The 144,179-nt window shown below is 43.3% G+C and overlaps 2 protein-coding genes and 2 pseudogenes across 3 annotated transcripts; 2 read left to right on the top strand and 2 right to left on the bottom strand.

Annotated features, from left to right (window-relative positions):
• Window positions 1–20,673: 20,673 nt before the first annotated feature.
• Window positions 20,674–22,855, top strand: LOC147451691 (sugar transport protein MST4 pseudogene; annotated as a pseudogene).
• Window positions 22,856–31,645: 8,790 nt separating this feature from the next.
• On the top strand, window positions 31,646–49,141 carry LOC147451690 (uncharacterized). The gene is made up of 3 exons (XM_086519161.1): window positions 31,646–31,885; window positions 31,979–32,084; window positions 49,086–49,141. Exons 1-3 carry the CDS (start codon window positions 31,646–31,648, stop codon window positions 49,139–49,141), a joined length of 402 nt encoding a protein of 133 aa, XP_086375287.1.
• A 716-nt stretch (window positions 49,142–49,857) lies between these two features.
• Window positions 49,858–50,658, bottom strand: LOC147451689 (uncharacterized; annotated as a pseudogene).
• A 2,142-nt stretch (window positions 50,659–52,800) lies between these two features.
• Window positions 52,801–102,597, bottom strand: LOC147451688 (uncharacterized). 2 transcript variants are annotated; one of them, XM_086518800.1, is made up of 6 exons: window positions 102,325–102,597; window positions 102,043–102,157; window positions 101,817–101,936; window positions 64,889–64,978; window positions 64,690–64,788; window positions 52,801–53,301 (listed from the first exon to the last, which is right to left on the bottom strand). In XM_086518800.1, exons 1-6 carry the CDS (start codon window positions 102,390–102,392, stop codon window positions 53,209–53,211), a joined length of 585 nt encoding a protein of 194 aa, XP_086374926.1. In that variant the 5' UTR covers window positions 102,393–102,597; the 3' UTR covers window positions 52,801–53,208. The 2 variants fall into 2 exon arrangements, with proteins under 2 accessions (XP_086374926.1, XP_086374927.1); XM_086518801.1 differs by lacking the exon at window positions 101,817–101,936 and having other exon boundaries at window positions 102,325–102,579.
• Between the last annotated feature and the right edge of the window lie 41,582 nt (window positions 102,598–144,179).

The raw sequence follows: 144,179 nt of genomic DNA, 5'->3' as shown, positions 1-144,179 counted from the left end.
TGACATCATTATTATCAAGCACTACTTCAATTTTTATTTTTCCTTTGTCATTTTTACTATTGACTTGTTTTGAAAAACCAAGCATGGCAAGCAAAGATTTTTGTTTAGAAGAGTTAAAATCTATAACAAAAACTCACACAATAAGTTATTTGATATAATAGATCCCCGAGCAAAGCACTACTCGAAATAGGTTTGCATCCTCAACTTCACGTGTATAGACAAATCAATGAGTTTGAAAACAACTCCTGTTGCCTGCATGAAGAGATTTAAAAAAAAAAAAAAAAAAGAGAATAAGTTTTATACATTGTTGATTCCCTTGTTGATTACACAAATGATAAGGAGCTTCAAAAACAAATTTGGAAACTCCATATTGAGGTCATTTGGAAGTATAAATTTTAAAGCCTGTAGGTTAGAAGTTTCATGAGAGTCTTTTTTTATCTCTCTCGAGTCTCGACTGTGTCCATGCATGATGCAATATGGAGCCTCTCTCTCTCTCTCTCTCTCTCTCTCTCTCTCTCTCTCTCTCTCTCTCTCTCTCTCTCTGTGCACCCCTGTGTGCCTTAGTGGGGATCTATATGTGTGTGTGTGTGTGTGTGTGTGTGTTTTCATAGGCGATGTGTCTATGCATGCTCGAAGGCGTTTTTTATTTCTTTAAAATGAATCTAAAAAAAAACACCTAAGAGCTAAGGTCAAGGTGAGTTATAGGTAGAGAAATTAGATGCACATTGCAATTGTCTTCTCTCTGTGAAATATCCAAAGTTCAAACAACAAGAGAGAGAGAGAGAGAGAGAGAGAGAGAGAGAGAGAGAGAGAGAGAGAGAGAGAGAGAGAGAGAGAGAGAGAGAGAGAGTAACCTTAGGTGGATTGATCAGGAGGACTTGAGTTAAACACTTTGAATAAACTGCTTTGGAGTCCAAATCTACTGCAAGCTACTCAAAAAAACCTCTTCTTGAGTTGTTCCTTGGAGATTATAGCTTCTTGATTAGAGTCTTGCCAAGAAAGAACACATTGAGGTGATCTAAGTTTTAAGTTGCTCAGTGCTCAGTTGCTTAGTTCTCAGTGCTCACCGCTCACCGCTCAAAGGGTCACAGTCTACAGACTCACAAGGCAAAACCTCCAAACTTCCAAAGGCAATAAGAAAAAATTTGTGAACAGCACTCAAAATAACTCAGCTCTCACGAGTCACAGGCTACAGCTCACAAAGCAAAGGTTTAAACTTAAAACCTCTAAAGAGGTGGGATGAGAAAAAGGACGGGGCCTTCTGCTTATATCCTAGAAAAAAAATAAACGTTTACCTAGATTAGAATGTTTAATATAAATGTTAACTAGTGACTATTAACTAAGATCTTTGCAAAAAGTTATTGCAAGTAAACCTAATTAAAAGGTTCCCGTTGAACATTCCAATTTCCCACATGGCATAGTCCTGACTCCTGAGCTGTCCTCCCTAGGACTCTTGAGTAGTGAGTCCTGAGCCGTGACTCCTCACTTCAACTTTTCAAAACTCAAGTACACAATGCACTCTTGATGGATATATATATATATATATATATATATATATATATATATATATATATATATATATATATATATATATATATATATATATATATATATATATAAATCTACTGGAGACTACTCAAAAAAGCCTCTTCTTGAGTTGTTCCTCGGAGATTATAGCTTCTTGATTAGAGTCTTTCCAAGAAAGAACACATTGAGGTGCTCTAAGTTTTAAGTTTCTCAGTGCTCAATTGCTCAGTGCTCAGTGCTCACCGCTCAAAGGGTCACAGTCTACAGACTCACAAGGAAAAATTTCCAAACTTCCAAAGGCAGTAAGAGAAAATTTGTGAACAACACTCAAAATAACTCAGCTCTCACGAGTCACAGGCTACAACTCACAAAGCAAAGGTTTAAACTTAAAACTTCTAAAGAGGTGGGATGAGAAAAAGGACGGGGCCTTCTACTTATATCCTAGAAAAAAAATAAACGTTTACCTAGATTAGAATGTTTAAAATAAACATTAACTAGTGACTACCAACTAAGATCTTTGCAAAAAGTTATTGCAAGTAAACCTAATTAAAAGGTTCCCGTTGAACATTCCAATTTCCCACATGGCATAGTCCTGACTCTTGAGCTGTCCTCACTAGGATTCTTGAGTAGTGAGTCCTGAGCCATGACTCCTCACTTCAACTTTTCAAAACTCAAGTACACAATGCACTCTTGATGGATATATATATATATATATATATATATATATATCTATTGGAGACTACTCAAAAAAGCCTCTTCTTGAGTTGTTCCTCGGAGATTATAACTTCTTGATTAGAGTCTTTCCAAGAAAGAACACATTGAGGTGCTCTAAGTTTTAAGTTGCTCAGTGCTCAGTTGCTCAGTGCTCAGTGCTCACCGCTCAAAGGGTCACAGTCTACAGACTCACAAGGCAAAATTTCCAAACTTCCAAAGGTAGTAAGGGAAAATTTGTGAACAGCACTCAAAATAACTCAGCTCTCACGAGTCATAGGCTACAGCTCACAAAGAAAAGGTTTAAAATTAAAACCTCTAAAGAGGTGGGATGAGAAAAAGGACGGGGCCTTCTACTTATATCCTAGAAAAAAATTAAACGTTAACTAGTGACTATTAACTAAGATCTTTGCAAAAAGTTATTGCAAGTAAACCTAATTAAAGGGTTCTCATTGAGCATTCCAATTTCCCACATGGCATAGTCCTAACTCCTGAGCTGTCCTCACTAGGACTCTTGAGTAGTGAGTCCTGAGCCGTGACTCCTCACTTCAACTTTTCAAAACTCAAGTACACAATGCAGTCTTGATGGATATATATATAAATATAAATATAAATATAAATAAATAAATAAATAAATTATATATATATATATATATATATATATATATATATATATATATATATATATATATATATATATATATATATATATATATATATATATATATATATATATATATATATATATATATATATATATATATATCTACTGCAAACTACTCAAAAACGACTCTTCTTGAGTTGTTCCTTGGAGATTATAGCTTCTTGATTAGAGTCTTGCCAAGAAAGAACACATTGAGGTGCTCTAAGTTTTAAGTTGCTTAGTGCTCAGTTGCATAGTGCTCAATGCTCACCGCTCAAAGGGTCACAGTCTACAGACTCACAAGGCAAAACCTCCAAACTTCCAAAGGCAGTAAAAGAAAATTTGTGAACAACACTCAAAATAACTCAGCTTTCACGAGTCACAGGCTTCAGCTCACATCGTGATGTCCAATATTGGTGTAAGGCATGTAAGCCATGCCAAATTGCTGGGGATAGACGACTAACATATGAGCCTCCAGTCCCAATAATATCTTATGGCCCTTTTGAAAAGTGGGGTGTGGATGCAATAGGTCCCCTACCTCGTACTTCTACAAGGAAGGTTTTCATCATCATGGGTGTTGACTACATGACACGATGGGCGAAAGCAACAAGCACAACCCGAATCATAGCTGAAGAGGTATCAAAGTTTATTTTTGATCATATTTGTAGTAGGTTTGGAACACCCCTAGAAATCTTATCAGATCGAGGCCTGGGTTTTAGGGCTGACCTTCTGAATGATCTCTTGAGGAGGTTAAAAGTGAAACACCTGCATTCCACACCCTACTATCCTCAATGCAATGGATTGGTGGAAAAAGTGAATGGAATGATATGTAAGATCATTTCTAAGCAGGTTGTGGACCGACCTAATGATTGGGATTGCCATTTGACGGCTGCTCTTTGGGCGTATAGGACATCTTTCAAGGTATCTACCCAATTCACCCCTTTTCATCTAGTTTATGGACAGGAAGCACTTCTCCCCATTGAGGTAGAGCTCTCAAGCTTGCGCGTTCTTGCAAGAGTGGCAAAAAAACCAAAAGAGGTTCTACATGAAAGGATCTTAGATCTCCAACGACTTGAGCTAGATAGAGAAGAGTCCATTGATCACTACATCACCAAAGCGACAAGCCAAAGGGATAAAATCAACAAGAAGCTCAAGGGGAAAGGATTGAAGGAAGGTATGTTGGTTCTTCGCTATGATAACCGACTTGATACTCGACTTGACAAAAAGTTTTTGCAAAGATGGGAGGGACCTTTCATGATAAAAACAAAGTTTGGGAATGGTAGTTACAGATTAGCAGATTTATCAGGAAAACTCCACAAGACCAGAGTCAATGGATGGAGATTAAAGCCCTACTTTCAACGTATCAATCCGTTGATAGGCAGTCATCTGCCTACATCGTCTAAGCTCCAAATTGACATGGCTCCCTTCGGCTTGGTAAATGCTCCACCTATTTTTAAAGCTTTGATGTGCAAAGAAGAACCAGCCTTGGAATCTGAACATACCCAAGGCAACCCTCCCATCTCCGATTTATGGGATTGAGGTAATGAAAAGCAGGTCTAATGGAGTAAAAGAGTGTCTAATGGAGTAAAAGAGTGCATGACACTCCTCCTATTGAAAAAAAAAAAAGTGGAAAAGGAAAAATGACAAAAAAGAAGAAGAAAAAGAAGCAACATCGTCCTCCTAAAGATATGAATATCTCTAGGCTTGGAGGACGGCTAATATGAGTGGCATAAAATGGTAACCATCTTTTTGCAACATTTGTCAGCCTACTCAACGTCCTCTTCCTCATATGTGTATATATTTTTCTACGCTATTAAGTTATCTAGAGTAAATTCCCCCTCTTCGTTTAACCTTTGTGGCGACACATACATTATACTCTTCCCAAAAATGTCACCTTAGTCATATATTTATATTAACACCCTTTTCTTTTTTGCTTTGTAAATAGAATAATGATACAATAACCAACTATATACCCCCAAACTTTCTTACCTCTTGTGAATTAGTAGTAGAAAAATAATATATCCATCTTCCACCCCATATAGATAAATTTCCATGGAAATCAACTCTCCACTTGTCTTTACCAAAGATTATGGTCCCTCTCTACAAGTCTTCTATGCCCTCTACATAGGTGGCCCAATATCTCTTAAGAATATACATATAGTTTCTCTCCTTTCAAAAAGACTCCAATTGTATATTCTTTTCACAAGAAAATAATATTGGGCCCTCCTCTATTTGTTTAAGCATCATAGCCTTTTGAAAAAGCATGATTCCCCTTGGATGCATACAAGCAAAGGGCCCATACAAGAAGACTTGGAAGCAAAAGGTTCCCTAGCCTAGTGTGGACCTTCCAAACCGAATTCCTTGGTGCATGGGCGTGAAGAATAGTCCAAATTCATATCAAACATGTTGAGAAGGTCAATTTTGCCTTTTGAAGCATGTCATTCCGAGCTATAGGTAAAAAGTTATGGTCAAAATAGTGTAAATCTGTCAAATTCGCAGCAAAAGGGAACTGTAAATCAAGTAAATCAAGAGGGTGAGATCTTATTTTTCCCCTACTCATCTTCTAGAAGAGCAATGAGTTTTCAAGGTCACTTACATGTGATGGGACCAACCTAAAGATGCTTTCCAAATGCCAAGACAGACAAGTTGAGATACCCCGCAGGAGCCACCCGTAGGGCCTCATGGTGGGGCCCACACACATTATGCACCCCTATGGAGCCTTCACGGTCTAAAATGATATTTTTGGTGAATAAATAGTCCCTTTTATGTCCAATATTCAATGAGTGGTCAAAGGACACTTAATTAGGTCTAATCACTTACTCTAATTAAGTGTAGCATAATCCCACTCCTACACAACTATAAATAGCCCCCCTTGGAGAGACTCAAGGACACACACCTATATTTTCAACTTCATGTTGTTTCTTGATCAATAGTAGAGAAAACCCCAACTCTCCCTCTTTCACATCCTCCCTCCTAACCCTCCTCTTTGGAGGAAGTGCAACTCTATTCTCCACTCTTTCCATTCTACAATCTCTTACTCCATCAACCCAATAAATCATTTGTAGCACCTCAATAACTTGTAAATACATCATGATCTCTCTCATGGTTATGTTAATGATCATGAAATCATCTTCAAAACATTCAAGTGTCGCAATTCGTGATGATTAGCCAGCGTCTGTCCTCCCCTTAAAAGGTGTGCGAGAAATCAAGTAAGTGTTCTATTCTCAATTTACCATTGGTTTGTTTCTCCACACTTATTCAATTGGTCTAAAGAAATTTCTCACTCCAACTCTCTTTTGCTTCATTACATATGCATGTGGCTACCTCTCATGGTGATTTTATTTGTGTCACGGCATTGCATAGATGGAGATGAGCTCTCTATGCAAAGCGTGTTAGTTTGATGTAAGTGATTCTCTTGTGTGTTTGAGAGGCGAGTCTTGTGCGCATGATTTTTTGATGAGTGCTTGAGAGAGGAAGAGTTTGGATGTATTATGGGTATTCTTATGGGGAGAAGGTGAATGCTATTCCACAAATAGCATATTTCATTTTGATGCACGGCATTGGGTTGCATAATCGTTGATGGTGTTCAAGTGTCCAAAGTGTATATATATTAAGGGGGTTTTCAAAGTGTGTTGCTTGAGTAGGTGAGTGCAAGTGTTATTGTGATTGGTTTCCTTCTCCACTCCCAAAAGAAGGTGGTGCCCCAAGTAGTGTGCGTACCTCTTTACGACCATTTTGTGAGGGTAGGCCCATTGGTTTGGGTTTAGAGGCCCCATTTCAAAAAAGCTCGCCCTCATAAAGTGGTGCCCCCACCGAGGAACATACTTCCAAGTTACCTTCAAATTTTTCGTGATGAACAATGGAGTTCCCATCTATCCATTTCATTTTGCACAACACATTAGAGTAAATGTTCACATAGATAGAAAAGTCTTTTTCCAGTAACGCATTGTTTTTATGTTTGGTGCAGAAAGACTTAGAGAAATACTGGCATCACCCAATCCAATTATACTTCCAATCATCAATTATGAAACTTCTTTTGATGTTCACGTTTTCATTTTGTTTTAAAGGCAGGAACAAGGAGTGGTGAAGGGGTGCTCAAGGGCCATATGAAGGAACGAGGTCTTCAAACCAACAACGAGGAGTAGCACATGAATCACGATCAAAACAATGAACCTTTTAGGCCTATTGCTCGGCAATCCATTCATATAATCATGACAACTAAGTTTAGGTTTCAATCTATCATAAGGAGGATATTTGGATCCACTCGCCTCAATGAAATCAATGCTTCAATTAATCCATTTATTCTACCTATGATAAAGTACGAATTAACAATGGATGTGTACATCTTCATGTTAATGTAATCAGATTTATAGTGTCAATAATCTTGTGCGGCCCGTAAGAGAAAAGTTTCTTTAAAAAAAAGAGATTTCAAAAAGTCTAAACAAAATGTCAAGTTCTTTTCCCACGTTCTATGCAAGAAGTGGGGAAGATGCGCAAGAGTTTCTTGACAACTTGGAGATGGCACATCTCATATCCGGGAGAGATGAAGAGGAAGTAAAGCTACGAGCCTTCCCGTTGGTTCTAAAAGCAGAAGCTAAAGCATGGTATGAGACCTTGAAACCCCAAATCAAGTCCAATTGGGAGAGACTGCGAGCAAGCTTCCTCTCCAAGTTCGGGCAAGGTGATACTTCTGAAGGACTATGGAAATGTTTTATTGGACATAAGTAGGTATCACTTGAAGACTATCCCTCTTATGAAGCAACCTTTGTCAATCTATGGGGTAGGTGGGAGGCTACATTAGAAAATCATGGTGGTACACCTAACTTTCTAAAAAAAGAGAGATTCATGGTTGGCTTGTATCCACTTGTAAAGGCTAAAGTAGAGCTAAAATTCCCATCCACCTTCGAAGAAGCACGTGAGGTAGCCATCATCAAGTTTAGAAAACTACACGTCCAAGCACATAGAGCAAGGGGTTTGAATGAAGTGAGTGAGAGGGAGTCTTCACAAACCATGGAAGCACCAATTAGGGCCCCTCTTGCACAATCTTCACAAATAGGAGATAACTCTCAACAAGAGGTTTTACAAAGTCTAACTCAACAGCTTGAGAACCTCACTCTGAATCTAGTACAAGGCCTACCTCAACAACGACAACCAAGAGAAGGGAATCGCAATCAACGAAGACAAGCTCAAGAGTTGCGATGTTGGAATTGCAATGAAATGGGCCATGGCATGTACAATTGTCCACATCCAAGGCGACTTCCGGGAGACATATATCCCCCCAGACCGCCTCCTCTCACTGTGCAGCAAGAACAAGCTCAAGGCCCACAAATCCTTCGTCGACCACCACCACCAGCAAATATACCTCCCGTCCCACATGAGGAGGAAGAAAGAGGAGTCAACATCATCAAGCTAGAAGAGGTAATAGATGAGCATACTCTAAACTTTGATGTTATGCCGGCAGAAAAACGCACAAGAGCACATGATAAGGATGAAGACATGAGAAGTGAAGGAACAAATTCAGCCAGAAGGGACAAGAAGAAGAAGTCAAAGATGGACGAAGCTGAAAGTAGCAGGAAGAAAAGATCTAGGCGAAGGGAAATTGGTATCAACGACTTCCCATTGGGAAAGGAGCTAGAGCCCTACAACATCCTGGAGGATTTACAAACCCAAAAGCCAAACATTTCATGGCCTCAACTTCTACACCTATCAGCCAAAGTAAGAAGGCAATGGCCAAAGTTGGTAAGTACAAGAATTCCAAAAAAGAAAGCAAATCTTTCCATTAAGGTTGTGGCCTCAAAGCTACAAAAAGATGTGGAACCCATTGTGGATGCTTACATAAGGGGTAAAAAGGTGTCTAATGTATATGTTGATGGTGGAGCTCAAATGTGTGTGATCACGGAAAAATCAATGAACAGGTTAGGGTTTGAAATTACAAAGTCCTCTAATTGTCAAGCTAGGCTAGCCAACAACTCAAGTGTGAAGTGTTTGGGGATCATTGAAAATGTAAAAGTCTCTATATGTAACATAGATGCACGAGTGGATATGTATGTCATGCCAGCTAAGGGGGAGGGCTATCCCATCATCCTAGGGAGGACTTGGCTCATTGCTGTGAATGCAGATCAAAAATGGGGAAGTGGTCGTTCGATTCTTAAGAAGGGTCAACCGGTGGTGTATGATTGGCGAGAAGGAAAGCAACTAGATATCAACTATGAAACCACGGCAGATGAAGAGAGCGAGGAGGAGAGTCCTTACTCAAGTGATGAGGAAGCATCAACCAGTGCATCAACCAGTGAAGAGGAGTCTTCTTTGGAGGTAATGGGAATTGTATTCAACGCCAACACTCAAGATGTTCCAGTAGAAGAAAAGCCAACAGACAATCACACACGAGGGGATGAAAGATGCCACCACCTTGAAGAAGGATTTGAGAAGATGCTTGCAAAAGATCTTACTTGTGAGGAGAAGAGGTCCTACATCAATATGTTAAGGAGGTAGCCCAATTTGTTTATCACTGACTACTCACAAATAAGAGGTGTAGATGTAATAGAGCATCGAATTGAATTGAAACCGGGGACCAAACCCGTGGCTCAAAAGTTAAGGCGACTAGGATCTGTGCAACAAAAGGCTCTCCTACAAGAAGTGAATCGACTCTTGAAGGCTGGCTTCATCTATCCAGTATCCAACTCCGAATGGGTATCACCTATTGTAGTCACTCCCAAGAAGAATGGTAAGTGGAGGGTTTGCGTGGATTACAAACCCCTCAACGCTGCGACAAAGAGGGACCACTTCCCTCTCCCTTTCCAAGATGAAATTTTGAATGAAGTAGCAGGTCATGAATGCTATACTGTGTGTGATGGGTATTCAGGATATTTTCAAATTAGAATAGCAGAAGAGGACCAACCAAAAACCACCTTCATCACACCTTGGGGATGTTTTGCATTCAGAGTAATGCCTTTTGGGCTCACCAATGCTCCTAGCACCTTCATGAGATTCACAATATTTTTATTTCAGCCATTCTTTGGAAAATCCATAAGAGTCTTTATGGATGATTTCTGTATTTATAGTTGTAGATCACTTCATTGCCAAAAGGTTGAAGAGGGGCTTAAGAGGCTCCATCAATTTGGGGGACAACTCAACCCAGAGAAGTGTCATATCGGTGAATCTCAGGTGGTTTTGCTAGGCCATGTGGTTTCTTCACAAGGAATTCAAGTGGATCCCTCTAAAGTAGAGGCCCTTTTGTCATTATCTCCACCAACAACAACTAAGGAGCTAATGACCTTCAACCACAAAGTGAGGTACATGTCTCGCTTCATCCATCTCCTAGGAGAAGCCATCGCCCCTTTGCATAGGTTGGCAAGCCAATCTACATTTGAATGGGGGAGGGAAAATGCAAAATGTTTTGAGGAAGTGAAGGGCATTCTTAGCTCTCTCCCAATCCTAATGCCACCAGATCCAAAGGAGACCTACTATGTCACTCCAAGTGTAGGTTTGAAGCAATTGGTGTTGTTTTGATGCAAAAAGATCCTAAAACATCATACATGAGGCCGATCTATTTTGCAAGCAAGGTGATGAATCCTGCCGAGAAGGGATACACTGAAATGGAGAAAGTGTTCTTTGCAATCTTGTTTGCGGTAAGGAAGTTTCGATCGTATCTTCTCCCTGTGCCATTTGTTTTTCTCACCTTAGAGCACAATCTACCATACATAGTACAACACATGAGCCTCTCATCTAGAATAGCAAAGTGGGTGCTTGAACTCCAAGAATTTGAATACACTTTCCTTGTAGAAGATAGCACAAGAGCAGGACTTGCAGACATTCTCACCTACAAAGTGAGAGAAAGGGAAGGATCACGACTACAAAGAGAGGAAGGCTCAAAACAGTTCAACGTAAAGGAGATTGATAATGCCCATACTTTATGCTTTGACGGAGCTTATCAACGCCAACAAGACAAAGCAGCAGGGGGAATCATCATTTTGAACCCACAAAAGGAGGTAATGGTTAGAAAAGGTATCAATCTACCCAGTGTTCACTCTAACAATGAGGCTGAGTATGCTGCTCTAACCCTTGGGTTAGAAGAATGCAAAGAATTAGGCATACAAAGACTTATTATAAAAGGTGATTCTTTGCTAGTGGTCAGGCAAATCCAAGGGACTTGGAGGTGCAAGAATCATACATTGTTTGAGTGGCTTAGTAGTGTAAGAGCTTTGATAAAGGGTTTTAAAGCAACACAGGTACAACACATTGTGAGAACTCATAACAAGGAAGCAGACTTACTCGCAAATGAAAAGCTTCAAATGGCGGTAGGAGGTGTGAAACTATATGAACCCAAATATCAAGGTCAAGAGGAGCTAAAAGACATTATCTTCTTTCTACAAGCAGGTGAGTGTCCCGAACACTTAGACAAGGTGCAAAGACATAGACTAGTTAAGAAGGCCACACCTTACCAATTGATCGGGGATGATTTATATCACAAAGGGAAAGATTTGGTCTTGAGGAGAGTACCAGGTGTGCAAGAGATAGAGAAAATTATTCTTTCATGTCATGATGATGTCTGTGGTGGTCACTTTTCTCAAAATATTACAAGTAGGAAGATTTTACAAGCAGGGTTTATTTGGCCGAGCTTACATCATGATGTCCAATATTGGTGTAAGGCATGTAAGCCATGCCAAATTGCTGGGGATAGACGACTAACATATGAGCCTCCAGTCCCAATAATATCTTATGGCCCTTTTGAAAAGTGGGGTGTGGATGCAATAGGTCCCCTACCTCGTACTTCTACAGGGAAGGTTTTCATCATCATGGGTGTTGACTACATGACACGATGGGCGAAAGCAACAAGCACAACCCGAATCATAGCTGAAGAGGTATCAAAGTTTATTTTTGATCATATTTGTAGTAGGTTTGGAACACCCCTAGAAATCTTATCAGATCGAGGCCTGGGTTTTAGGGCTGACCTTCTGAATGATCTCTTGAGGAGGTTAAAAGTGAAACACCTGCATTCCACACCCTACTATCCTCAATGCAATGGATTGGTGGAAAAAGTGAATGGAATGATATGTAAGATCATTTCTAAGCAGGTTGTGGACCGGCCTAATGATTGGGATTGCCATTTGACGGCTGCTCTTTGGGCGTATAGGACATCTTTCAAGGTATCTACCCAATTCACCCCTTTTCATCTAGTTTATGGACAGGAAGCACTTCTCCCCATTGAGGTAGAGCTCTCAAGCTTGCGCGTTCTTGCAAGAGTGGCAAAAAAACCAAAAGAGGTTCTACATGAAAGGATCTTAGATCTCCAACGACTTGAGCTAGATAGAGAAGAGTCCATTGATCACTACATCACCAAAGCGACAAGCCAAAGGGATAAAATCAACAAGAAGCTCAAGGGGAAAGGATTGAAGGAAGGTATGTTGGTTCTTCGCTATGATAACCGACTTGATACTCGACTTGACAAAAAGTTTTTGCAAAGATGGGAGGGACCTTTCATGATAAAAACAAAGTTTGGGAATGGTAGTTACAGATTAGCAGATTTATCAGGAAAACTCCACAAGACCAGAGTCAATGGATGGAGATTAAAGCCCTACTTTCAACGTATCAATCCGTTGATAGGCAGTCATCTGCCTACATCGTCTAAGCTCCAAATTGACATGGCTCCCTTCGGCTTGGTAAATGCTCCACCTATTTTTAAAGCTTTGATGTGCAAAGAAGAACCAGCCTTGGAATCTGAACATACCCAAGGCAACCCTCCCATCTCCGATTTATGGGATTGAGGTAATGAAAAGCAAGTCTAATGGAGTAAAAGAGTGCATGACACTCCTCCTATTGAAAAAAAAAAAAAGTGGAAAAGGAAAAATGACAAAAAAAAAGAAGAAAAAGAAGCAACATCGTCCTCCTAAAGATATGAATATCTCTAGGCTTGGAGGACGGCTAATATGAGTGGCATAAAATGGTAACCATCTTTTTGCAACATTTGTCAGCCTACTCAACGTCCTCTTCCTCATATGTGTATATATTTTTCTACGCTATTAAGTTATCTAGAGTAAATTCCCCCTCTTCGTTTAACCTTTGTGGCGACACATACATTATACTCTTCCCAAAAATGTCACCTTAGTCATATATTTATATTAACACCCTTTTCTTTTTTGCTTTGTAAATAGAATAATGATACAATAACCAACTATATACCCCCAAACTTTCTTACCTCTTGTGAATTAGTAGTAGAAAAATAATATATCCATCTTCCACCCCATATAGATAAATTTCCATGGAAATCAACTCTCCACTTGTCTTTACCAAAGATTATGGTCCCTCTCTACAAGTCTTCTATGCCCCCTACATAGGTGGCAATATATCTCTTAAGAATATACATATAGTTTCTCTCCTTTCAAAAAGACTCCAATTGTATATTCTTTTCACAAGAAAATAATATTGGGCCCTCCTCTATTTGTTTAAGCATCATAGCCTTTTGAAAAAGCATGATTCCCCTTGGATGCATACAAGCAAAGGGCCCATACAAGAAGACTTGGAAGCAAAAGGTTCCCTAGCCTAGTGTGGACCTTCCAAACCGAATTCCTTGGTGCATGGGCGTGAAGAATAGTCCAAATTCATATCAAACATGTTGAGAAGGTCAATTTTTCCTTTTGAAGCATGTCATTCCGAGCTACAGGTAAAAAGTTATGGTCAAAATAGTGTAAATCTGTCAAATTCGCAGCAAAAGGGAACTGTAAATCAAGTAAATCAAGAGGGTGAGATCTTATTTTTCCCCTACTCATCTTCTAGAAGAGCAATGAGTTTTCAAGGTCACTTACATGTGATGGGACCAACCTAAAGATGCTTTCCAAATGCCAAGACAGACAAGTTGAGATACCCCGCAGGAGCCACCCGTAAGGCCTCATGGTGGGGCCCACACACATTATGCACCCCTATGGAGCCTTCACGGTCTAAAATGATATTTTTGGTGAATAAATAGTCCCTTTTATGTCCAATATTCAATGAGTGGTCAAAGGACACTTAATTAGGTCTAATCACTTACTCTAATTAAGTGTAGCATAATCCCACTCCTACACAACTATAAATAGCCCCCCTTGGAGAGACTCAAGGACACACACCTATATTTTCAACTTCATGTTGTTTCTTGATCAATAGTAGAGAAAACCCCAACTCTCCCTCTTTCACATCCTCCCTCCTAACCCTCCTCTTTGGAGGAAGTGCAACTCTATTCTCCACTCTTTCCATTCTACAATCTCTTACTCCATCAACCCAATAAATCATTTGTAGCACCTCAATAACTTGTAAATACATCATGATCTCTCTCATGGTTATGTTAATGATCATGAAATCATCTTCAAAACTTTCAAGTGTCGCAATTCGTGATGGTTAGCCAGCGTCTGTCCTCCCCTTAAAAGGTGTGCGAGAAATCAAGTAAGTGTTCTATTCTCAATTTACCATTGGTTTGTTTCTCCACACTTATTCAATTGGTCTAAAGAAATTTCTCACTCCAACTCTCTTTTGCTTCATTACATATGCATGTGGCTACCTCTCATGGTGATTTTATTTGTGTCAGGGCATTGCATAGATGGAGATGAGCTCTCTATGCAAAGTGTGTTAGTTTGATGTAAGTGATTCTCTTGTGTGTTTGAGAGGCAGGTCTTGTGCACATGATTTTTTGATGAGTGCTTGAGAGAGGAAGAGTTTGGATGTATTATGGGTATTCTTATGGGGAGAAGGTGAATGCTATTCCACAAATAGCATATTTCATTTTGATGCACGGCATTGGGTTGCATAATCGGCATTGGGTTGCATAATCGTTGATGGTGTTCAAGTGTCCAAAGTGTATATAGAGTAAGGGGGTTTTCAAAGTGTGTTGCTTGAGTAGGTGAGTGCAAGTGTTATTTTGATTGGTTTCCTTTTCCACTCCCAAAAGAAGGTGGTGCCCCAAGTAGTGTGCGTACCTCTTTACGAACATTTTGTGAGGGTAGGCCCATTGGTTTGGGTTTAGAGGCCCCATTTCAAAAAAGCTCGCCCTCATCGTGACTGCTCACTTAAACTTTTCAAAACTCAAGTACACAATGCATTCTTGATGGATATATATTATAATGTATATATATAAATATATATATATATATGGACACGTGGCAACATTTCCTTCAACCAGCGACCTTTGATGGTGTGTGCCCTGCAGTTTGGCCGCTGTGTGTGTGTGTGAGAGAGAGAGAGAGAGAGAGAGAGAGAGAGAGAGAGAGAGAGACTATGCCGAGAGGCAGCCGAACACATGTCAGCACCTCCTGCTGTGACTGTGCCCTGCAGCTCCCCTACCTGTGTGAGAGAGAGAGAGTGCCTTAATGCCAATTGAAGTGAGTCCCGGCTTCTTTACCTTGCACGAGGCTCGCTTCAATTAGTCATGTCCTGTGTGTGTCACATGTGTGTGTGAGAGAGAGAGTAACTCCTGAGAGTTGAACCGGGGGAGCTAGAAGAGCCTAGAGAGAGAGAGAGAGAGAGAGAGAGAGAGAGAGAGGGAGGGAGGGAGAGAGAGTGAGGACGACAAAAGCGGTCTGCAGTGTCTCCACACACACACACACACACACACACACACGTAGAGGCTCCGCAACAGCTTGCTTCCCAGATTTCGTGATGCTCTGCAGCCTGTGTGTGTGTGTGTGTGTGTGTGTGTGTGTGTGTGTGTGTGTGTGTGTGTGTGTGTGTGTGTGTGTGTGTGTGTGTGTGGATGTTGCACCAATGTTCCTTTGAGATTCTTGGCGGGATAATTGACACCATCCGAAATGTGATCAATGGTCCAACTGTCCAACTGATCAGTGCTCATGTCCGCCGCCCGACCCTCTGAGTAACTTTGTGGACTATGTGCCCTCCATCATCAAAATCGGCAGGAGCCTGCACATGCAGAGCTTGCCGACAGGAGCATGCATGCAAGCTGACTGTGGAATCGCACCATTGATCTTTCAACCCCGCTATGCTACATGATCATGGAATGGAATTGATTACACCATACCGCATGTCATAAGCTGCCTTGCGACCTCCATAGTTGAGAAGATGAGAGAGAGAGAGAGAGAGAGAGAGAGAGAGAGAGAGAGAGAGAGTCAGTCACAACCCTGACTGCACCTAGAGCATTGCATAGGCTGCTTGGTAGCTGCATGTCCAACAGTACTAAACGTTCTTTTGTGTGTGTGTGTGTGTGTGTGTGTGTGTGTGTGTGTGAGTGAGAGAGAGAGAGAGAGTGTCGCAGGCTGATTAGCACCGTGGGTTCAGCTTAATTGTTGAAGCTGGCTGATTAGTAGCACCACGTCCAGTATATGTGCGTGCACCAAGAGAATCTCTCTCTCTCTGTCTCTCTCTCTCTCTCTCTCTCTCACACACACACACACACACACACACACACACACACACACACACACACACACACACACACACACAGTGATGCCACCATCTCGAGTAGTACAGCAAGAGAATCTCTCTCTCTCTTTCTCTCTCTCACAGCGATCCAGCATGCAAGCGATGCCTTCAAAGGTGTGCCATACATTCATCTAGGGACACACGCGTGTCTCCGTGGGGAGAGAGATAAGAAAAAGAGAATTTTAACGCCGTATGAAATTATCCCGAGACCTTCAAGTCTTATCTTATGAAGAGAGTTGAACTCTAGTCATAACACACACACACACACACACACACACACACACACACACACACACACACACACACACACACACACACACACACACACACAGAGAGAGAGAGAGAGAAGCTACATTGCTATTTGGCATTCAGTGGACCAGTGATGCCAGCATGCAACTGGCACCCACTACAGCTCTGTAACTAATTCGATCACTGACACTACTGCCCATCTTACTACAATGTCCGAGGGCTCATACGCAGAAGCTGCATTGTGCTTACGTAATGGTGTTGACCTGGTGCATTTGCAATGGACGTGGCGTTTATTACCTCGCTTGCAAAGCGGCAATTTGATGCTACAAAATTTGTTTTCTTGAGCATTGGGGGGATTCACCACGGTCTGGGTGAGTGAGAAGGCGTTCAATAAGAAGCCAAAAGAGTGGTCGATCTTGCATGATTTTTGATATATGCACTTGCCTATTACTTTAGTAATCTATACTATAATAAAAGCGGGATGGATTCCACCCCCCCCCCCCCCCCCCCCCCTGACTCATGGCAGACACTCCTTCCTCCGGCCAGTGCAACCTGCAACTTCGATGACACAATAGGCAACTGAACGAGAAGAAGGGGGGAGAGAGAGAGAGAGAGAGAGAGAGAGAGAGAGAGAGAGAGAGAGAGAGAGAGAGAGAGAGAGAGAGAGAGAGAGAGAGAGAGAGAGAGAGAGAGAGGTGTCATTGCGAAAGGCGGCACCTACCCCTACATGTGTAGGTTGGTTATGCTCAGGTGGACCACCACCTTGGCATAGATTCAGGCTGTAGGGCAAGATTCACTCTCTATGGACCCTTTTTTACATTGCATGTGCGAGCAGCTTTAGATGCAATCAACACAAAAATGCCAAGAACTCAAGAGTGCAACAAGTCCTTACAAGCTTCATGTCCACAATTTTGTCTCATGCACTGCATTGATTGCACGATATGTCCAACACAGTCAAGGTCAATGAGCTCTGCGCTATTTTCAGCAGATGCAGAGAGAGGGTATCTCTCTAAATGCAATCACGTACTCTTGCACCTTGAAGGCATGTGGTTGTATCAGGCTGTACTTTGATTAGGCTGTATCATTATGCAATCTCTCACGTTGAGAGTCTCTCTCACCCTCAAAACTCCCATGGCGTGTTTCTCATCTCTCTCTCTCTCTCTCTCTCTCTCTCTAACCAGTCGTCTGAGCTATCAAGAAGCAACAGGTTTTGGCCAAGGTGAGAGAAGACGAGAAAGGGGTTGGGAGGAAAGAGGATGAGTGGGGCCAAAGGCAGGGCAAGGTGAAGAACCGGTGGACGAGGCAAGGTTGTCTCATGGCTATGTCTAGCAATGAACTATCTTTAAAGCTCAAAAAGTGATTGTTGAGCTTCCTATCGAGGATGTCATCTCTTGGAATGCATTGATTGCGGGATATGGCCAACTTGGGCAAGCCCAAGAATCTCCGGGAGGTTTTCGGCCCATGCGAAGCAAGGGTGTCTCTCTAGATGAAATCACATACACTGTCAACTCGAAGGCAAGAGTCAAGGTTAGGAAGTGTTGCACTATTTTTGATAGATGGCAAGAGAGGGCATCTCTCCAAATGCAATCACATATACTTGCACCTTGAAGGAAAGTAGCATTACACAAGATGCTGATATAGGCACGTGTCTTCGTGGGGAGAGAGATAAGAAGAAGAGAATTTTAACGTCGTAGAAAACTATCCCGAGACCTTCAAGATCTCTCTGACGAACAGAGTTGAACTCTAGATATGTTATGACAAAGAGAGATAGAGAAAGAGAAGCTACATTTCTATTTGGCACTCGCTTGACCAGTGATGCCAGCATGCAAGTGGCACCCACTGCAGCACTTTAAATAATTCAATCACTAACACTACTGCCCATCTACCCATCTTGCTACATCGTCTGAGGCCTCATGCGAAGAAGCTGCATTATGCTTACGTAATGGCGTTGACCTGGTGCATTTGCAATGGACGTGGTGTTTATTACCTCGCTTGCAAAGCGGCAATTTGATGCTACAAAATTTGTTTTCTCGAGCACTGGGGGGATTCACCACGGTCTGGGTGAGCGAGGAGGTGTTTAGTAAGAAGCCAAAAAAGTGGTCGATCTTGCATTATTTTCGATCGAATGGAGGAAAAAATGGGATGCATGTGCCAATTTTAAAAATGCACTTGCCTATTACTTTAGTAATCTATACTATAATAAAAGCGGGAGAGATCTCTCCCCCCCCCCCCCCCCTCGGACACATGGCAGACGCTCCTTCCTCCGGCCAATGCAGCCTGCAACTTCGGTGACACAATAGGCAACTGAACGAGAAGAAGGGAGAGAGAGAGAGAGAGAGAGAGAGAGAGAGAGAGAGAGAGAGAGAGAGAGAGAGAGAGAGAGAGAGAGAGAGAGAGATAGTGAGGTGGCAGCGTCCCGAAGTCGAATGAGGACACGAAAGTGTTCAATCTCATTGAGCAAATGTCTGAAAGGGACTTCGTCCTCAGTTGCAAATCTTCAAGCATGTGAATGCCGCTATCTTTGCAGAACTCAGGTGTTTGAAAGAGAGAGAGAGAGAGAGAGAGAGAGAGAGAGAGAGAGAGAGAGAGAGAGAGAGAGAGGTGTCATTGCGAAAGGTGGTGCCTACCCCTACATGCGTAGGTTGGTTATGCTCGGGTGGACAACCACCTTGGCATGGATTCAGGCTGCAAGGCAAGATTCACTCTCTATGGACCCTTTTTAACATTGCATGTGCGAGCAGCTTTAGATGCAATCAACATGAAAATGCGAAGAACTCAAGAGTGCAACAAGTCCTTAACAAGCTTCATGTCCGCAATGTTGTCTCATGGAGTGCATTGCCGTTGGACGATATGTCAAACACAGTCAAGGTTAGTGAGCTCTCCGGTATTTTCAGGAGAGGGTATCTCTCTAAATGCAATCACGTACTCTTGCACCTTGAAGGCATGTGGTTGTATCAGGCTGTCCTTTGATTAGGCTGTATCATTATGCAATCTCTCACGTTGAGAGTCTCTCTCACCCTCAAAAATCCCATGGCGTGTTTGTCATCTCTCTCTCTCTCTCTCTCTCTCTCTCTCTCTCTCTCTAACCAATTGTCTGAGTTGTCAAGCAGCAACAGGTTTTGGCCAAGGTGAGAGAAGGCGAGAAAGGGGTTGGGAGGAAAGAGGGTGAGTGGGGCAAAAGGCAGGGCAGGGTGAAGAACCAGTGGACGAGGCCATGTTGTCTCATGGCTATGTCTAGCAATGAACTATCTTTAAAGCTCAAAAAGTTCTTGAGGAGCTTCCTATCGGGGATGTCATCTTTTGGAATGCATTGATTGCGGGATATGGCCAACTTGGGCAAGCCCAAGAAGCTCCGGGATGTTTTCGGCCCATGCGAAGCAAGGGTGTCTCTCTAGATGCAATCACATACGCTGTCAACTCAAATGCAAGAGTCGGGGTTAGGAAGTGTTGCACTGTTTTCGATAGATGGAGAGAGAGGGCATCTCTCCAAATGCAATCACATACACTTGCACCTTGAAGGAAAGTAGCAGTACACAAGATGCTGATATAGGCAAAAGAATTCACAATGATATAATTGTTAGTGAGGGGTCGTTGAAAGAAATTGTCGTGCTTGGCACTACCTTGGTCGCAAGGGTGTCTCTCAGATGCATTCACATAGCACCTTTGGAGGCAGTGTCGTTGTACTAGTAAATAGTATGTTTATAAAAAACCTAAAACTTTTTAATTTACCTTTAATTTCACTCTGCCTTCATAATTTCAAAAGGTAGCGTACCTCCTCTCATTTTATGTACGCTTTTTTTTAAAGTTTCCAAAACCTAACAAAATAATTTGAAAAGGTAAATCTCAAAATTTGTAGGTGGGATTACACTAAACCTAGGTTTTTTTTCGAGCAGTGGTCCGACTCCATTGTCGATCTAGTCTTTGAAGCTTCATTAAATATCCCATGTGATATAGTGTTGGGAATTCCCATCGATAAGAGTCCTAGCACTAAGTAGGAGTTCTCACCAATAAATGTGCTTTTCATGGGAGGAACGCTGCTTTTGGCCTTTCTAAAAAAACACTTTTTATTACCGTGTTACCTACAGAAAGAAGAGCTACTGCTTTTCCGTCCCGACGCGGGGCAGCAGGTTGTATAGGCCTAAGCCAAGAAGAGCTAGACGGGACAAGCTCGAGCAAGCTGTAGCGACACGACAATGGCCTCCGAGCAGCCCAGCGGTCCAGCAGGCGCCAAGATTACCCTGTACGTTTTCTTCACATGCCTGCTTGCGGGCAGTGGCGGCCTCATGTATGGCTACGATCTGGTGGTGGCAGGCGGGGTGTCTGTCATGGACGACTTTCTTCAAAGCTTCTACCCCAGCGTCTACAGGAGTGAGAAAGATGTGCAGCAGGACAACTACTGCAAATACAACAACCAAGCGTTCCAGCTCTACACCTCTTGTCTCTACATGGCAGCGCTGCTGGCCACCTTCGTGGCAGGCTCGCTGACACGCAAGCGCGGCCACCGGAGCACCATGCTCATGGCGGGCATTCTCTTCAGTGTGGGGACCATCCTTGGAGCTGCAGCCCAGAATGTGGGCATGCTGCTGCTTGGGCGGGTGCTCCTGGGATGCGGTTTGGGCTTTGCAAACCAGGCCATTCCGCTCTACCTATCCGAGATTGCACCACCAAGCTATAGGGGAGCCTTGAACATGCTCTTCTCCATCAACATCGCCGTCGGCATCTTCGGCGGAAACGTGGTGAATTACTTGGCATCTCACTTCCACCCATGGGGCTGGCGATTGTCGCTCGCAGTGGCAGGAGTTACGGCCATCACCGTCACCCTGGCAGGTCTCATCCTCGTGGACACTCCCAGCTTCCTCATCCGCCAAAACAAGGACGAGCACGCCCAGAGAGTGCTAAAAAAGCTGCGGGGCCACCCCGACATCTTGCAAGAGTATGAGGACTTGGTGAAGGCAACCCAAGTCGCCGAGGCATTGCAAGCCAACAGATCCTTCCGCAACCTCTTCCGCACCCGAAATGCACCGCAGGTGACCATGGCAATCGCATTGCCTTTCTTCCAACAACTTTCCGGAAACGACGCCATTCTCTTCTATGGGCCCTTCCTCTTCAAGGCGGCGGGCTTAGGGGCGCAAGCCTCCCTTTACTCCACGGTCGTCACCGGCTCCGTGGCCGTTGTGGGCACCGTCATCTCCGTGCTCCTGGTCGACAGGGCTGGCCGAAGAACTATCCTTTTGGTATCTTCCGCAATCATGCTTGCATGCATGGCTGCGGTTGGCCTCATATTCGGCCTGCAGATCAGAGGGAGCGTCACCAAGCTATCGCAAGCAGCTGGCGCCGTAGAGCTGGCGTTGGTGTGCCTCTTTGTGGGTGTGTACAAGGGCTCATGGGGGCCCTTGGCATGGCTCATTCCCAGCGAGATCTTCCCGCAAGACATCCGATCTGCAGCGCAGAGCGTGACAGTGTTTACCAATATGCTCTTCAAGTTCATCATCGCGCAAACGTTCCTCTCTATGCTCTGCGCTTTCAAGTTTGGCATCTTCTTCTTCTTCGCCGTATGGCTCCTCGTTATGGGCGCCTTCACCTTCTTTCTCCTGCCCGAGACAAAGGGTGTCCCCATCGACGACATGGTGCACGTATGGCGCACTCATTGGTTCTGGCGCTCCTTCGTAGATCATGGCCCCGATTCACACTCAGATCACTTCTCCATCGACACCAAAGTGTAGGCATCATCAGCCTTATCGCTTCCGGAACTGGATCCAGCACACCGTATCATTATAGCCACCTCCTGATCTTTCATTAATTCATTCAACGTATAATCTTCAACATCATTGCGAGGCGTAAGCAACTTGCCGCGTGCGCACCTTGTAACCACGGTATTGTGATATTTGCACTCTAAAAGAGCTTTCAGCAGCCTCCTCTGAACACCTCCACAACGCAGGGGAGGTAACTGTTTTGAATTATCCCCTCCCCCTCCACTAATTTAACCTTGCAAAACAAATGCAAAAACCCAAGAAGGTTGGAGAGACCTTTGTGATGTAACCCCAAGGCTGAGGGTTCGAGGCTCACAGGTTGCGTTCTCTCTCCTCACCTATTGGGGGGGTGGTTCCCACGGTTGTCCCTGGAGGGTGTAATGTACAGCAATGTACATTTGTAAATACATGATACGTGTATAGTTTCTTCCTACTACCTTCCCTGCACTAATGGTGGGAAAAAAGAAAAACAAATGCAAAAGGCCAACTTGACGTCCACGTGTACGTGCGACTCGAAAGGTCACATCAATCCGTTTTACGATTGCTCCCCGTTGTGTAGGGTACCTTAAATCAAGTCTTGTATATATTATGATTATAATTGGCTTGCACACCTTCTTTTTGTAGAATAACTCCCAATTGTCTCAAATTCAAGGTTTCCAAATTTCAATATTGTAATTTGTCACTATTGGGTGCTCATGCCATTGTGATCAAAACTTCATTTTCCATCAATTAAGTCTTGTTTTTCTCCGGAGATGTGTGATAGTTGCACTCTTAAAAGGGTTTTCATCAGCTTGTTCAATACCCAGTCCTGTATATATTATATTTAAGTTGAACGCCTTTTTTTGGACTACATTTTAGTGAAGTGATTGATTTTTGGTGCACTTGTGGACCATTGGATAAAGCTTGTGGATTAGTATCACATGGTAAAAAAAGTTTCTTTTTTAACATTTTTTCTAAGTCTTTGTGAGAGGTGTTCACCTTTGTGTACCTCTCTCTTTAAAGAGGACGATCGAATATTACACTATGGGAGAATGCTGATGTTACCACACAGCATTACCGCATAAGAGGAGAGAGAGAGAGAGAGAGAGGTTTAAGAAAAAGAGAGATTGTATGCTACAGTCCTGCTGGCGGATTTTTTGATTTTTCGGCGATTATTACTGCGCAGATTACCGCAATAAAGAATCCACTTGGCCGGCCGTCCCGATTCCTCTCCCACTTTTCCCTTTCTATAAAATATTGATCTATTCTATTTTGTTACTTTTCAGAAATTGGTACCCCCTTTTTGTATGGAGTGTAAGAAATCCCATTCTCATTGGGATTTTTAGTGCCTCTCTTCTCTTTGCTTGCCTCATCTATTGGTATGATTCTCCTACTCTACTCATTTGTACTCCATGAGATTCTATATCAAAAAATATTTTGTTTCCACCTCAAAATCTTATGTCAACTATGCATTCATATGGAAATGGCAAGCGAACGATGATCAAAATTGTATTGTCTTGCGTTCATAAACAAATAGACCTTTTGTACAGCATAAGTAGAGAAAGAAGACAAAATCCAAAAGATATTTATTAATTTTCATCCTCCAAGATATCTCTACAAGTGCTTACATCCATGTCCAACCCCATGGTAGCTAAATCAACAAATAAACCTATTGACTCATCCTCTACAGCCTCTCCTATTGAATCATCATCATCCTCTCCATCCTCGTCCTCCTCCTCACTATGGTTGGTTATTGGGAATGGTTGGTTCTCCTCTACCTCAACTGCATCATCGTCATTGGCGTCTTCTTGAGATGGTATGGTGGGATCTACCAAAGTCTCTATGTTCGTATCTGCAAAGATAGATCTGCTCCGTGGTGTGACTAGAATAACATACCAAAGTCGTCTTCGATACATACAAGGCACATAAAACACCTGTAGGTCATAGAGCAAACAACAACATGAATGTAGTTTTATATGTATCATATAATGTTTTAGTGAGTTGCACATGGACTTTACCTGCTCACAACTACTAGGTTGCACCAAGTTTTCGGTCTTCCCGCGATGAAATTGCCCGGAGTCTACCATATAGAGTCCATTCTCATGTCTCTTAACCTCACCCACAAACCATCGGCAGTCAAAGAGATATTTGTGAAATGTTTTGAAATCCACTTTGATTATCCTCTTATTGTTCCACATTCCCTCACCTCTTGTGTTGTCGTGCTAAAGTTGCCCATAACTCCACTATCGTGAGTGGTTCGATGCTCATCTATCTTGCGGGTTCGAAAATGACGTCCTTCGGACCACATAGAGTTGAATGTGAAGGCCTGCAAAAACCAATCAGGATAGATGAGAGAGAGAGAGAGAGAGAGAGAGAGAGAGAGAGAGAGATGACACACACACACACACGCACACACACTCGCACACACACACTAAACACATTGAGTATATTACCCTTGGTAGACATCCTCGCGCGTACTCCCATTCTTTAGGGCTTATTTCACTACAAGAGGCTATTCATATTAGCGACGCTCAAAAACAAAATTCCCGGTGTCGCTATGAGAAATTTGCGACGCTCATGACGCTCATAGCGACGTAAATTTGCAACGCTCATAGCGACGCCGACTGGGCTAAAAAAATAACAGAGAGCGCCCAAAAACTCAGATCTCAGATCTGAGTTTTTCGGCGCCCTCAAGCAAGGAGCAGGTAACGCTCTCCCTCTCTCTCTCTCTCTCTCTCTCTCTCTCTCTCTCTCTCTCTCTTCTCCACACACACACACACACGAGGAGAGGAAGGAGAGCCAGGTATGCTCCTTCCCTCTCCTCACTCTCATGTTCCCTTCCCCTCTTTCTCTCTCCCTCTCTCTCTCTCTCTCTCTCTCTCTCTCTCTCACACACACACACATAGTGTTTTTGAGAGAGAGAGAGAGAGAGAGAGAGAGTACAAACATAAACAAAAACGCACACACACATACATAAACAAAGAATGCACACACACATTGAGAGAAGAAAAGAGAGAGAGAGCATGCATAAACAAAAAACGCACACATTGAGAGAGGAAAAGAGAGAGAACATGCATAAACAAAAAACGCACACATTGAGAGAGGAAAAGAGAGAGAAAACATGCATAAACAAAAAAACGCACACACATTGAGAGAGAAAGAGAGAGAAACTAATTTAACGTCGTAGGAAACTAATTAAAATTAAAAGACTTAAAGATCTAGCCGACGAGGAGTTGAACTCAAGACCTATTATTCAAGAGGGAAATGGCATAACCAATCTATCATACTTGGCATGGGTGATAGAAAGGTTATACCATTTATCTCTTTTTATTGGCACACACATCCACATACACGCACACACACAAGAAGAAAAGAGTTATAACGTCGTAGGAAACTATCCTAAAAGACGTTAAAGATTAGGTTAGATGTAGACTTACGTTAAATTAGATTTAGGTTTATTTAAGTTAAATTAGATTAGATTTAGGTTTATTTTTAATTAGATTTACGTTTATTTACGCTAGATTTAGATTTACGTTATATTAGATTAGATTTAGGTCTCCATAGACTGCGATGCCTGCATGAAGCGGGTGAAGAAAGCCCTCAATGGAATATAGGGTATTGTTGCCTTCACTCATGGTGGGCTCCGTCGATCCAAAAGTACTGGTGAAATGTCTTCAGAAGATAGGGAAGAAGGTGGATCTTCAGGGCGGCAAGAGTCACTACATCCCCGACACAATGACCATCTAGACAACCTCTAGTCATTCAACAGCAACTTCAAAGTTAGTAACAAGAGCAAGAACGGTCTAAAGGGCCAATTGCTGTCGTCAGATGTGGATGGAGATGAGGCAACGTCACCGCCGGAAGTTAACTCTCACATCTTTAGTGATGAGAATGCCAACTCTTGCCGAGTTATGTGAAAAATTATGTGTTAAATCAGTTTTAAGGTTCTTATAATCCCTGTTAGTTTAGTTCTTTGTTTTTAATATAACATAATTTACGTTAGATTTAGATTTATGTTATATTAGATTAGACTTAGGTTTATTTAGGTTTACCCACACACACACACACACACACACACAAGAAGAAGAGAGTTTTAACGTCGTAGGAAACTATCCCAAAAGACGTTAAAGATTAGGTTAGATGTAGACTTACGTTAAATTAGATTTAGGTTTATTTTTAGTTAGATTTAAGTTTATTTAGATTTACGCTTATTTACGTTAGATCGAGTCCACGCAAGAATTACTTACGGTTTAGGGTTTAGAGTTAGACGAACAGTGAACAGATCTACTGTGAAAAGATGTTAAGATGCGGTGAAGTGCTACAGCTAGAGAAGAGGCAAAGGGGTTTTGTCCACTACATGCAGTATCATGTAGACGTGGGTCTGTAGATTTCTTGTACCCACAAATATAGGTATTGACCAATAAAGACGAGATTATAACCTGGTGGTTCTGATCTCCGTGTACCTCTAGACCGAGGTGTGCGGGGATTGGACATGACTAGAGAATGTGAGGTAAAGAGAGAGAGAGAGAGAGAGAGAGAGAGAGAGAGAGAGAGAGAGAGAGAGAGAGAGATAAGACGAAGAATGCCAATAGAATATTAAATTTTTTGTCCAGGTTATAAGATTTTTATCCTCATTATGAGTAGTAACGAGGATGTGGGACCGTCCAACCGAAACACCTATCTCTCAACGAGGGTCTTATGTCCTTGTAATCAATGCAAGCATGCTGTGCAACGGACAAGACATGTTTCTTTGCAGCACGTTCGCGAATTTGGCGAGTTCAATCCATCTATTATAGATCGAGTTGTTGCCAATTATAACTCGTCGGACTCTGACGCTGGCCAACAAGCAGCAATCTTGCAACCCAATAGACGTGTTCGCAAGCGCTTTGGTCAAGCAGCATATGTGAGGCCACAAGATGTAGCCTCTGACAGCTCGGGGGATGATCATGCAGAGCACATTCCCAACGAGGCAATGTTTGAGCCCGAGATTGATGAAATGATCGAGACGATCATGGATTCAGAAAGGCTTATCTATGATGATATGAAAAGTGACGCCGATACGCCATTGTATAATGGAGCACGTATGTCTAGATTGAAAGCACTCCTGGTTCTTCTCAACATGCAGGCAAAGTTTGAATGGAGTGACACTAGCGTTACAACGCTTTTCAGGTGATCTATTACAATTAGTTTACTTTAATAAAACTCTAAATGTATAATGATCTGATAGATTTTTACACGACTGTATTGTATTTTTATGTTGTGTAGATTGCTTAAAGAGCACATACTACCAGCTGACAATGTGATGCCAAATTCCCGAGATGAAGCAAGAAAGATTTTGCGAAACTTGGGGATGGATTACAATTCTATCCACGCTTGTCCTAATGACTGCATTCTTTTCAGAGGGGAATACATAGACATGGAGAAGTGTCCGAAATGTGATTCCGAAAGATATCGAGTAGATCTCCACGGGACAAAAATTCCACAAAAGGTTTTGTGACATTTTCCTCTGCTTCCTTACATCAAGCATTTCTTCGAATGTAAGTCCATGGCTGCCCTAGCATCATGGCATGAGGAGAATAAATCTTCGGATGGTGTGCTACGAATTCCTGCAGATTGCGCAGCCTGGAAACATATAGATGGAACATGGTCGGATTTTGCTAGGGAAGCTCGAAATTTGCGCTTAGGCTTGGCTATGGATGGCGTAAATCCATTTGGTCAAAGATCAACATCTTACAGTGTATGGCCCGTTGTCATCGTCAACTACAACATTCCCCCGTGGTTGACTACGAAGAAGGGGCACCTATGGCTAAGCTTGATTATGCCAGGGCGATATAAAGTGGAGAATATGGATGTGTATCTTCGTCCACTATTGGAAGAGCTACAACAATTGTGGATTGGCATAGAGGTGGTGGATATGAGCCGACACACAAGACGACGGAATGCTTTGATCAGAGGCATTCTAATGTGGACCATGCATGACTATCCCGGGCTAACAGAATGCTCATGTGATCTATTGACACTCCTCACTCAGACACTGTAAATCTTGTTTTTTCCCATAGTTGATCTATTATCATGTGTATACATGCAGGGCTTCAAACAAGCGGATACAGAGCATGTGTCACATGTGGACCTAGACTGAATGCACGTAGGGCGCCCTCACTGAAGAAGCAAATCTACGAAGGTCATCAAGCGTATCTTCCAGAGAATCATGTGTTACGCGACGGCGTTTTGGGAAGAGAGCCACCAAGGATGTCTGCACAAGCATGGTTAGAGCAGAAGGAGATGTGCGATGACAGATTGCCTCCAGGGATGAAGAGACTGTCTCTATGGTACGAGTTACCATACTGGCCCCGACTCATGATCAATCACTTGCTCGATCCAATGCACATATTCAAGAATGTGGGTAATCTACTATGGGACCATCTGACCGGCAAGAAAGATACTTTGGGAGCCAGAGTTGACCTTAGAAATGTGGATCATATGGAGCAATATTGGCCACAAACAGCGTCTGATGGATCGATAAAACTCCCTAAAGCACCATGGATTTTCACAGGAGCCCAAGAATGCGCAATAAAAGAGACCATTCGATCTTTGCGGACCCCCACTGGCGTAATGCACTCGCTCCGAACGTGTTTTACTAAAGAAGGAAAGCTTACTGGTTTGAAGTCACACGATTGGCATAAAATGTGTCAGGTACGTTCATAGTGGACTTTAATATCATTGCATAAAATGTGGACTTTAATATCATTGCATAAAATGTGGACTTTAATATCATTGCTGCACATACTTTACAGTTTATTTTACCGGTTGCCATTGAGGGATGTTTGTCCCTCGACATCCGTAACACAATCTACAAACTTGCAAAGCTGGTGCAATGGATCTCACAAAAGGAGATCAACGTAGACTCCATACCATTCGCCAAACTAAATGCTGCGCAGCTTGTGTGCATGTTTGAGAAACATTTTCCTACTACCATGCTAACCATTCAGGTGCATCTTCTTATTCACATAGTTGATGAGGTGGAAATAGCTGGCACAGTTCATTCCAGATGGATGTTCTTCTTAGAACGTTTCATGAAAACGCTTAAGGGATATGTGCGTCAAAAGGCACGTCCGGAGGGTAGCATGGCAGAAGGTTGGTTGGTATCAGAGTCCCTAGTGTACATTGGAGAGTGGCTAGACGGATTTGATAAAGCCCGGGACACGCTATGGCGAACCATAGATGATGAGCGCATATCTGGGATTGTCATGTGCAATCTCGGTGTTGAGAAGAAGATGACGGAATATCTAGAGGCTAAAATCAACCGATTTTGCATGCTTCACAATCCAGTGATGCAAAAGTGGATTTCACAATATGAGGATGCAAAGCAAGAGCGACAAAGGGCACGAATCGAGTGGAGACGGGGAAGACGACCACCGATGCACTATCCGACGGTTCTGGAGAGCCTACCAACCTTCATGAGCTTAAGATGGTTGCACAACCAATTGAAAAGTGCACAACAATGCGGTGACGAAGTGACTAAGGAAGAGTGGAAGTACTCTAGGGGTTGCGCGACCAAGGTAAGTTTGCAATGTACGACTAGCTAGTGACTTTATTTCTAAACGTTTGAACGGCCACTCATAATCTTTGTTCGTTGTAGTATAAGTCATACACAGCAGCATGGTGTAAAGGTCGACATTTTAGGGTGGAACGAATCGACAAAAAGCGTTTTACTCAAGATTGTGGAATCATGGCAAAATTTGAACAGTCTAGTCGACGACGTTCCTCTGATGCAGATCCTGTGGTGGCGGAACTCACTTACTTCGGCACGCTGCAAGAGATTTTGAGGATCGATTACAGAGGATTTTTTGTCGACTTGTTCGACGTGCAATGGTTCAAGATAATCATGGAGGGTCGCAACGCTACTGTGCATAGAGGAGAATCTGGTTTTCTTGAGGTGGATTCTACTAAGAAATGGACTGACCTAAGAGACACTTTCGTACTACCCGAGCATTGTGAACAAGTAAGTATGTAAATAGTTAACATCTCCCTTTTACAAGTTATGTGCTTGAAAGCTCTCATGTAAGTTATGTGGCTCTAGCAGGTAATATTTCATCCTACAAAGTCTACATCAAACTGGTGGTACGTCATAGAGGTAGCCCCTCGTAGTGCAAGGACGTATGAAGGCTACCATGTACCAATCACAACGGCATCAATGGAGGAGATCAGAGAAGATGCTCAATCAGAAGCCGCTGCGGTGGTGCCAGACGAGCATCAAGATGCTATATGGGGTGCATGCAGAGGAGCTACAAAATGAAACAGAGGATATGTGCTTAAATGGAGAGCTCTATATAGATATAGGAAGTTATGATGAGTTATGCGAGGATGAGAGAGAGATCTCTTAAAGCCACAAATATTGTATTTGAACAATTTTGCTCCGTGTTGTAAAAGCTCTCACTCTCTAAGTACCTTCCATGGTGTATAACGCTCTTTTCTACTCGCGCTCACATCTTTTGATTAAAAATTCTGAGTTTTCGACTTGCCTCTTCTATCACTCAATTCATTGCGTCATTGTATTAATATGCGTCATTACGTCATTGTATTTAATGGTCTTTGCGTCATTGTCTACTCTTTTCATTCAATATTAAGTTTAAATATTCGTGTGTTTAATGCAGGTATGGATGATGAGGAGTTTCTTTCTTCTTTGTCACCGCAGAAGAGACAGTGGTACGTGGAGCGTCATCGCTCTGGCGCATCATCGCGCGTTCCTACTCCATCCGCATCTCCCTCTCTTTCGGAGCATTCGACGCGCTCCGAAGCTTCGGCGTCGATGAGACGAGCTTCACACTCGTCTAGACACCGGCGCTCTAGTGGTGGCGGTGGCGGTTGTTGTGGGGATTCCGCCACCGATGCCTCCACACCGCCTCGTGTTCGACGAGGCTCTTTACCCTCCCCTTCTTTGCCCCCCCCCACACCAGCCACAACATCGCCATCTACGCCAGGTTTTGCACGGCTGACTGTTCCTAGCAGCTACACACCTCTACCTACTCCGCCAGGAGCCACCCCACTCGACACTCCTTGCTTCGGGGCCCAGACGCCGGTGGAGACACCTGACGTCCGTACCCCCATCGACACGCCGCTATAGACCCCTGCCGGGACACCCAGGTTCACGCCTCACCGGCCAGAGGGCTTGCCTTACTCCGTCGACTTCAGCGGCGGCATGATCATGGATGATGACGGCAAGAAGGTGATCTTGCGCATGCGTGGTCTTTGCTCTCAGCTGTTTAGACACTACATACTAAACAAATGGAGTGAAGTACCAAGTGATTTAAAACACAGAGTCATCAGCATACTTCATGATGAGTTTCCCGTTCCAACACGAGATCAACGCTTCAATGAAGACCTGATGAAGATTCGAATGCGCGAATACTGCAAACACAAGCGTTCCGAAGTGCAAAAAGCAATCAAGCATGGGTGGAACAGGCCAGATTGGCTGGCCAAAGAAGATTGGAAGAATGCGAAGAAAGCAGCGCGCGAGAATCCAGACAAGTGGAAGCAACAAAAGGATGCAGCCAGAGCGCGAGTAGAGGCAGGGAGCTCGCACCACTTGGGGAGCGGTGGATGGGCATCATTTGAGGCCGATTTTGTAAGTGTTTTCGCATTGCTCTTTATGTTCGATAGTTTAGGGTTTATGAGTTTTTTAATTCTAACATAATGAATTCTTTGTATGTTTTGACAGTGGTCGATGACAGGACGTGATCCCACACCGTACGAGCGCGAGTACGCAGGCAAGAAGGGCTTAAACGCCCTGATGGACATTCTCAGTTCTCGCGGCGGCATGATTAGTATTAGGGTTTACTCTTTTCTATTTTTTGTATTGTTTTATAAATGTCGTTATATGTTTATACTTACTGAAAGCTGTTTTATTGTCTTTTTTTGCAGAATCCGACAGATACACCGCTTGGACGCGATGAGACGTCTGACTAGACGACGTCAGTTTAGCCGTAGCTAGATAGCATTAGTTTAGGGTTTCTCATAGCTTATGTATCATGAGACGGATTTTATACGTCTTTTTGAACCATGTATATTATTACATTTGTCACCGCAGTTCATTTTGCCAATCAATTCTTTATGCCTATGATGTTGTACAATTGTCATTATTACATTTGCCAATCAATTCATTTTGCCTATGATGTGTACAATTGTCAATTTTACGCTTGTCAATTTTGCAAACAATGCGTCTTGTGGGTGACTATTTTGGGTCTATTATCTACCCTTGCACTTTTTTTAAAAAGTGAATCAAGTACAATATGGTTGATGGGTGGCAGGGCATTCAATGCCCTGTCACCAAAAAAAATTTCTCTCGGGCGTCGCTATAACCGTCGCTATTTATGGCTCTGTAGCGTCGCTATAGACTTTTGTTTAAACGTCGCTATAACCGTCGCTATATGCGTCGCTATGAGCGTCTCTATATAGCGACGTTCATAACGACGCATATAGCGACGCCTATAGCGACGCTATTAGCGACGGTTTTAGCGACGCCGGGGGTTATAAAAACCCAGTGTATTTCCGTCGCTAACAGCGTCACAAGAGCACACAACCTCTTGTAGTGTTTGTTCTCCTTGTGCCTTGGCCTTGGTCATGGCATTGTGTATCCACCCAACTGGAATTAGATCACGGTATTTGGCAAGCTCTTTAGGAAAGGGAGGTGCTCGCCTACCGCCATGCGACCTCTTCCATGCTTCCCTCTCCCTTTCTCTCGTTGTACACACCTCCACATACATATCCACCCATTTGCCCATGATGGGAGCATTGAGTAGACAATGGTTGTTGACTATGGCTTGAAATTCCCTATCCAAAATCAAGAGAGAACCTTTCCCACTTTGAATGTTTGCGTGTTTTTTTGGATCCTCTTCCTCCGTTTTTAAACGAGACAATGATGGGTCTATTGTGAAAAGATATTGAGAGACATACACAAAAGCCTCTTGTACAATCCAACCCTCTGTCATGCTTGCCTGAACACATGAAACCATTAGTGATTAAAGTAACCAATAAAAAGCGTTGTGAATACAATCCAATCCTAATAAGGTTTAAGGCTTAAGATCGATGAATACCTCTGGTTGTGATCGTAGCCTTACAAAGTCTTTCAAGGTCTTTAGGAACCTCTCAAGAAAGAACATCCACCTGGAGTGAACCACACCACAAATGGCTATCTCCTCAACAAGATGGAGCGATAGGTAAACTTGGCTAACAAGGATAGAACGTGGGAATGCATCCTCAATAGCACAAGTTGCTTCAATCGCTAGAAGTCAAGCTGTTGGAATGGCTGAAACTTCTATTTCTTTGGAACTCACAAACCCGTAACCAAAAAACCCTTCATAATCTTCATAGTAAAGTTGGTCTTCAAAGTAAAGTTTAGGAGGGAGGATCAAATATGCTACACCTGACAACTTCTCCCACCTTGAATATTGCAGCCTTTACCTTCGTGTCCGCAAATCCACTAATGCTAATTGGAAGCACAAACTATTGCACAAACAAAAAGACCTATTAGTATCCAGAACCCTAAATCATATACACACACACTCACATACACACACATACACACACACACACACACACATTACCTGAAGAATCTTGTGCCAATCATGGGATTTGAGCCCATACAGTTGTGTGGATCCTCCTTTCTTAGTTTTAGTGAAGGCACCCTTGAGCGAACGCATATAACCTGTTGGAGTACGGATGGATGCAATGACTTGTTTCATCCGCTCTTGATCCACCCTTGATAGAATCCAAAGTGCCTTTGGAAGAACCATCTTCCCCTGAGGCCCCATGCGAGGTGTGGCCGAAGGAGGGAGCCTCCTTATGGCCCTCATGTCCTCTCTAGCCCCCAATGAATCTTTCTTGCCTACTGCCCAACATTTTTGAACACATGCATTGGATTCAATAGGTGTTGGATTTTCAATGAAGCCCAATAGGGTAGTGATAAGAAAATAGAGTACCTATACATACCCCTAAGTGGATCATTGGGAGGAGTCAATGTGTTGTGATGCTCGTTCCAATGTCTTGCCCAATCGGCCATGGTCCAACGGAGTGGCTCCATCCCATTGCACGGTGGAGCATAAGATTGATGTGTGGGCGGCAAGAAGCAATGGTTATTGGGGTAGATCACCTTACCAAGTAGAGCGGGTCTCTCTGTCATGAGTGAGGGTCCATAAGTTGGGCATGCACTATGTCCAGATGTCGATAGTCCTACAAAAACAAAAGACATAACCGCATATAAGTGACCAATGCAAAGACATTAAAGAGCGTCACAAAGTATAAGCTTACCAGAAATCTCTCCAAGCCCGGGGTAATCATGCATGGTCCACATGAAAATGCACTTGATCATTGTGCGCCGATCACGAAGTGGTCTTGATACATCAAAAACATCTATGCCGTTCCATAGTTCTTGAAGCTCTTCAATCAAAGGTGTTAAATATACATCCATGTTCATCACCTTGTGTTTTCCTGGGACTAGAAGAGAGAGAAAAATGTTCCCCTTCTTGGTTGACTCCCATGGTGGAATGTTGTAGTTCACAACAACCACTAACCAAGTACTCCATGAGGTAGACCGATGCCCAAATGGGTTTACCCCATCACTAGCCAGACCAAGCCTCAAGTGACGAGGCTCTTCTCTAAACTCCGGCCATGTCTGCTTGATGTGTTGCCATGCCGGCGAGTCAACCGGCACTCTCATAACCCCATCAGTGGAGCGATTTGTCATATGCCATGTAAGAAGCTCGCTTGTTCCTTTGGTGCTGAACATGTGCTTGATGCGGGGAATGAGGGGGAAATGACGAAGAACCTTGCAAGGTATTGTGGTTCCTTGCATTTCCTCTTTGTACCTTGATTCTCCACACTCGTGGCAAGCATCAAGCCCTGCATGTTCATTGCGGAATAGTACGCAATCATTGACACATGCATGCATGTACCTTGCGAAGAACCTTGCGAGGTATTGTGGTTCCTTGCATTCCCTCTTTGTACCTTGATTCTCCACACTTGGAGCAAGCATCAAGCCTTGCATGTTCATTGCGGAATAGCACGCAATCATTGACACATGCATGTATGCGATCATAGTCCATCCCAAGCCCTGTCACCACCTGTCGTGCCTTCCTTCGATTTTCTGGAAGATGATTGCCTTTAGGCATCATCTTGCCTACTAGCCTATGACATAATTAAAGAGCACTCGTTATTGCATATAACCACGAAAAAAACTCACAACTAACACTTATTACACTTAAACGTACGTCAATAGTGCATCGACCCCTGCATTGCTCCATCCAAACATTGCTTGAATATTCAAGATCTCAAGAGACGCTCGTAATTGGAGTAGGAGCATCCCTCATAAAGAGCGGTGTGTGCTGCCTCTAGCAATGAATCTTTGGTTTTTTGGGCGGCTTCTTCACATGCACACTCAGGCTCACACTCATTCGCCGCCTCATGTGCAAGAAGATCCTCAACCATATTGTGCAAATGATCTTCCTCCACCTCCATGTGGGGCGGGGTGGTGGGGAAATCCCCATATGTGGTGGATGTAGGATGTGCATGCGCTCGTGTGGACCCACCCACATCGGACGGTGGGTGTGACCCCCCTCCCATGACTTCTTCCTAGCGCAATCGCTCTTCCGTCCTCCTCCCGCCTCCGCCCCCGATCACACTCCAATGAGGAGCGACATCAATGGATACCAAAACCCTCGGATCGCTAGTTTCCATTCGAGCATGTTTTCTCGGATCATCCCATAGTCCATAATCATCCACGTGAGCCAAGCATATACGTCGAAGCCATGCAATCGCACGCTTACATCGTGTACATGGACATGGTAGTTGCTCGCTCAACCATCGAGTTCGTTGCGCGCCAACCAGCGGACCCACGTCATCCCAATCGACCAGCACACACGACCACACACTAAATAAGAAAAAATAAAATAAGAAAAAGAAGAATCAAGAATGTTGGCACTGACATGACTGACACTCATTAAAGATAGAGGGGACTTTAAGGTAAAGAGGTTGGTACAAGAGGTCATCCAGTCGACGTAACCTTAATGTCTCATCAGAGATTTTCACGTTAATACACGCAGTAATACGCATGGGAAAAGACGCGGTAATAGACGCGGTAAAATTTCCAGCAAAGTTTTTTATATAAGGGGGGCACCTACGTGCCCCCACGAAATTGAATGCCAAAAATTCAAAAACGAGCTCCTTCTCTGCGCGGGCATGTTTCCCTTTCCATCTCCAAGCTCTCTCTCCTTCTCCCTCTCCATCTCCAAGCTCTATTACTCTCTTCATCTCCATCCCCACCATATCCAAGCAATCGAGGTCATGATTGTAAGTGCTCGAACTCTCTCTCTTTCTTCTCGTTCTTCTACACACACACACACACACACACACACACACACACACACACACATGCACACACACACAATGCATACACACACATGCACACATATGTACACACACATTGTACACACACGCACACACACACGCTATTTTGTGCACAATCACACACTAATGCTTGCATTAGTGTGTGCATGCGTTACAAGGACACACTAATGCAAGCATTAGTCTAATTTGTGCACAATCACACACTAATGCAAGCATTAGTGTGTGCATGCATTAGTGTGTTTTCACACACTAATTTGTGCCCAAGCACACATGCATTAGTGTATTTCACACACTAATTTGTGCCCAAGCACACACTAATGCAAGCATTAGTGTGTGCATGCATTATACACACACTAATGCCCGCATTAGTGTGTGCATGCATTATACACACACACACACACACACACACACACTAATGCAAGCATTAGTGTGTGCATGCATTAGTGTGTTTCTACACACTAATTTGTGCCCAAGCACACACTAATGCAAGCGTTAGTGTGTGCATACCTCTCTAGCACACACTAATGCTTGCATTAGTGTGTGCTTGTGCAAAAATTAGTGTGTTTACACACTAATGCATGCACAAGTACACACTATTGTGAGCATTGGTGTGTGAAAAAATTGCACACAATAATGCAAGCATTAGTGTGTGCATGCACTACAAGCACACACTAATGCTTGCATTAGTGTGTGTGTGCATGCATTGGTGTGTTTTCACACACTAAATTTGTGCATAAGCACACACTAATGCAAGCATTAGTGTGTGCATGCGTTAGAAGCACACACTAAGGCTTGCATTAGTGTGTGTGCTTGGACATGCATTAGTGTGTTTTCACACTAATGCTTGCCCAAGCACACACTAATGCAAGCATTAGTGTGCATGCATTACAAGCATACCAAAACATACCTCCATGTGGGTGTGCGATGATGTTGATTGAGACCCCAATGGTCACCAAGAAGCCCAACGGTAGATTAAGGTCCAACACACACACTAGATTAATTTCTTTGCCACACATTAACGCACACACGCAATAGATTAATTAGAAGCGCATACACACGCGCGCGCACACACACACACACACACTCTAAATGGATGCAAAAAAAAAAGCACACAAACCATTTCTTAAATAGGAGATAAAAGGAATCCTATGCAGGGAGGAATCCTATACAATAAAGAATCTCACTTTGACTAGAATCCAATGTTAATTAGGGTCCCTTTTTTTGTGAAATTGTAGGATATGGCATCCTCTTCCACGCCCGTCTATCGATCCATAGAGGACTTTCTCGCCGAGGGCCTCTCTTACAAGGACGCTTGTGATGCTTACTACTCGCAGTCTTCCTCTCACCAGTCACAATCCACCTTCGGCTTTCGATGGTTTCGAGATGCAGTACATGACTCCGACCTCGAGAGGGCATACCGCGCCCACGCAGAGTGGCTATCCTCGCAGCAGAGTCTTCTAGGACGGTACACACCCGCACAATTGGCTGCCTATGGGCTCTCACGGCTTGCGACACCGGGAGCCAGCACTCCGATCGTGCATAATGTGCCTCCCACAGCGCCTCCCTCCACCCTACCCTCGACTTTTTCGTCACCCGCACCTCCCTCCACCTTGCATTCGCAACGATCCACGCCCGCATCGTCGAGTTATCCGTCGCCTACACCACCCAGTGGTTCGGGCTCGAGCCAGTGCTCTTCTGGTGGCCAGCGCTCTTCCCGTAGTGGTGGCTCAAGCTCTCGTCGAGGTAGTGGATCGTGCTGCTTTGGTGGTGGAGGGGGCAGTGCTACAGATTCACCTCCTCTTACACCCCGACCTCCTCGCTCACCCCTTGGAGCTTCACATGAGGATGAGGACTACGATGCGCCCGCCCCGGACGCTCGTGGTTACTACTATTGTATACATCGAGGGGGGTAGGTGGATCTAGGTGCCTCTTTGGGGAGGACATTTCGAGGGCACCTTAACCAGCTGATCCACTCGACATACCAAGATTGCTTTAAATCTTTCAAAGATCAGGACCCAGCCGACTTGACATACATTCACACGACATTGCTCATGCGGTTCCCTAATCCGCAAGTGGAAGAGTTCTCCAGGCAGTGGCTCTAGGAGTACGTCAAGAATTTCTTGAAAAATAAGAAGTCCAGTGTGCGGAGGGCGGCAAAGCAAACATTTGAATCTGAGGGTCACAACTATCGCCCTGGAAATGTTCACGACGAGGAGTGGGAGAAAGCCCAGGGCAAGCTGGAGGACGAGAGAGCGGCAGGTGCTAGGGCGCACACTCGGCAGGTGGAGGCGAGGGCGCAACAAACGCCCACGCATTACGGCTCGGACAAAAAACAGCATGGAAAGATAAATTTGTGAGTGCGCGTATTTTCATTTGAATTGATTTAATTTGTGGTAATAAGGTTAGGTTTGTGATATTTTTTAATTGATATATAGCAAAATATTACTATGACCCGCCCAAGCCCAGAGATCCAGAGATACAGAGAGAGCCACTCCGAATATCAGACATGGTGCTGGCTGTATAAAAACAACAAAATCAATCGCGAAGAATTTTAAAATGCATGTCGTACACTACAGCCTGTAAGTGTGAACTTTTTTTTAAAATGAGTGCATGCAGAATTATGTATCCATTTATATTAATTAAAGGTTTTGTTGTTGTTTTCTTTTCCAGAGTCAGGGAGTCCCTCGAGAGGTCCCAGGATCCGAGTAGCTCAATCCTCCGAGTGTTTTTGGGCCCGTCTTCTTTTGGCCACATATGTATAGCCCCCATGTATCGCTTATTTGGGCAATTTTGTAATATCCAATATAATTAAACACTTGATTTTGGTGCAAAGTCTTCTTTTGGCCACAGTTGTATAGCCGCCATGCATCGCCTATTTAGGCAATTTTGTAATGAACTGTTTCTCCAATATAATTAAACATTTGATTTTGGTCCAAAGTTTTTGTGCACTGAAATTGTTGTTTTTTTATTTATTAAATGTATAGGAAAAAAAAGGCAAATGACCATTTGGATGGCTCCTACCAAGGACCATCCAAATGGTCATCTACTTTTTTTTTAAAATACTCACGTGCGCCGTAATGCTTGCGATAATTCTTGCTGTAACGTCCGCGAAAATATAGCCGGGCCGATTACCGCGTGCATTGCTAAAGGACCATTACCGCGAGCATTGACTCCAACATTACCGCCTTCAAGATTTTTTGACTTGAACTTTTTTTTTGTTTTTGTGCGTCTATCTGAGCGGTAATGTGCTCCAAATGTCATAGTGTTAGGTGACACACAATCTTTCTCATCCTCTTCCAACTTTTTTTTTTTCAATTTGCTACAATGCTTCCAAGTGGTTTTTCAAACATTATTTTTTATATATTTGAAATATATTCTACTGTTAATATTTTATTGTGATAACTAATGTTTTAAAAAATTAGTGTCACTTTCTTGTTTTCTCCACAAGAAAAACCTTTAATATTAAATTCTTCTCATAGCCTTATGTAGCCCGTAGTGAACTTTCACCTTGTTTGCTCAATAATTCTTAAGCGTTTGAAATGTTTCAACATTCGCAACTAATATTTCATCATTGAGTGTTCATGTCGTTGTGAGAAAAACACTATAATGTCTTACCGTTGTCATGTATTAATGTATTAGACATATGTAGATAGCCTCACATGACTTAATTTCCATAGAAGATTACGCTCTCTACGTTGGTTTGCCCTTCTCTTTTAGCTCCACCTAGCCTATTAGCTAGACTCCTGATTAGAACAAAATGTTGCAATGTTGAACTATCCCACAATAACGTCTAACCTCATATCTATCCCTCTTGTCACAAACAAATAAATTAACGAGCATGCCCCACATTAGCTCTTGTGAGCCATGTTAGCATGTCGCAAGACCGCACACAATAGCACAACGTGTAGTGTAGCAATTAATCACCACCCAGCCTTCCTTAATTTTTTCATCTAGCCTCTCTTCAAAGTAGTTCCTCTTCCAAGTGACTCATTATTCCCTAAAACCTTTTCACTTGGTTAGATTTTATAGCAGTAATGACCGATATCATACTCACTGCCCTTTGCATATAGCTCACCAATCGAAACACCTACTAGACTCATTAGGACCGTGATCACTTACAAGAGTATCAAGCAGCTTCCGTGGAGCTTGTAAATATGTTCCCCACAAATAGATCAATTACCCATCATCTTGCATACTTGGGGATCTCTAGTGAATACTAAGGATTTTTTATCTCTCCTCATTATTGGATTTCTTAACATTAGACTCGTATTGGGACACTTTTATGTCCTCTTAAGTGGTTGATTTCCTAGAACTATTTTAAGATTTACAAAATTGGCTTTTGAGTGCTCTATATCCATATAATTTTCTCATGAGTTCAAAAAATAATTTTGGGCCACCAATTCCACCATTAGCATTATTCTTGCAAATGGTTTCTCAAACTCGATTGTGGCAAAAAACGTGTTCTATTTTTATTTTTATTTTCAATTTTCAATTTCTTGCAACTATACCACCCTAAAAATCATTAGGTGTGGTTTAAATTTCTACATGACTAGCCTTAGTACTTCTTCACCTACTTTAAGGAGAAGAAAAGGTATACATTGAAAGTTACGATCTATTTATGAAAATTAGTCGACGTTTTTTGGACAAAATATGCAATTTTGAATTTTTTATGTTCATTTTAACCACATCCAGAGGCAATTTTGATTGTGTACGTAGATTCCATAAACATATTACTCTTCTTCCGAAAGTTTGGGGGGACCTGAAATCCCATATAGATAACAATACAATCATGGTTGAGTTTTTGGGTTCAATTCAAATCAGAGTCAATTGAGTTGGAAACTATGGCTTTCTTAATTGCTATTTTGATAGGAAAATCATATTAACTTTGTACCTTACATCGATGTTTAATCATACCTTCTAGATTTGTCTTTATTGGGGATTTTTAAAGGGATTGTCAAGGCCATGATGTGGACCCGAGTTTCTTCATGTATACTGTTTTAGAACTTCCTTATTGTGCCCATCATTCTCATAGATGGAAATTTTTTTACGCTTCTGGCATTTTGAATGGCTACCTATGAATATAAAAACCCAAAGAAATCTATGAGCAACACATTCAGTGGCAATAACAAGCATGGCTTTATAAAGTTGTAATCGATTAGCACAATTAAAAAAATATGACTACTTTGCACCTTATTTTATCTCCAAAAAGAAAAAGAGTGGGGATAAAATAATCATATAGCATGATTAGCATGTTACCATATACATGTGGTAGTGATGTGTGTGAACACACTAGGACCGCCGGGGCATTTTTTCCCTCTTTAGGAGGTTTTTTCCCCCGAGCATTGTATATACGCCCATCACTCTAGGGCTATCTATCTTTCCATTGCATACTAAGAAACACACTCTCTATTGTGTGCCTTGAGCTTCCTTCGTCTTCTCCAAGCTGTGTGCATTTCTCTGCAACCCTAATTCCAACAATTGGTATCAGAGCAGGTCACGTCCTCCCGGGCTTAGTCGCCAGCTGCTCCAGTACACGCCTGCTCACTTTCTCCGATTTCAGTGAGCTTTGGAGAGCGTTCGCAGGTCTACAAATATTTTGGGGGGACTCGAAGAGCTTGGTCTGCTCAGAATTTTAATTTGGGCTCATTTCGGCCTCCATTTTCCACTGCAGGCAGTACTGCACAAGCTATTTCGTCATTTTGTGCAGAATTTTTGTCAATGCCGTTTTTTGCATAACATGTGCCTTTTAGTCTTCTACGGTTTGTGCTATATAGCACAGGTTGTTCCCGCTCAGTTTCTCCTATTTTCGGGCAGTTTTCACAATAGGTGCAGCATTTACCATGGCTGACAACAACAACACAGATGTGTTCAAGATGTTTACTGCTAAGGACAGGTTGGATGGGGACAACTACCCTATGTGGGCTTATATGATGCAACATGTTCTTGTGTCAAAGGGTGTCTGGAACATTGTGCAGGGCATTGATGTAAGTCCGGGTTCTAAGGATGTAGGCGATGTTGAGGATGTTGCAGGTCTTGCTGCAAGGATTGCAGCTATTAGAGTTGTTTTGCCTACTGCAGAACAAGCTCGTTGGGATGTTAAGGATGTGCAGGCTCATGCATTGATTGCGTTGTCTATGAAGCGCACCATTGTTCCTCACATCCGTTCAGCAAAATCTACAAAACAGGCTTGGGATATTCTAGCAGGTCTTTATGCAAGCCGCAATGAGGCTAAAATTGCTTTGCTCCGTAAAGAGCTGGAGTCGAAGATTATGCATGAGGAAGATGATATGGACACTTTCCTTGCTAGTGTCAAGGATATCAATGAGCAGCTTATTTCTGCAGGTGAAGTCATTTCAGACAGTTCCCTTGTGCAGACTGTTCTTGATGCCTTACCAGATTCCTACCAGACTTTTGCTAGTACTTGGAGACTTATGACCCAAGGAAATCCAGAAGTTGTCAAGTTTGATGCATTATGCACATTGCTGTTGCAAGAGTCACTTTCCAGAAAAAACAGGACTAGACAGCGTGCAGTTGAACAGGCTTTTATTGCTTCTCAAAGAAAGGGTGGTAACAGCAATGCAGCCACTTCTTATGGTTCTGCTGCGAGTGGCAAAAATTATGTTCCTAATGCTTCTGCTGGCAGCAATTCGTCTGGAAATTCTGGTGATAAGGGAAAAAAGAAGATGCATTGCCATTATTGTAATGCCAATGATCACTTGATCAAGTCGTGTCCTAAGTAGCCATTGTTGAGTCTTCTATGAAAGAAGACTGTGTTGCTGATGTTGATGCAGAATGGGCTTTTCGCGCAGAGTGCACTTACAATCCTGTTGTCCATGATGCATGCTTGTCAGTTGCTGCAGATTCACATGTGTGGTATTTTGACAGTGGTGCTACAAAGCACATTACCTCACATCGTGAATTGTTTACCTCTCTCGAGTCTGTCCCTCATGGGAATTCAGTCACTTGTGCCAACAACGCCTCTTATCCAGTTCAGGGAGTTGGAAAGATTGTGCTTACTGCTGCTAATGGCAGTTCTTTCACACTTGTTGATGGACTTTATGTACCTGGGATCAAGAAGAGTCTCTTGTTTGTATCCGCACTTGCTAGACTTGGACTTGTAGTCAAATTTGTGGATGACAGATGTACAGTTCATGATCTCGGTTTTGGTGATGAAATTGTTGCATCTGGGCTTTTGTGCCGTGGGCTGTATAAGCTCACTTTGTATGACAAGTGTGGACAAAATTTTGCAAATGTTGTTGCAGATTCAAGGGCTATTTCAGATGCAAAACTTTGGCATGCACATTTTGGTCATCTGAATTTTTCCAGTTTGCTGCGTTTGCAGAAATCTGATATGGTTGCTTCTTTGCCGCCTCTTGAAGCACCTATCAAACATGTTTGTGAAGGCTGTATTTTGGGTAAGATGTAGCGTTCTAAGTTTCCAAAGGATGGTTCAGTTCAGGCCACATGCAAGTTGCAGCTTGTGCATAGTGATGTTTGTGGGCCCATGCAAACTCCGTCCTTGGGCAATTACCTGTACTTCGTGACTTTCATTGATGATTACTCCAGGCATGCATGGGTATTTCCGCTTAAAGCGAAGTCCAAAGTTTTTATGTGCTTCAAACAATTTCTGGCTATGGCTGAAAATGTCTCGAAATGTACTATGGGCACCCTCCGTTCCGATCGAGGGGGGGAGTATATGTCTCATGAATTTAATGCATTTCTGGCTAGTCGTGGGATAAAACACCAATGTACAGTGCCTTATACACCTCAGCAAAATGGTGTTGCTTAGAGGAAAAACAGGTCACTGACGAAAATGGCACGATGTATGGTCAAAAGTCAAGCTTTGCCGCATTCTTTTTGGCTTGAGGCCATTATGTGTGCGACTTATATACTTAACAGGTGTCCTACGAAATCTTTGCAGTCTATTAATTCATATGAAGCATGGCATGATAGAAAGCCTTCTATTGAGCACATGCGTGTTTTTGGTTGTTTGGCATATGCTTTGGTGCCACAAGTGCAGCGCAGAAAATTGGATGATAAGGCTGTCAAATGTATTTTTGTTGGTTATAGTGATGAAAGCAAAGGTTACAGGTTGTATCATCCGCAAACAAAATGTATTCTGGTTTCTCGGGATGTAGTGTTTGTGGAAGATTCTGTTCAGCCCTTGCTGTCATGTACTAGAGACAGTAATGTAAGCTCACAGGACATTTATGACACTTTGTTGCCTCTTTTCAGTGGTGGAAATACGAATGTAAGTTCCAATGAGGCAAAGGTACAGCCTATGGGGGTTTCTGAAAATGTTATAGATCAGCCTATTACTGATACAGATGTACATGATGTACTTGATGAGGAAAGGGTTGAAATGAGCAGGCTAGAGGTATGCCAAAATGGCTGGTGCACACTTTGCGTGACAGTAAATTGGATGCACCTTTGTCTAGTCGTACTCGTTCAGGGTCTCGCTATGCATCTTATGCATCAGATTGTTATGCTTTGGCTGTGTCTAGCTTACATGATGTTGAGGAGCCTCTGACCTTTGATGAAGCATAGAATTCAGAAAATTGGATGGCTGCCATGCAATTAGAATATGATGCACTTATAGAAAATGACACATGGACTTTATGTGATTTGCCTCCTAGCAAAAAGGCCATTGGTACGAAGTGGGTTTACAAGTTGAAACGTAAGCCGGATGGTGAGATCGATCACCATAAGGCTCGACTTGTTGCAAAGGGTTATGCACAGCAAAAAGGCATAGATTATGAAGAGACTTTTGCTCCCACTTGTCGTATAACTACTGTGCATTTTCTATGTGCATTGGCAGCTCATTTTGGTTGGGATGTACATCAATCAGACATTGTTACTGCTTTCTTGAATGGTGACATATTTGAGGAAGTTTATGTAACGCAGCCTCGCGGTTTTGTCATAAAAGGACAAGAGTACAAAGTGTGCAAATGTAACAAGGCTTTGTATGGGTTGAAGCAATCTCCTCGTGCTTGGTATGAGAAAGATGACACTCATTTGGTCAAACAAAGCTTTCGTAACAGTCCAACAGAAAGCACATTGTATGTAAAGCGTGAGGATGATGTATTTCTCATCGTGGTTCTTTATGTTGATGATTTGCTGATCACTGGACAAAATGAGAGACATATTGCTGAATTTAAGGCTGATTTGAATGCTACTTTCAAGATGAAAAATTTGGGGCTGTTGCATCATTATTTGAGTATACAGTTTAAGCAGTGTGATGGTGGTATTGCCTTGTGTCAAAAAAGTTACATAGAGACATTGCTATGTAAGTTTGGACTTGAGGATCGCAAACCTATTGCCACTCCCATGGAAACAGGTTTGAAATTGAGTCTACATGATGCTGGCGATCCTGCTGATGTCACTCTTTACCAAACTGCTGTTGGCTGCCTCATTTATGTATGCAACAGGAGGCCAGATATTCAGTTTGCAGTCTCACAGGTCAGCAAATTTATGCATAGCCCAGGGTCTAAGCATTGGCAGGCTGTCAAGAGGATTTTCCGCAACCTGAGTGGCACTTTACATCTTGGCTTGTTTTATCCCAAGGGGGGATCATTGCCGCCAGACTTACATGCTTTTTCGGACTCATATTGGGCTGGTTGTTTTGACACGCGAGTGTCCACAAGTGGTTTTAGTTTCATGCTTGGCAGTTCATGTATATCATGGTTGAGCAAGAAGCAACCTACTGTGGCCACTTCGAGTTGTGAGGCTGAGTACAGGGCAGTCTTCACAACTACAGTTGATAGTGTATGGCTCAGACGCCTTATGGATGATTTGGATGTTGGACAGGACACTGCCAACACTATCTACACTGACAGTCAGAGCGCATTGGCAGTTGCGAGGAACCCAGTTTTTCATGCTCGCACAAAGCACATTGAGGTGCATTACGACTATGTCAGGGAGAGGCTCTCAGCAGGAGAGATCAACTTGGCTTATGTGCCAACACAGGACAACCTTGCAGATCTTTTCACAAAGGCATTGTCTCGTGAGAAGCTTGAAGCTTTCCGCAAAGCTTTGGGCTTACTTCCCTTTGTGGACTGATCATGTCCTCAGGGCATGGCACTTCCCTTTACTCATGTGCCAGCTCTCGTTCACCACATCACTCCAGGGGGGATTTGTTACCATATACATGTGGTAGTGATGTGTGTGAACACACTAGGACCGCCGGGGCATTTTTTCCCTCTTTAGGAGGTTTTTTCCCCCGAGCATTGTATATACGCCCATCACTCTAGGGCTATCTATCTTTCCATTGCATACTAAGAAACACACTCTCTATTGTGTGCCTTGAGCTTCCTTCGTCTTCTCCAAGCTGTGTGCGTTTCTCTGCAACCCTGATTCCAACATAGCAACCCATTGAAATTACTTGGAAAAATGATCTCATGGTTTTGCAAACTTCCTAGTCTTTGTAATATCATTTGACCTCAAGAAATTGCTCTTTTTTTTGGTAAATCGCAAGGGTTCATCAACTTTCGAGGCTTGTCATGATCAAGTGGTGACGAATTTGGAGAATTACTCATTCTTACCTCAAGTAGTGGTCTCTTGACTACGCACTCAAGAAAGGGTTTCCCAAAAGAATAGGATTTTTAAGATAACTTTTTTTTTTCAATACCCTGAAAGGACACTTTTATGTCGTGTTAGGTTACCAATCTAGTCTTAAGGTAGATGAAATGCTTTATCACCCCACCTAGAATGTTGGACATTTGTGAGATGTGATATTGAACTTCCTTCTAGAACCTTGATCAATGAAACTTTCACCTTTCTGCATAGGTCTTTCAGTTTATACATGGCCAAAACTTCTGACTTATAAATTGTTTGGTTTCCCCCTAGGGATTTCTCCAAATAAGGATGTAGCACACCATCATTTTTTCAAACCAAAGTGCATAAGCAAAACATCATGATTCTTGGAATGTCCACGATTTTAGCTACACCAAATGGCTATTTAATGATGTAGGCACCATCATATTCGTGTTCCTTGTTGGCAAATCTGGACAAAAAACCATCCTCTTGGCATCCTTCACAATGAATGCATGCATCGTTGTGGTTAGCCTTATAGTCAACCTACATATAAGAGGCAGCATCACCATGTTTGCAAGAAGCTTGCGACACGTGGTGCCTCTTTGTGGTCGTGTACAAGGACTCGGCTCATAGGGGCCCTTGGCGTGGCTCATTCCCAGCAAGATCTTGTAAGACATCCATTTTATTTGCAACATAGAGTGTGACAATGTTTATCAACATGCTCTTAAGTTAACCATAGTGAAAAACATTTCTCTCCATTCTCTACGCTTTCAAGTTTAGCATCTTCTTTTGTGCTTTAGCTTTAGCGTCCATCGAGCAATGCATGACTAACTTTGATCCATTTTCCTCTCTTTACTAACCCTCTCAAGCAACCACTTTATGGCTTGGCAATCTCATACCAAAAACCCTTCCACGTGCTCACTAGGGCTCACACAGAGCATGATTGTAGGGATAGACACAATGACAAAGATGATGAACACAAAGATTGGACCAAGAGTGATTGAAATAATACAAACCCTAGCTCTTTAAAAGGGCATCAATCATAGGAACTTGAGTTGTTCAATGTTTAAAGAGGTAGGGTTTCACGTGTCATGGATCATGGTTACCTCGTGCAACTTGTGGGCTTTCATGATTGAAAGGAAGGGAATGTGCATGTATCAAAAATTGCCACACGTATAATCAAGATGTATAGGTTAAGGTTGATTTCATGTCTAGGAATAAAATTAGCCTTTCCAAGAAGGTGGAGCGAAAAAAAAGAAAAAAGCAAGATCATCTATTTATGAAATGAAGCTCTTTGGATGAGGAATCCAATCCCTCTTGTTTGAATCAACCTTCAGTAGGTTGCATAGGGCATTCTAGGATTATCACGAAAATAGGGAAGCATGGAAAACAATAGAGGTTAAACAACATCTAGCAAAAGCAAGGGTATCAAAATGCTCGCATTGTGCACGGGTAGGTGTAATAGGAAGAAACGCCTCAAAGGCCTTGGGGAGAACAACAACACCACATAGACAATTTTGTTGGATGATCTTTCCTTCAATACAATGCCAGGTCAAGATACATGGCTCATGGCTTATACTTTCTCTACATTCACGAAAAACCTTACAAATCAAAAATAGGAGCATCTACAAATCGAAGGACATAACTATGCACGATCACATCGTAAAGGTTCGTTATGTGCATCCAAAACTCTGTGTCTATGCATTTGCTTGAACCGCACAACTAAATTACGATGTAGGGCGTGACTTCCATTTCTTATAATTTTTTTGGGAGACGATGTTGACTCTTCACCATACTTATGTATGACACTTCTGTATGACATGCAGCAATAGTTTGTGTCATTTCTTCATTGCATGACAAAAAGTTTAACTACTCCCATGGTTTTCATGCAGCTTCACAAAACAACATTATCTGCCTTGCACACTCGGGTGAAACACCTACTCAATAAGTTCTCCACACTTCAATCTACCAAGTTTAAACAAATTGTTTAAAACTCACAACAACACATCAATACTCACTACCTAATGGCTTCAAAAAATAATATTCTCTACCTACATACTACAAGGACATATTATAGAGAAGAAAACACTAAAATAAAAATAAAGAAGAAGAAAAACACAAATGCACCAATGTGAAGTAGACCACCTCTTTATATGGACACAAAAATTCTTTCGACTTTCCACCTTCATCTCTTTTCATTCCCTAAACTCACCCTTCACTTATGCACTTAAGATGTTTTGAAAGGTTTTTTAAATTCCCGAGATTGGGAAGACCTAATCGTATCAATAAATTTCTTTGCCAAGGCCAACAAAGCAAGACTAATTTGTAATCTATGCTGATACAATCTAGCCTACTCGCTCCGCGTAAAAGAAATTCATATCTTTCAAGATTCTCATCTTTAAATCCAAGCAGTAGACCATAGACAATTGCATTAATTTTTAAGAATTACAAGACAACCCACGGCAACGGTTTGCAAAGCGATTTTCATTTCTTGAGACAAAACGACAGAAACTTTCTGACAAGAGAAGACGATAGAAAGAGTGTATCATTGTTTAAACTTCATAACCACAAAAATTACAATAACTTCTTCTGTCATTAAGTGTAAGAATATAGCCCAAAAAGGAAATTGCAAATGTCCCATTGCTATAAAAAATATTGTAGGTGTTACAAGCGGAAATTTCTAGATGCTATTTTTCCTAGTCTGACAACTATTGCGTTCAACCTATTCAATCGTGACTTGAAGAAACTATTTCCCTTGACAATGCATTTATTTGTTGCTGCATTTCGGCAACCTGAACATCAGCAGCGTTAAGCTGCACATCCTGCAACATGTCTTTGACACTCTGTGTGCACTTGACTATGCAAGCACGGAGAGTATCATTGTCGTCTGCATTGCCACCATGGAGCTGTTGCCATATTTGCATCAGCACGTCCTCTAATCTTTGAAATACTGCATCGTCTACACTGTCATGTTGACTCATATCCATTTGCGTTCCCTCGGCTTCCACAGCAGGCTCCGTTGACTCCATCGCTCACACCTACGGTAGCCAACATATAAAAGAAACAGTGATCGGAAAAAAAAGAAAATGCAGCAAAATGAAATTGTAGCAACGTACCTAGCATGCAATTACGTCAGTTTTAGTTTTCTTCAGAAGCGGAATAAAGTCACCTCCAATGCCAGCGTCAATATCGTCGTCTTCGCTATCAGATATGTTTTCGTTGCCGTATTCTCACCTTGCTCCTTGCGGTTCATAAAGAGAAATAATAACACCAATAATTAGGCCGTCAAATTACAGAGGAGTAGTTAATGGAATACCTTTCATTGTTCTGCCATCTTTTCAAGAACCAATCCAGACGGGGGTGAGTGGCACCTTGGAGTACAAAAATGTCGAGTATGTCGTTGTACGTAACCGTGCTAGGAAATGCCATGCACTTCCATAAAGCAACAATTTTCCGTTGCTCCATTCCACGCCCTTGGTAAGGTGTGATCCAAGAGGACGACAGAAGTGCAAGTGGAATACCGTTCCACCACGCTCGACAGAACACATTCCAGCAATAGTCTCTTTCCCTAGGAATTCTTTCAACACAAGAAGCAAGCCAGTGTCTACGTCCACCCCCCCAACGGAGATAGTGATACTTAGCTCGAAAAGCCTCTTCGGACGCCTACTCTCAGCCGCCAACAACTCCTCCTCGGTCTTCCTAGGTCTACCCCTACGGACCAAAGAGGCAGATGCATCCCCGATATCACCAACCGCACGTGCAACTTTCTTCATTCTCACCATGTTAACCTACAGCATTGGACCCTCATAAACACAAAACAATCGAACCACACCACGCTTCACAAATTTTACCAAGCAGCTGATTCATGAAATTATATCTTCGAGAACACTTTCTCGCTGCTGCAACTAATTCCTCTCTTTGAATCATTGACTGCCTTTTGTTTGCTTGAAACACCTCCAACTGCCCTCGCTTAATTTCTCTTAATGAATCTCCTACAGGCAAATAAAATTGCATACACTGTGTGATTGCAGACAAATAAAACTTTGTTTAATTGAGTCACATTGTGTGTGACTGTAGGCACAATAAAACTGTGTTTAATTTATTTGAAGCAAATGAATCACATTTTGTGTCACAATAAAACTGTGTTTAATTGACTTAAAGCAAATGAATCACGGTGTTTAATTGCTTGAATCTCCTACGTAGGCAAATAAAACTGCTTCAACTTGCTTTAAATAAATTGAATACCTCACGGCAAGACCTCCTGCCTGCGCGACCACTGTGCGCATTGCTCTTGTGCAAGGCCTCCTTCCTGCGCGACCAATACCTCAAGACAACACCTCCTCCCTACGCGACCACTGTAAGCGTTGCTTGCACCTCAGGGCAACACCTCTTGCCTGCGTGACCACTGTAAGCGTTGCCTGCGGGACGAATTTCCCAACGACAGCCCCTGCCGCTATCAAATGCCACGCACTGCATTAGTAGCACCTTACCCATGCGAACTGAGGTTTGACGCCCACCTTTCCCATGCGAACTGAGGTTCACAGGCGCGAACTCAGGTTGTTGTGGCGACGGGCAACAATAAACTCACCTTCATCTGGCGCTTTCAAATTTCACCAACGCTAGAGAATCACCCTTGATTCTCCGTTTCATTTGCTTTAAATCAATTGAATCTCCTACTGAGTGTGTGTGCTCTCTCTTTCTCACATACCAAGTGTGTTTGTGAAACTATGTGACTAACAAACAAGTGTCGCCACATAATCACCTAGAATTTCTACAATGAGAGCGAGCCAACTCAATGACCAAAGTTACGCATGCTGATGTGTCAAAATCTGATGTGCCTACACCTGCCTATGACGACCAAGAAAGGATCTCCATTGTCTTTTCCCCCGTGATTAGTGCTCCCACCATGGCTCTCTGCCTCTAATCCCGTCACAGTCGCTGGTCGATTGCTTCTACAACCAATGACCTACCACAATAGGGGGACACCAGCAGAATCTGAGCTTAAAATTCTGCCTGCTGACGTGTAAGCAATGCACAGCATTCCATTTTCCGCCTGCTGACTTGGCACCCTCCCAACGACCGTGACGGCCGGGAATGGGCATTGGTCGACCCATTCTACAACAAGCTCCCGGCTACCGGCTACCGCCGATCGCCTGACCTGCAGAATGCGCCTCCCAATGTCCATTCCCTACACCTTCTAATAAAATGCAAATAAAACCGGAAAAATGGAGTCATTAGCAATGCTCACCTCATGTTTGAAAGTGCACAATAGTTTTAGAGACAGATGGCTAATATAGAGTCAAATATTTTGCATAAACAATGCACTCAGAATCTTTTGCATAAATATTGATACAAGATGGATTCCCCAATCTTCTAGCTTTTAGGGTTGAGCTATTCCTTTTATATCCTGGCTATTAATTAACATTCCAAGTTCTAAGTGGCACAATCGTAAACTAAGGTACACATTTCCACACAAACAATGCTCTGCAATGGAAAATTTTGTGCATTAAGGGCTGTTGTAGAACTGAGAGTTTCATTCAATACTCATGATTGTAAAAGTTTGAAAGTAGAAGAAAAAATTAAAGATCACTGTCTCCTCTACAATAATTTTCCAAATCATGACTTTATCAAACCAAAAGAACAGTAGGAGTAATGACACTACAATAAATCCCTAGATTTAAGTCAACCAAAGCATTGTGATCAGTGACACCCTAATCAATTAGGTTCCCACCTTCCTATCACCATTCAATCCTCCTATTTTTTGAATTCATTAGACATTGTAGATTTGGCTGACATAGTCAATATATAGCCATAATAGTGCCTTGCATTCACATGATACTCAATAAAGCTAGAGCCGATGTGTTCACTTGAAAATGGCCGCCTTCCAAAAAAATTGTTGCAGAGTTCCCTACACCTTAATACTTTCGACTGCTTCCTCAAGTCGACATGTATACAGAAGATAGTCACCGAGGATTTGACATCCACCAATCAGCAAAAGCTATAGCTGAGGGTACACTAGCTAGCCTTTGCCTTCACCCTCCTTGCTTGCTTGTATGCAGCACTTTTCATCCCCAAATAGAACATTAATGATCCAAAGAGCGATAAGTTCTGCAAAAGGAAATTTAATTATCTCTCTCTCTCTCTCTCTCTCTCTCTCTCTCTCTCTCTCACACACACACACACACAAAGGTGCCTAGGTCTCTTCTCGCTGGAGATCCTCACAGAGACTACTCTTAGGAGCAGAGGACCTACACATAGAGGATCCATACAGAGCCAGACCACTACTTTTACAGAGGGACTACTCAGGATGGCCCACCACAGGTTACCCAGCCACACCCTCATTGGGGCATTCTTCTTGATTGAGCCATCCAACTTGGCCGCTCACGATGCCCGAGGATGCGAGGATCTTCACATCGTAGATGAGGTCTACATCAGAGGCTACGGAGCATCATTGAGGGACATCGAGCACTCCCCCCCGGAGAGCTGACCATGGAGGACAGTGATGCCATATTGCAAAGACCCATGGGAGACCTCATGGGATGATTACCATTGTCTACTTCCCCCGTTGTGCACCTCATCGGCCCTCATGTGATTGTACCCCTACCCATATATTTTGAGCTGATGTATTATGTGATGAGGACCTTGATAACGATGAGGATGTAGGTTTTGCTTACATAGCTACCCACTTTAGGTGCCCTCATTTATTTTTCTCTCTATATTCCCTTGACACTGTACTAGTCACACCTCTCTCTCTCTCTCTCTCTCTCTCTCTCTCTCTCTCTCTCTCTCTCTCTCTCACACACACACACACACATCCTGACTCTACAAGCCATTATTGAGGAGGGCAGGTCACATGGGAAACCGATATATTGTAGCTTTGTGGACTTCCGCAAAGCTTTTGATACAATACCCAAAGCTAGACTAATGCTGCAACTGTAGGTCATGGGGGTACCCATAGAGCTCATTTGGGGAATTATGGCTTTATACAGATCAGTTGCAAGGCAGGTAAGCACTCCCGAGGGGATTTCTACCCTGGTTCACTCTACTATTGGAGTGAAGCAAGGACGCTCGCTATCTCCTACTTTGTTTGGTATGTATGTAGATGAGGCCGCTGATTACATTACGAGACTAGGGGACAGAGGAGCACAACTAGTGCGAACATGGATCCCACTTTTGTTCATATTGTGCTGAAGGCCGCTGATTACATTACGAGACTAGGGGACAGAGGAGCACAACTAGTGCGAACATGGATCCCACTTTTGTTCATATTGTGCTGATTTCTGACTCCCCATAGGGAATGCAGCACCATTTGGATGCCTTACATGTGTTTCCGGAGGATAGTGGATTGTTTGTCAATCTTGGTAAAACCAAGGTTATGGTGTTTTAACACCACACCGCAATGGGTCAAGAGGTCAGCTCCCACAATTAACTATGGGTAAGAGATTGTGGAGTATACAGATGCATATACTTATTTGGGGGTAGTTTTGAGTGGCCAGTTTTTTCGTTGAGAAGAGCAGCAGAGACTAGATTGACCAAAGCCTATAAAGCCTTGGGCAAACTTAAGAGGATATGTTCGTAGGTTTAGTTTCAGGAACCTAGAATCAAACTTTGGCTTATGTACCTTGTCCGGCCGCCCACCTTGCCTTGGGCACTCATATATATATGGGGCCGAGGGGGGGGGTACACTTTTCATTATCATGAAATCATTGTACGGGTCTTCTTGCTCTGGTAGTCATGGGGGGCTGATCACCACCTCTTCCCTACACCTAGGGTTTGTGTTGTCTACTCTCTCTCTCTCTCTCTCTCTCTCTCTCTCTCTCTCTCTCTCTCTCTCTCTCTCTCTCTCTCTTTTCCGCACACGCACACTCTCACACGGGGTATTTGGCTGAAATCTGTAGGAAATGAAGAGGATTCTCGCCGGCAAGGCACCGCATGCCGAGCCAGGTAGGAAAGGCAAGATCTGTGGGTGAGGCAGCCTCTAGCCATGCCAAAAGCGTTGATGCTCCCAAAAACACAAATCGGCTGTAAAAACGCAATTGGAAGAGGGGCTTTTCCAGCGATAGAAATGTCCCAGAAGTGTAGCGTTGGCAGTAAGCGGCAACCCACCGTTGCGCTATCTTCCACAGAGGCGGAGTACATAGCAGCTTGCTATGCTGCTTGTGAGGCCATATGGCTACGGAGATTACTGGGAGAGTTGTGTTTCCCCATACTGCTACGCCTCGTCTTTTGTGCGACAATCAGAGTTGCATTGCTATTGCCAAGAACCCTATCTTTCACGCTTGGACAAAGCACATTGAGGTGTAGTACCACTATGTTCGGGAGCGGGTTTTGGCTAGAGATCTTCATTTGGAGTATGTCCCTACCACGGACAATGCAACAGACATCTTCACGAAGGCTGTACTTTGGCTTCTACCTTCAACTTAATTTGTGTTGTCTCAGCATTCAGTGCTGAGAGGGGGTGTTAAAGTTACACCACCATTGCTTCGCCATCTTTGTACGGCTAGTGATTGTCCCGAGCTGGCCACCCATTGCACACCGTGTAGGTTGCACAAGCGGAAACTTTAGCACGTGTCCGGCCTGTCATTTTCGAGCCTCGCTGGGTGCACACACATTTTTAGTCATTTTTGGGACTAAAAGACTTTTATGTTTTTGGCACCACTTACACATTTTGCCCTACCTCAACCTAACATTCTACAAATAGAATGGTTAGGGTCTTGTAGTCATTCATTGTGTATTGAGAGCGTCATTTATAGAGCACTTGTGTTTCTAGTGTTTTCTCTCTCTCTCTCCAGCGTTTCCGGCGCACGTGACTCTCACCCTCTCCGCTGCTCACTCTCACACATACTGTGTCCATGTCTCTATAGAAGTAATGACTAGAGAGGGTGAGTTTTCTCTAAAGAGTCACCAAGCCTCCCTAGAGTTCTGGCTGAAGAGTATCTGATAAATATCTCTCTCAAGCTGAGCTAAGAAAGATCTCTTTGTTCGCCATATAAAGCGGCGGAAGAGTATACGTGACTGCCCATGTGTGATCTCTCCCAAAGCCATCTCTCTTCGTAGTCGGACTCTTGTCTCTCAACACTCAACATCATACCAACTATTCTAAGGCGTGCTCCCAAACCCTAGTCTCCCACTAGGCTGAGAGTGGGGGAAAGCTATGACTGTTGTGTGTATCGTCTTTGTCAATATCTAGGTGAGCTCTGACAAGGGTCTATGGGGATTCTCGCCTACAAGAAGAGTATACAGCTCCTCTATACACTCCATCTGTCTCTCTGCAAAAGTGGTATCTCAGATGGATGTGCTGGATGGTGAAAGCCACTGTAAGGTGCAGCGGAATGAATGTTTGAACTTTGCTCAAGATGAGTGCTCCAAACTGTGCTCAAGGTTCCTTTTACTTACGGAAGGGAGGGCCTTCCGTTCCTTTAGTGAGAGAGTGCAATGGACACAAACAAAGTGAATGGACACTATGCGTGAAAGTGTATGAGACTGAGAGATAGAGAAGAGAATACGACACCAGAGACGTTGTAAAACCCTCCTCCAAAGGCCCCACTCTCTATGGCGAGAGCGGTCTACTTATGATTGCACAAATCTCTACAATGCTTGGACTTGCCGATGATGAGGACGACGACGAGATAGGCTGAAATCTGAAACTGCTAAGGGCTGAAATCTGCAAATCTTTATTTGCTGAATTTTGACTCTATGTCGGGGACGATGTCAATGACGACGATGCGACGACGACGACGCGCTGAAAACGCAGATGCTGAACTCTGCATTTTCCGGGCTGAAACTGTAAACCTTGCGGAAACTGGTCGTGCGACGAGGAACTACTACGGAAAGGTAAGATCTGTGAGGTTCGAGACTTGATATGCGGTGTCTAAGGGCTGAAAACTGAAAACGCTGATGGTTCTTGATGTTCCGTCGCGGTAAATCTGCAAAACGTTGGGGCTGATCTGCAAATCAAAAATGCTAGGGCTAAAAATGGCTTTGCTGTCGCCGGATGGCCTGCAACTGCAAAATGCTAGGTCTCTTGTTGAGTCTTCTGTCGCCAGGGATCTGCAAGAAGCAAAAACGCTGTCTGATCTGGTCCAAAAACGCTAGGTGGTTGCTGTGGAGCAAAAACGCTAGGGCTTGGGGTTCTGCTGAGAAGTTGTCTGTTGAGCGAGTGCTCCTGCTGCCTCTTCTACCAATTAGTGCTAGTCTAGGTTTGCTTATATACAAACTAGGTTTGCTTATATACAAACTTACTCAATTTGCCCTACCTACTTTCCAACAAAAGTCGCTTAAAAATAATAAGTGAAAAATGTCAAAAATAGGAAAAATAGGCTAAATGCACTGGAAAATTCCCTTGAAGGATTCTGATGGATTCTGATGGGAATGCTTATAATCATGCTGTGTGCAACCAGAGGATATGCATCTATACTAAGTGACTGGGCATGCACGGTCTGCGAACACACTCACAAAAGTGTCAGATCACTTCCTATTCTAGACTGACTGGATTGACTGAATCCTTGTCGTGTTGTAGCTTGTCCACGGACACATAGGGTTGGATGTGTCAAGTGACATCCCCTCCTTTTCAAAGTGAGGTATTGGTACCGAACTGTATGGCATCGAGGGAGATCGCCAACAACATCCAGAATCTTGGAAGGGACTCTTCGCCAGCCCACTCTGAGGTGTGGGTCGTGCGATACTTGAACTTCATAAAGGTATGCAACGCTTACTTCTTTGGGCCGCGCCAAAAGCGACACAATGTCTTCTGTGGCTCCTTCGATGATTCAACTTCGTCGAGAATCATGCTTCTTCCTTCTTCAAGAATCTCCACGGCTAAAAATTCCTGAAACCATTTCCAACACAAAACCATGAACATACGTATTCCATGTAAAGTGAGTGGAAAAAATCATGTCTCCCTAAAAGAGTGTGCATGCAATGTAGATGAACAAAGAGACGGAGTGCCAAACCATTCACCACACACACGCAAACAATGAGATCGAATCTTTCTCTTATGATCTAAAGCAATCAACTGTGGCAATTCACAACGGAAATGCCCACTCATACTTTCATGTGCTCTTTCTACAACTGTCGTGCCAAGGAAGAGACATGGAATGTGACTTCCTTGAATGCATACTTTTCATGAACAATCTGCATACATTCGTGCTCATTCATGAGTGAAACATGCTCAATGTACAATATGTCATGCCTAGGAAAAGAGATCACATAAAGACGTTGACAAAAATACAGGAAACGATCACGAATGAAACACTCGTACAATGCGTGCGTATGAATCATGCGAACACATAATACTTCCTGTGAAGGTTCTTTGGGCCTAGGTTCGAGAGCCGAGATCGGTTCTTCGTGATTGATCGAATTTGCAACGAGGTTAGCTTTGCTAGAAAAAGCATCAACTAACTTATCATCCTTGTGAACAATCACGTCCTCTTCATGCAAATCATTATGCTTGTGAGAAATCACATCTTGATCATGCAAATCATCATGCTCATCATTATCATCCAAATCATCATGTTTGTCATTCAAATCATCATGCTTCTCATAATCATGCAAATCCTGTGCGTCATGCTTGGGAGAAGAAGAGACTGAGAGAGTCTCTGTCTCCTGAATCTCTTGCATATGTGCCTGCACTTGAGAAAAGAGTCGCAAGAACTCTTTCATGTGTCGGTCGCTTTGTTCTTGTTTTGCTTTGGCTGCCTTTCTTTCTGCTTCTCTTTCTGCTTTTCTTTCTACGTGTCTGCGATCCATTTCTGCTTTTCTTTGTGCGTGTCTTGCTTCGCGTTCTGACTTCATGTCCATCACCACCTTGTCGAAAGCCTCCATAGGAGTTAGTACAATCCTTGACGTAGATGGGGAAGGGGGAGAGTTGGAAAAACCTCCTGGTGGGGAAAATTCTTCTTCGCCTCTCTCATGCGCATCACCTCCAAGTGAAGTATCCATTCCGCTTCGAGTGATGACCATTCTGAAGTCGTGGGTTCTTGTGGTCTTGGGTTCTTAAGTTCACAAGGAACTTGGGTTCTTGGGGGTCTTGGTTCTTGGGTTCTTGAGTTCTTGAGGTTCTTGCGGGTCTTGAGATTCTTCTTTCGCTTGCAATCTGTGTTAGAGAAGGATCTTCTCTTCACCCGAGTTCTGCTCTTTTCCGCGGACGCGCCCCTTAGCAGCCTTGCGCTCACACCAAGGTTGCTTTTTCCCACCTCACGTCGATTGGCCGGCCGCTAAGTGCACGGTCCGCTCTCAACGACTGAAAGAGGCACAAAGGGAGGCTGAACAAGCCCTTCTTTCTGGGGTTTCCTGTCACTCTTCAAAAACACCATTAGGAATCGACACGCCTAAGTGAACTTGGGTTCCTGCGACATCAACAAGCAAAACAAAATTATGTGGTTCTTCTGGTTCTTTCCTTGAGTGATACAGAACACTGCCAAAGCTCTGATACCAACGTTAGGTGCAACGGAATGAATGTTTGAACTTTGCTCAAGATGAGTGCTCCGAATTGTGCTCAAGGTTCCTTTTACTTACGGAAGGGAGAGCCTTCCGTTCCTTTAGTGAGAGAGTGCAATGGACACAAACAAAGTGAATGGACACTGTGCGTGAAAGTGTATGAGACTGAGAGATAGAGAAGAGAATACGACACCAGAGACGTTGTAAAACCCTCCTCCGAAGGCCCCACTCTATGGCGAGAGCAGTCTACTTATGATTGCACAAATCTCTACGATGCTTGGACTTGCCGACGATGTCGACGACGATGAGGACGACGACGAGACGGGCTGAAATCTGAAACTGCTAAGAGCTGAAATCTGCAAATCTTTATCTGCTGAATTTTGACTCTATGTCGGGGACGATGTCGATGACGACGATGCGACGACGAGGACGCGCTGAAAACACAGATGCTGAACTCTGCGTTTTCCGGGCTGAAACTGTAAACCTTGCGGAAACTGGCCGTGCAACGAGGAATTGCTGCGGGAAGGTGAGATCTGTGAGATTCGGGACTTATCTGCGGTGTTCAAGGGCTGAAAACTGAAAACGCTCATGGTTCCTGATGTTCCGTCGCGGTAAATCTGCAAAACGCTGGGGCTGATCTGCAAATCAAAAACGCTAGGGCTGAAAATGGCTTTGTTGTTGCCGGATGGCCTGCAACTACAAAACGCTAGTCTCTTGCTGAGTCTTCTATCGCCAGGGATCTGCAAGAAGCAAAAACGCTGGCTGATCTGGTCCAAAAACGCTAGGTGGTTGCTGTGGAGCAAAAACGCTAGGGCTTCGGGTTCTGCTGAGAAGTTGCCTGTTGAGCGAGTGCTCCTGCTGCCTCTTCTGCCAATTAGTGCTAGTCTAGGTTTGCTTATATACAAACTTACTCAATTTGCCCTACCTACTTTCCAACAAAAGTCACTTAAAAATAATAAGTGAAAAATGTCAAAAATAGGGCAAATAGGCTAGATGCACTGGAAAATTCCCCTGAAGGATTCTGATGGATTCTAATGGGAATGCTTATGATCATGCTGTGTGCAACCAGAGGATATGCATCTATACTAAGTGACTGGGCATGCACGGTTTGCGAACAGACCACTTCCTATTCTAAACTAACTGGACTGACTGAACCCTTGTCGTGTTGTAGCTTGTCCACGGACACATACGGTTGGATGTGTCACGTGACAGCCACCAATATTGTAAGTAAAATCTACTACAAAAGATATTTGAGCATGATCTGCAACCACTCCAATAGGTCTGGGCGAGATTGATAAGTCCTAAATGCGTGGTAGAAGTGATGTGGGAGTCAAAACATGATCCACAATGCGAGCACCATGTCTATGAGGGAAGCAAGTGAAGTTGCCTAAACTAGAGTATCTATCAAGGCCATTCAAAATAGCCAATCCATGTGTTGCGCTCATCTCAATCAGATATCTCCCATACTCTGTAAATTCCTTAGCATCCTCTGAGGTCCTAAAGAGCCCCATCTCTCTCTAGTCTAGCTCTCTCAACATCTCCTCGGAAGTGTCAAAGAAAGATGCCTGATGACATGTTGTCCTAGCATTGAGATCCCCAAGTAGGACGACATCTCCACCCCTCGAGAACTCCCAAATATCCTCATCTAGTATCATGTATGGTGACTGCCCCTTAGGCGAAGCATAGATGTGCTAGGAGGGAAGTAACATATGGCAATGTAGAGAGCTCTACCCTCCTCCGCTCTAACTCTGACCCACATATAGCGGGCACTCTCATCTCTGTGAACCACCTGGATGATAGGGTGTAACTCCTCCCTAAATAGCATTGTTGCTACTCTTGATATTTGCTATTGTGCTCCTCCCTAAATAACACTGCTTCCTGATCCTCTGCTACTGTGCTCATTACGAGCCACTTGTCTACATGTGCTCTCCCATCTATATCCAATCACCCTCGGGAGTGCGCTTTCTGGGCTCATAACAGTTAGTTGTTCAGCCCTTTAAATTGAGGGGGGGTGTGTGTGTGTGTGTGTGTGTGTGTGTGTGTGTGTGTGTGTGTGTGTGTGTGTGTGTGTGTGTGTGTGTGTGTGTGTGTGTGTGAGCGCACGCGCACGGTGTACGTGCGCACGCATGTGTTTAAACGTGGCCAATATGACAAGTTCTCCACTTTCTCCCTCAAGCTGAGCTTGGACAAAGCAAGTGCCGACATGTGGCCCCTTATCTGGCTATTAATGTGAGAGTGGAGGCGCCCTAGCTAAAAATGGCATATGTGGAGTGCAAATGGGTCGTCGGGTTCATAAGAGGTCGCCTGTGCACTTGCCTTGCATGTGTGGTCACCTGCCATGCATGAACTCCAATTAACTTGCATGGACCGCCACCTGCCATGCATGGACTGCATGCTTTGCCAGACAGGGTCTATCTGCTCAAGCTCTTCTCTCTATTTCAAGCGCCCTGCAAAAATTCAGCAGCCATGACCAACGGATCAGCCCCAAAACATGGCAATGTTTTGGGGCTGATCCATCGCTTTTGTGTAAGTGGCTGAGCCACAGAAAATAGCAAGAAACGAAGTACAAGTACCCATCTCATATTGAGTGGAATAGGAGAAGCAAATTCATGGCATATCCCAAATTACAGAAATATAATGGATTGAAAGAATACATCTCAGATAAAAGATTCTAGATCCTGATGGCAAATGCATGTGATAGCACTGGTTGTGGATAGTCGTCAGAGACCATCTGCTACTACACTTCAACTCCAAGCCTGTGTAGAATATAGAAGTGAAACATATAGCCCAATGCATCTATTTTTCAAATAGCGTGCATTGTGAGAAAATATATGTATCACAATCATAAAAATGCTGTTATAAAATTTGGAGATTATTTATTTCTCAATTGAAGAGTCCCAATTCCCCGACTAAGGGGGATCTTGCCCGTGCAACTCTTCGTCAAACATGCAACGCTTCACTGAACAGTTGCAGCTATACATGGCAGGGTTGCAATGTTTGATTAAAGAGTGTAACTAATCTTCTAAAGGAAATGGCTCAACATGGGGGAAAATGACTAGTGATATGTGACATGGATATTAATATAAATCCCTTAAGTATCTGAGACTTTGATGATCTGTTTTAATCACAAAATCTGCTTTGAGTAGATAATGCTTGACAATAGAGGCACGAAGGTTTTGCATCTTGAAGGCGCCTGCTTTCAATATTTGTATGGTCTTGTTGATCTAAACTTAGTAGATGGAAATGCTGTTGTACCTCAAAAGCTCTACGTCGATCAATAACAATAACAATGAGTTCACAACTGAGAAGGTTCTCAAGCTTTTCAAAGGGCTTCCTTTTGTCTTCGTCCACACACAAAGATGTTCTGCGTGAGATCATGTGGAGGACGTGCCACATTAGCGAAGTGTCGTATAATATAAAGATAAGCCATGAGAACTGCATATATCACGTACTAAGTGGGTAAAGGCAATGATTAAATTGCATGAATCTTGGTTGGATTCATTCTCACTTGGTTGTGAAATAGTAAATGGTCATTTTCGAACAGCATGAATCTTGGTTGGATTCATTCTCGCATGTTTATGAGATACTATATCGCCACATAAAGAATTTGTTAAAATTCAATTTTCTCAAGGTTTATCTGGGCTCCTCAAAGAAGGAATTTTTGTAAGGCCGAAAGACTTCGACCGTCATTCACTAAAAGTTTCTGGTGCTTTTGTAAGGCCTAAAAGCATTCCCAGAAATCGAGTCACGTATAATGAGACCCCTCTCTACCTTAAAAGGTAATGGGAGACTAATGCCCACCCAGCTTGGCTATGAGGAAGAGAACCCTCTCTCTTTTATTGACATCTGGAGAGCCTTCCTTCCATGTAAGTTGACTAGTCTGCAACAATCATGCGCGTGCCTTCTGATGCTGGAAAGCTTTCAACAATTTTTGAACTACATGTTACCCCCTCTGATGCCCCACGTGGTACCTCCTCCTCCGGCATTAGAAAGTACAAGAGCTTCCAACTGGCAACCTTCTCAGCCGTCTATTCCAATTGGAGGAGTTTTCAGGAATATAGTGCAGCCATCTGACCCTGATCCAGTGCAACCGCCTTTGCCACTGCCATTGCCCCCACCTCCACCACCACCAGGCTACAATGGTTGGAGCCCATATGGATACTCTTATTATCCATACCCAGGATATGCACCTAACCAACCCAAAGATTTCAAAGATGGCAGCACGAGAGTCAAATTTTTCACTTTTTCCAGGGTGAAAGATCGCAAGAAAGCATTGCAGTTCCTACAACAATTCGACAACATCTATGCTTTGGGGAATAAGAAGAAAAATCTCGAGCAGCGGGATTTCTTAGAGATAATGCTATGCAATGGTAGAGTTGAATAGCGACACAACCGCATGCTCCAAGGACCTGGCAAGCTTTCAAGACAATTTTTGCACACAGTTACATGACTTCTATGTTTGAAGTCCGGATTTTGGCAGAGTGGGGCAACTTGAAAATGCTTGCTAGTAACTGCCACCTTGTGATCTCAACTTACTTGATGTAAACCTTACGGTCTTTTTGAGATGTTTTCAGGGTAAAAAAATAGCCTACTTTGAATGTCGCAAATTTTAGACCAAAGAACCAGCAAAACCTTAATTCCACACACCTACACACACCCAGCTTGACCAAAAAAAGAGGACCCTCTCTGTCTTGTCAAGCTGTGGAAACCCTCCTTCCATGTAAGTTGATAGGTCTGCTAGGGTCATTCAATAAAACATGTAAGGGGAGACCACATGCTCTTACCAGTAAAAATCAAAGTAAATGCCCCTCTATAATCTCGACTTACTTATAATATTAAGGTCTTTGATTTTGAGATATTTCTGTGAATGAAAACCACTACCTTTGAAAAAACAAGTTTGACACTTCCTGGCCCAAAGGACCAGCTGAATTTGGAACTCAAAAACGTTCTTAATGTCTCCAAAAACTACTCTTTAACACCGAGTACCTTCACAACCCAGTATTTTAAAACAAAAGTTAAATTTATAAATAGTAGAAGTAGATCAGGAGATCAACATACCTTTAGAAACTGTATAAACTCTCTTGAATAGTCTGAAGACGACAAATCATAATTGTAGAAGTCATGCATGATGGGTGTAACAGATGCCAAGAAAATAAGCTGCACAAACAGTAGGCAAAACATCCCATGCGTGGAAAATCAACTTCAAAAAACTATGGTCAGGGATATAAAGTTTTGATGAGTTTCCCTGTTACATTACCAATAGATATGCCCCTAAACTGCTGCCAAAAAAGAAAAGTATCGCACCAACACCCTCTAGCGCCATGGCAGCCATCAGTAAGTATTTTATCTGCAAAAGTTACAAAAAATTTATGACCATGCGTTAATGCTACATTGACTTCCATAGCAATTCGTGTACATAGCTAGTTTTGGAACCCTCTCACATAAATGATTTGCACACACGTTTTGATGGATGTTATTACACTTTGGTGGGCATCTGGCATTACGAGCATGTGGATTTAGGTTAGAGGAACCACGATCTGCCGATTCCCGTGGCAATTTGATTCTTGAATTGGGAGATGTGCGGCATATTAATATATGAAAGAGGTTTAGGCTACCTACATTGTCCTGGAAACAACGTTATGGATTATATTTGAACATAACGACACTCTCCCAGTGCAATGTGGTACCAACTTGCCATGGTGTACTAAGGGCCGAGGCAATAATTTATGCCAGCATTTGCAACATCACCACAAATTAATAAAAAACTCCATGCAAATTTAGGGAGCTAGCTGCTAAACAGAGAGGGGCTACACTAAGACTCCATAGCGATTGAAGATGCTTCCAACATGCATAGAAAATAATGATCCACAAACACTCACTCTTGTTGCATAATCCCTTGAATGAAACCAGATTCAAATATCAATCTCAAATAAACCTTTATGAGAGGACATTAGTTGTCTTGGTGATTCAAAAGCAACTTGCCCACACCCATGCCCGGAAGCTCATTTAAGTGGGAAATATTGGATGTAACAGATCCTCATTAGCTTTACCTAGTGTGTCAGGAGATTTCCCCTTCTGTAACAAAGAAAGGGGTTTTTATAGTAGATGTCAAAGATTCGGGTAGGACATTTTCTTCAAAAACAACAAAATGTCCAAAAAACAACAAGGCAATCATACTTCCAAAGAATTCTAACGAAAATCCTGCTCGCCTTCACGCTATGCAAGACGGGCAAGGGTGGACAGCCTGGACTCCTCGGTCAACGCTCTTTCTCTAACTGTGTTTTGCAGCTCCGCACCCAATTACGCAAATCGGATCATGAGCGCAAAGAGGCATTCCTTTTCCGATTGAACGAGTATATCAAGTTTGATGTAGAAGTCTTCGACCCCGTGGATCTCAACAAGGCGATAGCAATTGCTCTCTCCCAAGAGATAAAGCACAACAAAGGAAAGCCTAAGGAGAACAAGTCTTCTCACAGTACCTCTCAGACTCCTCAGAACCCACAGAACGGTAAGAACGGTCAGAATGGTAAGAACGGTAACTCTTCTAGCAATCTTTCTCTAATCCTTCGAAAAAGAACTCTCAAAATGAATCTAAGGGTAAAGCTAAAGCACCTGCTAAACCTAAGCTAACCCCGGATGAAAAAGCCGCACAAGGAATCATAAGAGGATACATAACGGTAGAAGAGCAAATCATTTATGCTAAGGAAGGTCGATGTTATCAATGTCACGTCAAGGGTCACATTAAGAAGGCTTGTCCTAAGACAGCATCACCTAAAGAACCCAAAGCACCGACAGCTACCACAACTTACAAGCACTTTAATGAACCAATCTGAGTCTCCACATGTTTCTGATACACACATTGATGAGTCTCACTTTAAATGTTATGGTCATGAGAAGGGTCAACGTTTTGTCATATTGTTTGATTTAGGCAGTATACATGATGTGATTGGTGCCTCTCTTGTAGTGAGAGCCCGTTAGCCAGACAACTCCTCTCGAGGTGTCGGGCTTTGCTCCCGGTATGGACTCTCACATTACGCAAGTGTCTTGATGTGTTATTCGCTGTTCAACAAGCTGCCTTCCGTAAAAAAATTGTCGTGTCTCCTCTATCAAGATGTGATATGATTTTGGGCATTAGATGGTTTCGTGAGCATAACCCTCTCGTTGATTGGGCGGACAATACTCACTCTAAATGCCAAAAGTTACTCTCCCATGATCATTTGTGGTGAGGAGGGTTTGCATTCTTTACCTCTCATTTCTCATGTGCAGGCGAAGCGTGAATTACGAAGAGGACCACAAGCTCTATTCATCTATGCCTCTCCAGTTATCCAGAGCATTAAGGCTCCAGACAGGTATTCAAATTTGTTTACCAAGTATGAGCACCTCTTTTTGCAAGATGATCTTCCACCCCGTCTCCCTCCCAAGCGACCGAAGGACCGTCGCATCGAACTCACGGAGGGGGCACAGCCAGTCAGTAAGACTCCCTACCATTTGAACAAGACTCGAGAAGAAGAGTTAGAGCGACAACTCACCGAGTTGGTGGCCAGAGGATTCATATGTCCTAGTGTAAGTCCTTTTGTTGCTCCTATCTTATTTGTTCGCAAGAAGGATCGTTCGTCTCGTTTGTTTGTTGATTACAGGACATTGAACAAGATTACCGTCAAGGATAAGTTTCCGATACCTCGCATTGAGTATATCCTCGATAAGCTCAATGGAGCAAAGGCTTGCAATAAGGTCGATCTCAAAAGTGGATACCATCAAGTAAGGGTATTCAAAGGCCACATCTACAAGACCGCTTTTCGCACAGAGCGAGGGCAATGGGAGTATGTGGTCATGCCTTTGGATTGACAGGTGCCGTGGATACATTTAACCGTCTCATGGTAGGCCATTTTGGCGATATGGTTGGTCTATGTGTGTTCATCTTTCTTGATGATATTCTCAGTTTTTCTACATCGTGGAACAACATGAAAAGGATATAGAAAGGGTTTTAATCCGTTTGGATGACTGTCAGTTGTACATTGCAGCTAAGAAATCTGAGTTTTTTCTCGTTGAAGATACTTATCTGGGTTATATCATTTCTGCAGAAGACGTCAAGCTAGATCCCGCGAAGGTGGAACAGGTACGTAATTGGGATATGCCCAAAACTGCATACAGTTCGCACATAGAGAATTTTGCATGCATTGCCGTACCCATGACAGATGTTTTGAAAGGGGTAAAGACTCACGGACAACACGTGGATTTTCCCGAAGCAGCCGTTGAGGCTTTCGCAGCTCTCAAGGTTGCGGTGACAAAAGCGCCGTGTCTCCTTGCCTCTTGGGATGATCCCTTTGAGGTATGGACGAATGCGAGCAATGTCGCCATAGTGTTGTGCTTCAGCAGCATGGCTGTCTAGTTGCATTCCTTAGTCGGAAGCTAAATAGTGCAGAAAAGAACTATTCAGTTTATGACAAAGAACATGGTAAAAAAGAACTATTCAGTTTATGACAAAGAACATGGTAGAAAAGAACTATTCAGTCTATGCCTAGTGCACATTGGAGTGATCATCAAGCACGGTGGTCACAATTTTTTGAGCGATTTGAAAGTTTGATGGAGTATGGGCCTGGTAAAGCTAACCCTGTTGCAGATGCGTTAAGTCGCAAAGGACAGATCCTGGCTCTTGAGTCGAGATCCACAGTTTCTCTTCAGGGTGTGTCTTTCGACAACATAAAGAAACAATATGCAAATTCCGAGTTTAGTAAGCCATGGTTGCAGGCTCTTGCTTCCCAAGGGCCTAGCAACTATCTTATTCGTGAAGGTTTGTTGTATTTTCGTCACCGTCTATGTGTGTTGCCCTCTCTCAAGACAACCATATTGCACGATGCACATGACTCTCTCACGGGTGGGCACAAGGGAATGAACACCACTTTGAAAAAAATAGAAAGATTTTTTTATTGGCCTAAAATGCGGAAGGATGTGTTTCATTATGTCACACATTGCACCATTTGTCAAAAGGCAAAAGCTCCTCGGGGTAAGCAGCAAGGCCTCTTACTTCCACTATCTATTCTCAATGGACCTTTTCAAGATATTTCTATGAATTTTGTGACTAATCTTCCATCCAGTTTGCAATTAAGGAACACTCAATGTTTGACAATTATTGACCCTTTCAGCAAGTTTTGCATGTTGATTCCTTGCAAGGCCACAATCACCGCACAAGATGTAGTACAATTGTTCATAAAGCATTGGTATCCCCTCTGTGGTTTGCCAAAATCAATTGTTTCAGATAGAGATCTTAAGTTCACGTCCAATTTTTTGCGCGCACTCTTTGAAAATTTTGGCACTAAGTTGAATTTTTCATCGGCTTTTCATCCACAGTCAGATGGTCAAACAGAAATTTACAATCAGTTGGCTTTTGATGTTTTGAAGTCCTTTGTGCATGATCAGCAGTCTCATTGGGAGCTCTATCTCCCTTTGGCTCAAGCTATTTTGAATGACTTTTATTCCTCTGTCATTGGTCTCGAACTCCGTATGAGGCAGCTTTTGGACGTCCATTCCGGTCACTTTTGACTCGCTTGGTCAATCCAATGCCTGGTGTCAATGCTGAAAGTCAGTCGTTGGATGAGATTTCTGAGAGTGTTAAGCTTCGGCTAAGCAAGGCTTAAGAGTCTTACTAACGACAGGCTAACACGCATCGTCAGGATGTTTCTATCAAGGAAGAGGATTGGTATATTTAAGGATCATGAAGCAACGTCTTAAGCAAGTTGGAAAGAAGTGTCTTAAGTTGTCTTTCAGAATGTATGGTCCATTTCCTGTCATTAAAAAGATTAGAGGTTTCTATGAAATTGCAATTACCTAACTCATAGTCAATGCACAACGTTTTCCATGTTTCTTACATTTCCGAAGAAGAAGAGCCCGAGATCATCGCTGAAGTTGAAGTCATGGAGTCGGGGCAAGTGTTGTTGCATAGGTTTCGCTATGGTTCAAAGAAGGAAGTCAGATAGTACTTTTTGAAGTTCAAGGATTGAGGAACCCACGAGGCAGTGTGGGTCGAGGAAGAGTTTTTCAAAGATTACCCAGAGTTGCTGGAAAACTACAAGGAAGCCACGCAGCTCGGTACCAGTACCTGACTTTGAAAAGGAGGGGATGTCACGTGCACATCTGACCCTATGTGCATGTGGACAAGCTACATCAAATTTAGGGTTCAAGTCAGCTTAGGAAGTGTTCTGCACCTTTGTGAGCTTGTGCGCAAGCCGTGCATGTCCAGGCACTTAAGAGTAGTTGCATATCCTCTGGTTGCACACAACATGATCATCAGCATCACATTCAGAACCCATTATGAGCATTTTACAGTGCATAGAATCCATTTTCCCAATTTACTCAATTTTCACTTATTATTTATTAAGTGACTTTTATTAAAAAGCTGGGTAGGGCAAATTTGCTAAGTTACTATAAATGAAACCTAGCGCTAGCACTTTCTGACAAAGAGGCAGAAGAAGTTCCAACAACTTACAATGCACCTTCTCAGCAAGACCGACAGGAGGCCTAGCGTTTCCAGCCAACAGAGCGGATAGCATTTTTAGCTACAGATTCAACCTAACGTTTCTGCTACAGATCAAGACCAACGTTTTTGCTACACATCACCTGGCGTTTTTCAGTTGCAGAACTTGCCTAGCGTTTTGCAGTTTTCGGTGTCAGATCAGCCCCGGTGCATCAACATTTTCAGTTTTCAGCATTTAGCCATTGCAAATTTAGTCCCTAGCCTCGCAGATCTCACCTACCCACAGCAAATCCTCGCCATACCGTCGAGTCAGCCAGTGTTTTCAGATTCAACCCGCTGTCCGTAGATTTCAGCATCTGCGTTTTCAGCGCATTGTCGTCGTGTCGTCGCCCACGTCGACACAGTGAGTCATCGCCCTCGCCGTCCTTGCCGACACAGTATCAATATTCAAAAGAGAGTCATCAGTCAACAAATTTCAACTTTTCAGCCCTAGCGTTTTCAGATTTCACCCCGTCCTCGTCCTCGTCATCATTGTTGTTGACATCGTTGGCAAGTCCATTGCATCTAGACCATTGTACCAGATTTGTGCAATCAATAGCATAGACCTCTCTCGCCATAGAGAGGGGTGCCCTTGGAGGAGGGTTTGAGAACCGTCTGGATTGTACTCCTCTCTCTCTCTCTCTCTCTCTCTCTCTCTCTCTCTCTCTCTCTCTCTCTCTCTGTGTGTGTGTGTGTGTGTGTGTGTGTGTGTGTGTGTGTGTGTGTCTCTCAACACCTTCAGTCACAATAGCATTCACTTTGTTTGTGATCGTTGCACTCTCTCACTAAAGGAACAGAAGGCTCTCCCTTCCGTAAGTAAAGGAATCCTTGAGCACAGTTCGGAGCACTCATCTTGAGCAAAGTCAACATTCACTTCCGCTGCACCTTACACTTGAGGCTTAAAGAGTTGAGACCCAAGGGAGAGGGAGACAGGTGATGGATCATGACTCGAGAGAGATGGAGAGTGAGCCTTGAGGGAGAAGTGGAGCCTCAAGCTTGAGCCATGAGGCTTAAAAGCCTTGAGGCCCAAGGGAGAGGGAGAGGGAGAGAGAGGCTAGAGCCTGGCTTGAGGCAACTTCAAGCTTGAGCCTTGAGGGAGTATGAAGATTCAAGAAATGCCTTGAGACTTGGGGCTTATATAGAGAAGAGGAGAAGACCCCCTCTCCCCCCCCCCCCCCCCAAAAAAAAACCATTCAAAAGCGCCCAACAGCCCAATTTTTGAAAACTATCATACGGCCATATTTTTCAAATGCGCTGTTCCGGCCAGGCGTCTCGCTCACGTTCCACCCGTTTTGACCGGCGTCCCGCCCACCGTTCCGGTTATGAAAAATAAGGGAACATCGTTCCGCCATCGTTTCCATGCCGCCCCCTTAACCTATCTGGGAACGCGTTCTAGGAATGGGAAGGGCCCGTTCCCTGTTACTATGATGTGAACCCTATGTGCATGTGGACAAGCTAACTCTTATTTATAGGGTTTAGGATAGCCTACGACATTGAAATTCTCTTCTTCTTCTTCCTAAGAAGTGTTATGGCACCCTTATGAACCTGGCGCAAGACGTGCATGTGCAACAACTCTACAATAGTTGCATACCCTTTGATTGCACATGAGCACAGCCAGTGTTTGCTAGGTGTAGGCATTGGGAGCCACCGGCGCTTTCTCATCAGCAAGTCGCCCTCATGTAGCAGGTGTTGTCACAAGGGATGATTTGGCATGCACGCTTGGAAGAAAAATGGCCAAGAGGACAAGGAGAAACTGAAACTTGAAGAACTAATGAAGTTGTGGCCGAGGGGCCTAAAAAAGGGATTAGAATTTCTCAGCCTAAATTGTCCAACTTATGGAGCACCCCCCGAGGGGCCTAAAACCCAAAACATCAAAAGCTTGAACTCTGGCTGAGACTTCTGCGTTTTGCGCTGATAGTGCTGACATGGCAATTGTTCAGAATTCCGTGATCTGCATTGACTGCTGGCATGGCACAACTGTACAGATTTTCGTATATTGCATTGGCTGGATTGCTTGCAGAGTTACACAAGGCTTTTGGAGCAGATGCTTTTGGTGTGATTGCTTTTGGAACTAAGGCTTTTGGAGCTCTGCTTTTGGGCATCCCTTGTAAGTTTATAAGTGCCCAGAGGGCCACTTCTTGAAGACCATCTCGACGCAAAGTCTCGTAGAGAGTTGGACCCTCGAGAGTTGTACTTTGTGAAGAGCAATAATAAAGAAATACCAAAAGGGGTGCCAGTCTTTGGGGCCAATGCAGTGCGCCTTGGCTCGGAACTCCGTCGTGCCGTGTCGACTCTCTCTCTCTCTCTCTCTCTCTCTCTCTCTCTCTCTCTCTCTCTCTCTCTCTCTCTCTCTCTCTCTCTCTCTCTCTCTCTCTCTCTCTCTCTCTCTCTCTCTCTCTCTCTCTCTCTCTCTCTCTCTCTCTAAGTTCAACAATTTTGCAGTTTCTATTCATGTATAGCTATTAATTTATCGCTTAGAGTGTCCAAGCCTATAACAATGGTATCAAAGCTCAAAACGATTCTTCTTCTGCAGAGGATTCGATCCTTTTTGCAATACACATGGGTTCTCGCGGAGAATCCCATAGAAACGACACCCCTTTGACTGTTAGTTGCCGGGGGGATGAGGAAAAGTTGAAACCCAACGTGGGAACGACAGAAACCAACAGAGATTTTAGTAAATTTTCGATGGGGAATCTTGACAAAACGGAGTACAAATGTCAATTGCAAGTTGATCCCTGTGTGAAAAGACTGATCAACAACTCCAAAGACCCAAAATATGTGAATCACCTAAAGAATTACCCGATTGATGAGATCATAGCAGCTAAAAAAACGCAATTTTTTAAATAGAGTACAAAACGCGACGTTTTAAAACGTTCAATACGTTGCTTTGTTAAAAAACGTAGGCAACTTATAAACTTTAATAAAAGTTGGCTTGCCTTAGAGTTGAGGGTCTATAGATGTCAACTTTCCATATAATTATGTGCAACATTTGACTTCAATAAATTATATACCTTTGTGTCGACCCATATAATATAACACTTGTTATAAATAAAAAATAAAAAAAACCAACGTATTTTATTTTTATCCTCGAAAAATACGTCTAGTACGCGTATTAAACGCCCAGTATAAAACGTCCAATCACGTACCTTAGCTGCTATGGATGAGATTCACTCTCAAGATGGCGAGAGGCTATCAATTCTCCTCTCAACATGGTAAGGGAGCTCAAAAAAAGGCCAAGTACAAAAAAGTAGAATTTGTACACTCACGGAAAAGTTTAACAAAGCTCTTCAAAAGAAGATGAACTAATTAATGAAAGGCTTAAAGCATTCTCAAAAGAGAGGAAATCAAAGGTTCCAATAGTTTGTCATCCTCTAGTTCCAAAGAGGATGAGAAAAGGCGGAAGAAGAGGAGAAAAAGCCAAAAAAGCAAGAAAAACAAATTTATAAAAAAGTTTAGAAGGCAAAGGGAGCCATCTAGCAGCTCAAAGGAAGAAACTGTCCTTTGTTGATAGTTCAATCAGTGAACAAAAGAACAAGAAGACCAAGGAGTTCAAGGATGGGAACAAGCAATCAAGTTTGACACATTTTCAAGCTATTAGGACACCCATCAAGCCATTGAATTCATAGAAAGTTTAACGTCGCCTTCTCAAGAGGTCATTTCTCGGAACTACTACCATGTACATGTGGTAGTGAGATGTGTGAACACACTTAAGACCGTCGGGGCATTTTTTCCCTCACTAGGAGGTTTTTTCCCCAGTGCATTGTATATACGCACATCACTCTAGGGCTATCTTATCTTTCCATTGCACACTAAGTAATACACTCTCTGTTGTGTGCCTTGAGCTTCCTTTGTCTTCTCTAAGATGTGTGTGTTTCCTCTCAACCCTAATTCCAACAATTGGTATCAGAGCAAGTAGCATTCTCCCGGGCTTAGTCGTCAACGTTGCTAGCAGACGCTTGCTCACCTTCTCAGATTTTAGTGAGCTTTGGTGAGCGTCAACACGTCGACAAAATACTTTGGGATAGCTTGTAGAGCTAGGTTCCTCAGATTTTCAATTCGAACTCATTTCGGCCTCCGTTTCCACTACAGGTAGTGTTGTGCAGACAATTTCGTCATTTTGTGCAGAATTTCTGTCAGTGCCGTTTTCTGCATAACACGTCCCTTTCTACCGTAAGTGTTATATAGCACGTGTTGGTCCCGCTTCATGTCTCCTCTTTTCAGACAGTTTTCACATCAGGTGCAAACATTCGCCATGGTTGACAAAAACACACATGTATTCAAGATGTTTACTGCTGAGGATAAATCGGATGGGTACAATTACCCTATGTGGGCTTACATGATGCACCATGTCCTTGTGTCAAAGGGCGTTTGGAATATTGTGTAGGACATTGGTATACGTCTTGGTTCTAAGGATGTAGGTGATGTTGAGAATGTTGCAGGTTTTGGTGGCAGGGTTGCTGCTGCCATAGCTGTTTTGCCTACGGCTGAGCAAGCTCGTTGGGATGTAAGAGATGTACAGGCTCGTGCACTTATTGCGTTGTTTGTGAAGCGCAATATTACTCCTCACATTCTTCAGCAAAATCTGCAAAACATGCTTGGGATATTCTAGCTAGTCTTTATGCAAGTCGCAATAAGGCTAATATTGCATTATTGCGTGAAGAGCTGGAGTTGAAGATTTTTTTTTTTTTTAGAAAAAGATCCTTCTATTAGTTAATGAAAACTGCCCATAGGGCTACATCCACCTCTCAAGAGAGGGCTACAACAAGCATGGTGGGGAGACTCTCCCAATGAAAAAACAGCATATGTACAATGAGGCTAAATCAAGAGATGGGAGGAGGGAAAAGCCACACAGGTGGACAGTAGTGCCATCTGAGCACCCCCTGGACCATGGAGTAGAACGGCCCAGGGCGCCAGAGACGAAGGAAAGCCTCGCGGCGCTCCCGCATGCGGTCGGAGCTGCCCTGTAGTCCCTCAAGCTGTCCTCTGAGAGTATGGATCAGCTCTAGCCAAAAGTCACGAACAGTCTCTGCTGGTGGTACAAGGCGAGCCTCAAAGATGCGGAAACAACGGGCCCGCCAGATGAACCAGAGAGATAGGCCGCTGATGAGCTCCCAACACTCCGCTCTCTCACTGCTCCCCTCAAGCTGTCCTCTGAGAGTATGGATCAGCTCTAGCCAAAAGTCACGAACAGTCTCTGCTGGTGGTACAAGGCGAGCCTCAAAGATGCGGAAACAACGGGCCCGCCAGATGAACCAGAGAGATAGGCCGCTGATGAGCTCCCAACACTCCGCTCTCTCACTGCTCCACTCTTGTGGAGTAAGGTCTGTAGCAGGCTGGAGTGTAGGTCGACCCCCCTGTATCACTATCATCCTGCTGGTGGAAGATAGCTCAAACTGAAGTGCCGGGCCCGTGAGGGTGGACCAAGCCGCCGCCCCCCAAGTGTACTGTCGAGCCGTGGAAAGGGCAGGCATCAGCCGAAGAACTCGTAGCCACACCTGCTGGGCCGAGGGACAGTCCCAAAGACAGTGTCGCTGACTCTCCACCAACTGGTCACAGGCTGTACATGCGGCCGAGAGACCACAATGTATAAGCCAGCTCCCTACTACTGTGGCTCTATGTGCAACCAACCACTGGAACAAGGTGACGCGCCTCGGCTGTCTGGAGTCCCACAGCCTCTGCCAAAAAGCTGCCAAGAACTCAACTGTGAGACCCTCCTCTTGCCAATGACGTGCTGCAGCGGGGCGGGCCTCTCTCTGTGCTGCAAGTATATGACGTCCAAGCCGAACAGTGTACTGAAAGAAAGGGACTCCTGGGCGGTCTGCAGAAGAGAATGGGTCCCTCCAAAGCCACTCACCAGGATCCCACTGTACTCATGCCAGTGGACAGCACTCCCAAGCCCATAGCCTCCAGTGTCCTGTCTCAAGAGCTGCTGGGTCAGGGTCTATGACGCAAGTCCTCCCACAGATGCCCACAACTCGGATCCTCTGGAAACAACACTCTGCTACCTGCGGGGCCTCTACTGCAACTCTCTGTAGTCGTCCCCCACCCTGAAGCTCGAAGAACAGGGTTGGGACAGTCTCTGAGCAAGCCCTGACTGAAATGAGAACCTCCAGTCGTGTGAAGGCTCCCATCCACCGGGGTGCCACTGGCTCGAGAGACGTGAGCCAGTCAACTGGAACTGACTCTGAGATGTCCTGACACATGCTCTGAACCCCTCTCATGCCTTGTAGCTGGACAACCTGCACCTCCTCTGACAAACCTGTGAACTCTAGCCAGTCACCTAGAGAGCGCGCTGGACCTGCTGCCATGGGACCCCAAGAAACATGAGGCCTACTCCCAACCAAGTGGCCTCGCTGAGTGCTAACCATGGGGTTCTAGACGAGGGGCTGCCGTAGGCGCTCCTCCGTGCACGTCGGCTGTCTCTGCTCTAGGCCACGCCGTAATAGCTCCCAAGAACGAAGCAGACTCACAGCAAATCGGTCCTCCAGTCTCCTGCTCAAACCAACTCGACGCAACTCTGTAAAGATCCATCTGGTCGAAGGTTGCCAAGGGCCTCCTGACCGAGGCACCCTGGCACGAAGCCTCTGCAACAAGAACTCCTTCCAGGGCTCCTCGCCTGGAAGAAGTCCTCTGACGACGAACTTCCCAAGAAGGGCTCTGCTCTGCTGTGCTGGATCAATGATCCCAAGCCCTCCCTGAGAACAAGGAAGTGTGATGACCGACCAAGCCACCTTGGCTCGGGCAATCTGAGTGTCGCGACCTGACCAAAGGAAGTTCCTGATCAGCCTCTGTACCTGGCTGATGCAAGAACTCGAGAAGATCCAGCAAGAAGTGATGTACCACATAGTCGCCAACAACACCTGGTTGGCAACTACTACTCTACCAGCCAGCGAAAGTCGGGCTGAGCTCCAATGTAACAGCTTTCTCTTGATGGACAGGAGAAGAGGAGCAATCTGCTGCTCGGGGGACAAATCCAAACCAACCTGACAACCCAAGTACCGAACTGCAGTCCCTGGAGGAATCCACCTGAAACCCTCTCCTGGCATCCAATCTGGCACAGGAGCACTACCAACCGAGAAAGCCACTGTCTTTCTCCAGTTGATCAGTGCGCCCGATGCACAGCAGAAGGTCTCCAAAGCCTGCCCACATCTGTGTAAATTGGCCTCCTGGCCCTCTAAGTACAAGGCTGAGTCGTCGGCATACTCAGCGTCCAGAAGCTCATCTCCCCGTAGAGGGAGTGCTAAGCCCCTCAAACCAACCTGCTGTGACACCAAAAATCTGCTCATCGCCTCCGCATAGAACAGAAAGAGAAAGGGGGCAAGAGGACAATCCTGTCTGACCGATCGTGTGAGCATGAAGCGCTCACCTCTACCTCCTGCCAAAAGCACCTGACTGTGAGCTTGTCTGTACAAAGCTGACACCCCTCTGATCCAAGCCTCTGAGAAGCCTATCCTGCGTAGCGTGCCCTCTAGAAAGTCCCAATCGACTCTGTCGTATGCCTTCTCAAAATCGAGAAGAAGAATCACAAGGTCCTCCCCACGGAGCCGTGCAAGGGCAGAAGCCTCCCAAAAAGTGAAGATGTTGTCAAGGATACTACGTTCCTTGACAAAACCTGTCTGAGTCCCATGTATAAGGCTCTCCAAAAGTGGCTGAATCCTGAAACTCAGAGCCTTGGCAAGAATTTTGTAGGCTGAGTTGAGAATGGTGATGGGGCACCACTGTCGAATCTCATCCAAGGAGCCACCCTTCTTAGGAATGAGGTAAATCAGACCCTCAATCATGCTATCCGGCATCACTCCTGTGTGCAGAATGTACTGAAAGGCACTACAAAGATCTGGGCCAAGCAGGTCCCAATACTCCAAGAAGAAGCTGGGAGTCAGCCCATCCTCACCTGGACAGCTACCACGAGGGAGGGCCCTAAGAGCCGTGTGCAGCTCCTCAAGCTGAAGAGGTAACTCAAGCCTTTGCCGCATCTCCTGAGTCACAAGACAGGGCATCTGTGCCCAAACCTGCTCCCTGCATACATCCTGTCTCTCTGACTCGGGCTCAGCCGACAGTAGCTCACGGTAAAAGTCAGTAGCGACTGCACGCATATCCTCAGGCTCACAAACAACTGACCCATCGGGTCTCCTCAACTGATTGACCTTGGCATGCGAGTGCAGATGTCCCACTGTCTCAAAAAAACCACCTGTCACCCTGTCACCCACCTGAGTCCACTGAGATGCCTGTCGATGAAAGGCAAACTCATGGCGCCTCTCCTCTGTGCAAGCAAGCTCCTGTCAAGCTTGCTGTAACTGCTCCTCCAACCATGGACTGTCTGGATGCTGCTCCTGCATCCTCTGTAGTGAAGCAATGCCTCGTATGAGACGCTGCACCTCCTCTCTCGCTGCAGCCCGTCGAGCCAGAGACTCCTGGAGAAAGAAGAGGCTAAGCTGAGCTAGGCCTGAGGCCACTCTGTCTGCAGGTGGAGCCTGGCTGTCCATGCCCTCTGTCCATAGAGCCTCGACCCTCTCTTTGAGCGCCGAGTCCAACAAGACCCGCTCTGGGATGCGAAGCATCGTGCTCCCACTCCTCTGCCTATCTGCCACTGTGAGAATCACTGGTGCATGGTCCGAGAAGGATGTCCCTGCCAGGATGCCCACTGATCCCCCCAAGTCACTGAAGTGGTCACTAGTGTAGAAGCGATCTATGCGCGATAGATTCACTCCTCCCACTCTGCGGTCCGATCTAGAAGGCAAGACTCTCTGGAGGCCTCACAAAGCCAAAATGCTGCCATGTATCCGAGACCCTCAGCGTCATACAAAACCTCTCCCAAGCTGCTAACTCGACTCCATGCACAGTAGCATGGCTGCCTCCGATCCTGTCAGAAGGGTCCTCCAACATGTTGAAGTCCCCTCCTACACACCACTGGTCAACCTGTGGCAAAGACTCAACAATCTGTGACCAAAACTCTGCACGAGCACTCGCCACATTGGGGGCATAGATGTTCAGGAAACCCACAAGGCTACCCTGAACCTGCATAGTAATCCACTGAGCCCTGCCTGGTACAATAATCCCTCTGCCCACAATGGCCTGCTGAAGTGAGTCCGCAATAGTCATACATACCCCACCCTGGATGCCTCCAGGTCCAAAAGCAGCTGACCAAAAGGTATCATAGCGTCCACCCAAAATCTGACCACATCGCCGAATGCGGCTCTCAGACAAATGGTGCTCCTGAAGCATAAGGAGATCAATCTCTCCTCCCACAAGGCAACGCTGAAGCTCCTGACGCAATCGGCCCCGCTGTCGCTGAAACTGGGGCCCACCTAGTCCCTGCACGTTCCACGAGACGATCCTCATGGGGAGCGAGAGAGAACAGATGCTGCCGCAGCAGCAAGACGAGCTATCTTCGAAGCAGGCTTGGATGGGGAGTAATCCGCATCCGAGCGTCCTCTAGATAGGCGAGACTGCAGTGAGTGCCTGGTCCAAGCCCAAGCAGAGCGAGCCGTGCGTAAAGCAACCTCCTCTGTCCAGGAGTCCTCATGAATGAATACATAGCAAGGCAAACACTGCGTATCAGCAAAAAAGTACACCACAATGTGTCTACATCCTGCTGAGTCTGGGGGTGTCACCGCAAACTTGGCCAGTGGCCACAACGTCTGCAGCAAATCTGTAACGCCAAGTTCTCCCATGTGGTGAGAGAACTCGAGAACCTGTGTATGCAACCATCCCACCACTGAGTCGAGGGACCACTCTGTCTCAGTCCTGCCACAGAGGGGGAAGGAGCAACCAACTGCTGAGTCCAAGGCCTCTGTCCCCCTAGCGGCGAGGAACAAAGCGTGGACTCTGAAGCAGGCTGCCTCGTGGTCTGCTGCGGAGTCGCCAAGAAAACGAGTAAACCCGTAATCGAAGAAATCCCAGCGGCGTCGGAGGTCAATGCTCGTCAAACCACGAGGGATAGCTGCAAGAGGAGATGTCTGAATCTGCAGAGGGGGCCGCATGAAGGGCTGACCCTCTCTCGCTAGGCGACTCGTGGCAAAGGCGCTGCCAAGAGATCTCCTAGCCGCCGGTGAGGGTCCAGTCTCCTGAGCCGACTGAGGTACTGAAGCAGGAGGAGGGGGAGAAGGGGCTGGGGGGGGCGGGGGAGAGGAGAAGCGGGGTGGGGCGGCAGAGACATGGGGGGGGGCGAGATGGGGGGTGAGCGGTAGCAGAGGGCGGGGGAGGGCATGAGGAGGAGGAGGGGAGATCGGAAGGCGGAGCGGCTGGCGAGGGTGAAGCGGAGGTGGAGGCTGGAGAAGGAGGCTCCTCCTGCTCAAGAGGCCCAAAGCGGTTCCCCGTGGGAACCCACTGCTGCTGAGTAGGCACCTGGGGGCCACTCTGAGTGCCAGGCTGACGCTGTGGCCCCTGGCGTCGACGGCCACGGGCCTGCTGCCACCCCTCCTCCGCTGGAGCCCCAGGCTCGGAGGGTGGCGCTGAATCTATGCTCTGTGTCGCTGGCTGTGGCTGCGGCCCAGCCTTGGCAGGTTGGGGCTGAGGCTAGGGTGCGGGTCGTGGTCTCCTCCGTGGACAGGCCTTTGCTAGGTGGCTCATCTGTCTGCAAATGAAGCACTGGTTCGGGAGACCCGAGTACTCCACACTCTGTCGAAACCAACCCCCACTCACCCGAGGCAAAAGGATGACCTTCGGGAGCGTGTGGGTATCTCTGACCAAAACTCGAACTGAAGGGATGCCAGCCGCCTTGGCAGCTACTGATGCTGCCGTACGAGGTGTCTCCAAGACTGTCCCGATGGCGGAGCCAATCCTGGAGAGAAGTGGAAGGTACTCCCTCCGTAAACCCGGAAAGCAGACTGAGATGGGGATGTCTGCCTCCTCTACTAGCACATCCGAAGTCGGGTCAAAACCATGTCGCCACTGTCGAAAGTGGGCGCGTGATGCTCGGATGGCCAGTGGACTCATAGCAATGACCTTGGAAGCCATCTCGGAAGTCTCGAACTCAATCTGGTAGTACCCCCGTCCGAGAATCTGGACATCCAAGATCTTGCCCACCTCTAAGAGAAGGCAGGCTTGGAGAAGGTCTCGCAGCCCTCCTCTGCTAGGTCGAGTGCCGAGAACCTTGCAGATGACCGAAGTCGCCTGCAATCTCTCTACCTCTGCGGCAAGGCTCGCTTGCTCTGTAGGCGAGAGAGCAAGTCGAATGGTGGGCTCAGCGGGGTCGGGCGAGGGGGCTTCATCAGAGTCCCTCTGTGGCGAAGCTGGAGCCTCCATTTGTGTCTGCTGCTGTAGGGGAGGGGCAGAGAAACGTAGTCGAAAAACGAAGCTTTTGCAGGACCGAACCCGTCACTGGTACTGGCGAGGCCCGACGAGCAGGATGGCCGTCGTGAGGAAGGATTGGGAGGCGGGGCTGGGGGGCTGAGGCAGAAAACGGGGCGGCAGGCGGGAGTGGGGAAAGCTGGCGAGCAGGTGGGCAGGGCGGGCATAGGGCTGCGGGCAGGCTGGGCAGCGCGCTGGCGTACGCGCAGCAGGTACAGGCGGCGAGGGCAGGGGGGGAATGGCCAACGGTGGCGCGCGAGGGCAGGGGGGGGAGGGGCAGGGGGAGGTTGCGATGGCGAGTGGGTAGCGCAACAGCAACAGCAAGCTCGAAGTCCGAAAGATTCAACGGAGTGTTGTCTGGAGTTGAAGATTATGCATGAGGAAGATGAAATGGACACTTTCCTTGCTGGTGTCAAGGATATTAGTGAGCACCTTATTCTGCAAGCAAAGTCGTTTCCCTTGTGCAGACTTTCTTGATGCTTTGCCAGATTCTTACCAGACTTTTGATAGTACTTGGAGACTTATGACCCAAGGAAATCCAGAAGTTGTCAAGTTTAATGCATTATGCACATTGCTATTGCAAGAGTCACTTTCCAAATAAAACCTGGCTAAACAGCGTGCGATTGAACAGGCCTTTATTGCTACTCAAAGAAAAGATGATATCAGCAATGTAGCCACTTCTCATGGTTCTTCTACGAGTGGTAAATCACATGTTCCTAAGGCTTCTGCTGGCAACAATTTGTCTGAGAATTTTGGTGAAAAGGGCAAAAAGAAGATACGTTGCCATTATTGTAAAGCTAATGATCACTTGATCAAGCAGTGTCCTAAGTTGAAGGCAAAAGAGGCTAAGAAGAGAGAGGTTGGTTCCACTATAAATGCAACTATTGTTGAGTCTTCTATGAAAGGAGATTGTGATGTTGATGTTCATGCAGAATGGGCTTTTAGTGCAGAGTGCACTTATGATCCTTATGTCCATGATGCATGTATGTCAGTAGCTGCATATGCTCATGTCTGGTACTTTGACAGTGGTGCTACAAAGCACAATACCTCTCATCGTGACTTGTTTATCTCTCTTGAAGATATCCCTCATGAAAATTCAATAGCTTGTGCCAACAATGTCTCTTATCCGACCAAGGGAGTTGGAAAGATTCTGCGAATGGCAGTTCTTTCACATTTGTTGATGCACTTTAGGTCAAAAATTCAGCGAGTAAAAAGGGCAGCAGATCCAACGTTTTCAAGACAGCCCGATCAGCATTTTTCTATCAGCAGCATGTACAGCAAGAGATAGCGATTCACCGTCGTCATCCACTCATTGCATCATAGCCTCTCAAGTTTGCATCAGAGTCTTGTACCAGATTGTGCAATCAATAGCATAGACCTCTCTCGCCATCGAGAGAGGGGCCCTTGGAGGAGGGTTTGACAACTTGTTGGTGTCGTATTCTTCTCTCTATCTCTCAGTCTAAGCACCTTCACGCACAGTGTCTATTCACTTTGTTTGTGATCACTTGCACTCTCTCACTAAAGGAACGGAAGGCTCTCTGTAACAGACTTGGACACTCCAAGTCAAGAATCAATCGCGACAGCACCAAATAACCACTTCAAAACAATTCACAGATCACAATAGATTTGCACTGGCCCGGCGGAGTTCCGTGCCTAGAGATATTGGCCCCAAAGACTGACGCCCCTTTCGGTATTTCTTTTTATATTAATCAGATCAAAGTACAAGAGAGTGGCTAGGGTTTCACTCTCAGACTCTGCGTCCAGATGCTCTGAGAAGTGAAGCCCTCACCACTTATTTAAAGATACAAGGGATGCCCAAAAGCAGAGCCCCAAAAGCTTTTAAAATAAAAAGCATCAATTCTCTCTCTCTTAGAGAGTCTTTTCTCTTTTTTTATAAAAAAAGCAAAATTCGCGTCGCTCATCATTTTTATAAATTATTAAAATAAAAAATATAAAAAAATCAAGCCTCCGCGATTTCCAGGCAGAAATTAGGGTTTGCAAGAATTTTAGGGTTTCTGGCAGAAATTAGGGTTTCTGCTGTCCGCCACGTCATCACTTTATTACATACCCCCCTCTTGAAAGCATTGTAATCGACCGCGATTACGCCTGCAAAACCGACAAAAGCCATAAACCGTCTTAGCAGACACTGACTGTTAGTACCTACGTACTAGGAACATACATCTAGCACATGTACAAAATCGGAAAGTCACATCACACAACATCACAGAACATCACCAGACATCAAAGGACATCACATGACATTCAACATTCATTCGGATCTTAGACCATGATTTATCGGCAATGTAGCTAGCAATCACATCTAGGTCCAATCGGGACCTCATCGATGTCCGATTGACTAACACCTATTGCAACCATGTCTATTCGAGATCAATCAGACCAAAATGCTGCAGCCATTTCGGCTATCAGTTCCTGCACTCAAAAGAAGTCAAGAACAAATCAGTATCATTATCAGGAATTCCATTTCATAAAGTCATCCAGCAGAATACTGTCAGCTCTCAGTATCCCTAAAGCTCAAAGAGACATCAGTGACTTTAGTATCAAAATCGAGGCATCGTTGACAAGGGAGCAGAGTGACTCCCCTCTTGTGCATCCCACTACACCAAATCTCCGGCCAAGCTGAATTCTGGGTTCCGTTTGGAGTAGACTATGCTAAACCAAAACATCGAGGTAAAGTTTCACAATCCGAGGAGTATCTGCTAGGTCCTCCTCCTCCATCCACTTCGCATCAAATGCAGGAAATTTCTTGAACTTAACCAAGAACCGCCTTCGGACTTTACCTTTCTACGTATCGTTATGTGCCAAAATCTGTTCAGGAACAAGGATCTCCTCCTTTTCTTCCACTTCGGGTTGCTCATCAGGCTCCCCATCATCAGGCACATCACCCTTAACAGGTTTCAAGAGACTCACATGCAATGCATTGTGAATCCTCCAAGTATTTGGCAGTTTCAATCGGAAGGAGACATCATTTATCTTGTCAGTGATCTGGAAAGGTCCATAGTATCGCATACTAAGCTTTGGAAAAAGCCTCTCCTTTCCCTTTTTCTTTCGTAGACGTGCCTTCTCAAAAGGTAAGAGCACCCAATCATCCTCCTTCAATTTCAAGTTGCGACGATGGCGATCCGTTGCCTTTTTCTGTCGTTCTTGAGACTCTTGCAAAGTCTCGCGAACCTTGGCAAAAGCCGTATCCAAATCTCGCGAATATTCATCCGCTTCAAATATCTAATCTTTCGTGCTCAGGAAGGATGGAACCTTCGCAACACTTTCAACAATCTCACATGGTGTCGTCCCCGTCGAAGAGTGTATCGTGTTTTTGTAGGCAAATTCCACCAAAGGTAAGTTCTTTTCCCATTGAATCTTTTGATCCGAGATACAAGACTTCAATAAATCTAAAATCACTGAATTGGCAATCTCAAATTGCCCGTCAGTCTGCAAGTGTAACGATGACGAGAACTGCAATTACATGCCAATGTTCTCCCAAATTGCCTTCCAAAACAAACTCATAAATCTGGGGTCTCTGTCGGAGACAATCGTCTCAGACGTGCCATGTAATCGGAAAATCATCGTGATCATTCTGTGTTCTCGAGAGATCAAAAATGAAATCCATTTCAATACTTTTCCAGGGGCTGGTGGGTATGGGTAAAGGCTTTAACAATCCCTGTGCCTTATGCCTATCAAAATTGACCTTCTGGCATACTAAGCAACTGCGCACAAACTCTTCCACATCCTTTTTTTGAGTCTCGGCCCAAAGAAGTATCTCTCTACCCCCTTCATGGTGGTAGCAATGCCGCAGTGACTCGTAAAAGGTGGACAGTGGAATTCAGTCATAACCTTTTCCCTCAACGGTTGTGTAACGCACAACATAGTCTTTTTCATCAAGTAGCCTTCCCGAAGGGAGTATCCACCTACTGTCTCCCCATCCCGTATCCGTGTGAAAATATCTGCAAAATCTGTATCTGTGGCATACTGATCGACTATATCCTCGAAGCTCCTATGATGTATCGCGGAAATAGCCAGATCCAACAGCTTCCAAGACAAAGCATCTGCCACCACATTCTTCTATCCCTGCTCATGGACAATCTGAAAGTGAAACTGTGACAAGATGTTCGCCCACCGCATCTGCTTTTCCGAAAGCTGCTTCTGTGACAAGAAGTAGCGCAAACTCTAATGGTCTATAAAGACAGTAAAATCCTCTCCGAGTAGGTAGTGCCGCCACTGAGTAAGAGCATGGATCACTGCCAAAAGCTCTTTCTCATATATCTGTGTTGTCATCTCCGGCCTAGAGCCTCTCCGAGTAGGTAGTGCCGCCACTGAGTAAGAGCATGGATCACTGCCAAAAGCTCTTTCTCATATATCTGTGTTGTCATCTCCGGCCTAGAGAACAATCAGCTCTCATAAGCAATGACATGGCCTTCTTGCATCAAGACCGCACCCAAACTACGACCACAAGCATCACAATATACTTCAAATGACTTTTGCAAGTCCGGCAAAGTCAAAACTGGTCCCGTAGTCAATTTCTCTTTCAATGTCTGAAAGGCAGTCGCTTCTGTGGATCCCCACGAGAAAGGGACTCCTTTCTGTGTCAAGATATGCAAAGGGGAAGCAACCTCTGCACACTTTCGTATGAACCACCTGTAGTACGAACACATTCCAACTTCATGGACATTCTTCCAATCGGGCCAATCACGTATAGTCTCTATCTTGGCCGAATCCACTTGCACTCCTGCTGTTGAGACAAAGTGTCCCAAAAAGTGTATCTCTGAAGCAGATGATCTCTATGTTCTGCCTCATTCTTGGAGAAAACAATGATATCATCAAAGAAAGTGCCAACAAATAGCCTCTACTCTCAAAAAATCCTGTCCATCATCCGGTTAAATGTCGCAGGAGCATTGGTTAAACCAAAAGGCATCACCAAAAAACTCAAATAACCCAAAAGTCGTCCGAAAAGCTGTCTTGTAGACGTCTTCCGGCGCAATTCGGATCTGATGATATCCACTCTTCAAGTCAATCCTCCTCAAGCACGAGGATCCCTGTAACCTGTCGAGTATATCATCGATCCTAGGAATCGGAAATCTGTTCTTGATGGTGATTTTGTTGAGAGCTCTATGATCAATGCACATTCTCCAAGGTCCGTCTTTCTTCAAATCCAACAACAATGGAGAGCAGTACGATGAAGTACCAGGCTGGTGTAGCGCGCATAATGTGTCGTGCTCTCTATAGTGGGTGGTCCTCAGTGCAATGTGCGTGACAATCTCACTCAAACAGGCTGAAAACAAGAAACAATAGACACACCCTAGCTCACAGAGACACGACAGCAGCAGTAGAGTAGACCACAACAAGTGACTCGACTATCTCAAAGCACCGATACAAACTCTGGCGTGGCAGCACACTCAGCTCCAGCCCAGGACTCACAGGTACAATGGGGTGTCGAGGCTCAGATGTGCAAGTATGGTGAAGACGTGCTCTGTGTAGACTCACTGCTCTCAACGACGATGTTGGACCAAAGGTAAAGAAGATGATCCGATGACCAACCGCTACTACTCATATGTCACACCATAAAGGGCCACCAACGGCTCATAAATGTCAACCATGTGGTGACCTGGCCACGATGTCCACTAGACCACTGTCGGTACTGCACTGCAACGTGTCATTCCCAACCCAGAGGGTCCGTCCAGTGTGAAACAGCCTAGACCAACTGTACTAACTGTGTCCCGTGAAAGTGACACTATAGCCTGCTACAGGTTGCCCGCCACAAGACCGCTCACCGTCTCGGTGAGAGGAAATACTGAAAAAACTGTGAAAGAAAACCATTAGGTACTGCATCTGTACATCATTCTTGAAGCAGGTTCTAGGCCTAAAAGTGGAGTTTAGACACACTGCACTGCTTGCAAACGTTTTAAGCCTTTGGATAGGCGGGACTCAGTATGATTGCATAATCCAAGAATCCCAATTGGCTAAACAGAATAAAGCTCCACAGCAAAGAGATATGCTCGGTTTGGATCCAGCGCATCTTTATTATTGATAACCATAGTGAGAGGAAAATGACTTGGTCCATGCTTGCAGATAACCTTGCCACACTTTTTGCAACAACACTCTTCTCGAAAGGAGGGATGACCATAAGCCCGAGTAACACCGCAAGGAGGGATGACCATAAGCTGGAAAGGAGGGATGACCATAAGCCCGAAAAACTTGATGAGGCTGAGGAAAATTTGAAGGGCAAGAGGGTGCCTGTCAAAATTCAAGCCGTGGCTTTGACATTTTTGGGGTATTGGACAAATCTACACCATTTCTGTAGGGCACCGCCTACATTCTTCTTGCAAGCTCCAAGAGCTCGCTAGGGTTTCCAAAAAACTTGATGTTTGTGTCACTTGCGTGCTTGTGCATGGAATCTTGGTAGCCTACTTTTATGTTGTCAAAGCTTGTGATGTGTTGTGCTGTATAAGGGTCAAAGTGTTTGGATGAGGAGGTAAAGGGGAGGCCACCAAGAGAAGAAATTACACGCGGATCGATGGGATTGTTGTAAGGGAGTGAACAGAGAAGCATTGAGAGCGGGAGAGAGAGAGGGTCTAATAGAGAAGCATTGAAAGAGAGAGAGAGAGACCTCTCGCGCTGCAAAAAGAGCAGCAAAGAGCACCAACCTGAAGTGGGTACTTGTGTAATTTTGCTATGTACACACATAGTTCCTGTTAAGGCTTTAAGCACGCTTCCTTGAGTACTACGCACATACACACATTGCCTCACGCAGGGTTGTGCTCGGCAATGTCTTCAAGCCTCTCTTATGGGACACACAGAGGCATTGAATGGATGCCCATATCACGAAAGGGTATAGCCAAATGCAGGGAAGGTCATCGATACCAGATTGTGGCAATGACTTCAGGGGCAAAGACTTCAGGGCTGGCTAGGGACGAGGGGAAGGGAGAGGGTGGGTAGGGGCGAGGGGGAAGGGGGAGGGTAGGGGCGAAAGGATGGGGAGGGAGAGGGTAGGGGCCAGGGGTGAGGGGGTGGTTAGGGACGAGGGCAAGGTGAGGGGAAGGGGGAGGGTGTGGGTAGGGGCGAGGGGTGAGGGGTGGGTAGGGGCGAGGTTGAGAGAGGGTAGGGGCGAGGGGTGAGGAGATGGGGAGGGAGAGGGTAGGGGCGAGGGGTGAGGGGGAGGGTAGGGGCGAGGTTGAGAGAGGGTAGGGGCGAGGGGTGAGGGGGTGGGTAGGGACGAAGGCAAGGTGAGGGGAAGGGGGAGGGTGTGGGTAGGGGCGAGGGGCGAGGGGTGAGGGGTGGGTAGGGGCAAGGTTGAGAGAGGGTAGGGGCGAGAGGGTGAGGGGGAGGGTAGGTCGAGGGCGAGGGCGAGGGGGTGAGGGGGACTAGGGCGAGGGGGAGGGACTAGGGCGAGGGTGAGGGTGAGGGGGAGGGCTAGGGCGGGGGGGTGAGGGGGACTAGGGCGAGGGCGAGGGTGAGGGGAAGAGAGACTAGGGGCGAGGGGGTGAGGGGGAGGGTAGGGCGAGGGCGAGGGCGAGGGGGAGAGGGGGGAGGGAGGGTGAGGGACTAGGGCGAGGGGGAGGGACTTAGGGCGAGGGCGAGGGTAGTGAGGGGGACTAGGCGAGGGGGAGGGTAGGGCGAGGGCGAGGGGGAGAGGGGGGAGGGAGGGTGAGGGACTAGGGCGAGGGGGAGGGACTAGGGCGAGGGGGTGAGGGGGAGGGTAAGGCGAGGGGTAGTGAGGGGGAGAGGGGGATAGGGTAGATAGGTGCAAATAATGAGCACGCATCTACCATGAGCAATACAGCGATCATGATCTTAGAATTCATCTTGCAGGACGGGCTCTGTGAAGGGAGTTTGCTATACACAAAGGAGAGCTTTGTTTTGGTCGGAGAAGCAGACACCAAAGGTGTTGATGTTTGAGAGGGTGTGAACTCCTGTAGAGGAGATTTCTTATTGCTTCTATACTTCTTCATGGGCTCAGGTGGCTCATTTGGCGTAGTTACTGTGGCACCATTTGAAGAGGGTGTACCTTCATGCAAAGAGTGAATAGAGACTCCATAACAAGGCATAGATTTGGTAGCCTCCAACCACTCCAGCAGATCTTCATCTGACCCTTCACGTGTAGTAGGCTGTTCTTGTTCAGGTTTGGTTTCCATTGACAAAGAAACTTGCTGCACCACGGGATCCATACCACCTTCTAAGAGAATGGGTTGCATCGAGGAGCCAGAAGTATGTATCCACATTGCATCGTTTCCCCAATCGTGGAGTGCTTTAGTGTGTCGCAGCCATGGTCTTCCAATAAGCAAGGGAAATCCGCCCTCAACCTGGGGAAGACGAACCACCACAAAATCCAAGTTAAAAGTAAAGTCTTGTACCTGCAGAGGCACATTGTCCACTATGCCCACTGGGTAGACTGTCCGCTGGTCGGCCAATGTAACTGTGAAGGGAGCAGGGCGAGTAGGCTGTAGACCTAGAGCTAACATAGTGAACGCGGGCATCAGGTTGATGCCAGATCCACCATCCACTATCACTCCTGAGAATTGCCGACCTAAAACGGACACTGTCAGGCGAGGGCTTCTATAATCAGTGAGTGGAGCAGCGGGATTGGATATCATATAGAACTCTGATGGTCGCACTAGGAGGTGCCCGCCACTAGGACCTGCTCCAAGTAAAGTGACTGAATAACAGCAAGGGTGTCACTTCTAAAATTTTCACCTAGCCACAACATGTCATAGAGGGACACTTGTTGGAAAGTGTTCTTCAAGACTGTCTCTGCTGTAAGCTTCTCTTTTTCTACCTGTTCCTCTGGTACCTTGATCTTCTGTAGATCGGAAACTGCTTCCAAGAAAGCTTCATCAATATTGGAGAGCAAAGATTGGGATTCTTTCATGGCACTAGGGGATGGCTTGTTAACAGCTGCAGGCAGGGTATCCACTGGTGTGAGAATTTATGGGGTAGTTGAACTTGATGGAATGCTAAGATCGAGAGCGGCTCTCTGGGCTCGGGTGAGGACGCCCGATGGCTCCTCTGCCAACTGCGGCGGCTTATTTTGAGGGGTAACCACGTGGGTAGAAGGGGGCGGCTGAGAAACAGTGCTCACTGCTATCAAGTTGAGCTTGGGAAAGGCAAACTCATTCTGACTTTGACTTGAGTTCGAAGCCATGGATGCACGAAGTTTAGGGCAATCCTTACTATAGTGATCCTTCGATTCAAGGCAATGACGGCAAGGAGGGGACCCTTCTGGCAGGGGGCATTTGCTTTGGTAATGCCCATATTCCCCACATCTGTAGCACAAAATGGGCCGATTCAAAGGGCGAGTCGACGGACGAGGTGGTCCTTGCTTCTGGTACATGGAGTTGGAGGTGGAGGCATAGAAGTTTTGAGGGGATGAGGGAGCATGGGTATGATAAAAGCTCTGAGACGGAAAAGTACTTTGCATACCTTGCATAGGAGGGGCTGTCAACAGAGGTGGCATATGGTGTGGATGACCACATGGAGAAACCATGTTGGATGCAGGCGCTGGCCCTTGCTGAAGAGTAGGACCAAGACTTTGTTGTATTTGTCGCAATCCCTTGAGGTAGCAACAATCCTTGTCCTCATGTCCAGATTTTTCACAGAAGTGGCAGTAAACCCGAAGGGGGCATTCCTGTGGAGGGTGCCCTGGAGAGCGGCACGAGCTACACCAAACCGTAGCCTTAGTCTCTTGCTGACACTTGAGCTCTTCTAGCTCGCGCTTAATCTGTTCCAATGCCTCGTGATGTGGTGGCTTCTCTTGTCTAAGCGAGAAGGACCTCTCCTCTTGAAGAGCTCGCTGTAACTTTAGGGCTTCCAGTTCCCTGCGTAAAGAAGATAAAGGATCAGAAGGACTTTCCAAAAACACAGAGGGGGTCTCTATGTGAGAGGGGTTGGTGAACAGCTTCCTAGCCCCCTCTATCCGCGTAGCACTTGCGATGAACTCCTCCAAAGTGGCGTCGGGTCGGAGACTCTCTCGTAGTTTTTGCGGAGAACTTTTGGGAAGCGCCTTCTCTACCCACTTCTTAACCATAAATTCACCTGGTTGTTGGGGAAGCTTGGCAACCAGAGACTTGGTTTTGGTCATAAGTTCTGCAAAAGTCTCCTCTGGCTGGAGCACCATGCTGGCCAACTCATCCAACACCTTCTCTTGGTAGTCACCTGGCCGGAAAGCTGCACAGAACTGCTGTCTTAAGGCTGCCCAAGTTGCAAAATGGTTCTCTGCAAACTGGCTGTACCATTTGTCTGCTAAGCCATCCAAGGTGGATGGAAAGAGTACCAAATAAGCATCTTCCCTGTTAAGACCACGACCCCTACAAAGAGATACAAACCTCCTTGCATGGTCGTCAGCATCTTCTGAAGAGAGACCTTTGAATGTAGGGAACTTGAGGTTTACCTTAGCCAAAACGCTAGCCAATGGCTCCATGGCCCTTTGCTGAGCCTGTTGCTCAATAGCCTGCTGTAGCAGAATAGGAGAGAGCTTCACTGGAGATGGTGATCTGGAAGATGTGGAACCGGAGGGAGAAATGGATGATGCCGTATGTGGAGGTATGAGTGATGAGGTTGGTGGACTTCTAACAGGTTCCAAGGGTTGTCTTCTGTTGTAGTACTTCAAAGGACTCAAGAGGGCGCTTTGATGCTCGACTGACCTCCTTGTATGGGTCATGCAGCGACCACCAAACCAACCAAGCTTTGGGCAAGAAAACCTTGAACTGGCTGAAGACTGGTCTAGACTCTACTAGACCAGGCGAGTGACTAGACCAGGCTAGATCAGGGACAAGGAGGACTAGACCAAGGTCTAGACCAGGCAAGTGACTAGACCAGGCTGGACCAGGGACGAGGAGGACTAGACCAGGGTCGAGGGGGTCTAGACCAGAGACGAGGGTAGGTTGGACCAGGGCGAGAGATGACTAGGGCGAGAGAACAGTTGGACCAGGCGAGAGGAGAACAGTGCAAGGCAAGGTCGACGAAGCTAGATAGACCCAACTAGCTCCAAGATTTGCACCTCACAAAGTGAGATTTCAATTGAGGTCCCACCGTGATTGCCAAAATGAGAGCACCTGTAGCGCGCATAATGTGTCGTGCTCTCTACAGTGGGTGGTCCTCAGTGCAATGTGTGTGACAATCTCACTCAAACAAGCTGAAAACAGGAAACAATAGACACACCCTAGCTCACAGAGACACGACAGCAACAGTAGAGTAGACCACAACAAGTGACTCGACTATCTCAAAGCACCGATACAGACTCTGGCGTGGCAGCACACTCAGCTCCAGCCCAGGACTCACAGGTACAATGGGGTGTCGAGGCTCAGATGTGCAGGGATGGTGAAGACGTGCTCTGTGTAGACTCACTGCTCTCAACGACGATGCTGGACCAAAGGTGAAGAAGATGATCCGATGACCAACCGCTACTACTCATATGTCACACCATAAAGGGCCACCAACGGCTCATAAATGTCAGCCATGTGGTGACCTAGCCACGATGTCCAATAGACCACCGTCGGTACTGCACTGCCACGTGTCACTCCCAGCCCAGAGGGTCCGTCCAGTGTGAAACAGCCTAGACCAATTGTACTAACTGTGTCCTGTGAAAGTGACACTGTAGCCTGCTACAACTGGACAAGACCCTTTTCCAAGAGGTCTTTCACTTGGTTCATAACCTTTTCAATCTGTACTCGGCTCACACAGTAAGGTGGCCAGTTCGATGGCGTGCTTCTAGGTATCGGATCAATGGTATGATCTTCAGGCCCTCTAAAAAGCAATCGGCATGAGTGTGGAGAAAAATCTTGGCGTTCTTTTGTTCAGGTCAAAACATATTCAACCTTTATCCATCGTTCAGTTCTCTCCCAAAAGACTAAGTAAAGAAACTGAGGTTCATCAAGTACAATTCTCTGAGCCCTTCATTTATCAAAGTCGCTTTCTCGGCCCGGTAGTCAACCACGGCGTAGTTCTTGTGGTACCAAGGGATCCCGAGTAGAACGTCACTCGCGTGCCCTGAACACCCCTGTCATTGCAAAGAAGTTTGCCAATGCTCGGTGTAATGGCAACATCCCATCCGGGTGCCAGTCGAACTACCTCCGCCTGTGGCATCAGTCTGTCGGGCGTAATTTCCAAATCGAGCCGCCAATTCCAAGTGAAAAGAAGTTGGCCTTGGCTCCTTCAAAAGAGCTTCCTGATCCTTCACTTTGCCCCAAAAAGTGGCAAAGTTTGTACTTTCATTCATTTGATTCAGTGCAAGTCCCACGCCATGTGGTACCAGTTCTGCTTTTCTATCTGTCTTTTCTGCCACGTTCCTCAGCTCCTCTCAAACTCTCAAGCCTGAGCTATCTGTAGACGAGTCCTCAGTAGAACTGTCAGTCTCTGGGCGAGATGTAGCCTTCTTTGCCTTTTTCTTGCCCTTTTCGAAGCTTTGTTTCTTGCTTCGCTTTTTACTTTTTCTGTTTTCTTCGCTCGAATCTGAAGAGCTAGAAGAACTGTCGGAAGAAGAAGAAGAAGAAGAAGAACTGGGTACTCCTTCAAATCGAACACGCTTCTTCCGTTTCTTTGCTTTGTCAAAAGTCGACCGATGACCCAAATATCCCGGGAAGTCAATGCTTTTCTTCTGCTTTTTGCCATGCTTTTTATCTTTCTTTTGCACATCAAAAAGCTGAGCAATCCGTGCATCTACCACGTTCTCCAATTCCTTCTCCGTATATTTCTTGTGAGCAAAAGGTTTCTTGAGAGCGGGTTTCGGGAGTGGTGGCGTGGTTCTCTACCACTCCGTCTTCACCTCCTCCAAAGAGGTCTGGCTCATATATTTTGCCAATTTCGGATCCTTCGCAAAACTGAGCATCATCTTCGTTGCATCGCCGATCAACTGGCGACGCTCCATCTCTCGCCGCTCCGCCTGAGTAGGCCAAGGCGGGCCATACTCTCTGTCTGAATCTTCGTTGTTGTGATCCCAGCCCACATCTCCAGATGCAAAGGGAGTCAACTGATCATTGCCTTAAGCCATAGGTGCCGCAGAAAAAAAAAAATCGCGGATCGGATTTCCCGTAGAAGAGAAATCGGTCGTGCTCTGATACCACTATAACAGACTTGGACACTCCAAGTCAAGAATCAACCGCGACAGCACCAAATAACCACTTCAAAACAATTCACAGATCACAATAGATTTGCACTGGCCCGGCGGAGTTCCGTGCCTAGAGATATTGGCCCCAAAGACTGACGCCCCTTTCGGTATTTCTTTTTATATTAATCAGATCAAAGTACAAGAGAGTGGCTAGGGTTTCACTCTCAGACTCTGCGTCCAGATGCTCTAAGAAGTGAAGCCCTCACCACTTATTTAAAGATACAAGGGATGCCCAAAAGCAGAGCCCCAAAAGCTTTTAAAATAAAAAGCATCAGTTCTCTCTCTCTCTTAGAGAGTCTTTTCTCTTTTTTTATAAAAAAAGCAAAATTCGTGTCGCTCATCATTTTATTTTTTTATTTTATTTTTTTAAAATTTCAAGCCTCCGCGATTTCCAAAAATTAGGGTTTCTGCTATCCGCCACGTCATCACTTTGTGACACTCTCCCTACCGTAAGTAAAAGGAACCTTGAGCACAATCGGATCACTCATCTTGAGAAAGAACAAAATTCATTTCCGCTGCACCTTACATACCTTTACTTTGTGACTTTCATTAATGATTACTCCAGGCATGCATGGGTGTATCCGCTTAAGGCAAAGTCCGAAGTGTTTATGTGCTTCAAGCAATTTCTTGCTATGGTTGAAATGTCTCTAAAGTGTACTATGGACACCCTCCGTTCCGATCGAGGAGGGAAGTATATGTCTCATGAATTTAATGCATTTCCGGCTAGTCGTGGGATAAAACACCGATGTACAATGTCATATACGCCTCAGCAAAATGGTGTTGCTGAAAGGAAGAACAGGTGCTTACGAAGATGGCAAGATGTATGGTCAAAATTCAAGCTTTGCCAAATTCGTTTTGGCCTGAGGCCATCATGTGTGGCGCTTATATACTCAACAGGTGTCCTACGAAAGCTACAGTCTATGACTCCATATGAAGCATGACATAATAGAAAGCCATCTATTGATCACATGCGCGTTTTTGGGTGTTTGGCTTATACTTTGGTCTACACGAGAGGCACTTATCACATCATGCATACTGCCTGGATCAAACAAAATGACAAAACGCTAACCTGACCGTAACACTTCATGAGAGACTCATCAATGTGTGTGTTAGAGACATGTGGAGATTCAGTTTGGTTCATTAGAGTGCTTGTGGTAGCTGCGGGTGCCTTAGGTTCTTTAGGTGGGGCTGTCTTAGGACAAGCCGCTTTAATGTGACCCTTGATGCGACATTGATAACAACGACCTTCCTTAGCATAAATGACTTATTCTTCTGCCGTTATGTATCCTCCTATAATTCCTTTTGCAGCTTTTTCATCTCGGATGATCTTAGGTTTAGCAAATGTTTTAGCTTTACCCTTAGATTCACTGTAGAGTTCTTTTCCGAAGGATTAGAGGAAGATTGGCTAGAAGAGTTACCGTTCTTACGGTTCTACAGGTTTTGAGGAGTCTGAGAGGTACCTTGAGAAGTCTTGTTCTCCTTAGGCTTTCCCTTATTGTGCTTCATCTCCTGCGCGAGAGCAATCGCTACCGCCTTGTTGAGATCGATTGATCGAGTACCTCAACATCATACTTGATATACTCGTCCAATCCATAAAGGAATACCTCCTTGCGCTCATCATCCAATTTGCGTAATTGGGTGCCGAGTTGCAAAACACGATTAGAGATAGACATAACTGGCATACCATTTTGCTTGAGACCGCGCCAATCGTCCTTTAATCGTGCTAGGTACTAAGGTGGCATAAACCACGCCTTGAGCTTGTCTTGGAAGTCGGCCGAATTGAAAGAAAGGGGCACGCCTTCGTCGGCTTCCTCTAGGTGCGCGCTCAACTGGGCCTCTTGCCATGCGTGGTACCAATTAATGGCATCACCGGCAAGGTACATCACCAGCAAGGTACATGGCTGCCATTAAACCTTACTATTTCCTGTCTTCTTAGTTGTCGCAAAGTAAGCATTAAATTGATGCAACCAAGAATGAATAATAGTAGCATCCATCTTATCGTCATACTTACTGAACGCAACTTTTAAGTGACACGGTTGTTGGAGTCCGAATCTCAGCTTGCGCTACTTGATGAACCACCAACATCTTTGATCGGCTCGGGTTTAGAGGTGAGTACCTGTAGGACCAACTCTACATACGTTGGTCTCTTTGTGCCTCACGCTCTAACTCCAAGGCCGCTCGTCTATCTTCGGCCGCCAAGCACGCTTGCTCACGCTCACGCTCCATGGCTACCCTTCTATCTTCGGCCGCCAAGCGCGCTTGCTCGCGCTCACGCTCCAAGGCTAACCGTCGTTCTTCGCACTCGCGATCCAATTCTGGATTTTTTTCGTCGCACTCACAATCCAATTCTGTCTTTCTTTCGTCACACTCGCGATCCGAAATTGCCTTTCTTTCTTCGCGCTCGCGCTCCAAGGTGACGCGTTGCGCTTCTTGTTGTAACATCATGTCCATCATCGTCTTGACCAAAGCCTCCATAGCATTTGGTGCAATCCTTGGCGTAGATGGGGAAGGGGGAGCGTCGGAAAAACCTCTTGGTGAGGATTCGCCACCTCCATGCGAAGTATCCATTCTGCTTTGGGTGATGACCATACACTGAGATCTTGGGTTCTTAAGTTCACAAGGAACTTGGGTTCTTGTGGTTCTTGGGGTCTTGAGGTTCTTGAGGTTCTTGAGGTCTTTCTTTAGCTTGCAATCTGTGTTAGAGAAGTTTTTTCTCTTACCCGAGCTCTACTCTTTCCTGCGGGCGCACCCCTTGGCGGCCTTGCGTTCACACGAAGGTTGCTTTTTCCCACCTCATGTCGATTGGCCGGCCGCTAAGTACACGGTCCGCTATCAATGAGTGAAAAGAGGCTCAAGGGGAGACCGGACAAGCCCTTCTTTCTTGGGTTACCTGTCACTCTTCAAAAACACGATTAGGAATCGACACGCCCAAGTGGACTTGGGTTACGTGCGACCGCAACAAGCAAAAAAATTTATTGTGGTTCTTTCCTTGAGTGCTAAAGGTGCAGCGGAAGTGAATGTTTAACTCTGCTCAAGATAAGTGCTCCAAACTGTGCTCAAGGGTTCCTTTTACTTACGGAAGGGAGAGCCTTTCGTTCCTTTAGTGAGAATGCAAATGATCACAAACAAAGTGAAAAGACACTGTGAATGAAGGTGCTGAGACTAAGAGATAGAGAGAAAAGAATACCATAGTTACCCGGAACAAGAACAAGGAACGGGAACGGGAGGGTCCGGAACGGGACGGGAACGGGGAGGAGGAGGGGGGGCCGGAACGGGAATGGGGCCGGAACGGTCCACTATAGTAAGGCTTGCATTACCTCCATTCAGCTTAGTCCCAAATAAACTCCTAAACAACCCCAAAACTGCCCCCAAATTTGCCTCCTAACCTGCCCTCAAACTGCATCGAATATGTTCCCCAAACAGCCCCAAATCTGCCCCCAAATGCCTATTTTTGCTCGTTTCGTCCCGCGTTATGCCGTGGTGCCTCATGTTCCGCTTCGTTCCCCCCATTCCGGAACGACGTTCCGGTTACACCTCGTTCCGGAACGGCATTCCGTTCCCATCTCCATTTCGGGAACGGGACTTGTCCGGAACACCATTTAGGAACGTTTGGGTTGTGTTCCCCCCGTTCCCTGTTACACTGAAGAATACAACACCAGAATGTTGTTGAACCCTCCTCCAAGGGGCCCCTCTCTCGGTGGCGAGAGAAGTCTATGCTATTGATTGCACAATCTGATACAAAGGTGATGATGCAAGTTCTTGATGCTATGATGCAATGAGGATCTAAGTCGGAGATGACGGCGGCAACAAGGGCGACGACGGTGCTAATGATTGCTGGCTGGAAACACTGATTAGATGGCTTCAAATGCTGCTTTATCTGCTACTGTAAACGCTGATTTGAACTGCTGAAAAACGCTGGTACAGTAGGCTGAAAAACATTGTGGCAGCAGGCTGAAAAACGCTATGGTTGCTGATGTAAAACGCTGATGTTGCTGATATGCAAACGCCAGCCTTGTTAATCTGCTAACACTAGCTGCAGGAGTCTCTGGCGCTAGGCTCAGGAAACTTGCAGAAAATGCTGATCTTGATGGATTCTTGCTGAGGAGAAACACTAGAGGGTCTGCTGCAGAATCTGCCTGTGCTCTCTTGGTTTCTTCTGCTCTATTGAGTAACTGCCAAGTTTCTTTTATATTAATTTAGCAAATTTACCCTACCCAGTTTCTCACAAAGTCACTTATTAATAATAAGTGAAAAATGGCTAAAATAGGAAAAATGGGTCCTGTGCACTGTAAAATGTTCATGATGGCTACTGAATGAAATACTGATGATCATACTGTGTGCAACCAGAGGAAATGCAACTACTCTAAGTGCCTGAACATGCACGGTCTGCGAACAGACTCACAAAGGTGCCAGAACACTTCCTAAGTTGACCTTAGGAAGTTGACCTGAACCCTAGACATGAAGTAGCTTGTCCACATGCACATAGGGTTAGATGTGCACATGACACTACTTGAGTGGCAATTTACATCTTGGGTTGTTTTATCCCAAGGGAGAATCATTACTGCCAAATTTACATGCTTTTTCAGACTCAGATTGGGCTGGTTGTTTTGACACGCGAGTGTACGCGAGTGGTTTTTGTTTCATGCTCGGCAGTTCATGCATATCATGGTTGAGCAAGAAGCAACCTACTGTGGCCACTTCTAGTTATGCGCTGAGTACAGGGCAGCCTTCACAGCTACGATTGAGTGTATGGCTCAGACACCTTATGGTTGATTGGGTGTTGGACAGGACACTACCAACATCATCTACACTGACAGTCAGAGCGCATTGGCAGTTGCGAGGAACCCAATTTTTCATGCTCGCACAAAGCACATTGAGGTGCATTATCACCATGTCAGGGAGAGACTCTCGGCGGGAGAGATCAGCTTGGCTTATATGAAAACACAAGACAACCTTGCAAATCTTTTCACAAAGGCATTGTCTCGTGAGAAGTTCGAAGCTTTCCGCAAGGCTTTGGGCTTGCTCCCTTTTGTGAATTGATCTTGTCCTCAAGGCATGGCACTTCCCTATACTCTATATGCAAGCTCTCGTTCACCACATCACTCCCAAGGGGGATTTGTTACCATCTACATGTGGTAGTGATGTGTGTGAACACACTTAGGACCGCCGAGGCATTTTTTCCAACCTCTTGTCCACCCAAAAACATGTCTGTGAGGGGCTAATGTTGTTGCCCAACGAAATTAGTGTGCCATCCACTCCCAGTGAGTGGTGACTTGGGATCGCAACCAACAAGCTCAATCAAAGTTGAATCAGATGGCACAATTGGGTCTTGCTTGGTTGACCATTGCGGATGCAGTTCTACCTACATTGTGCCTTGCAGCTATCGTGATTCATGGACATGACTCTTGGATTCCTTGTCTACCAGGTCTCCGCTTCCTGCGATGCACTAGGTTGATCCTTGGCAAGATTGGAAAATAATACATTTGTTGGCTTTGCAACATGCTTCACCTAACCAAATATATCACCTACTTATTCAGGATCATGCATGGCTGGTGGAAAAGGGTAATTCCTTATGGCGTATCAATAAAAGAGAGCTTGGTGGACATCCACAATCATGATGGAATGGGTTTATTGCTTCCCCCCTTCCAGTATAAGGCCTTGGTTTGGCGGATGTTAGTAGGTATTCTCCATTCGCTGATTCCCTTTCTCAGCTTAACATTTCCAATGGTTCTTGTTATTTTTGCACTACAGTCCAGGATACATGCAGACATAGGTTTTTGTTTTGCCCTATAGCAGGTCAAGATATGGTCTCTACTTTCTCAAGTCTAGAGCTCAATTACAAGCAATATTTGCGGGATTGGGTTATGGGAAGCCCAGAGTGGCAAGTTCTACTTTGGCCCAAATGCTTCTTGTCTTTCCCTTTCTATGTTTTTGGGGTTGTTGGCATTATTAGATACTCAGGAATGCATTTGTTTTTTAATCTCATTATGGAGTGCACCATCACGTTGGACGTCTCAAAGGATATCTCCATTGGCAGTTCAGTGCTATAGAGCACGCATGATGCAAGTCTTCTTAACAGGGATGCTCTCGCTCCTTGGCATGTTGCGGTCTCGTCAATTTCCTTTTCCATGTCAAATATATGGGAATATGAAGGGTCAAAAACATAAAAATAGGACGCCAACAAAAAGGCCACAAGTGGCACACCGGACAAAATCTGGGAAAATTCCCCCATGATGCCTAGACTTTAGAAAAGCCTCACAAGGCTGGGCACAACCACAAAGAAGCCCTCACTCACAAGATCTAGACAGGAAAACCTAGGAGATGACCTCCAAAACTCTAACACTAATACATTGGGCACTCAATCTCTCTCTCTACCTTCCTTTGTCTCTCTTATTGTATGTATGTTTGTGAACATTTGAGAGTGTGTGCATGTGTAGAAAAAGTAGAAATAAATGTATATGTATATACATGTGTGGATCTATACTTATGTATACATGCATGCACACACCCATATATGTAAGCACTTATGAATATAGATGTGGGTGTACACTGAGTACATGCCCAGATATGTGTGTGTGTGTACATACATACATAATGTTACAAAATCCGGTTTGCTTCTTCCTTACCCTGAAACAAAACGTTTTGAAACCTCGCAACCCTGAAACGAATGAAACCACGAAAAATTCCTTGTCACACTACACTAAACGAAAATGCTCTTTTCAGGAACTCCATGGAAGGAATGACTTGTGATTGTGGCTAAATAGAGCAACCAACAAAGGTACCATTAATAGAACCAAATTTCCTGACACCAAAGATGCCTTGAACTTTGGTGGTAGCCCCAGATAAGCTATCTTCACAAAATGTTTGAGCACTTGGCATCTACCCCTAAAAACGGAAATGTTAAAGGAATGACTACCACCTTAATGACGGGGATGAGTGTAGCTAAATAGAGCAACCAACAAAGGTAACATTAAAAGAAGTAAATTATTCAGCACCAAAGACCACCTGAACTTTAGTAGGAGCCTGAGATAAGCTATCCTCATTGGATATTTGGGTGCCTAGCATCTATCCTTGAAATTAAAAGTCAGAATACTCAAACTATCAGTATATTCTATCTTATCGTATCAACTCTAGCTAGCATACCCAAAAGATTCTACCATAGAATTATACAACTCTGTACAAGAGCAAGATACTGTAAGTAATGTTGTTGCAACGAGATACACGTATCGAGCCAACCATAGATAATGTTTGTGGACATTTTCCTGCTTGATGGACCTTAATCTTACTGGCACTCTTGGCTCCTTGTCTTCGTCTGTGAGTGGGTATGCACACGCATGCAAGAGGGAAGAAGGGAGAGACCAGATAAGAGAGCATTTTAAAGTTGCAGGAACAATCCTGAAAGAGCAAAGTAATTTATTTGACGTATCTTGACTCGACCTTGTGCTCCAGAGAGGAATTTAGAGAACGTGTGTGCATGGATATACGAGATATGAGAACATACCTCTACTTTTGGCAAATCAACTCCAAGCGCTGCAGATACATGATTCTTGAAGACAGCCAGCTTGGGTTCCATGGCCTTTATTGCACTACCTCCATCACTCCCAAAATCTTCGATCCTGGTTTAAACAAAGCGTGTGTGCATGTATTCGGGTGAAGGCTGTCACAAGTCATGAGAGAGAGAGAGAGAGAGAGAGAGAGAGAGAGAGAGAGAGAGAGAGAGCACGTTCCCCACAACCCACACACACACATAACAGCTTGTTGTTTGGGGGGAAAGAGAGTATACTGGTGCCAGGCAGCCAGGATAAAAATCGTTGAGAAGAGCAGACGGCCTACAGAGGAGGTGAGGCCCATAGCAGCAGCAAGGAGCTCAGCAAGGGAAGAGGGAGCACCACTCACTCCGGAATTCGAAACTTTCCAGGTTTCAAACACCCGCCCAAGGACGACGATGCTAAAAAAAATTGTGAATCCTTCTTATTTAGCAGGAATCTCATGCAAAATTCCCTAGGAAGCAAGAAGTTCTCACGGTGCTTTATATCAAAACTAGAGTGCTTAGTAGCTGCATTTAAAATGAGAAATGTGTCGGAGTGGAGGTAGAGAGAGAGGGTGAAAGTGAGTGCAAGCTAATCATACAATATGAACCTCACACGTAAAATAGTACGATAGGGTGAAATAGTGTAACTTCTTGCCTATTTTGACCTTGCTTCAAATTGCTAGTGCATGTGATTCCATTTGGGGACAATCCTCTATTTGGGTTAACAGAGAAAAACTCGAATATTTTTAATCTTGCTCTTAGCGAGAGAAATTTCTTAAAGCAATACAATCAGACAGATTGCATCAGAAAGAAGCCCATGACATATCTTGCACTCATTAAAGCAAAAAGACGCTACAATTTACATATACGTTATTTGTTTTTGTGTTGAATTGAAGCCAAGCCAAATTAGTTGAAGTAAAGAACACTTCTAAAATTGCTTTTCGATAGCGTTATTTTTCTAGCCCAATTTCTAACTTTATGTTGTCGTTCATACAAGAATGTGGTTGAATTGAAATCAAGCAAAATGAAATAGAAAAGAGCAATTGTGTTCTTCATTTAGAGCTTGTTTACTAATTGATGGGTATGTCATTTCAGCATTCAACAAGAGTATATATCCATGAAGGAAAGAATTGGATGGAGAGAGAGAGAGAGAGAGAGAGAGAGAGAGAGAGAGAGAGAGAGAGAGAGAGAGAGCTTTGTTTTCATCAAAAGCATGTTACCTTGGTTTTGACGCAATACAACTGTCTTGCATTGCAATCGTGATGTTCCAATTTTGATTTGTATACCTCGTAGAAGAACCATAAAAAAGGGTAGAGTTTATATAAAATATCCTCTAGATCATTTTTAATATTTTATAATAAATATTGTTTCTTGTTTATGTTTTAAAAGAAAAGAAAAACATGCAAGTTTTCTTGCATGGGGGAGTTTGCACAGTCCTCCCCAAGTTTTATAATATGAGGGAACGTGCCATTCCCACGGCAACATGCAAATTTCAATCTGTTCGTTTCTCTATGTTGTTCATACATGAGTGAAGAATTGAAAAACTTTTACGTACCTTTTTATTTTGACGTCCATTTGTTGATTAACCTAACCAATGTATTGTTGTCAATTGAACCTCCTGCCATTAGTGCATCCTTGCAATCAATGCATTCAAGAAGATCTCTCTTTCAACATACAAATGTCAATGAAAATGTGGCTAATATAACCTCTTTTTTGAAGGACCCCTTGACTACCAATCTTATGGTGACGTCGGTTGGCAACACTCTGTTTAAAATAAGGAAACTTACCTCAAGAATGTAAGTTGAAGTCATGTTTCATCCAATTGAAACATTTTGGGCTAGCCCTTGATGGGCCTATCCTCCTATTAATGGATACCAAGAGTTCAACTTAGGACAGTGCTTGATCAAGTGATCATGAGCTTTACACTAATGGCAACGCATCTTCTTTTTTCCCTTATCACCAGAATTTCGAGACTAATTGCTGCCAGCAGAAGCATTAGGAATAGAAGTTTTGCCACTCGCAGCAGAACCATAAGAAGTGGTTGCATTGCTGTTACCACCCTTTCTTTGAGAAGCAATAAAAGCCTGTTCAATTGCACGTTGCCTAGTCCTTTTTTTTTTGGAAAGTGACTCTTGCAACAACAATGTGCATAATGCATCAAACTTGACAACTTCAGGATTTCCTTGGGTCACAAGTCTCCAAGTACTAGCAAAAGTCTGGTAAGAATCTGGTAAGGCATCAAGAACAGTCTGCACAAGGGAACTGTTTGAAATGACTTCACCTGTAGAAATAAGTTGCTCATTTATATCCGTGACTCCAGCAAGTAAAGTGTCCATATCATCTTCCTCATGCATAATTCTCGATTCCAGCTCTTTACGCAACAAAGCAATTTTAGCCTCATTGATAAAGACCTGTTAGGATATCCCAAGCCTGTTTTGCAGATTTCATTGAATGAATGTGAGGAGTAATGGTGAGCTTCACAGACAACGCAATCAACGCATGAGCCTGCGCATCCTTTACATCCCAAAGAGCTTGTTCTACCGTAGACAAAACAACTCTAATAGCAGCAATCCTTGCAGCAAGACCTGCAACATCCTCAACATCGCCTACATCCTCAGAACCAGGACATAAATCAATGCCCTACACAATATTCTAGACGTCCTTTGACACAAGAACATGTTGCATCATGTAAGCCCACCTGGGTAATTGTCCCCATCCAATCTGTCCTTAGGAGCAAACATCTTGGACACATCTGTGTTTTTGTCAACCATGGAAAATGCCTACACTTGATGTGAAAATGGCCCGAAATGAGGAGAAATTGAGTGCAATGAGCACGTGATATATAGCACAACCCGTAGCAGACTATATGGAACCTGTTATGCAGTAATTGGCGTTGACAAAAATATGACGAAATTGACTGTGCATACCTGGCTGTAGTGGAAACGGAGGTCGAAATGAGCCCGAATCAAAAATTTGAGCAGACATAACTCTCCAAGCTTTTCCAAAAAATTTGTCGACCTGCAAACGCTCGCCAAAGCTCACAAAAATCAGAGAAAGTGAGCAGTCGAGTGCTGGAGCTGCTGGCGACTAAGCCCGGGAGGACGCAACCTGCTCTGATACCAATTGTTGGAATTAGGGTTGTAGAGAAATGCACATAGCTTGGAGAAGATGAAGGAAGCTCAAGGCACACAACTGAGAGTATGTTACTTAGTGTGCAATGGAAAGATAGATAGCCCTAGAGTGATGGGCGTATATATAATGCACGGGGGAAAGAACCTCCTAAAGAGGGGAAAAATGCCCCGGCGTTCCTAGTGTGTTCACACACATCACTACCACATGTATATGGTAACACACCAAGCACGACATCTTTCGCCAACAGACCGTGACCACCATCTCACATTAATTCTCAAAGACGATGTTCTTCAAGAACTGTTCATGCTATTGTGAGGACACCATAGTTGGCATACATATTGATCAAAGCATTGCCAAGCATGACATCTTACTCAAAGAGCCCCTGACAAGGAATATCATTGTAAATTCTCATACCCATTTGAAAGTCTTCCATAAGGCCACATGCCTTCAAGGTGCAGATAGAGATGAATGCATTTTGAGAAAAGCCTTTCCTTCCCATCGAGCTAAACATCCCAGAGGTTCCTTGCCACAGCCATGTTGGGTGTATCTTACAATCAATGTGTTCCTAGTGATGACATTCCAGAGAGAATGCCCATCAAGAACTTATCTTGCTTTTTGTCGAGGATGCAAAACCAGTGATGCTTTCAAGCTATGAGCATAGTGGAATGCAGTTGGAGAAAGGCCTTCCCTTCGCATCCACTTAATTGTGACACCTATGTTGGGTGTATCTTGCAATCAACGTGTTCCAAGCGATGACATTCCGGAGCAAATGCATATCAAGAACTTTATGTACTTTCATGACAGCACCACATCTGACATACAGATCGACCAAAGCACCATCAAGCAGGACATCTTTTGCAAATAGACCGTGACTAGCAATCTCACATTAATTCTCAAAGAGGATGTCCTTTAAGAACTTTTCATGCTATTGTGAGGACACCACGGTTGGCATACATATTGATCAAAGCACTACCAAGCATGAAATCTTACTCAAAGAGCCCCTAACTAGGAATATCATTGTGAATTCTCATACCCATATGAAAGTCTTCCATAAGTCAAGATGCGTTCAAGGTGCATATAGGGATAAATGCATTTCGAGAAAAGTCTTTCCTTCACATCCAGTTAAACAGCCTAGCGGTTCCTTGCCACAACCATGTTGGGCGTATCTTACAATCAATGTGTTTCTAGTGATGACATTCTAGAGAGAATGCCCATCAAGAACTTCTCCTGCTTTTTGTCAAGGATGCAAAATCAGTGACGCTTTCAAGCTGCGAGCATAGTGGAATGCATTTGAAGAAAGGCCTTCCCTTTGCATCTACTTAATTGTGAAAGCTATGGTGGGTGTATCTTGCAATCAACGAGTTCCAAGTAATGACATTTCGGAGCAAATTCCCATCAAGAACTTTATGTACTTTTGTGAGAGCACCACATTTGACATACAGATTGACCGAAGCACCACCAAGCACGACATCTTTTGCCAACATATCGTGACCAACATTATTAGATTAATTCTTAGAGAGGATGTCCTTCAAGAACTTTTCATGCTATTGTGAGGACACCACATTTGGCATACATATTGATCAAAGCAGTGTCAAGCACGCCATCTTTACTCAAAGAGCTCTTGACTAGGAATAACATCATGAATTCTCATACCCATATGAATGTCTTCCATAAGGCCACTTGCCTTCAAGATGTAGACATAGATGAATGCATTTTGAGAAGAGCCTTCCCTTCACATCCAGTTAAAAAACCGAGAGGTTCCTTGCCATAGCCATGTTGGGTGTATCTTACAATCAATGTGTTCCAAGTGATGACATTGCAGAGAGGATGCTTATCAAGAACTTCTCCCGGTTTTTTGTATAGGATGAAAAACCAATGACGTTTTCAGGATATTCATCAATCAAGAACATTGAGAAACTGTGTATGTATGCACGTGTGTGTGTGTAGTTGTTTTACCATAAATAATAAGAGATAATTGAACTTTTTACATTCAAAAGACAGCTGGCTCGAGAGAGAAGGAATGATAAGTACAAAAATAACTTAGTCTCAGAATCATCTTTGTACAATGTTTATCTGAATGAAGTTTCATTCTAGTATACAGATATCATAAGTACTTCCCTTGTCAAAAGTGTATGTGTAATCATGTAACGACAACTGCTTAAAGCCAAAGAAAACCTCCAAAGATAAGATAGAGTCCTTACCTGCATCCATCCAAACAAGACAACAGATATGTTAGCTTTGAATGTGTTTTACAGGTGTCAAGTGGACTATACCAGTTGTTATCCATGTCCATCTTTAACAAGTTTTTTTAATAAAAAACTTCAAGCCTTAGTCCAAAGTATTTATTTTATCACCCAAAGTGTAAGGTTTTTTAAAAGGTCATATTGTTATAAAGCAAAAGCAATATAAATGATATTTCTTTTAAGAATAATCAACAAGTTTTTTAGTATCTACAGATAAAGTTTAATCCTGATTAGGGTTTTATGTCCTTCTCCTTCCTCAAATGTTACTTATCTTCATTTTCCGATGAGTAAGCCTATTAGCAGAGATCTTTAGATATAAACACGATGTCTAGCTAGACCAAGTGTAACAAGTTAAGTGTGTGTTTTCAAAAAGGTATAGTTAGTATGCCAGAAGCCAATCGGCTAACCCCCAATCCATGTATAATGTTGCACCACAGTAAGCAGTAGCAGCCTTACTATATAGACTTAGCCAACCCATATGATGTATTATATATGTTTTAAAGAGCAAGGAACGTTACTCCTCAAAAGTGCCATATTTTGCCACGGCCCACCACACGGTGGTTTTAATTTCATCAGGCTGTACGACTCATTATGCCCCCAAAAAAAAAATCAAATTTTTGCTTAAGTGCCATTATCAACAGTAAAAAAACAGTGAATATCGGGTATGGAAAACCCCTTTTTTCTTAAAAAAAATTGTACCTACAATTAAATAATGACTAGCTTCGAAAAACAAAAACCTTAGTAATTGTACCATAGTAATGCTCCCAAAAGGAACCATCTTTACCGTGTAATGCCAGTCAAAGCCGACCAATGTAGTTGTCCTTACCAGGTTGTAGCATGAGGAACAGAGCCCACCAAACAGAGGTTCAATCACTTATATCATGCCCTGCTAAGTATAGTCATCCTGACTATTTAAGTACATTGAATATTGGGTATGGAAAAACCGTGAATAACGGGCATGAAAAACCCCTTTTTTCTGAAATTTTTATGTACCTACAGTTCAATAATGACCAGCTTTATAAAAAAAAAACCTAGTAATAGTACCATAGTAATGCTCCCAAAAGGAACCATCGTTACCATGTAATGCCAATCAAAGCCGACCACTGTAGTGGTCCTTACCATGCTGTAGAACGAGGAACAGAGCCCACCAAACAGAGGTCCGATCACTTATATCATGCCATGCTAAGTATAGTCATCCCGACTATTTAAATACACCATTTGATAAGTACATGCATTTTTATGAACCAATGCTTTACCATTTAATCAAAAAAATGATAGTAGCAAGATTATTGATGCTAAGCTTAGTGACCAACCTGCATTGACTGAGTTGTAAGGTCCATGCTTGGTGCAATAGAGATGGAAAAACACACAGTCCTTACTCTTGACGCAAGTAAAACACACGCAAAGCTAAGTGAGGAGCATAATGCGCCCTCACCTCTTTAAATAGAAGAAGGATGGCCGTCCTCACTCATGGCTAATCGTCTGCAGCGTATCCTGAGTAGATCGAGCTCCCCCTGGGGAAATGTGGAAGAGTAGTCGCCTGCAATGCACAGTAGGTTAATCCCAAGCGCCTCACGGCATAGTAAAAGTTTGTAATAAGTAAATTTTTCACGCTTTGTAACCATCATACCCTTCTAAGGGTCCTATCCCATGTTTCAAGAGTAGTGGGTCCCCTTAAATATAACCTAGAGTATCGACAAGCAAAATACTCCTTAATCTGATGCTTAAAAAAGGCTACCAGCAAAAGTGATTAAATGTGTGTGTGTGTACTAGCAAGTGTGAACCAAGCTTTGAAAAATTATTACCAGCAGGTGGCGAAATGTGTGTGTGTGTGTGTGAGAGAGAGAGAGAGAGTACCTCAGTCACCGATTGTCTAGGGAGGTCTGCATGCAAAGGTAGAGTTTGCCATGGAACTCCCTATAGAAGCACCTTTCAAAGGCTCCGCACATTGGGTATCCCTCACTCCAGCAGCTTCCAACCCTCCCAATTCGGACCTTGCCGCCACAATATTCTTGTGCACATGGAACAATGGCTTTCCCAAACGACCAATATACAGAATTACTGTGAGACCCTGGCTATAGCGAGAATTCTGTTGATGTAGCTGCAAACTGTGTACACAGTCCTACTCTCACGGATTAGTCGTGGCAAATCGAATCTTGGAGCCACGTCAGTCTTCTTGGACGTTGCAGCTTAGTTGCAAATGCATGTGCAAACCCTTTCAGGATATTCATCAATCATGAAGATTGAGAAACTATCTGTGTCATAAAAACTAATATCTAATACTGCCAAATGATTTTCTCATGTTAAACTGATCATTTAATATGGCGAAGTACCAAGGGAGTAAAAGCTAGAATATTGGTCAAGCTGCCAGACCAATCTCTGTCAGGGATCCAAAGGAGGGAAAATAGGGATCCAAAGGGGGACAGTTTGCAAAAGAGCAACGTGCTTCAATGGGGCTTAAAAGACCTAAGGTTCAGCTCCTTTAAGACTTCCATAGGCTAAGGTTCCTATTATTTTATTCAATTGTCCAAAGGCCAATGTAGGGGAAAATTGGATGGTCATGGGAAGACTAAAAAGTCTTCCCACATCCCTAGAGGCTAGGAAGGAGGGGGCAAGCCTAGATTGTAGGGGATGAGACGCACACACACACACACACACACACACACACACACACACACACACACACACATGAAGGCTCCCCCTTTACACAAAGGGAATACTGAACACATGTTAATCTCCTAAGCTAGTTGCCCCCAACCTCCCCTCAAGTCCTATTGGATGGCCATAGAGGTGGACCAATGAGAATTAGGCTAGAGTAAATTGAGTCTAATCAATTTAAAAATGCTTGATAAAAGAACCAATAGAAATTAAGCTCCCTAGAAGACTATTGGACAGTCTACCAAGGGGTCCAATGAGCATTTAGCAACCCAATGGCTTGCCTAATTCCTATTGGCCAGAAGACTAAGAGGTCCAATGAGAGTTTAATTGAATTTTTTAAATAGTAGAGCTTGTCACTCTACTATGGATGATTGATACGGACTAATGTGCAGACATGCTTGCGGCAGCTAAGGCTGTCAAGCACCAAATGGACTAGTCATCCATTCTGGAATGGTGTCGTAGGGTAAAATAGGGATCCTCTACCCGCTAGCAAACTAACTAATGACTAGGATTTATCTTCTTTATCTCATAGTCGAAGACGACTATTGTTTCAAGAGAGAGGTAATGTCATAAAAACTAATATCTAATTCTTTGAAATGATTTTCTCATGCTAAACTGATCATTTAATATGGGGAGGTACCAGTGGAGTAAAAGCTAGAATATTGGTAAGGCTACCAGACCGGTCTCAACAAGGATCCAAAGGAGGGAAAGTAGGGATCCAAAGGGGGACAGTCTGCAAAAGAGCAATGTGCATTAGTGGAGCTTAAAAGACCTAAGGTTCAACTCCATTAAGACTTCCATATGTTAAGGTTCCAAAAATTAATTTAAAAAATCCAATAGCCAAAAGTGGGAAAAATGGATCGTCATGGGAAGACTAAAAAGTCTTCCCACATTCCTAGGAAGGAGGGGGCAAGCCCTAAAGGTAGGGGAAGAGTTAGAAAACACACACACACACACACACACACACACACACACACACACACACACACACACACACACACACACACACACACACACACACACACACACTCCCAAGCTCTCCCTTTACACAAATGGAATAATGGACACATTGGAGGCTCCTAGCCCAAATGCCCCAATCTCCCCTCATATCATATTGGATGGCCATAGAGGTGGACCAATGAGAATTAGGATAGGGTAAAATTACTCTAATCAATCAAAAAATGCTTGATCAGAGAACCAATAGAAATTAAGCTCCCTAGTAGAAGACTATTGAACAGTCTACCAAGGGGTCCAATGAGCTTCCAACAGCCTAATGGCTTGCTTGATTCCTGTTGGCCAGATGACTAAAAGGTCCAATGAGAGTTTAAATAAATTATTTTGATTACCTAAAGCTCTCACAAAAGGGGAAAGGGGGACACTTGTCACAAGACTATCAACTATGCTTCTTAATTGCTATTGGCTAAGCTCTGCAGGAGCCAATGGGAAGCCAGCAAGAGAAAATGGGAAGAGGGGTCGACCAAGAAGAGAGAGAGTTGGCATTTTTAGGCTAACTAATTTTTCTACACACACACACACACACACACACAACTCATGTGTTAAGCAAGAACTCCATCTCCTTCTCCAAGCATTGAGAAGTAGAGGCCTACACCAACAACTCTTGGCTATGGAATGCAAATCCAACCAAGAGCCAAGCTTCAATGGCATGCTCATCTCCTCTACCATGCTAATTACTAAGATAATCTATGCTATAAGAATGATTATGTGAGGAGAATACTTCTTTCTCGTAAGATTTATCTTCTTCCTCTTCATCTTTCCTCATTCTCTGCTAGCTCTCACCATCTTTGAAGGTGTGTGAGGTCTTGGGACTAAGGCTAGGCCCACTAGGTGTTTTTTTCAAGCATAATTTGGTGCATGAAGCTTCCATCTTCATTTCACCAACGAGTTTTGTCAAGGAACACAAAAATTGTATTGTACAAAAGTCTCCCTTGATGGGAGAAGCTATAATACAAAGCCTTTTTTAAGGGGGGACCGGCTCCATGTAAATCCGGTCCTCAACTGTTATCAATAGTTCTATTTCTCACTCTTTTCAAGGATTGTCTATGCCAAACTAGCTAGGTGTAATTGTTATGTTGCTTTCTCCAACCAAGTACTCTCTTTATGCTCATTAGGAGCTTGTTCTTAATGAAATGCTCACTATGTTATCATTTTCCGCTACACACAAGTTATTAGTGCATTAAATGTTATAGTAGGTACATCTACCAAGCAGCTGGATTGAAGGATTAGTTGGAGAGACACCATTCAAAAGGACAGGTGCTAAACATAATCGTAGGGTCAGACCAGCTGATTTATGAAAATGTGTCAAAAAATACAATGGATTTGGGGATTCCTATGATCATCTAGCAAGCTTCAAGAAAAGTATTGATACCAATGAGAATAATGAACTTTCATACTCAGTTCAAAGGGTTTGGAATGACTCTAGAAGGTAAGGCTTTGAATTGGTTTTAGACTATACCTCCTAGATCCATTACATATCTCCTGACATTGGCTATGAGAATTTTTTTTCTTGTTTAAAAATGGGGATCAAACACAGTATGATGGCACAAATCTACAACTTTTAAAAAAAACAAGGAGAGACTGTAAGAGATTGTGTAAGTTGAATAAGACAATATATTGATAGATGCCCAGAGTTGGAAATTCCAATCGAGGAGAGACTTGTCTCATTATTTCTAGAAGGTTTCCTCAATAGAGAGTTGCATGCCATTTTGTTTATCAAGAAGCATACCACCTGGGAAGCATACAACCTAGATGTTATAGGCTTGGGGGATAACTATGAGATCTTCAATGAAGGAAGAACTATTAAGGACACACAGAGTGAGTGCACCACATTCGCTATGCCACTATAGGTAGGACCTACTTGGCAGCTCCTATGAATTCTATTGAAGACACGCTCAAGCACATGAATGATATGATGAGCGACATGGAAAGGATGTCAATGCGAGGGCCAAGGCAATGTCCACCACAACCTAAATGGTGTGCCATCGAGGGTAAATGGACAAATCATGAGATAAATGTGTGCTATTACAAGCCTAAAATATGATGGAAATGTTCAATATGTACCAATGACACAACAAGGACAACCTATGTATAGGTACCCACCTAACATGGTGCAAATGCTGAGACCACATCTAGTGCTAGGTCAACAACCACCCCTGCCAGGAAACATTATTGTGCTAGTCAAGGACATGCTTCTTGAAGGAAAGTGGAAGAGCAAGCACTAATTCTAGTTATGTCCTATAATGAAGCCAATTTGTCAATTGTGGTAGTAGAAGATGAGTGGTATACTCTACCGACTCCTACCATGGTAGAACCATTTTATTAGGCACCTCTAGAGGCAACACCGGTTTATTGGCGAAACAAATGGCCAAACCGAGGACATTTCCATAATTGTGGTTTGAATGATCATTGAAAGTTGAAGCTTATTGCATGCAATGTAGTAGAAAAGGTCGGTATTCTGTTGATATTGTCCTAGGAATCCTACTAAAAAAGGAAAAAAAAACCATAAACATAGTGCAAGTCATGCCAAGTAGCTCCGCATATAGCAAACCCATGGCTCTAGTCAAGGTAGTTACTAGGACACATGCCAAGAAGAACAAGCAAGACAATGCGAGTGAGTTTGATAGTAGCAAAAATTCTTCAAAATACTCCAAAAAATAGAGATGCCAACATTATGGACTTAGGAGACAACATCAACAAAGGGAAGTTGAAGAAAGGGCCCAAAGAATGATCGAAGAAATAGCTCAAACAACGTCGTCAAAGTTCAAGGAATCAAAGCCAAGATTGGAAGGATCAATGTTGGTAGAGAAAATACACGAACCCATCAACGTGGCCTTGGAAGCCTTCCAAGCAAGATTAAAAGCAGGTCAAACACTATAAATGAAATGGAAAACCTACAAAACACTTGACATGGAATCAATAAAGTTGGAAGCTTATAAAAACTTGGTACAAATCATAAATTCAATGCTAAAAGCACAAAAACCAAAAGTGAAAACCATTAGACATCCAACAAAAAACAAAATGAGATCAAAACCTGTGGAAACCAAAGACACTAAGAACGAAGGGATTCTTTAGTTGAAACTAACAAACCTGAACTAATAGTTCTAGACAGTGAGGATGGCCTAGAAGGAATCCCCTTAGTAAAGGAAGATTGGCCAAAACACTTGTGACAAGTTAAAGAAGTAAAAGACGGAAGCATTTCTCTAAAATGAGCTCCAATTGAAGAAGTTTGGTTAGACTAACCACCCATGGAGCTAGATGGATAATTTTTGTATGGAGATAGGGGATCAGAGCATCAATCCTTTCAAAAGTCCAAACACTCAAGAATTTACCCTCAATCTTGGGAGAGCACGAGGACAAATCACTGGTATGTAAGACCACCACATTGAATTGACGCAAATCAAACTTTGGATGTGGAGAACCTACAGTCTATCATATCAATACCTCTTCAATGTATCATAACATTGGGTGAATTGTTGAAAATCCGATTGCATCTATGGAAAGATTTGCAAGGCACCTTAGAAAAAGTGGGCATAATGAGATTAACCAAAGAAAACATCAAAGAGTTGCACATAAAATAATCTTGGGGTGAAATTTTCAAATCCATATCTATCAACAAGGTAGGAGATTATTGCAAATGAAAGTAAGGAAACACAACTCTTCTAGTGCAATATAACAATGTAACTACCATGGAAATTCTAAAAAGTGGGGCAGGTAGTGCCATCACAATGAAGCAATTTTGAAAGCTTAGGGAAGACCTACAATTAGATAGACACAAATGAAACTGCAATTTGCAGATTGGCACATTGAAAGACCTATGGGATTGCTAGAAAACATGATGGTGGTCAAGTCATGTGGTATTGACTACCAGCACACTTTTGCCATTGTAGATTTTGAAAAAAAATATCTGAACTATGAAATCATCTTGGGAGGACCTTTTATGAGGCAAGTACAATTGATCCAAGAATGGGGAAATGCTTATCTATACCTGAAACAAGTTGGATCATTTACACATGTAAACCTAAAAGACCACTCATATAAGGATGTCATGAAGACACCAATCCAAGAGTTAGATTTATAGATATTAGCCTCAAGACTAAATTACCATCATAATTGAATAAAGACACACTAATTTGGATGTGTGGAGCCTTAGAGATAGTAGTTTATGGCGAGAGGATTGCAACTTGGATTGGATGTAAATGACGTTGATTATGTACCAAAACCCTTTATTTGAGCCATTTGAGTGGACTCATTTTATCTACTATGGACGTATGCATCAACGAATCCACACCCACCCTATTTTGTGATGAAGAGGGCTACGACATTGCTTTCGTCCAAATGGTAACAATATAACTTTTGGATGAATAGCAGGTTTCCTCAAATCACTATTACGACGCTACAAATGAGCTAGAGGAGGAACCAATCACTACCGAGGAATCTGACTTTGAAAAAGAGCACATGAGAGAAAAACTACTACTATAGGGAGGGGAGGAAAAGTTTTTTTAATTTTCCAATCGGCACCGAAGATGCCAACAGAGATATCGCATGAAGCAAGAGAATAAATTGAAAAGAAATAAAAACGTGCCAAAAATAAGAGACAAAACTCAATTATTGATGATGGTTGATATTGAAGATTGTATCAAGGATAAGATGACTTGAAGATACCTCATCTCACAAAAGGAAAAGAATATGAAACGACAAGCCAAAGCAATACAAAAATTGAGAAAATTTGATGAAACCAAGGGAAAGGAACCTTCAATGAAGAAAACACAACGGAAAGTTAAGTACAAGGAGTTGAACATAACCTTGAAGGAGGTATGGAAAACTAAAATGAAGTCCAATAGCAACACACAAGGGGTAATTGGTGTTCCATCACTTACAAATAGTATACTCTACATGATCAAAGGATCATAGTGATGCAACCTATTAGACAACCTGAGGAGCCTAGAAAATCCTATGAAGGCTTGGAGATTGCCAAGAAGATTGACCTAGAGGGACGAGGGAAAGACCCACAACCAACATACATTGCTACATACTTGTCTCAAGAAGAGGAAGAAATCCTCATTAAAACTTTGAAAGAGTATAGGGACATCTTTGTATGGTAGTACAAAGATCTTAAGGAAGTAGATCCTAAAATTTATTCATCACACTTTTCTTATGAGAGATGATGCCAAGCCAAGTAGAAAGAGACCCTATATGCATTTTCCAAAAAGATAAAGGAGAAAATAGAAAAACTCAAGGAAGCTGAGTTCATCTACAAAATAGAACACAACAACTGGATGTCATTAGTTGTGGTGGTACCAAAGAAAATTTGGAAACTTAGACTGTGTGTAAATCCCAAGAAGGTGAATGCTACAAACATACAAGATAATTATCCTCTCTGCATCATTGATCACATTTTAGAGAGAGTATCAGCTATCCATTCAAAGAATATATGAGAAGTTTCCTAAAAGTTTACATGGAAAATCTTTGTGTGCATTCATCCAAAAGACAAGACCAATTTTGAGCACTTCAAATGTGTGTTTGAGAAATTCCATCTATATACGATTTGTTTAAATCCCAAAAATGTGTATTCATGGTTAGACAGGGAAAGATTCTTGGACACATTGTCTCAAAAGTTGGCATTGCAAGGACATATCTAGAGAAGGTGGCAATAATTGCTAAAATGCTCAAACCAATTAATAATATGGAAGTTCAAGCATTCATGGGACATTGTGCATATAATCATAGATTTATCTACATGTATGAAGTCATTGCTAAACCCATTTATAGCCTTATCACTCAGTTTCTATGGACCGATGATTGTGAAACAAGCTTTGTATTCAGTTCTAATATTTAAAACTCCATTTGGAATATATTTTTCTATGTACCTATGGATGCATTAAACTTTGCTATTGCTAGCATATTGGCACAACCAAGAGAGGGGACAATGGATTTTCCTATCTCATATGCTAAGGGAAATTGAACATAGTGGAAAAGCATTACACCACAACAGAAAGAGAAGGACTTGGTGTGGTCTATGTGGTAAAGAAATTTAGGCATTACTTATTAGCTAAAAAATTTATCTTCTTCGTGGATCTCTAAGCTCTACTTTATCTTGTCAACAAGCCATGTAACATTGGTAGGATTGTGAGATGGATCGTCATCCTATTGGAGTTTAATTTTACAATTGTAGTTAAGAAGGACACCACACATTAATGAGCATATTGCCTCGCTATGATCACTTCTAGGGAAACTCCGAAAGGAGTTGGTGATGATTTCCCAGATGCTTATCTTATCTCTTCGATGACTATAGCTCAATTAGATTCATATATCCCACTTCCAATCACACCAAAATTGATCAAGCAATCATCTATTATCAATTGTTGGTTGAAAGGATGTATAAAAAAAACAATGATTGTATTCACTTCTATGCATAAGCCCCAAAGATCAAGCTAGCTACTTAAATAAAGCTCATACAATAGTGGTGGGAATCCATTTTCTGGAAGACCAAACTTTGAGACGATTGACATGGTTAGGGGTTTACTAGCTAGCTATGAAATACGTGAATATGTTCCTGATGCAAGGAGAGAATAGAAATACCACATGCAACTTTATTCCAGATATTCGTTGCACCTAAGAGGAGTAGATATCTAGTGGATCACTTGACAAATAGAAAATTCCCATAATACATGAGCAAACAAAGACAAAGAGAAAAAAAAAATTGAAGCAGCTAATTATATCATGATCAACCAATAGCTATATAGATGAGGGAAGGACCAATAGCTTAGGTTGTGTTCCAATGAAGACGAGTACATTTCTATCTCAAAAAAAGCACATGTTGTGCTAGCGAGGGGTGCATTTCTTTCATGAATCTGCAAATAGATCAATACAGATGGTTGGAATATGGTGGCCACCTCTGTTTGCAGACGCAAAAGAATTTGTGAGAAGATTTGACTCATGTCATAGAGCAAAATTGTCAACTCAAATGAACATCATGCCATTGTGACCAATGATGGGAGCAAGAGCATTCAACAAGTGGGGTATAGACTTTGTTGGTCCAATACAACCACTTACTTGCAAAAATCAGGCACAATACATTATTGTGGCCATAGATTATTTGACCAAGTGTACATAAGCTAGATCTAACAAAGAACGATGCACGAACCACTGTTGCATTCTTGTATGAATGTATATTTATGTGATACAAGCTTCCTATTGAGCTTGTGAGTGATCAAGGGACACACTTCCTCAATGAGGTGATATAGAATTTACTTAACAAGTTCATGGTCATCCATAACAAATTCATGCTCTAACATTCTCACAAAAATGACCAAGCAAAGCATACAAATAAAAACTTGAGTTTGGTGATGACTAAGATTGTGAGCTCAAGAAGAAAAGATTGGGAGATGAATCTTCATTTGGCTCTACAAGATTACATGGTTACATTCAAAAAAACTCGGAATACCACTCTATTTAAATTTTTCTATGGACTTATTGCGATATTACCAATGCAATTTTTGCTGCCAACCCTCAGAGTTGCACATAAATTAGAGTGGAAGGGTCATGAAATGTTAGAATGACTCAAAAATATAGAACAATTAGATGAGATGAGACCTGCTATCACACACATTCTCCACACATCTATGCTCAAAAAAGAAAATAGAAACAATTCTTTGACTCACATTTGCTGACAAAAAATTTCAAGCAAGAAGATTTGGTATTCATTAGGAAAATTTTGGACTCTCAAATGGCCCCTATAAGGACTTTGACTTTCTCCCTCTTGTCCAAAATGGGCGCATGGTAAGGTTTTACAAATGAAATAAAAAATTGTCAAACCTTTTAGATTTAGAAAGTACTCATCAAGATCTATCCATTGATATATAGCATGCCATCAGATTCCTTATATTCTAGAAGATTCCATTTTTTGATGTGACAAATCCGTCTTATAAATGGAATCTCTTTCCACATTTCAGCTTCAGTGGGGAGGCCATAACTTCTACAAAAAACTCCAAATTTTTTGGAGTTTGGGGATTTAAAAGTTACTTTCTAACATCTTTCTAATGATATGTTGGTTGATAGGGTTTTGACAAAGCGTTTATGTACTTCACCGGGTTTCCCACTTTGGACAAGAGAGGCAAAGTCAAACCTTCTTATAGGCCCCCTTTGAAAGTACTCCTTGAAGCAACACATTTCTAAAATAAAAAAGAAGGAACATGGTCCTTTTGAAATTGAGAGCATTTCACCAAATGGGGTAGTTAAACTGGCTACCTTAGATAGGGAAATAATGGAAAATTGGATTAGTGGGTATAGATTGTGAAAGTACAATATGCCATTGACTAATGATCTCTTGCAAAGAATGCAAGTAGCCAAGGAATGCAAGATCAAACAACAATACATCATAGAAGGAGCTCAGTAGGAGGCGCACATTCAAATATTAAAGCAAAAAGCCGCAATGCAACTGATCCTTGATGTTTTGCCAGTCAATATGCTTCAAATTCAACCTCTACATTTCACTCAATCTTTAGCCAAAAATGAGGCAGAGACAAATGATGAATGGCTAGACGGGATGAACAGTATTGCAAAGCTAAGATAAAGCCTGCCATAAAAAGTTCACTCCAACATTGGGAATGATCAACTTGAATATCTTCGTACATGGGTTTCTATGCCCACATGTTTGTCTCCATTCTCGATGAGCATATGAAAAAAGATATGGTACTAGGATATCCATATATAGAGTTGTCCAAGGTTGGGATGACAAAGTTCTCAAGTTAAAAATCAAGGGTAGATAGTTGCAGGTACTAGTTTCTTACAACAAGGAAGAGTGAAAGCCGATATATGGGCTTCAAAGTGAACAAAAGGAAAATCCTCTCAACACCTATATCAACCTCTCAACATATAATCCATCCTCATAACACATGCATGCAAGGAACTAGGCAATTTTGGATACCAAAATCTCAAGTAACAGTAGATCAAACTACAAAAGGACCACAACCAGCTCCACAAACCCGACTAAACAAGCCAAAGTAGTCACCACAAGTTGAGTGGTTGTGGGTGCCAAAGAAGAAATTTGAAGAAATTCAACCAACCAAGTTGGTATACAAGTGGTTACCCAAGGCTACACCAAAGTCAAAGACACCACGCAAAGTGGTCTACAAGTGTGTACCAAAATTTTAGTAACAACAGTGGCTATAACCAATCTCCCTAATGAATGCTCCAATAGAAACAGATGGTTGTTCACCAAGGATAATCAAAGAACGAGCACAATTTCTTCATGATCTACTCTTCAAGGGAGTTCACCAATAGGATGCTTTGACGTTGGGCATGCTTGAGCAATCCACTCAAGATCCTCCTCTTGCACAACATCATGTTTTGAATTGCATTGACATCAATAGCATGGTAGAGCCAATCAAGGCTATGCATAGACATGACATGTCAACCCATGCACTGCACTACCTAGGCTACACCCTATCGTCTGGGAGGACTCCAATTAGGAGGGAGAGATACATTCTGAATGTAGACTCGAGAAAATGATATAGACTAGAAAAAGGGCAATGTTTGAAGTAATTGTATGTTAACGTGTGATTTTTTGCAAGTCCATGAGAGATGCTCTTATATTTAGAGAGAATGGGGATAATTTAATATGATAACCCTTACGTGTGTGTAAATAGTGTAGGTATCATAAAAAAAAGCCAAAAATTATTGCATTTTTTACTCTTTTTGCGTGTTTTTTTGGCCAAAATAGCGATCAAAATGGAGAAATCGACAAAAATATGGCCAAGTACAATGTTTATGTGTATTTAGGTAAATTTTGGATTGATTTTTATTTTGTGGATTAGTCTCTCTCTCTCTCACACACACACACACACATACACACACACACACACACAGAGGAAGAGGGGGAGAGAAAGACCTTGATAGAGTGGGAGAGAATAAGACACTCACAAATTTGAATTACCATAGACAAGAACATGGTAGCACCATGACATCTATAATTAAGAGCCACCACACCACCATTTAATGAAATCTATAATTATTTTTCTTCTTGATTTAAAATGCTATACCAAGATTTAAATCACATCATTTGTGATGCCACCTTATAACCGTTTATACATGGGGGCAATCACTCATCAAAAGCTTCCTATATCACTTGTGTTCATAAGATAATTAATAATATCCCTAAGTACATCTTTATATATACACTAAGTACCTATTTTTAAAACCCCCACTTCCCTCTAATATATGCATAAAAGTATACACTTTACAATATTGTCAAGTTAACTCACATTATGCACATTGTTAGGAGTGACCGCTCAAGGGTTTATATAGCTTTTTTAAAGGGACAAAGGGCTTCTGTGAGGTACCCAACCCCGAGAAGATTGGGACAACTTGATAGATGGTCTTTCTTTATTCTCGTTTTTCGTTGACGACACTCTACTCCATTTTCACAAAGTAGAGATACGAGCAACAGAAGAGAGGAAGTCATCTATCCATCGTTTACGTGGTTATAAGGGTCATACGCCACAAGCTAGGTTGATAAATCTAGGATTATAATGAAGCTGTTTCCTAACATAAGGATGAAATCCCATTGACATATTTAGAATCCATAAACAACTCCTTTTTCCCCACGTTTAAGAGGCATGGCCACCATCCATAAACCATAAATACGATATGAGACTTAGTCTAAACTAAATAGTAATCTTGTGGGCACGTAGATTTGAGACATCTCGATTCTTGGCACAATGAGTCTCTAATTTCACTTCTCTTAATAAGAGGGAGTGGAGAGTTTCTCGACTAATCGAGACCACCCATCCTTGACTGGCAACCTGATCCAGCCCCCACTTTCCACCCCACACTCACACTTTTTACCACACTATTTTACATATACAAACAATGTTCTTTAATTAATTCTAAACATAGGTTCTTTTATACAGCCCTTCAAACAATACCAAAACAATTCAAACAAAGCCTAATGAAGACAACTCTATTATTCAACAAAAATAAGTTTTCCTATTTCTCATGAGTTTGCTGCTACCCGCGGACCTCCTCTGTCTAACCAACAGAGCCTTTGCAAAGGATTTATTCGCTAACCGCGAATTGCGCAACCTTCCCATCTCACTACTCGCGAGGCATCCCGCTACCCGCGAGGCATCTTGTTAACCGCCAAGCATCTTGCTAACCACCAGGCATCCCGCTATCCGCTACCTGCAAGGCATCTTGCTAACCGCCAAGCATCCCGCTAACCACGAGGAACAAAAGAGAGCCAATAACCTCAGCTTAATCTCCGCTAACTGTAAAATCATCTCGCTACCTGCGAGGAATAAAAGACATTCTTTCAACAATTCTTCTCTTTAAATGGTTCTTCGACATGATCAACCAATTCCTCATATCAATCAGTAACAAATTATCAACAGTAATAATCTATCAAACAATGTCAATTTTATCAAATAGTTCTTTCACTAATCTATGAAAACATATGCTTGTTTCTTGTGATAGAATCACGTTTCTTGGACAGTTTAAGGGGTTCCCTATGCTTAGCTTCCCAAGTCAAACATGAATAGCAATGCAGAATTATAAATTTGTCTTACCGGATTTGGAGTGCGTGTGGCTAACTCCTGTGCTAGAGGTTGGACGGCTTCGACTTCTTCTTCGGTTGATGCTTTCGCATGAGATACATTCGGAGTAGATACACCTTTCGTCCCACCTTCCTTCGTGGTGCAACGGCATGGGCGTTCTTAGAACTTCGCGTTACACGCTTCGGAGCCATAGATTCGGAATAGAGAAAAGAAAAGCGCGTTGTTGGAGAGAGAGAGAGAGAGAGAGAGAGAGAGAGAGAGAGAGAGAGAGAGAGAGAGAGAGAGAGAGAGAGAGAGAGAGAGAGAGAGTGTTCACAAACCGGGGGACGGTACGTCGACGGTTGGAGATGGAGATGGCTTGAAGATGAGAGGTTAAGGGAGAGAGCCTCCCTCCGGCGCGTCGTTGCAAGAGAGCTTCTGCTTCCGTAGGTGTGTGTGTTCAAAGTGAGAGGAGAAGGGTCATTTATATAGGCCCTAGGGGGGTGCTAAGAATACTGAGAGGGTTTCAAGAATAGGAGAAGGAAAAGCTCGTGCGTCATCACGGCTCTTTTTTTTTTTTACGTTCACAAATCTTATGCGCGATTTTGAAAAAGCTCTATACTTACAAGTTCCCATTCTATCTTGAGAGAGAGAAAGAAAGAAGTATCCTAATTTTGACTCACCTCTCTTTCTTTCCTGAAAATACTATCTCTAAGCTTTTTCTTCATGCATAGATTAGGTTCCCACATAAACCTATTGTTCCACATAAAGAAAGATCATAAATAAATAGATTCTGAACCCGATTTTCAATCCGATTGCTCTGATAAACTCATGATGACTCACAAAATTGAGAATCTCAAGAACTTTACAAAATAACTTAAATGATTTATATGGATAAATGTTGGGTACATTACATCTTTGGTCTACCTATTCATGCATTTACATGTACTCTACTTAACAAAAGGTTTTGTCAAGAGGAAAAGCATGCCATCTATGGAGATAGCAGTATGTATGCTCAAAGACCAAGCTTCACCACATGCATTTTGGCTAGAGACTATGTTGTGTATGCACTAACAAGGTGTCTCACTAAATCATTGTAGTATATCATTTCATACCAAGCTTGGCATGGCAAGAAGCAATATACTGGTCACGTGTAGGGGTAAAGCATACATTGGTGGTAAAAAAAAAGAATTTTAATTCTATCAATAAAGAAGTGGGTGTTGGTAATGTTTTTAAAATTTAATTTAGATCTTATTTCAAAGATCTTGTTGAAGTCATCGATGCAAAAGCATACAGATAGTGAGGGAAATGCATGTGTGTGTGTGTGTGTGAGAGAGAGAGAGAGATAGATAGATAGATAGATTTTATTATCGTCCTCGGAGGTCAAATATGACCTATGGGACCAAAGTTACATGTGATAGCTTTAGCACTATGGACATACGTCTCCGATACATGTCCAAAACACGTTCCCTTAAAAATGAATTTCACCACCTTCCTTGATTTTTCTACAATGCTTTTGAGCCAATAAGTGTCATCTTTTTTATACAAATCTTGCAGCACAAGATTCAAGCTGTGAACATTGCAACCAAATGTATGCAAGCTAAGGAAACTCTCCTCGATGAGCCAACCAACTACTCTTGTAAATTTTTGCATTGTCCATTATCACAAGTACTATGTTGAGGGCACCTATTTAATAAATTCTCTATGTTATGATATAAGTGATGCAACTCCTTGACTTAATCTCAACAAACTATCCATTTCTTTAATGAAGCACTCTCCTCATAGACTAAATAGCATGACATTGATTAATGGCCTACGCTAAACATTGGAACATACACTGACTGTAGTGAATCCTGTTTGATCAATTGATTTTAGGGTCAACCTATCAACTTCCTTTTGGGTGTCTACAAAGCATTTATGCACTAACATTGTGTGCATCTGGTGATATGACGGAGAGGAAAAACCAGCACCATACTCACCGATCTTCTTCCATGCATGCTTCCATGGCTCTTGTGTTACCATCGACATAGAGCCGCCTATAAAATAGATAGCTTGTGCAAGAGAAGACTGCACCTCTTCAAGAGAAGTTTATCAAAATCTTTTTTTGAGACTTAGTTGCCTTGCTCTAAACATTCCAAATTAGTACTCAGGCGACCCATCTTGAGTATGACTATGTGTGTGTGTGTGTGTGTGTGTGTGTGCAGTGATTGGCATACACTATTTTGTCTACCTTGTGTAAAGGCAACACTGCATCGACACTCTGAAGTCACAATGCTTAGAATTGGTATTCTAGGTTGCATTGCATTGGCTACATGTTCTAATAATTCTCATGGCCTATGCCATTACATGTGCCTCCATTTTCCCTATTACTTGTTCCATTCCCTGAACCAAGGAAGTGCTCCCTAATATGAGATGCACCTCTTGATTTTTCTTTGCAGCATAATGCCAATCTATAAATGATGTAACATTCTATGCAAATTTCCACTCAAGCCTTGGCAACTTACCACCAGCCTTGCGCTTACCTTTATTGGAAGCTCTATTGTTTGATCCTTCACCACCAAGGGATGGGCGATTGGAACCAGCTCCATTGATGTTTTGGGAGCAAGCATTGATGTCCATGATAAGTTCACAAGTTGCCTATGCATGCATACAATAACAAAAATGCTAAATTGAAATCAAATAAACATTCGGTTAATAAGATACAATGATATTTATGCAAAAAATCAAAAAATACAAGTACACCCGTGTAGTGATGAGGAGCGTTCCATTCCAACAATAGAAACGATCCCCAAGCAATGCACCTCCTAAACTATCCATGAGGATGTTCCCTACCAAAACCTTTTAGATATGCTCTCCTAGAGTATATGCAAGTGCATAAATAAGAATTCCTCAATTCACAGACCCCTTTATAGAAAGTCTCCAAGAAGATAGACACCCAACGGAGGTAACTGATCGCAAAATACAAGTACGCTAGTGTAGTGATGAGGAGCATTCCATTCCAAAAAAAGAAATGATCCCCAAGCACTTGCACCACCTAAAACCTCCACAAGAATACTTTTACTCAAACCTGGTTCAAGGCAGATAGACACCCAAGGGAGGTATCTAGTTGTCAAATACAAGTACGCCGGTGTAGTGATGAGGAGTGCTCCATTCCAACAATAGAAATGAGCCCCAAGCACTTGCACCACCTATACCCCCCATGATAATGTTCCCTACCCAAACCTATTTCTAGGCAAATAGAGACCCAGGGGAGGTAACTAAATGTAAAATACAAATATGTCGATGTAGTGATAAGGAGCGCTCCATTCCAACAATAGAATGAGCCATAGGCACTGGCACTGGCACGACCTAAACCCTCCATAAGTATTCTCCCTACACAAACTCTATTTGTAGGTAGATAGACACCTAGAAGAGGTATCTATTTGTGGATTTTGGAAAAATAAAAGGTCATAGTTACTTGATAAAGCTAAAGCCTAAAGCATAAACCTCAAGTGCATTTCTTAATGAAAGCTCTATGGAGTGTGCCAAAATGGGGGACTTGGAGGATTGGACACTATTTATATAGCCCTCACCAAATGTGGCGCCTCTTTGGAGGGAATAGCCAAGCCCAATGAGCCCCCTTTCTAGCCCGTTGGGCCCCACCAAGTTATAGTGTTTGCCCGATGGGTATCCATGACAAAAATTCAAGAACTCCCAATTTCAGTCAATAAATGTGAATTTGACGTGATTAATACTCCCATGGGATGTTAATCATGATTTATTACCATCCATTATTGCACATATTATTGCTACATCGGTATTCAAAAATAAAAATACTCATTTGGGGCATCCAAATGAGAATCTTTAATTTTTGACTTGCATAAGACACATTAAAAAAAAATGTAAACTTTGAAATTAACAACCAACTTTAATTACATTTCATACCGTACGTGCATAATTTGAAGCACAAAAGAACAATATTGAAATTTGACTATACATAAAGCCAAATTTTCCAATGAATTTTAGGTACAAATAAGTTTGTTATGCCATTGTGCTCATAAAAGAGGATTACAAAATAAGTATGAATCTAAGTCCTCCTCTTCCTTGTTGAGAGGTACATAAGTGTGATCACTTTGACTCTACAACAACCAAAAAAGGTACATAAGTATGATCACTCTAACTCTACAACAACCAAAACCAAATTAAATAAATCAATAACTCAAATTGAATATTATAACATTTATTAGCTATACTTAGCATCCAATTATAGAGTCAATTAACTGCTTGACGAGAGATATGATTGTTTTCTAACAAGCATCACCAAGTATCAAACTCGGTGTGTCTCTTTTGATACTTGACCATGCCTCTAAAAGGACGTGCTGGAGTGATATTTTCCTAACTTAAAGATAATAAAAAAGTCTCATAGTTAAAGTATCCCCTATATAGAAACTTACATAATAGAAAATTGCTTACATATTTGTCTTTCCAAGCTTCTTTGCCTCTCAAACCATAATGCATGGCATTTTACATGGCCTAAGCTTTGCGTTGTTGTCTGTGTGATGAGCCCATTTCCACCTTATCACTCCTATCTTGTATAGCCTACTCCCACTTTGTATCATCCATGTTGTTGTCATGAAAGATTCACTCTAGATTTGCAGCTTGATTGGTTATAGCATACCATACACTTGATTTCTTATTTCTTTATATGTCACTTCAACCATTGCATGGAGAAACACTCATTGGGGGGGTTGGAAAGAGAGCATGTAACACTTTCTTGACATTGTTGGAAACAGGGTTGCAGAGAGACACACACAGCTTGGAGAAGATGAAGGAAGCTCAAGGCACACAATAGAGAGTGTGTTACTTAGTGTGCAATGGAAAAATAGATAGCCCTAGAGTGATGGGCGTATATACAATGATCGGGGGAAAAAACCTCCGAAAGAGGGAAAAAATGCCCCGCCGGTCCTAGTGTGTTCACACACATCACTACCACATGTATATGGTAACAAATCCCCCCTGGAGTGATGTGGTGAATGAGAGCTGGCACATGAGTAAAGGGAAGTGCCATGCCCTGAGGACATGATTAATCCACAAAGGGGAGTAAGCCCAAAGCTTTGTGGAAAGCTTCAAGCTTCTCACGAGACAATGCCTTTGTGAAAAGATCTGCAAGGTTGTCCTGTGTTGGCACATAAGCCAAGCTGATCTCTCCTGCTGAGAGCCTCTCCCTGACATAGTGGTAATGCACCTCAATGTGCTTTGTGCGAGCATGAAAAATTGGGTTCCTCGCAACTGCCAATGCGCTCTGACTGTCAGTGTAGATAGTGTTGGCAATGTCCTGTCCAACACCCAAATCAGCCATAAGGCGTCTGAGCCATAGACACTCAACCGTAGCTATGAAGACTGTCCTGTACTCAACCTCACAACTCGAAGTGGCCACAGTAGGTTTCTTCTTGCTCAACCATGATATACATAAACTGCCAAGCATGAAACAAAAACCACTTGTGGACACTCGCGTGTCAAAACAACTAGCCCAATCTGAGTCCGAAAAAGAATGTAAGTCTAGCGGCAATGATCCCCCCTTGGGATAAAACAAGCCAAGATGTTAAGTGCCACTAAGGTAGCGGAAAATCCTCTTGACAGCCTACCAATGCTTAGACCCTGGGCTATGCATAAATCTGCTGACTTGTGAGACTTCAAACTGAATATCTGGCCTAGTGTTGCATACATAAATGAGGCAGCCAATAGCAGTTTGGTAAAGAGTGACATCAGTAGGATCGCCAGAATCATGTAGACTCAACTTCAAACCTGTTTCCATGGGAGTGGCAATAGGTTTGCAATCCTCAAGTCCAAACTTACATAGCAATGTCTCTATGTAACTTTTCTGACACAAGGCAATACCACCATCACACTGCTTAAACTGTACCCAAGTAATGATGCAACAGCCCCGAATCTTTCATCTTGAAAGTAGCATTCAAATCAGCCTTAAATTCAGCAATATGTCTCTAATTTGGTCCAGTGATCAGCAAATCATCGACGTAAAGAACCACAATGAGAAGACCATCACCCTCACGCTTTACATACAATGTGCTTTCTGTTGGACTGTTACGAAAGCCTTGTTTGACCAAATGAGTGTCAGCTTTCTCATACCAAGCACGAGGAGATTGCTTCAACCCATACAAAGCCTTCTTACATCTGCAAACTTTGTCCTCTTGTCCTTTTATGACAAAACCGCGAGGCTGCGTTACATAAACTTCCTCAAATATGTCACCATTCAAGAAAGTAGTAACAATGTCTGATTGATGTACATCCCAACCAAAATGAGCTGCCAATGCACAAAGAAAATGCACAGTAGTCATACGACAAGTGGGAGCAACAGTCTCTTCATAATCCATGCCTTTTTGCTGTGCATAACCCTTTGCAACAAGTCGAGCCTTATGGCGATCGATCTCACCATCCGGTTTGCGTTTCAACAAACCCACTTTGTACCAATGGCCTTTTTGCTAGGAGGCAAACCACATAAAGTCCATGTGTCATTTTCTATAAGTGCATCATATTCTGATTGCATGGCAGCCATCCAATTTTCTGAATTCTGTGCTTCATCAAAAGACAGAGGCTCCTCAACATCATGTAAGCTAGAAACAGCCAAAGCATAACAATCGGATGCATAAGAAGCATGGCTAGAGCCTGAACGAGTACGACTAGACAAAGGTGCATCCAATTTACTGTCATGCAAAGTGTGCACAAGTCATTTTGGCATACCTCTAGCCTGCTCATTTTCAGCCCTTTCCTCATCAAGTACATCATGTACATCTGCATCAGTAATAGGCTGACCGGTAACATTTTTAGAAACCCCCATAGGCTGTACATTTGCCTCATTGGAACTTACATTCGTATTTCCACCATTGAAAAGAGGCAACAAAGTGTCATAAATGTCATGTGAGCTTACATTACTGTCTCTAGTACATGACAACAAGGGTTGAACAAAATCTTCCACAAACACTACATCCCGTGAAACTAGAATACGTTTTGTTTGCGGATGATACAACCTATAACCTTTGCTTTCAGCACTATAACAAACAAAAATACATTTGACAGCCTTATCATCTAATTTTCTGTGCTGCACTTGTGGCACCAAAGCATATGCCAAATAGCCAAAAGCACGCATGTGCTCAATACAAGGCTTTCTATCATGCCATGCTTCATATGGAGTAATAGACTGCAAAGCTTTCGTAGGACACCTGTTAAGTACATAAGTGGCACACATGATGGCCTCAAGCCAAAAAGAATGCAGCAAAGCTTGACTTTTGACCATACATCGTGCCATTTTCGTCAGTAACCTGTTTTTCCTCTCAGCAACACCATTTTGCTGAGGTGTATAAGGCACTATACATTGGTGTTTTATCCCACGACTAGCCAGAAATGCATTAAATTCATGAGACATATACTCCCCCCCTCGGTCGGAACGAAGGGTGCCCATAGTACATTTCAAGACATTTTCAGCGATAGCCAGAAATTGTTTGAAGCACATAAAAACTTTGGACTTCGCTTTAAGCGGAAATACCCATGCATGCTTGGAGTAATCATCAATGAAAGTCTCGAAGTACAGGTAATTGCCCAAGGACGAAGTTTTCATGGGCCCACAAACATCACTATGCACAAGCTGCAACCTGCATGTGGCCCAAACTGAACCATCCTTTGGAAACTTAGAACGCTGCATCTTACCCAAAATACAGCGCTGCTCCACAAACATGTTTGACAGGTGCTTTAAGAGGCGGCAAAGAAGCAACCATATCAGATTTTTGCAAACGCAGCAAACTGGCAAAATTCAGATGACCAAAACGTACATGTCAAAGTTTTGCATCTGAAATAGCCCTTGAATCTGCAACAGCATTTGTAAAATTTTGTCCACACTTGTCATACAACGTGATCTTATACAGTCCACGGAACAAAAGGCTAGATGCAACAATTTCATCACCAAAATTGAGATCATGAACTATACATCTGTCATCCACAAATTTGACTACAAGTCCAAGTCTAGCAAGTGCGGATACAGACAAGAGATTCTTCTTGATCCCAGGTACATAAAGTGCATCAACAAGTGTGAAGGAACTGCCATTTGCAATAGTAAGCACAATCTTTCCAACTCCCTGAACCAGATAAGAGGCATTGTTGGCACATGTGACTGAATTCCCATGAGGGACAGACTCGAGAGAGGTAAACAATTCACGATGTGAGGTAATGTGCTTTGTAGCACCACTGTCGAAATACCACACATGTGAATTTGCAGCAACTAACAAGCATGCATCATGGACAACAGGATTGTAAGTGCACGCTACGCTAAAAGCCTATTCTGCATCAACATCAGCAACACAGTCTCCTTTCACAGAAGACTCAACAATGGCTGCATTTGTAGTGGAACCAGTATTTGCAGTGGAACCACCCTCTTTCTTCTTAGCCTCTTTGGCCTTCAACTTAGGACACTGCTTGATCAAGTGATCATTAGCTTTACAATAATGGCAACGTATCTTCTTTTTGCCCTTATCACTAGAATTGCCAGACGAAGTGCTGCCAGCAGAAGCATTAGGAACAAAAGTTTTGCCACTCGCAATAGAACCATAAGAAGTGGCTGCATTGCTGTTACCACTCTTTCTTTGAGAAGCGATAAAAGCCTGTTCAACTGCATGCTGTCTAGTCCTGTTTTTTCTGGAAAGTGACTCTTGCAACAACAATGTGCATAATGCATCAAACTTGACAACTTCTGGATTTCCTTGGGTCATAAGTCTCAAAGTACTAGCGAAAGTTTGGTAAGAATGTGGTAAGTCATCAAGAAGAGTCTGCACAAGGGAAGTGTGTGAAATGACTTCTCATCTTCCTCATGCATAATCTTCGACTCCAGCTCTTTACGCAGCAAAGCAATTTTAGCCTCATTGCGACTTGCATAAAGACCAGCCAAAATATCCCAAGCCTGTTTTGTAGATTTTGCTGAACGGATGTGAGGAACAATGGTGCGCTTCATAGACAACGCAATCAATGCATGAGCCTGTGCATCCTTAACATCCCAACGAGCTTGTTCTGCCATAGGCAAAACAACTCTAACAGCAGCAATCCTTGCAGCAAGACCCGCAACATCCTCAACGTCGCCTACATCCTATGAACCACGACGTACATCAATGCTCTACACAATATTCTAGACGCCCTTTGACACAAGAACATGTTGCATCATGTAAGCCCACATAGGGTAATTGTCCCCATCCAACCTGTCCTCAGCAGCAAACATCTTGAACACATCTGTGTTGTTGTCGTCAGCCATGGTAAATGCTGCACACGATGTGAAAACTGCCCGAAAATAGGAGAAACAGTGCGGGAACAACACGTGCTATATAGCACAGACCGTAGAAGACTATGAGGCACCTGTTATGCCAAAAATGGCACTGACAGAAACTTTGCACAAAATGACAAAATAGCCTGTGCAGCACTGCCTGTAGTAGTGAAAACGGAGGCCGAAATGAGCCCGAATCAAAAATCTGTGCAGACTAAGCTCTATGAGCTATCCCAAAATATTTGTCGACCTGCGAACACTCGCCAAACCTCACTGTAATCGAAGAAAGTGAGCAGGCGTGTACTGGAGCAGCTGACGACTAAGCCCAGGAGGACGCAACCTGCTCTGATACCAATTGTTGGAAATAGGGTTGCAGAGAGACACACACAGCTTGGAGAAGACGAAGGAAGCTCAAGGCACACAATAGAGAGTGTGTTACTTCGTGTGCAATGGAAAGATAGATAGCCCTAGAGTGATGGACGTATATACAATGCTCGGGGGAAACTCCTAAAGAGGGAAAAAATGCCCCGGCGGTCCTAGTGTGTTCACACACATCACTACCACATGTATATGGTAACAGACATAGCATGCATGATCGAGATGTTTCTCTTTGAACTTAACAAAATAATTCCTATATGGAGAGTGTCTAAGAATTTGTAAATGTCACCCAAATGCTCTACCCTCTAGCATAGTTCCAAAACTAACCTAGCCACCATATTTTACCCTATAGTAGTGCCCTTGTGTATCTAGCATGGGTGTGTCACAGTCCTCGTCCTCTGAAGTTGGAGCCGGATCCCCACCACTACCAAAATAGCATCCCAACAAGAGCCCTTGCCACTCTGCTTGTCATGTTTCTTGCCACCCTAAGAGGATCACCTATGTGCATAGTTGGTAGATATTTGTTGACCACCCATGGAATATCAATGAGGCTTGAGTAAAATAGGAGTAGAATGCAATGGCATGGGTCCCTGCAATGAAAAGGGGGTTGGGCCACTGACAAGGAGCGATAGAAGGGAGTGTTGTCGGTGCGACACTCTGGACATATGGAGTCCCTCCCGAACTCCCCCAAGGTGTGGTACCCTATGAGAGACCATAAGCTGCTAGTTGTTGTGGAGTGTAACAACCAAAAAAACCCTATATCAAACACGATACTCCTCTTGCAAAGAGAGTGCTCACTATAGCTCCAAATCCACGATTGATTGAGGAATCTAAGTAGATGGAGCAACTCCTCCAAAATTGTAAGAGGGCCATGCCTACAGACAAAAAAACAATAGCTACATTCAAGTTCTTCTTTAATTGATTAATTTTTAATCTAAATTTATTGTGTTACCTTACCATCTCAAGAGCTAGATCCACTAGAGGTGACATCACCCTAGTGGGGAGTCCATTTCCAGGGTGAACCAACCAAAGGAAGAAGATGGGGATTGCACTCAATAGGTGGTCTCACATCTTACATTTACAAGAGATTAGTTTGTAAGTAAGGAGCTAATCCCCCTATACCTAATCTCTACCCTCTCTACATATATCTACCATATCTATCTAACATAAACTCTATCTTACACCTAATCTCTACTTTGTATATAAAGAGGGTAGGTAGATAGAGAGGATGTACAGAGAGAGGTACATCTCACTACATTTAATCTCTACCAAATCTATACACCTCTATCTCTCTACCCTCTCTACACCTAATCCCTATCAAATCTATACACCTCTATCTATCTACCCTCTCTACACCTAATATCTAGTATACACAGAGTGTAGGTAGATAGAGAGGGCATAGAGAGAGAGAGGTACCTATCCATATCTATCTACATCTAATCTCTCTATCTACCTCTCTCTTCATGTAATCTCTATCTATTCTACACACCTTTCTCTCTACCCTCTCTACACCTAATCTCTACCTCTATAAAGAGAGAGTAGGTAGATATAGAGAGGGCATAGAGAGAGAGAGGTCCCCTCCCCCTATCTAGCTACACCTAATCTCTCTATCTATAGCTCTCTCTACACCTAGTCTCTACCTAATCTACACACCTCTATATCTCTACCCCCTCTACACCTAATCTCTAACCTCTATATACAGAGGGTGGGTAGATAGAGAGGACGTAGAGAGAGATGTATCTCTCCATATCTATCTACACATAATCTCTCGATTTACCTCTCTCTTTCAATCTAATCTGCACACCTCTATCTCTATAGTCTCTCTACACCTAATCTTGACCCTCAATATAGAGAGGGTGTAGAGAGATAGAGGTAGTTTCAATCATCTACACGTAATCTCTACCTCTCTACACCTCTCCCTATCTACACCTCTATATCTCTACCTCTCTACAATCTCTCTATCTACCTAACACATCTATACCCTATATCTATCTCTATTTGCACTGTCTCTCTCTACACTCTATCTACACCTAATGTGTACATAATCTACACCTAATCTCCCTATCTACCTCGCTCCCTATACCTAATCTCTATCTACACCTAATCTCTACCCTCTCTATATAGGGGGTAGGTAGATAGAGAGGGTGTAAAGAGAGAGAGATACCTCTCCCTATTTTCACCTCTGTATCTCTACAGCTCTACAACCTCTATATCTACCTAGTCTCTCTACACCCTCTATGTATCTCTATCTGCTCTATCTCTACCCTCTATACATATCTATCTACTCTCTCTCTCTCTATGCTCTATCTACATGTACTGCATACCTAATATCTATGTGCGTGTGTGCATGCATGTGTGTGTGTGTACCTAATATATACCCTCTATATAGAAAAGGTAGGTAGATAGAGAGGGCATAGAGAGAGAGGTACCTCTCCCTATCTATCTACACACTCTATCTATATACAGAGGGTGGGTAGATAGAGAGGGTGTAGAGAGAGATGTATCTCTCCATATCTATCTACACATAATCTCTCTATTTACCTCTCTCTTTTAATCTAATCTGCACACCTCTATCTCTATAGTCTCTCTACGCCTAATCTTGATCCTCAATATAGAGAGGGTGTAGAGAGATAGAGGTAGTTTCAATCATCTACACGTAATCTCTACCTCTCTACAACTCTCCCTACCTACACCTCTATATCTCTACCTCTCTACAATCTCTCTATCTACCAAGTACATTTACACCCTCTCTTTATCTCTATTTGCGCTCTCTCTATCTACACCTAATCTCCCTATCTACCTCTCTCCCTATACCTAATCTCTACCCTCTCTATATAGGGGGTAGGTAGATAGAGAGGGCGGAGAGAGAGAGAGAGAGAGAGAGAGAGAGAGAGAGAGAGAGAGAGAGAGAGAGAGAGAGAGAGAGATACCTCTCCCTATTTTCACCTTTGTATCTCTACCGCTCTACAACCTCTATATCTACCTAGTCTCTCTACACCCTCTATACATCTCTATCTACTCTCTCTCTCTCTCTACGCTCTATCTACATGTAATGTATACCTAACCTGTGTGTGTGTGTGTACCTAATATATACCTCTCTACAACCTCTATATCTACCTAGTCTCTCTACACCCTCTATCTACTCTATCTCTACCCTCTATACATCTCTATCTACTCTCTCTCTCTCTCTCTCTCTACGCTCTATCTACATGTAATGTATACCTAACCTGTGTGTGTGTGTGTACCTAATATATACCCTCTACATAGAGAAGGTAGGTAGATGAGAGGGCATAGAGAGAGAGGTACCTCTCCCTATCTATCTACACCCTCTATCTATATGATCTCTATACCTTCTACCTATCTACCTAATCTACACCCTCTCCCTAATATCTCAACACCCTCTATCTCCCTAATCTATCTACTCTCTTTCTACACCCTATATCTACCTAATCTATCTACTCTCTTTCTACACCCTATAATTACCTAATCTATACACCCTCTCTATATCTACCTAATCTACACCATCTCCCTATCTAAACCTCTATATCTATACCTCTCTATCTATCTAATCTCTACACTCTCTCTCTATCTACCTAATGTACACCTCCTCCCTATCTACACCTCTGTATCTCTATAACCACTTTGTCTATTTAATCTCTCTCTACATCCTCTATCTATCTACCCAGTCTACACCCTCTGTCAACACTCCCTCTACACACTCTATCTCTACACTCTATCTATCTATCTCTCTCTATACCTAATATCTACCTATCATCTCTACATCATCTTCTTAATCTCAACCTGGTGGGGGTCACTATGTGTAAATTGTGTATATCGTGTGCATTAAAGGACTATTTCTAAAACTCTTTATCTGTGAAATTTTGACAAATAAAATACACCCTTTTTATATTCAATTTGTAATTTTTTTCCTAATTCCATTTTATGATACCCTTTCAATGTAAAAATGTGATAACAAATGAAATTTAATAACCTCTTCTGTTGCACTCACATGATAGTCACTCCCCCAGGGCCCCTCTCTACTCTCTCTCTCTCTCTCTCTCTGTCTAAACCCTCTATCTACTCTCTCTCTCTCTCTCTCTCTCTCTCTCCCCCTTACACTCTCTCTCTATGCTCCATCTACCTCTCTCTACACCCTCTATCCCTCTTTTCTCCTCTCTAATCTAGTTTACATAATCGAGCACTTGTTCTCTCTCTCTCTCTCTCTCTCTCTCTCTCTCTCTCTCTCTCTCTCTCTCTCTCTCTCTCTCTTTTCCTCCCTTTAATCTCTCTATTTGTCTCTCTAATTTAACACTTTTTCTCTTAGCCCTAATCTTTTTTTTATAAAATTTCTAAGTTTTAACATACACTAAATTTAACACTTTTTCTCTCTCCCTATTGACATAGACTCTCTTTTTCCTAATTTAACATATGGCATACAACAAGTTTAATGTGTAGGTATGATATTTATTGCCTTATGTTTAACCCTCTCTCTCTCTCTCTCTCTCTCTCTCTAATTTAACATACACATCTTTTTTTGTTTATATTTTTTTCTCTGTTTAGTTTAACATTAAACATACAAAAAGTTTAATGTGTAGGTGTGATATTTAATGTTGAACTTTTCCTCTCTCTCTCTCTCTCTCTCTCTCTCTCTCTCTCTCTCCTTTCCTATCTCTCATTTAACACTAATTTAACATTAACCATTAAGCATACATTAATATCTCTATCTTCCTCTCTTTTTTCTCTATCCCTAATTGGGCACGTGCAAGATCTGGTGTACCCATTTTTGACAATATATATAGACTTGGATTACCTAGAACAAAGATGTTTTTTGCAAATTCTATGTCTTATTATCATAGTTGTCCTCACTTTTGAGAGCTATGAACTAGTATCCACACATAATACGTAGCTAAGAACACATGAAAATTCTTGATTATCAATTGATTTCACAAAAAAAAAAGTTTTTGTGTGGAAGACTCTCCTAGTTAAACATGTCCCACATTGTCATACCGTTGTGATACTTATAAAGACTTGATTTGTTACCATATACATGTGGTAGTGATGTGTGTGAACACACTAGGACCACCGGGGCATTTTTTCCCTCTTTAGGAGGTTTTTTTCCCCCGTGCATTGCATATACGCCCATCACTCTAGGGCTATCAATCTTTCCATTGCAGACTAAGTAATACACTTTCTATTGTGTACCTTGAACTTCCTTCGTCTTCTCCAAGCTGTGTGGGTTTCTCTGCAATCCTAATTCCAACAATTGGTATCAGAGCAGGTTGCGTCCTCCCGGGCTTAGTCACCAGTAGCTCCAGTACATTCTTGCTCATTTTCTTCGATTTCAGTGAGCTTTGGCGAGCGGTTCGTAGGTTGACAAAAATTTCGGGGGAGCTCGTTGAGCCTAGTCTATCGGATTTTTGATTCGGACTCATTTCGGCCTCCGTTTCCACTACAGACAGTATTGCACAGGCTATTTCATCATTTTGTGTAGAATTTCTGTCAGTGCCGTTTTCAGCATAACAGGAGCCTTACAGTCTTCTACGGTTTGTGCTATATAGCACATATTTTTCGCACTTTGTTCTTCTCTTTTCGGGCAGTTTTTACATCAAGAGAAATATTTACCATGGCTCACAACAACACAGATGTGTTCAAGATGTTTGTTGCTGAGGAAAAATTGGATGAGGACAATAAACCTATGTGGGCTTACATGATGCAACATGTTCTAGTGTCAAAGGGCATCTGGAATATTGTGTAGGGCATTGATATACGTCCTGGTTTTGAGGATGTAGGCGATGTTGAGGATGTTGCAGGTCTTGCTGCAAGGATTTCTACTATTAGAGTTGTTTTGCCTACGATAAAACAAGCTTGTTGGGATGTAAAGGATGCGCAAGCTCATGCGTTGATTGCATTGTCTGCGAAGTGCACCATTACTCCTCACATTCATTTAGCAAAATTTGCAAAACAGGCTTGGGATATTCTAGCAGGTCTTTATGAAAGCTGCAATGAGGCTAAAATTTCTTTGCTGCGTAAAGAGATGGAATCAAAACTTATGAGGAAGATGATATGGACACTTTCCTTGCTGGTGTCAAGGATATCAATGAGCAACTTATTTCTGCAGGTGAAGTCATTTCAGACAGTTCCCTTGTGCAGAATGTTCTTGATGCCTTATCAGATTCTTACCAGACTTTTGCTAGTACTTGGAGAATTATGACCTCAGGAAATCGTGAAGTTGTCAAGTTTGATGCATTATGCACATTGCTGTTGCAAGAGTCACTTTCCAGAAAAAACAAGACTAGATAGCGTGCAGTTGAACATGCTTTTATGTTTTCTCAAAGAAAGGGTGGTAACAACAATGCAGCTACTTCTTATGGTTCTGCTGCAAGTGACAAAACTTCTCTTCCAAATGCTTCTGCTGGCGGCACTTCATCTGGCAATTCTGGTGATAAGGGTAAAAGAAGATGCGTTGCCATTATTGTAAAGATAATGATCACTTAATCAAGAAATGTCCTAAGTTGAAGGCCAAAGAGCCTAAGAAGAAAGAGGGTGGTTACACTGCAAATGCTGGTTCCATTATCAATGCAACCATTGTTGAGTCTTCTGTGAAAGGAGACTGTGTTGCTGATGTTGATGCAGAATGGGCTTTTAGTACAGAGTGCACTTACAATCCTAGTGTCCATGATGCATGCATGTCAGTTGTTGCAGATTTATATGTGTGGTATTTCGACAGTGGTGCTACAAAGCACATTACCTCACATCGTGAATTGTTCACCTCTCTCGAGTCTATCCCTCATGGGAATTTAGTCACTTGTGCCAACAATGTCTTTTATCCGATTCAGGGATTTGGAAAGATTGTGCTTACTACTGCAAAAGGTAGTTCTTTCACACTTGTTGATGCACTTTATGTACCTGGGATCAAGAAGAATCTTTTGTCTGAATCTGCATTTGCTAGACTTATACTTGTAGTCAAATGTGTGGATGACAGATGTAAAGTTCATGATCTCAGTTTTGGTGATGAAATTGTTGCATCTGGGCAAGTTTTGTGCCGTGGGCTGTATAAGCTCACTTTGTATGACAAGTGTGGAAAAAATTTTGCAAATACAGTTGCAGATTCAAGGGCTATTTTAGATGCAAAACTTTGGCATGCATGTTTTGGTCATCTGAATTTTGCCAGTTTGCTGCGTTTGCAGAAATCTGATATGGTTGCTTCTTTGCCACCTCTTGAAGTATCTGTCAAACATGTTTGTGAAGGCTGTATTTTGGGTAAGATGCACCGTTCGAAGTTTTCAAAGGATGGTTCAGTGAGGGCCACATGCAGGTTGCAGCTTGTGCATAGTGATGTGTTTGGGCCCATGCAAACTTCATCCTTGGGCAATTACCTATACTTCGTGACTTTCATTGATGATTACTCTAGGCATGCATGGGTATTTTTACTTAAAGAAAAGTCTGAAGTTTTTATGTGCTTCAATAAATTTCGGGCTATGACTGAAAATGTCTCGAAGTGTACTATGGGCACCCTCCGTTCCGATCAAGGGGGGGAGTGTATGTCTCATGAATTTAATGCATTTTTTGCTAGTCGTGGGATAAAACACCAATATACAGTGCCTTATAGACCTCAGCAAAATGGTGTTGCTGAGAGGAAAAACTGGTCACTTACAAAAATGACATGATGTATGGTCAAAAGTCACGCTTTGCCACATTCTTTTTGGCTTGAGGCCATCATGTGTGCCACTTATGTACTAAACAGGTGTCCTACAAAAGATTTGCAGTCTATTACTCCATATGAAGCATGGCATGATAGAAAGCCTTGTATTGAGCACATGCGTGTTTTTGGCTGTTTGGCATATGCTTTGGTGCCACAAACATAGCGTAGAAAATTGGATGATAAGGCTGTGAAATGTATTTTTGTTGGTTATAATGCTGGAAGCAAAGGTTATAGGTTGTATCATCCGCAAACAAAGCGTATTCTGGTTTCACAGGATGTAGTGTTTGTGGAAGATTCTGTTCAGCCCTTGCTGTCATGTACGAGAGATAGTTTTGTAAGCTCACATGACATTTATGACACTTTGTTGCCTCTTTTCAGTGGTGGAAATACGAATGTAAATTCCAATGAGGCAAATGTACATCCTATGGGGGTTTCAAAAAATGTTATAGATCAGCCTATTACTGATGCAAATGTACATGATGTACTTGATGAGGAAAGGGTTGAAAATGATCCGGCTAGAGGTATGCCAAAATGGCTGGTGCATACATTGCGTGACAATAAATTGGATGCACCTTTGTCTAGTTGTACTCATTCCAGCTCTCGCCATGCATCTTATGCATGAGATTGTTATGCTTTGGATGTGTCTAGCATACATGATGATGAGGAACCTCTGTCTTTTGATGAAGCACAAAATTCAAAAAATTGGATGGCTGCCATGCAATCAGAATATGTTGCACTTATATAAAATGACACATGGACTTTATGTGATTTGCCTCCTGGAAAAAAGGCCATTAGTACAAAGTGGGTTTAAAAGTTGAAACACAAGCCGGATGGTGAGATCGATCACCATAAGGTTCGACTTGTTGCAAAGGATTATGCACAGAAAAAAGACATAGATTATGAAGAGACTTTTGCTCCCACTTGTTGTATGATTACTATGCGTTTTCTATGTGCATTGGCAACTCATTTTGGTTGGGATGTACATCAATCAGACATTGTTACTGTTTTCTTAAATGGTGACATATTTGAGGAAGTTTATGTAACGCAGCCTTGTGGTTTTTTCAAGAAAGGACAAAAGAACAAAGTGTGCAGATGTAAGAAGGCTTTGTAGGGGTTGAAGCAATCTCCTCGTGCTTGGTATGAGAAAGCTGAGACTCATTTGGTCAAACAAGGCTTTCGTAACAGTCCAACAGAAAGCACGTTGTATGTAAAGCGTGAGGGTGATGTACTTCTCATTGTGGTTCTTTATGTAGATGATTTGCTGATCATTGGACCAACTGAGAGACATATTGCTGAATTCAAGGATCATTTGAATGCTACTTTCATGAAAGATTTGAGACTGTTGCATCATTACTTGGGTATACAATTTAAGTAGTGTGATGGTGGTATTGCCTTGTGTCAGAAAAGTTACATAGAGACATTGCTATGTAAGTTTGGACTTGAGGATTGCAAACCTATTGCCACTCCTATGAAAACAGGCTTGAAGTTGAGTCTACATGATGCTGGCGATCCTGTTGATGTTACTCTCTACCAAACTGCTATTGGATGCCTCATTTATGTATACAACACGAGGTTGAATATTCAATTTACAGTTTCACAGGTTAGCAGATTTATGCATAGCCCAGGGTCTAAGCATTTGCAGGCTATCAACATGATTTTTTGCTACCTTAGTGGCACTTTACACCTTGGCTTGTCTTATCCCAAGGGGGGATCATTGCCACTAGACTTACATGCTTTTTCGAACTCAAATTGGGCTGGTTGTTTTGACACGCGAGTGTCCACAAGTGGTTTTGTTTCATGCTTGGCAGTTCATGTATATCATGGTCGAGCAAGACGCAACCTACTGTGGCATTAGTTTGCACTAAGCTCATTGGCTAATAATGTCTTGACCTAATACTAACCATACCTTGCTGAAAGTAGAATAACCATGTGTGTACTGATATTGAGAGGGTTTTGGTTTGGATTGGGAGTGAGGTAAATTTCCTTCTAAAGCTAACAGATAGAGCTCAATAGTATACATTATTGGTTGATGCGGTATGCCTGTTGGTTTTTTTAGTAACATTCCTGGCTGATGCGGGATACTTGCTGGATATATTTTTTACGGAACTTTTGTTGGATTCTTAGTAAAAGAATGAACTCAAGGAAAATCTGATCACTATGCAGGGTGATACAATTTGTGTATTGAATTGGGTTTCTTAGAATGCCATGATAACTTGACTCCGTTTATAAGTGGTGGATGCTTTTTCTGGCATGGTTATGCTTTCAAAACATTAAAACACCTTTGTGACCCTTCTAAGGCAATAAAGGGTCTCAACCTTGGGTTGATTGGCTGGGTAATTTTCTTCAATCACCGGTATGCTAAGGATATGGTTGTTGGATATGGTTTGTACTGGCTTTTTGTTGGAGTTTTAAGGGTTTTTACATAAGCTCGACGTCAGGTATAAAACTCATGGGCTTTTCATATATATGACATCGATAATGTATATATCTTTGTTTGCTTCTTACTAAACATGCTAGTTTCATTAGACTCCTTAGTCTAGATCTAAAAGCTTACTTTACTTTGCTTTCTAGACCAAAATTGTTATGGTGTTGATATGGGGCTAAGTTTTTGGTTGAATTAATAACCAAATTGTATTATTGGCTCCTTGCTAGAAGGTGATGGTCTCTTAGCTGGATGCTTACTACCAAATTCCTTTATAGACCTTACCTGAGCCAATATAGCATAGGATCTCGACCTTGGGTTGATTAGCCAGGAAATTTCCTTCTGGTGGATCTCCTTTGCTGGTATGCTAATGAAATTGATATTTTCCTACCACTGACATTGCTTTACTTTAAACTCATTTGCTACCTATGTCTCAACCTATGCTAACCTTACCTTGCTTAAAGCATGATACCAAGGTACATGTTGATATAAGGATGAATTTAGTTTGAAGAAAACCTCTTTATTAAACTAACTAACGTAGGCCAACATAATGCATTCTTGACTGATGCGGTTTACATGCTGGACATTTTTTGGTACTCGCTTTTTTCCGGATTCGTATGGTTCTACATAAGCTCGACTTCATGTATAAAACTCCTGGTCCTTTCATCTATATGACATAGACTCTGTATGTATCCTCATTTGCTTCATACTAGATAGGCAAGTCTTACTAAACTCCTTAGGTTAGATCTAAAGCTATCTTGACATAGTTTACTAGACCCAAACTGGTAAAGATGCGGATATGGGGCTATTGTTTGGTATTGATTTGATAACCTGGTAGAAATGTTTCGGGTTTAGCAATAATAGCCTAGCATAGAGCTTCGTGGCTATTGATGTATACATGCTACATAGATTGGATTACTGACTCTTTGCAGGATGGTTATGGTCTCTTGGCTGGAATTCTTCCTATTTTTGAGTACTAAAACTCCTAGTGCTGTCAGTTTTTTTGGATATTCTCTACATAACATCATGTGTGGGAACATGGACAGGAGCTAGAACAACTAGTGTCATATAGAATTTCATTAACTAGGTTTTCTTTTAAGTTTCTGACTCAGCATGTTACTATAGCATTTGCAAATTACTTCAGGTATAATCATTGTAGTTGGACTCTTCGTTTTTAAAAAAAAACAGATGATGGAATACAGCTACTTGAGGGTGGAGGAGGTCGCTCAAGATTATGGCAAAAACTGTCAGGGTATTTCATATATATAAAAGAAATTTGTAAGAGAGTTTAATTCTGATAATGCCAAAAAATGATTTGTCTAATGTTATCTTGTTATACCAAGATATAGTATGACTGCTCGGATGAGTACTATAGTTGATCCAATCAAGAGAGCACATATCTCAAAAAAGCTTAAGGCAGCTAGGGCTGAATATATAGCCTCATTTGTGGCAAAGAACAAGGCATGGTCGAGGCAGAGAGCATATCTTAATCGAACATGCAAGAATAATTATAAAGATACTTAAATAAAAATCTTAGTAGTTTGTAGGTTGTTGAAGCTCTTTATGAAGTTGTAACTGACTACCAAAGTCTTTTTAAAGTTCATTTTTTAATCATAAGTTTATTTGCAAAGAAAATTTGAAACTTTGTGACATGGATAACAATTAGGATGCCCATACATCACGTGCATACAGAGCCAATGCTAACAGAATGTTATGTTGTTGTATG

The sequence above is a fragment of the Adiantum capillus-veneris genome, chromosome 8 (assembly GCF_014529385.1).
Source record: "Adiantum capillus-veneris isolate H3 chromosome 8, ASM1452938v2, whole genome shotgun sequence".
In the NCBI taxonomy this organism is placed as follows: Eukaryota; Viridiplantae; Streptophyta; class Polypodiopsida; order Polypodiales; family Pteridaceae; genus Adiantum; species Adiantum capillus-veneris.
Note: the sequence above shows the minus strand (reverse complement) of the source record. Positions and strands in the feature narration are given on the sequence as shown.

Coding starts and splice junctions, on each gene's coding strand:
- LOC147451690 (XM_086519161.1), top strand. CDS start 31,646: ATGAAGATTCGAATGCGCGAATACTGCAAACACAAGCGTTCCGAAGTG. Junction 31,886..31,978: donor CATCATTTGAGGCCGATTTT/GTAAGTGTTTTC, acceptor ATGTTTTGACAG/TGGTCGATGACAGGACGTGA. Junction 32,085..49,085: donor TTCTCGCGGCGGCATGATTA/GTATTAGGGTTT, acceptor GTTTTCATGCAG/CTTCACAAAACAACATTATC.
- LOC147451688 (XM_086518800.1), bottom strand. CDS start 102,392: ATGGGCCTCACCTCCTCTGTAGGCCGTCTGCTCTTCTCAACGATTTTT. Junction 64,789..64,888: donor GTTTAGGGGCATATCTATTG/GTAATGTAACAG, acceptor CTGTTTGTGCAG/CTTATTTTCTTGGCATCTGT. Junction 53,302..64,689: donor AGTTTATACAGTTTCTAAAG/GTATGTTGATCT, acceptor TTCCTTTTGCAG/AACTTATCGCTCTTTGGATC.